This window comes from Camellia sinensis, chromosome 2 (genome assembly GCF_055761805.1).
Source record: "Camellia sinensis isolate YWXY chromosome 2, ASM5576180v1, whole genome shotgun sequence".
NCBI lineage: Eukaryota > Viridiplantae > Streptophyta > Magnoliopsida > Ericales > Theaceae > Camellia > Camellia sinensis.
The window spans coordinates 67,509,967-67,654,145 of NC_138962.1; the positions used below are offsets into that span (position 1 = coordinate 67,509,967).

Sequence of the window (144,179 nt, forward strand, 5' to 3'; positions counted from 1 at the left end):
TTAGCATATTATTATATGTTAGCATTATATATTATTATACTTTAGTATTGTTATTATTATGTTTAGCTTTAGCTTTAGCTTTAATAACAGGCTAGCTTTATGCTTTCGGTGCCTCGCATCCAATGTACATCACAGGCTATAAGAAGAGAGCTAGGCTCCCTTTGTAAATTAACAAAATTATATACACATCTCATTTATTCACTTGCTCTCTCTCTCTATCAATTTATCTTACATGGTATCAGAGCCCAGTAATACAATTCTGGCATTCTTCAATTTTGGTGTTTAGTCCCGTACACAGTGGAACTACACCAAACAGCTCGGAATCTCCTTACGACTCCAACGGCACCAAACCCGTCACCAGAAACTCTCTCACGCACTCTCACGCGCCTCCTCTTTGCTCGGCGCGTCTCTGCTTCCGTTGCCAAGCTCACACGCGCCTTCACGCGCCTTCCACTCTGCCCTTTCGTGCGCCGCGCCTGCTACCGTGCACCCGCGAGCGCCATTCGTCTACCGTGAGCCGCGCGTACGCCGTTCCGCTATTGTGCACCCGCGTGCCCCGTTCCGCTATTGTGTACCCGCGTGCACCATTCTGCTACTATACGCCGCACGCCCTCTCTGCTAACGTGCGCTGCTGACATCATTTTCCATCCTGCTGACATCATCTCTACACAGCCCACATTTCCTAACTATTTTCGGCCTTCCGGACTCACTAGTACACTCTGTTTTACCTAATTTTGCTCCTACAGGTCTATTCCTCTCAATTTAGCCCTACTCAACTATTATTATGGATCGTCATGATGCCTCCCATCCCATTTCCGTTATTTTGAATGGTTCCAACTATGTTCTATGGGCCCAAGCCATGTCCTTCTTCCTCAAAGGCAAGAAGCTCTGGCGAATTGTCACCGGGGATGTGACTAAACTGGTGAAAGACAGTGCCACTAATGAAACTACTGCTCATACTACTACATATGAAGACCGACTTGAGGAATGAGACAGTAAGAATTACAAAATCATTACCTGGTTTCGTAATACCTCTATTACCTCTATCAGTCTTCAGTTTGGTCGCTTTCAGCTTGACTCTGTAACTACTCCTGCAAAAGACATCTGGGATTTTTTGAAAGAACGATACCAGACTACTGGTCTTGCCCATCAATATCAACTTCAGAACCAACATCACCGCATGCGCCAAGAATCCACTCAGTCCATTAATGACTTCCTTTCTCAAATGTACTCTGTTTGGGATCAGCTTGCTCTTTCAGAACCAACTTGGCATAACCACGAAGATGTTGTTTTATTTACTATCTATCGCAACCAGCAAAGGTTGGTGCACTTTCTCATGGCTTTTACTTCCTTTTTTGAGCCCGTACATGCCTCTCTGCTTCATCGCCATCCATTGCCCACTCTTGAACAAGCAATTTCTGAGTTGCTATCAGAGGAGACTTCTCGGTATGCTTCAAACTCATCATGTGGACTCTGTTCTTGCCACTCCTCCGCACCGGCCATCATTTACCCAGCGGACCACTGCTTGCCTCTATTGTCAGAATCGGGGCCTTCCTTCAACCCATCTCCTGGTCAATTGCCCCGTCAGATCCTGCCGCTACTGCAACAAACTTGGTCTTGGTCATCTGCAACAGGATTGTTTTCGCAATCCATCTCGATCATCCTCCAATAGCCACTCCTCTCGCGGTGGCTCTTCCCGGGGAAGCTTTCATCGTTCCGGGAATCAGTCTCATCACATTGCTACTGTTGCTTCCGGGAATCAGTCTCATCACACTACTGCTGCTGCTTCCGGGCATCAGTCTCATCACACTGATGCTTCTGCCTCTGCGGGGTTCTCTAAGTCACCTGCTCCGTCTACCCCTCGCTTTTCTCCGACAGATGTAGAGGCCATGCTCAAACAACTTCTCTCCCCTTCTGGTACACCTCCTCCTACTGCGTTGTCTATAACCCCAGGTAACTTTTCTTGGTATTTTGACTCTGCCTGTTGTAATCATATGACCTCCAGTTCTACTATCTTTTCTTCCTTCTCCTCCTCTCCTCATCTTCCCTCAATTCATACTGCTGATGGTTCCCTCATGTCTGTCCGTCATATTGGTACTGTTTCCACCTCTTCTTTATCTATACCTCAAGTTTATCATATCCCTGCTCTCACCCTAAACCTTATTTCCATTGGTCAATTATGTGAACTTAGTCTAACTGTCACATTTTCTGCTACTGATTGTTTGGTACAGGACCCTCAGACGGGGCAGACTATTGGGATCGGCCGTATGCGTGGACGTCTCTATGAACTCATTCACCTTCATGTTCCTGCCTCTCCTCAGATCGCTGCTCCTACATCTACTTCCTCATTATCTCCCTTTCATCTTTGGCATTGTCGCTTAGGGCATATTTCTGCTAATCGCTTAAAGTCTTTGGTTTCTAGTGGACAGTTGGGTCATGTAATTCCCGATCATTTCGATTGTATACCCTGCCAACTTGCCAAACAACCTGCTTTATCATTTTAATAAAAGTACTTTTGTTTCCCTTGCACCTTTTGATCTTATACATTCGGATATTTGGGGACCCTCCCCTACTACTACTATGGGGGGATCCCGCTATTTTGTTGTTTTTATTGATGATTTTTCCCGGTTTACTTGGATTTTTCTCATGAAAAATAGGTCTGAACTTAAACACATTTATTATAGATTTGCCCAAATGGTCCACACCCAATTCTCCAAAGCCATCAAAATTTTTCGCTCTGACAATGCTATAGAATATCGGGATTCAGATTTCCTTTCCTTTCTTCAGCATCATGGTACACTGCCTCATCGTTCTTGTGCTGGCACGTCCCAGCAAAATGGCCGCGCTGAACGGAAACATAGGCATATTCTTGACACTACTCGCGCTCTCCTTCTATCTTCTTCCTGCCCTGAAAACGTTTGGGGGGAAGCTGCCCTCACTGCTGTTTACACTATCAACTGTGCTCCTACCCCTGTCATCCATAATCAAACTCCCTTTGAACGTCTGCATGGCACTCCCCCTCCTTACGCCAATCTCCAGGTTTTTGGCTCTGCCTGCTTTGTTCTACTTCAATCCCATGAACACACCAAGCTTGAACCTCGTTCTCGTCTTTGTTGCTTTCTTGGGTATAGAATTGAACATAAAGGCTTTCGCTGTTGGGATCCTCTCTCTCAACGCCTTCGTATCTCCCGCCATGTCGTTTTCTAGGAGCACCAAATGTTTTCCTCGCTATCCTCCTTTCACTTACCCGCACTTTCCACTCTTGTACTGTTTACTAATCCTTCCATAGATCTTTTCTCTGCTGATTTTGATACAGGTTCCTTCTTCATCGAGACGCCCTTGCTCACTCCTGATCTCGTCCAGCCTGCTCTCCCTAAAGGTCTACCTCTTATTACCACACCTCCTTCTCCACCGGTTCTTCCTCCCACCGATCCTTCTACGGGTCGACCACGCCGGGTAACTCAACCTCCTATCCATCTTCGTGATTATATTGTTGGATCTGCTGCCTTCTCTACTTATGAACCTACCTCCTATCGTGAGGCTTGTACTAATCCTCTTTGGCAGCAAGCTATGACTGATGAACTCCAGGCCTTAGACAAAGCTCATACTTGGGATCTTGTTGATCTTCCTCCTGGCAAGACTGCAATTGGCTGCAAATGGGTTTACAAAATCAAAACACATTCTGATGGCTCTATTGAACGCTACAAAGCTCGTCTTGTCGCCAAGGGTTTCAACCAGGAATATGGTATTGATTATGAGGAGACATTCTCTCCTGTTGCTCGGCTTACCTCTGTTTGCAGTTTACTTACTGTTGCTGCTGCTCGCCACTGGGGGCTCTTTCAGATGGATGTCAAAAATGCTTTCCTCAATGGTCATCTTCTTGAGGAGGTCTACATGCAACCTCCACCTGGGTCCACTTTTCTACCTCATCAGGTTTGCAAACTACAGCGTGCTCTCTATGGCCTCAAGCAAGTGCCTCGTGCTTGGTTTGCTACGTTCAGTTCTACCATTCATGACTTCGGGTTCACCTCTAGCCCCTATGACTCTGCTCTTTTTATACGGACTACTTCTCATGGTACCACTCTTCTTCTTCTGTATGTGGATGATATGATTATCACTGGTAATGATGAAGCTGGTATTCTCTACCTCAAACAGTTTCTCAACCGACAGTTTGAGATGAAGGACCTTGGTACTCTTAACTACTTCTTAGGACTTGAAGTCTCTCATGATTCTACTGGTTCCTATTTGTCCCAGGCCAAATATGCATCCGATCTTCTGGCTCGTGCTGGTCTTATTGATTGCAAAACTACCTCTACTCCAGTTGATCCTCAGATTCGTCTCACTCCTCTTGATGGGACTCTTCTCTCTGATGCTACTCTTTATCACCAGCTCGTCGGCAGTCTTGTCTACCTCACAGTAACTCGTCCTGACATTGCCTATGCTGTTCACATTGTCAGTCAGTACATGTCGGCTCCCCGCACTCCCCACTACACTGCTCTACTCCGCATCCTTCTCTACCTCAAAGGCACTCTGTTCCATGGCCTTCACTTCTCTGCTTCCTCCTCTCTTGAACTGCGTGCCTTTTCCGATGCTGATTGGGCTGGGGATCCTACGGATCGACGCTCTACCACGGGTTTCTGCTTCTTCTTAGGGGATTCTCTTCTTGCTTGGCGTAGCAAAAAACAATCCCTCACTGCCCGCTCTAGCACCGAAGCTGAATACCGAGCTCTTGCTGATACTACTCAGGAACTTCTCTGGCTTCGCTGCCTTCTTGCTGATATGTGTGTTTCTTCTTCTGGTCCTACCTCTCTCTATTGTGACAAACAGAGTGCCATTCAGATTGCTTACAATGATGTTTTTCATGATCGCACCAAACATATTGAGATTGATTGTCATTTCATTCGCCAGCATGTTACCTGTGGTACTGTTCATCTTCTCCCTATTGCTTCCGTCGATCAACCCGCTGATATCTTCACTAAGGCTCATCCTCCTGGCCGCTTCAATGATCTTGTTTCCAAACTCAACTTGGTTGACGCTTTCACTCCTTGAGTTTGCGGGGGGATGTTAGTATATTATTATATGTTAGCATTGTATATTATTATACTTTAGTATTGTTATTATTATGTTTAGCTTTAGCTTTAATAACAGGCTAGCTTTATGCTTTCGGCTAGCTTTATGCTTTCGGTGCCTGGCATCCAATGTACATCACAGGCTATAAGAAGAGAGCTGGGCTCCCTTTGTAAATTAACAAAATTATATACACATCTCATTTATTCACTTGCTCTCTCTCTCTCTCTCTCTCTCTATCAATTTATCTTACAGTGGCAATGGCAGCTTTTGTTCTTCCCTATCTCTTCTTCTTGTTTGTTCTACCCTATTTTTCAGTAGCTCAAACTAATGGTATTGTGAAACTGGGAGCAACTCTCACTGCAACTGAAGATGCCACTCCATGGCTTTCGGCTTCTGGGGATTTTGCATTTGGATTTCACCGACTTGACAACAAAGATCTCTTCCTTGTCTCAATATGGTATGACCAGGTACCAGACAAAACAATTGTTTGGTATGCAAATGGGGATAAGCCTGCACCAAGGGGCTCGAAAATCGAGCTCACTGCTGATCGCGGATTAATCTTTAGTTCCCCTCAAGGCGAACAGAATTCGATTTCTGACCCAATTATAGGTGTAGTTGCCTATGGTGTTATGAATGACACAGGCAATTTTCTGCTTGCAAACAAAAATTCTGAACCGTTGTGGCAGAGCTTCAATCAGTTTACCGATACTTTGTTGCCTACACAGATAATGGAAGATGGTAAGTTCCTCTCTTCCCGCCAATCGGAGAGTAACTTTTCGCAAGGAAGGTTCCAACTTAGTCGGTTAAATGGAGATCTTGGGCTGAGAACCGTGAACATACCGGGTAACTTTCGCAACGACCCTTATTATTTTTTATCCACAGGAAATAGTTCTGGTTCTGGTTCTGGCTCGTCAAGTGACACACTGGTATTCAATAAATCAGGCTACTTAAGCATTTTCAGAGATAATGGACAAGGGTTAGTCCTTTCACGGGGAGATGATGCTCGAGCATACGACTTCTATCATAGAGTAACTCTTAATTTTGATGGAGTTTTGATCCACTATAGTCATCCAAAGACAAAAACAAGCAGTTCAAGCTGGACTGTCCTTTGGACAGTGCCGATTAACATTTGTTTAAGCACTATAGAGAATGCAGGTAGTGGGGTTTGTGGGTATAACAGAATTTGCAGAATCAACATAGATCAAAGGCCAGAGTGTGAATGTCCGCGACCATTTTCTTTGCTTGATCCAGCAGATGACTACAGAGGTTGCGTACCAGATTTTGTACAGGACTGCGTAAATGAACCAAGTTCTGCATCAAATCTGTATGATTTTTATGTAGTCACGAATATTGATTGGCCAACCAGTGACTATGATCGGTTGGAGCCTTACAATGAAGAGACATGTCAAGAAGCCTGCTTGACTGATTGCATGTGTGCTGTTGCCATTTTAAGAGGCAACACTTGTTGGAAGAAGAAGCTACCGCTTTCTAATGGAAGATTGGACACTAATCTAAACGGAAAGGCCTTTATCAAATTTAAGAAAACCAACTCTTCACAAAACCCTGCATTGCCTATTCCAGGCCGTAATAATCAGGACGGTCTGGTCATTTTGATGTCTGCTTTTCTAGGTACCTCTGTTTTTGTCAACTTCATACTGATTAGTGTGATGTGTCTTGGATTTTTGCTGATCTACCGCAACAAGTTGACAACAATTGGAAAAGCGGAGAGTGTTGTGGAGAGAAATTTGAGATGCTATACATTCAAAGAACTTTTAGATGCTACTGAAGGATTCAAGGAAGAACTCGGAAGAGGATCATTCGGCATTGTATACAAAGGGGTTGTGCAAATGGGTGGTTCAAACATTCATGTTGCGGTCAAGAAGTTAGATAGAATTCTTCAAGATGGTGACAAGGAATTCAAAACCGAGGTGAATGTAATCGGCCAGACCCATCATAAAAATTTGGTTCAGCTGAATGGTTATTGCCATGATGGACCTCACCGGTTATTGGTATACGAATTCCTAAGCAATGGGTCTTTGGCAGGGTTTCTTTTCGGTGATTTAAAGCTCAGTTGGAACCAAAGGACTCAAATCGCGGTTGGGATTGCTAGAGGACTTGTGTACTTGCACGATGAGTGTAGCACCCAAATCATCCATTGTGATATAAAGCCTCAAAACATACTTCTTGACGACTACTTCAATGCTCAGATTTCTGACTTTGGACTGGCAAAGCTTCTGAGGATGGATCAGAGCGAAACCCATACGGCCGTCAGAGGAACAAAAGGGTATGTTGCACCAGAATGGTATAGGAACATGCCAATCACAGTGAAAGTTGATGTGTTTAGCTTCGGTGTGTTGCTTCTGGAGATCATTTGTTGTCGGAAAAATGTGGATATGGAGATTGGTGGAGAGAGAGCAATTTTAACGTACTGGGCATATGATTGCTATGAAGAAGGCATGTTACATGCTTTGGTAGAAAATGATGCAGAGGCCATTAGCGATCGGAAGAAGCTAGAGAGGTTTCTGATTATTGCCATTTGGTGCATTCAAGAAGACCCGTCTCTGAGACCTACCATGAAGAAAGTTATGCTGATGCTCGAAGGAATTTTGGAAGTCACTGCTCCACCTTGTCCACACCCATTTAGTACCACGGGACGAAGTTAAGCGTAGCTTGCTTGCCTTGTTTCATGGAAGTATTCTTTTTCACAATAACTAAAAGAGGTACATGTGACAACCACCTCCTTAATTAATTAAGTTAATTATGTGATTTGCATTGATTATGTGTTTATGTGTTATTAAGTGCCACGTGTGATAATGTGTGATATGCATTGTGTTATTGTGAATAAATATGTATAGGACATAAATTGAACCTATCTGAATCAGTAGCTTATATACTTTGGAATTAAATATATGGATAGGTAATTAGAGCCTAATTCATATTAGGATGATTAAATGTAGTCTAATTTAAATCATAGGATGATTTAATTAAGTAGCTGATTAGTGTAACATTAATAAACTTAAGCTTGTGATTAATTAGTGCCCAAGGGAATTAGGAATAATTAGTGGATAAATACACTTCTTAACCTATTCATCAATATAATCAAAGAAGAGAGTTTGAGAGAGACTTAGTGCCTTTTGTTGGAGAGAAAGCTCTAGAGAGCTCAAGAAGGAGAGGAAAAGAAGAGGAAGACAAAGGACTAAGCTAAATCTCAACAATTCAACATGCAAAGGTAGGAATTCTTCTCTAATTCCATGAAATTGAGTTGTAATACACATGAGATTATAGAATCTATGTTGGAATAGTAAGAAATCATGCATAATTGGAAGTTTAGTTATGTAAATTAGTGTTAAGAGTTCATATGATCAAATAAGGAAGAACTTGTAGGAAATGAGCACATAACTTGACATGCATGGCTTCATTCTTGTTCTTGCATATAATTTCTTGCATGGTTTTACAAATTTGAAGAGAAAACCTCAAAGATTTTGAATTGGAACTCAATTTGTGCATATTATGGTGATTTTATACTTTATTCAAGATTTTGTTCTTTAATTGGAAATTTGAGTTTTGATCCAAAGTTATAATTTATATTTGATGTTGGAAATCCAAATTCAAGGTTGTTTTCATGGATTTTTGGGTTGTGATGCACGAAAATGAAGTTTAAAGCACACAAAGTTGAGTTCCAAAACTTGAGCAGAATTTCGGATTCTTTGAAAATCCAGATCACACGTGTGGCCTGAGGCCCCGCACGTGCAGCCAACCTCCCATGTTACAAATTGCACACTGTTTCAATTACACATGTGGGGTGCACGTGTGGTGGCAGTTCCGCACGTGCGGCCAGTGCTCTCGCACGAGGAGATTTCAAGATGGTCCTAGTTTCATTTTCTTTCCCTTTTTCTGACTTTCGAGCCTCCGATTGCATGATTTTCATGTGTATTTCAACTTCATATGCATATCATGTGCATATCATATATAAGAACGATTTAAAGAATGAGTAAAAATAACCGAATGAATAAGTAATGAATGAACCGAATTGAACCGACCAAATGAAATGAACGAATTTTGAGATGTTGTGCTTGAATGTGTTATGTAGGTCGGACGCTGCATCCTAATCACGTGATATAAGGAGCCAACTGTGAGTAATAACGTTGTAAAGTTATGTTCAAATTATAATTATTTTCTTGAATGATATTAAGCTCTGTTTCTGATACTGATCAGTTTGTGTTTACTTGTGTCAGTTTGTTTTTTGTATTATTATGATTTGCTTGATTGCCTATAATATGAAGAAACTTGTTTGTTTAGGTTGATCTTTTGGAATCATATAAGAAGTTTTTTTTTAGTATACATGAATAGTCTGTTTATGATTGGAATTCTAATACCTTGCTAATGGGTAATTATTCAGTAATCTCGGAATATAGACACGTGTTATTCCATAGCATTATGATTGGTGGAGAAGTTGAGTATGTGAGGTATCGTATTGGGTGATTAGGGAACATGAAGAGCATATATAATGATGATTGGTTAAAGAGTATGGACATGGTATTTCGGGAATATTTTATAATTTCCCTTTGTAAACTTGCTTTCAATATAAAAACTGATTGAGGCCTGTTTGTGGAGTACAAACAAGCAGTGTGAAAATGCATATCCCCATTTTCTATATGCATATCTTCTAATTTTAGTGGCCTAAGGAATTGAAGGAACTGTTATCTTCTGATCAAACCCAAAACTGCTATCTAATGTCAGACTTAAAATGATAAACCATAACTGGGTGGGGAAAAGATACACCTTACCCTCCTTACAAGAAAAAACACATTTGGCGATTAAATTTTTAGTCATCAAAAGTGAATTTTTTAGTTGCCAAAAGTCGGGTTTTAAGTTTCTCCGACTAAATTTTTTAGTCGCCGGCTTGGTCGCTGGAAAACTGTCGCGAAAGGTATTGGCGACTAATAAACTTTTAGTCGCCAAAAAACCAAGTCTCTAGCGACTAAAATTTTCGTTGCCAAAGCTCATTTATATTTTTTAAACTATACATTTGGCGACTTTTTTTTTCGTCGCTAATACTGAAGCTTTTGGTGACCCCCGTTTTAGTCGCCAAAAGCTTATTTCAGAAAAAAAAAAATTTCCGTCTGCTCTTCCCAAGTTTTGAACAACTAACCTTCCACATTCTAAACCTTTAGCAACACACTCTCTCCACTATGCCACAATAACATCACGTGAATATATATGCAAAATATATTATTTATATAGCATAATCAGCGACTTAACTGATTTTTAGCCGCCAATAAGTATACATTTGGCTACTAAACTGTTTTAGTTGCCAAAAGTCTTCACTTTTGGCTACTAATTCAATTTTAGTCGCCAATTGTCCTGTTTTCAGCGACAAAATTTACATTTTTAGTCGCTAAAACTGCTTTTTGTTGTAGTGACATCAGGCCCGAGAATTGGAGGCTCAGGTTGTGAAATGAAATGCAAATTTGAAGCTTAGAATTTTGGTTCCAAGTCTGGGGAGTCTTTAATAAGAAATCAACACAAACTTCGGCCGTGTGTTTAGTTTGTATTTGTGAAACAATTTTTAAGTAAATTGATACGAATTAAACGATTTTAACAAATTAAGTGAGATTTTGCCCAGACGATATTTAGGGGTTGTTTGGGGTGTCTTAAATAAGTGCATTTTTTAACTTTTTAGACTAAAAAATTGAGAAAAAAATATGATTATTTAGATTAACTTTTTATAAAAAAAATATGTATTAAAAAATTGTATTGAGACATCATGTTCGCCTGACTTGGTTTCAACGCTACCACAAGTCAGGTGTCTACTACTCCTTCGTAACCTTCTATGGGTGGACTTACTTTTTCCAAGTCTTTGTATTTTTAGGTGGACTTACTTTTTCAAAGTCTTGATACAACGTTTGTTTTCACACCATGAACCTAAATAATCCATAAGCGGGGCCTACAATGTTCTTAGGCTAAGTTTGGGAAGACTAAAAAAGTGCACTTTTTGTCTTTTTGGACTAAAAAATTGAGGTTGAAAATATAGATGTTTGGGTTAACTTTTTGACTTTTTATTGAAAAATGTGTAATAAAAAATTGTAAAAATTGATTTGTAGGGAAAAATTTGAATTGGGAGTTGTGCAGCCGTAATTGTTGACTTTTGATGAATAGTGTTAACTTTTTAACTTTTTGAGTAACTTTTTGATTTTTTGACTTTTTGGGAAGTACCCAAACTTGGCCTTAATGTCATGAACAGGTTTTGGAGAGATTATTTGTTGTTGTTAACCGCTTCGCTTATTTTGTAATAATCTTATTCATTATTATATTTACATATTATTTATATTTATGGATAAAATTTATTTTAATCTTTATAGTTTGAAGTGAGATCACTTTATCTCATATGATTTAAATATAGCAAAAAAGATTCTTGTAATTTTGGACCAAAGTGTAACCTTAGCTTCTTTTTAACTATAGGAGTAAATTACACGTTACCCTTTAAACTATCACTCAATATCATCTTATCCCCTCTCTTGAAAAAAAAAAAAAATTTGATTTTTAATTTTAAATAAAAATTTTAAGTTTTATTTTATAATATTATTAGTAATTTTTTTCATATTGTAGTCAAAAAATTTAAAATTTTAAACGCATCTAAAATTTAAATATTTGTGAAGATTTTTTTTAAAAAAAAAAATTTACTAAAGAACCAAAAAAAAAAAATTTTTAAATTTTTTTTTTATATTTCTTGTCTTTAATAAACATGTTTTTTAGAATTTTTCATAAATATTTTCGTTGTTTAGTTTTCGAATTTTTAATTTTTTTTTCACAAACTAAAAAATAATTTTGTGATGAAACGAAAAATATAAGAAAGTCGAAATTGAAAGTGATATTAGGTGATAGTTGAGAAGGGTAAAGTGATATTAAGTGATAGTTGAAAAGGGTAAAGTAATATGAGGTGATAGTTATTATCTTGAGAGGGGTTAGCTGTTATCTTGAGAAGGGTAAATTGATAGAAGACAACAGTTGAAGGGGGTAAGTGGAATTTACCTTATTTTCTTTCTCTCTTCTCTCTCATCCACATCATTTATAATTTTTAACATTAATTCAATTAAATCACAATTAATTTTCAATTATTAATTATTTATTTTAATTATAACTTTTTAATATAATTATATTTTAAATTACAATTAATCCTAAATCTGTAATTATTTATTATAATTCCTAACATTTATTTTAATTTTAAATTTAATTACATTTTAGATCACAATTAAACATAAATTATTAATTATTTATTGTAATTCCTAACATCTTAATCTAATTTTAGTTTACTTAGGCTTAGATCAATTCTTAATTCTTAATTATTTTATATTTTAATTTAATTATATTTTAAATCACTCATTATTTATATGTTAATTTTATTTTAATTAATATCTTAATATAATTTTAGGTTAAGAGAAGTTTGGAGTAAAATTGTCTTTTTATTGTGTTAATTTCACTTAATTTTTTCAAAAAATCAAGCCTACCCTAAAAATGGTATGAGTGATACATCTTCTGTTAGTTTGGAAGAAAAAATTAATAGTGACACTTTAATTTAAAATTACATAGAAATTTTTTAATTATATTTAAAGCATAGGGGATTAGGTATTTTGGCCTCAAATCATATAATGAAGTATAATAATTTTGTTTCCTATATTTAGATGTGGTCTGTCACCATCATATTCATAATAAATATGTAGTGGCATTCCTTCAATAGATGAAAAATATGAATAAAATATTGGATCTTATTATCTTTATATATTATGAATAAAATATTAGATCTTATTATCTTTATATATGAATAAAAATTAGATACAAAATTTGAGAATTCGAGAAAAAAATTTGGAAATATAAAAGAAAAAAGAATAAAATATATCTATATTTTATCTAATTTTATACATCTTTTTTCTTTTTATTTTCAAATTTTTTAATCAAATACAACATTAATGTCCATCTTTTAAACGAGAAATTAGTTAGCTTTCAGACAACATCACGTAATTTTGTTCTAAAGACAACATCACACCTAATATTTTATATGTATTATAATTAGTAAAAAAAAATAAAAATAATTATTTTATATTAAATGATTAGAAAATATTAAGAGACACGAGGGTTTGTAATTTGCTGGAATGACTGTCCAGATCAACCAATAATATTTCTTTCTCCACGTTCGGCTTGCTAACCAAGTTATAGACATGGTGGATCCCCCCCCCCCAGTCATTCTATTGAATTGGCACCCTTTCATTGGTTTGCGGCACCCCATCGAACAAGTGACGTTGTCCAAGTGACGTGTGACGTCGTGTACGTGACGTGATGTTGCAATGAATAATTCTCCTTATATTCTTTGACAGATCTGGAAAGATCGTAATGAAATGGTTTTTAACAATATTATGAATCCAATCCAAAGCAGTCTTAAGAACATTCGAGATTATGTCCATGAGATTGAGGAGGCTTTTCAATTTTCAATCTCCCCTCTACCTCCATTCTTTTGTACCTAGATTAATTAAATGGTACTTTCCAACTATAGGCAAGCTTAAACTGAATATAGATAGTTGTTCAAAAGGAGACCATGCCAGGCAAGATACGAGGGACTTATGCAAGATGAAAGAGGTACTTGGCTATGGGGCTATTATGACAAACTGGGGCATTGCACAAGTCTAGAAGCAGAAATCTGGGCAAGTTTGGAAGTAGAAATCTGGGCAATATATAGAGGTCTCACCATATTGTTCCAAAAAGGAATCACAAATGTAGAGATTGAAACTGATTCAGAACAGGCCATTCACCAAATTTAGCATGGTCTTGTTGGCTTTTTTGGCTTTTGAAGGTTAATTATGTAATTTTAAGTGTGCTAGCAAGGATCAATAAGTCTTTATAGAAAGTTTTAATTGCCAACTAATTATCAGACGATTGTGTTGAGTTCTTTCAACCTTAATGAGTAGGACTTTTACTGGTAGTTTTGCTTAGGAGAAATTTATAAATAATAATCGGTATAACCATTCATAAACTGAATTTTATTGAATAAATGAGAACTTACAATGTACCTACAATGACCTAGCCTTGAAAAGGTTCACAATGAAAAATTACTTGAAACTACTCCTAAGAAATGAAATGTAGTATAGGAAAGAAAAGTATGAAGTAAATAACTGGTTTTTGGATCTGAGTCGGGATCCCTCTTTTGTTGGCATTCTTTTCTATTTATACTTTTTCATGGTAACCGTCGAAGTGGGCTTCTAACCGTCGAAATGTCCTTCCACGATCACTAATCATGGCCTCGCACAGTTAGCTTCCACTACCCCATTCTTGTAGTCAGGCTTCCATCATGAATTTGAATTTGAACTGTGAGTAACCGTTGGGCCACGTCATCTTGCACCTCCTAACTGCTCCAATGCTACGCAGATCCATTGTTATCAATAGGAACTGCTACGTGTCTATCGTTGATTAGGGACTTGCATTAACTCCTCAAATTATCCTTTACGAGCCACGTGTTAAGCTGCGATTGCCTTATACAAAATATACAGTCAACATTACTCCCTGCACTAATATACCCAATACTTGGTGATATTAGTGAACTAGTGCACTTTTGCCCACGTCCTAGGACATGCATGGACTTTGCTTATTTTGGAAGTGTAATCGTTTTTCTAGTAATAAAGCACTGAACTTCATTAAATTCTTACACTTTGAGCCTCTATTATTTGCGCAGATGAAAAGGCTGATACCTCTTCTGATGGCTAACCAAACCATCTCCCTTATTAAGCAAGCATATGAAGTGTTCTTGGACAATGATGATCAATCTCAAAAAAACCTTCATGCATTTATTGGCCACACTTATCTGCCTCCATTTATACAAGTTATGGAAGCTTTTGCGAAATGTGAACCTCTGGACCAAGAATTTTCCAAAATGGATCTTAGAGGCTCTTCCTCTTCCTCTATTTCGAAACCTTCTACATGGGATGATGCTACCTCCTTTTCTTCTAGAAACACTAGCTGGGATGCTTGGTCAACACTGGCTCAACCGCAAATAAGGGAGCAGATTCATCACAGAATTGTTGAATTCTACGATCCTCTTTTAGTTCCTCCTTGTTCTCGCAACTCAGTGGTATACCCTTACATGCCCTTTGATCGCCTTTGTTTCCTAGAGGACAACTTACTTTCAGCATGGTATGCCTCCCTCCCTGCTAACAAGGATGGTGCAAAATACTCCTAACCCAATCGAAGCATTGGAGTTCAGTCCCTTATTTTTGGCTAAGAAGGCAAAATTTTGACTCTTCTGACTGGCTAGAGTGTGTGAATGACCCCCAATTTCCTTCTTCTTTTGGGAAGGACCCCTTTGCATCTTCTTTCCCTCAAAATCCTACCTAGATGGAGGAATTGAAACTCACTCCCTTCGAGGGTCAGCATTTTTTTTCCTACCAACCATCAGTTCCTCCAACTGCATTCCAGCAGTATAAAGCTCAACTTTTGCTTGCCGCCTTCTTTCATCTGCCTTTCAAAGTACTTGGAGATGATATTCTTTACAAAAAAATTTATTGGGCTTGTGACATTGTGTCGAGGTCATGTTCTTAACCCCATAGCCCAAACAAAACTATATATCTTCTTGGACCAACTCCCTCTCCTACTCAACTAGCATAAAAACTCCTTGGCCACTAGTGATTCATTGGATGAAATTGCTGCCATTCGAATTCATACTCAGTACAAAGCAGAGAACCTTCTCGAAGAATATGATGCCTTAAAAAATAAGGACTCAGTATATTGGGATGATATAGATATGGACAAAATGGGGCAGAGTTTGAAGGAAACTGAGTTCGACGTGAAGGTTGAACAACTTTTCCACCAACTAAGAGCACATCGGTTGCAACAGCCCAGCCTAGATAGAACTGAGGATAGGATAAAGAAAGAACACAAGTTCATAGAACATTGTTGGGTTAAATTCAATGAACTTATTACTTTTTCTATTCCTTATTGTTATGAAGTTGAATTCGCAGCCAAATAGGCCCTCCCAATGTAAATGTTTTATCAATAAAATTAGGCTTTCATATTCCAATTGTATGGTTAATATGATCTTATTCTTTACTTTGTTGACATAATTTGTGTAAATAACAACTTCGAATTAACCAATTTTGTTTCTTAGACTGTTTAAGTGTTTTCGAAACATGGAGTTTCTTCTACAAAAATGACAGTATTTGTCTTCTAAGGGATTTGTTTAGAAGGTTCAAGAAAGTATTTTCATATATAGGTAAATCCTTTGGTCTTTGAAATTTCTACATTGCTTGACCAAGTACCGGCTTTATAGTGCTTATTTATTTTGAAATCCAAAAGATCAAGCAGGAACCATATTCTAATCATAAAATACTACAAAGACTCCTTCGAAGGAAATTTCCTTTTATGAAAAGCCTAAGAGAATACCCTCAAAACCTACCAAGTAAGCAAACCTCAGCTATACTTGAGTTTAAGGTATAAAACCGGCTTCGAAGCCAACTATCCACTTTCAAAGCCCATCTAAGTATTTGAAAAACTGGCTTTGAAGCCAACTACATGTTCTTGAAGCCAAGCTGAGTATTTGAAATGTGTTTCTCTCCTTCATAAAATATCCATATACTGTAGCTCTTTTTCTTGTGTTTTTAGGAGTTTAAAATAAAAGCCTTAATCACACATGGGTCAAAACTTGGGTCTATCTGACCCTTTATGCTAAATGGGTAATTTTGGACCTAAAGGTTTTAAAACCCCATCCTCTCATGCTTTTACCTATTCACTTGTCCAATATTTTCCTTTCACTCCTATCACTGTCGACTTCAAGCTTGTATCCTTCTCATACTCACTTTCTTTATATTCCTTTCGGCCTTTCACTAATGGCTTCTTCTTCCTCAAAAGTACCAGTTATTGAATGCATGAGTCCATTTGCAGTTCTGAGAAGGTGTCTTAGTGGCGAGATGGAGACATACAAAGCTGGTAGACCAAGTACCATCGATGGGTGAATCTTTGTTCCTCGTCACCATGCTCAAGGGGAATACATTATTGGGCCTATTTTCAGAGAAGCCCCATCCTCGCTTCCTACTTTGTATCCTCGTTTAGAGAATCACTACCTTCTTTACGAGGGTGGCCTTGACTGGGGAAGCTGGAGGATGAACCGTCCTCATCGCTGCTGGCCCATATTGAGGCCAGAATTGGAGGAATGGTATGACCGTGTTGTCCCCGACTGGACATGGGACCTCCAAGAACTTTGTCTCTTCGACACCCTTCGACTAGCCATGTTTACTATTCCTGAAGACCCTTTTCTTATACCTGCTACACTTTGCTTTTGGAATCCAGCTTTTAAATTTTTTCAATTTCAGTGTGGCCAGATGGCCCCCACTGTCCTTGATATATGCCATCTTTTAAGGTTATCACCCATTGGTACCCTTTTCGAGCCAGATTACCCTGACCTTAAGGTCCCCTTCTCTATTCCTCCTTTAAACTCTTCCTTCAGTGATTTTGTAAACTCCAAGAATAAGAAGGAAGGCCCTGTGACAAACAGAGAGTTCTTTTCTTTTCTTCTATACTGGAATTGCAAATTTCTTTTCTGTACCTCTTTTAAGAGGATTATGACTGAATTTTCCCCTCTTGCTAAGGCTCTTGCTTCGAAGAAGAGGATAGCCTTGGCTCCTTGTAGCTTGCTTTTCGTGCTCTTTTTGGATACAACTAGCCCTACAGTTCGGACTCCCGTGGTTCTGAATCTGATTTCACAATTTCAATGTGAAATAGATAATCACAAATAAGTCCAAATCCGACAATTCTTTTAAAAAATCGATTTTAATCAAAAATGCCAAAAATGGACTGCTTTACCAAATTTCAGAGTCGTCACCTAAATATTTTTGAAAAACTTAGGAAACCCATGACTCGTGCGAAAGGCCACGTGTCCGTCATCACCAAAGTGTGTCGGCTCGGGAACTTAGCTACGAGAGGGAAAGGTTAGCAATTACGTACCCCACTCGCCCGATCAAAGATCGGCCTTTACTAATCATGACGTGATTTTTATTTACATTATATGCTCTTATTCCGATAAGTATGGACCACTTTACAAAATTTGGAACTTACTGATTTTATGTTTGTTTTGAAATTTTTTTTTTGCATACATGTCACTTGAAAAAGCGAGCTTGTATTGGCATTAATCAACTTATTCCAACTTAAGTAAAAAAGGCCTTCATCCACAGGTATTCAAACATGTGAATCACTTAAGCACTTAGCCTCAAAGTATTATGCTTGTCATGGCAACAATCACACGCAATACAATATGCTAAAGCAATAAGTGCTCACCTAGTAATCCAAGGCAAGCCAAACAAAGCAAAGTAATTATAAAATATACATGCTCCTAAATAATGCAATATGACTAATGCAACGCACTCAATTACGCAAATAACAAGTTCGACAATTAGCATGACATTTGATTCAATCCAAGACATGGGATAAACATGTATTTGAAATTAACATTGGTTAGTATGATGAGCCGAACCCAAATGCATGTGAGACAAGTGTATGCGAACAAGAGAAATGGTAAAAAAACATGATACTCTACACTACCATTATAAGCAGGTAAATAAAAGGGACAAAGAAACGGGGTTAGAAGACATATACCATTATTACATATTTGCCCTCGTGCAAGAGAGTCTGAATAAGTGTCCGAATGTCTGAATTAAACTAATTATTACAAATTCGAATGAATACTAACTAGCTAAGTTATTACAACAAGGATAATGAGAAATAAACTAGCAATCTACTTTTACTAGCCATACGATTATAAATAAACAATAATAATTACTTAATTACAACAATAATAAGAAATTACATCAATCATAATAAGAATATTGATTCAAACAACTAGGAGACCCAATGCTCGCATGCACAGTGCTCAAAAACTGCTATGTCTGTCCAGACTGCTTTGCCTCACCTTTAGCCACTGCCCTCTGTTTCTGCTACAAAGTCTCTGTTTACCAAACGTTGGGAGTCGGCCGACTTGAAGTGAGATCTAGTCGGGTCAAAAAAGTGCCGGTCGGCTCTAAATGCTATGCCAAAAAATGTTTTATGCTCTGAGGTGAGAACAGTACAGATAGAGCCTTTCTAGGCCCTGTTTGTCCCTTCTGCCCCTCTCTGTCATGGGAAACTCAAAAGAAGAGTGATTTCGAGTTTGAAACCACCAACAAGCACAATTTGATGGCTTGATGATTTTGAACACGTTTGGACAAAATTGAATAAATGCAATGGAAAACCACCCCTCCCTCTTATCATGAAGGCTCAAAGAGGGAAGTAGACATGCCCTAAGTTTTATCAGCGTATCACAGATTGAAAAGTGACAATTCTTAAAATGATGGACTCGACATAACGTCTGGCCGAATCCAACCAACTCTAAACATTTTCTTTATGTCGGTTTAGTTCATTTTGAGCCGATGTTATTAGTCTTTGCCATTCTGTAATTAGTTTGTCCAAAGTGATGATTAAGTCCACTACATGAGAAGAAACTTCAAACGAGAAGTAATCCTAAGCATGAAAGAGAGCCTATGCCTTGACGATGAATCTCCGAAGAGATTAAGCCATTGAGCATAAGTTTCTTTCTCATGCTTTGAATAACTGTCGATTGGTTGAAGTGACTCTCAAACAAAAGAAGAGAAGAAAAGAGGGAGGTTGTAGAAATGATTGCAGGATCAATTATTAAAATGAGACTGTTGACATGACATGAAAATTAACCAAAGGAAAGCTATCAAAGCATGGGTAGCATAACACAACAAGCTAGATATGAGGACTTACAACATAACAAGCTAGATATTCAAAGCATACACCAATTAAATAGATTAGGACAGGCCTAAAACAGCCCCTAATATGCTAAAACAATGGCCAAAATCATGTTAAAGAGCATAAAAAAAGTAGGAAATAACAAGGAAATGCAAGGCTAGTGAACAAGAGCAAGGAGAAGTGGCTAACCTCTCCATTTTTGAGACCTCAAACATATTTTTTAGCCTTTTTTAAACTTTGAAAATTAGTTTAAAAAGTCAAAGAAAAGATTGTAAAACAAGGGTGTGAGCTATGAAGTAGAGTGCAAGAAAAGGAGTTAACCCTCTTTACCCTTTGGTAGCTATTCAAACCCAAGTTTCAACACTTAAAATAGGATCAAAACACTACCAAAAACACAAGAAATAGCCAGAGGAAGAAAAAAATGAAAGCAATACCAAGGTGGTAAGCTTATACCTCTTGAAGGAGGTAAGCTTTTGTTTGTGAACCAAACTTGGTCCAAGAACACTCTCAAGCTTGAATTGTCAGTCACAAAGCTCAACCAAGGTTCTAAGTCATGGTTCCAAGGTTGTGTATGGTGTATAGATATAGTATAAGGATGATCAAATATCTCAAAGTTAGCTTGCACAAGAAGAAGGAGCTCTCAAGGGTTATTTCACTTCTTTGACAATTTTCCAACCTTTAACACTGAGATATATGCTTGTATTTATAGAATTTGAGCAAAATAGATCAAAAATATCTTCAAAAATGGACAGTTGGTTGATTCCCGCCCAGAACAGTGTTTCCAATGTGGTACGGTCGGCTCCTAATGTGCTCCCCTGTTCCACTATTTTAAACTTAATGCAAGGTAGCACAATGTTCAAAAATGAATTTTTGGGGTATGAATATGAAAGGTTTGGGAGTGGTTTTGGAGCTTGAACCTAAATTCCTCGTTGAGAACTCGAACCACACTTAATGCAACTTTTATTATTGAGTGCGCAGGATAAAGCATCCAAGTCTTGCGGGCGGTCAAAAATGGGGTGTATACAATTGCTCCTCTTTAACATAACTTAAAGTCATTGAATAACATGAGTGAATGTCAAAGCCTAGAGATGACCCATTTGACGAGGCTGTAAGACTTGGGTAAGAAAACAAATCAAAATACAATTGCCAAAAGTTGAACCAGAAGGTTGCCTACGTATCCTCTTTGCAAGAAATCAAACCTACGTAGTTCAAGGGCGGAATGCAAAATGATATGAGGGAAACATAACTTATGGTCATGCAATGAAACAAGAACGTAAATAACAAGCGATGAAACAATACTATAAGCAAAAGTAGGTATGCAACACCTGAACAAAAGCAAAACAACTCAAAACCACGTCTCACATGGAAAGAGGTAAGTAAACAAACATGGGGACAAAGAGAGTGCAAACCAAACCATGTCTCGCGCAGGAAAGATACCAACCTAACTACGTCTCATGCAAAGAAGGTGGAGGGTGATGTAAACACTGGGCGCACCCAAGGTTTTAACCAAGGAACTCTAGATCCTAATGCGTCTCACGCGAAAAGAGGAAAGGTGGAATGAACAAACAGGCACACTTGCTATTTTTAACCGAAGAAAACAACAATCCCAACGCGTCTCATGTGAGAGGAGAGGAGGATGGTGTGAACATCGGGCACACCTGATGTTTTTAACCGATTTGAACAATCCTAACGTGTCTCACGCAAGAGGAGGAAAGATGGTGTGAACAAACAGGCGCATCTTCTATTTTTAACCGATTTGAACAATCCTAATGCATCTCACGCAAAAGGAGGAAAGATAACGTGCACACCATGCACACCCGATGTTTTTAACCGATTTGAACAATCCTAATGCATCTCACATGAGAAGAGGAAAGATGGTGTGAACACCGAGCACACTTGATGTTTTTAACCGATTTGAACAATCCTAACGCGTCTCACACGAGAGGAGGAAAGATGGTGTGAACAAATAGGCACACTTGCTGGTTTTAACTGATTTGAACAATCCTAACGAGTCTCACGCGAGAGGAGATGAGGTGGATTCACTGAAGAAACAAAAAGATCAGAGTAGAGCAAGATTATCCCATCCCTGGGAAGGCCTCGGAAAATGAACCCATGAAGTTCACGAAGATACCAATACAAAGCATAAACACAAATTTCCACAATTCAACAAAAGAAACCCACAAATCGAAAACTAGGCTCGAAATGGCAAAGTTTACAAGCAAGTTTGCCAAATTTGAAAATAGACTTAGCTTGAATAATGGAACACATTACAAATTCTCAAAACAACGAGATAATGGACCAAAGCATGAATTAACAACGTGAGAAACGAATTAATTATGACTTCGGAACAACTCTAAACAAAAAAAATTATGAGCTCAAACTAATTAAGAAATTACCCAACTATGAATTAATAAAACATGAGTTAAACAAATTATGGATCTTAAACACCTATGAATTCAACAAGTTAAATGAATAAAGCCGAGCACAGTACAAAAACTTTTTCCTTTCTTTTCATTTTTTCTTTTCCTCCTATTTTCCCTTCTTTTTTTTTTTTTTTCATATATATTTTCTTGATTCTTCTCCTCTTCATTTTTTATTTTCTTTTTCTTCACCTTCCTCTTTTTTACTTTTTTTTCTCCTTCAATACCCTCTTCATTGTTTCTACACCCCTATTTTCTTTTACAAACCCAACACTAAAACACACTGAAACAAACAAAAACCAAAACTAGGTTTCCATTTGGAGCCAGCCGGCTCCCAATGAAGTACGGCCGACTTAAAAAGAGCTGGTCGGCTCGCGATGGCAGCAAGGGCAGATTCGGCAAATGCCAAGCCCACGGTTGGTTTAAATCAAACCCAACCCTTTTTCCACACAAGCCTACATTCTAAAAACCTTCTTCTTCCTCTCAAAGCCTCCTTTCCCTCTAGATTTTCCCTATTGCCGCAAAACCCATAAACCCTCTTGAATATTTTCGTAAAACCCACTCACTCTTTTACGCTTTGAACTAAACAAAATTTGATTTCATTGAGTTTAGGGATTCTCTCTTGGTTTTTCTTCCTTTCTCACATCTTCATTCACACTTTCCCATCTTCCTCTTATTTTTCACTTTCTCTTTATTCTCTCTCCTAGGGTTTGGGATTTTGGGTTTTTCACTCTAACTCACTCACTTACTCACTTTTCTCCATTTTCCCACTTTCCTTCCATGGCTAGTGATAAGGTTCCCATCCCCGACCCTGTCATGCGTATTGGTGCTACCTTAGGTGAGGATATGGAGGCCGAGGATGTCTTTTCTCCCATCCTTGAGCCAGAGTTGCCTCCCCTTGCTGATAGACCATTTGATGTGGCCACCTACCAGCCACGTACACATGTTCTGACCCCGAGCAGTATCCTGCGATTTGAGGGCCTTATTCTAGGGATTAACGACGATATCTTACTGCGGGAGCCTATCAAGCACTTGTCCGCCGATGCCTCCATGGTAAGCACAATTCTTTTCTTATTTGAGCATATTTGAATTCCTTTCAAGGTACTATAGATACTGACAACATTCCCATACTACAGGTGATGGCCAAAAGGATTAGAGGTTATGGGTCTATTTCTGGCCCTAGGCACTAGTACAAGAGGCTTCCTGCAGAGGTTTGTGCATTAGTTGACACGGTTGGCTTCGGGCCTTTCTGCTTAGGACTGGTGCAGATGAGGGCTGACCTATTTCTACACAGGGCCCTAGCAGAGCGATGGTGGGACACCATAGATTCGTTCCACTTCTTGTTGATCGGGGAGCTGACTTTGACCCTATACGACTTCTCGATGCTTACTGGCTTGTGGGTCAGGGTTGGTAGCTCGATCCCTTTTGATCCAGACATGGCGCACTGGAAAGCTGCCCAGCTCCACCTCTTTGGAGTGATCCTAGATACTGTCGGTCCTGTGATAGTGAGATACAGTTGGTTCTTGGAGCACTTCTCTAATTTTCGGCCAACTACTCCAAAGGAGGTCACTCAGTACGCTCGCTGATTTCTTATGTATCTCCTCGGTACTACCCTGTTTGTGAATAGGGAAAATACCATGGGGCTTTATCTTTTGGGAGCACTGGTGCATCTGCAGCGGGTGGGGAAGTATGATTGGGGTGGCGCCTGCCTAATGATCCCAATATTCCACATCTTCTTCTTCCTGGCGTAAGGATTGTCGATGATCTGCATGATGAGCCTCTGATTGATCACCTGATACAGGAAGAAGACGGTAACAAACACCACGAGGACGACGATTTTACTGCATTCTTATAGACGCGGGTGATGACGCTTTTACCAAGCGCATAGCTTGCTTACTTCCCAAAGCTGCTGCTGCTGCTGCTGGAGGTGCCCCTACTGCCACTCCTATTCTTGGCTTCCTGCGATTTCTACTGAAGTCATATACATGCTACTAGACGGGGTGATTGAGCAGGTCCCCCTTGAGCATATCGAGAAGATGGATCGCAGACAGGTGATTGCTCCCGACATCGAGCAGGTACCCATTGCACTTTATTTTTCCTGTCCTCGACTATTTCTGTTCACTATACCTTGTTATTTTTGTCCATTGTTCTCAAATTCTCTTCCTTTTGTAGGTACTTACGGCGTATGCCAATGACCTACTCCGGACGATTGACTGACTGCTTCTCATGGTGTGGAGGAGACAGATTGCTCTGGAAACTCACAGGATTGAGGTATACTCTGTTTATAGTTCACTTTTGCTGCAATCTTGTTTACTATTCTGTTGAGTCTATACTGATATTGGTGATGTTTTCAGCTTGAGTCGGCGCCAGCTGCACCTACAGGACCTTCTCCAACTGGGAGGAAAGGGAGACGGGGCCCAGTGAGAGGCAGAGGATGGGCCGACTGGGGGAGAGGTAGAGTGAGGCATTGCTCATCTTCTGAGAAGTCCTTTGGCGGGTACACGACCCTTGAGGATGAGGGGGATGAGGTCGACATGTAGTCCAGCAGCCCCAGTGACGATAGCAACGCACCTCCTCCGCAGTTGAAGAGGAAGAGGGCGATGATGGGTTGATACTCACTTTTCTTTTCTTTTCTTTTGCTTTGTAGTTAAGAACTAGCTTCAAATAGACCCTTGTATTTTTTTTTTAAAACTTTTCTTTTGTTTTTGCTTGTGTAAGACAATGATCGGGTTTGGACTCGTAAATTATGAAAAGAAAATTTTGGGTGACTTCTCTTGTATTGCATAGCATGAGATGACTGTATGGCATAACCGTTGCATGATAATCTTGTACAAGGCGTTAGAACGTGAAAACTTGCTCTTGAATTGATTATTAAATCGGCTAACAACTTATAACCGGTCAAAAATACAAAATACAACTCGATGACACAAAAAAAAAATAAAAATAAAATGAAAACAACCTAAAAACACTAAACAACACTTGATGCAAACAAGACAAAACTTAAAACACAGCTCTGGCACGCCAAGGTGAAAACCTGCCCTCTTTGCAACTGCTTTGATCTAGGCAGTCATTAAGTGCCGGCAAGCTCCAAATAGGCATGACCGGGCTCCAATGAGAGCCGGCTAGCTCTAAAAGTGATGTCGGCCAGTGGGATCTAGCGGTTATGCACTGCTCCATCTCAAAGTCTGTAAAGGTGCTCCTAAACAATTTTCTCAGCAAAATAGCAAGTCTTTGGTATTTTGCTCTCAAAATGGAAATCTTTTTCAATAATAGGCTTCGAGACTGGATAACCACTTTAGACGGCTCGAAAACGATGAATTTTGGCGATTTCGGCCTAAACGCTCCTTTTCTATTGAGCTGCACCCCACTTTGTTTTTCGTTCCTCCATGTCGCGGTCCGGTGCTGGAACCCAATTAGGCATGTGTTTCATTTCGGATAACAAGAAATGTGTCTAACGCTCGAAGAATTTCAAGCATTGATGGAATCCCGGCGCGACGAAGAAATTATGCCTCAGTTCCGTTTTGGCCATGACCAGGCTTTGGGACGGATGCGTGGGCTCCCTTTGCATGAGGCTCGATCCTTGGCTCACAATAGGGTGTTGGACATCCCAGGTTTAGTTCATCAATTTTTCGTTATTGGAGACAAGAGTGACCTTCTCTGGCGAGGCTACCGACAATATGCTATCTGCTTGTGCAATTCCTTTCTCCCCCTAGTGTCGGCATGGCTAGCATTCAGTTGATCGAAGTGGCCTAGTGTCTGAAAGAGGGCAAAAGCTGCATGGGCTTGGCACTGACCGAAACTTTGATGGGTCTTGATGTTTTCCGTCGACGAGAAACTACTCGGTTTGTAGGGAGCTCGCTGCTTCTCCAGGTATTATTTCCCAGCCCTTTTATTTATGATCCTCACGCCACTCAACACTCATTCTCTATTTTCCTCTTTAGCCCTTTCCTTACTTTTCTCTCAACGTACATCTTTCTATTCTTTAATCTTTCTTATTTTTCATCAATTCCCAGGTATGGTTGATGGATAAGCTGAAAGTGGTGGACCATTGCCCCAAGTACTCAGCCCGAGCTTACTTCTTTCACTAACGGCTAGTGGATTTCCCTTCAGAGGGGTTGTGGTGTGATTGGATGTGCAGTAAATCTGCGGCTGACATAGCTTGGCATTGCCCCTGGCTTAACTTGACGGAGATAAGTTGCAGTATATCCTGACAACCGAGTATACAGTTAATTGGCCTCACGCACTACATATTCTATTTCTCCTTCGGGTTCAGACGCCAGTTTGGGCATGATCAGACACGTCCAGGTGAAGAAGTGGAATACCTGGCTTCATTTCTTATTCGTGGTTCAAACTTGATTTGGTACCTCATTGCTTGGAGGATGAGGGAGCTTCTGGTCCCTACCCCTAACTTTAGTTATGCCCTTTATGGCAAGTGCTTGGCTTAGCTTAAAAACGAAGAACAGGTTGGGCCATCTTTAGCTATAGAAACTTCCACGAGTGCAAGCTGAAGACATAGAGCTACTTGACTTAGCTGTGCCCTTAGTTTTACTAATTTGATCTCTTTTCTTTTTTTTTTTTCTTTTTTTTCCCCCAGTTTTATGATGTAAAAGTAACTTTGATTTAGAGTTGGAGAATGTGTTTGTGCTGAAATTAATAAAATTAATGTTGTGAGCACTGAAAATTTTCCTTTTGGTCCCAAAATGGTTCACGTTGTAAAAAGTAAATTTTGAGAAACAATCCACTTTATTAAAACTTTTCAAAACAATTTTTGAACACTATCACCACCTGACACATATAGAATCCATCCTCAAGATGTACAACCCCAAATCAAAAGATCATAACTGCCTACAACTATATTAACATCACTGCCTTATCTTGCAACTAACCTTTCTACCAAATGGAGGCAACTCAACCGAGTTGACAAATGATGGAAACATGATAGTTGATTTGGAGATGTTTATGGCCGAACTTCGGAATGAAGTTACCTATGTATCCCAAAAATGGGAATCAGGCCTTACGTAGTTCGATTAGGGTTCACTCGAGTATTAACTTTCTCCTTTTGCGCTCTAACTTTTGTCAAAGCCGCCCTTTCGGGTTTTAGGCCTTGCGAGCTCAGTTTTTTTGTTTTTGTTTTGTTTCTAATTTCTATGCTCTAACTTTTGCCTAGGTTGCCTTTTCGGGTTTTTAGCCTAGTGAGCCTGTCAGGGGTAATATTTCTTCAACTTGTCCATGTTGATCGGTTGTGAAAATTCCAAGCCATCCAAATCCATGAGAATAATCGCTCCCCCTGACTAGATTGACTTGATGATATAAGGACCAGTCCAATTGGGCCTGAACTTGCCCTTAGAGTCGTGAATGGGAGCTCGGTTGTCTTTCAGCACCATGTCCCCTTCTTTGAGATTTCTGGACTTCACTTTTTTATTAAAAGCCCTAACAATTCTGCGTTGGTAGCCCTAGATACGGTATAATGCCCTCAACCTCCTTTCGTCAAATAGCATAAGTTTCTCAAACCTATTTTGTTGCCAATCTGCCTCTACTATTTGACACTTGGCCATTACTCGTAGCAACGGTACCTTAATTTCAATCGGCAGAACAACTTCCATTCCATACACTAGGGAATAGGGGGTTGCCTATGTAGATGTTTGAATTGATGTCCTGTAGCCCTAAAGTGCAAATGACAGTTTATCCGGCCAGTCCCTATATGTTTCAACCATCTTCCGCACGACGTTCTTCACATTCTTGTTTGCGGCCTCAGCTGCTCTATTGGTCTGTGGCCTATACGTCGATGACTAATAAAAAACCACGTTATATTTCTAAAGCAGATCCACCACCTCTTTCTTGAAGTGCGAGCCGTTATCGGAGATGATCTCATTTGGCACTCCATACTGGCAAATAATATTATTCTTGATGAACGTAGCCATATGTGATACCTTCAATACAGAGTAAGACTGGGCCTCCACCCATTTAGTAAAGTAGTCAATCGCCACCAGGATAAACTCATGGCCACTCGAACCCTTTGGCAAGACTGCCCCATTGACGTCAATTCCCCAGACTGAAAAAGGCTACGATGAAGTCATGTTATGTTGTAGAGCTTTGACGGCAATATGTTCATACGATTAGCATAGATTTGACATTTGTGGCATCGTCGAACAAAATCAATATAATCCTCCTCTATAGTCAACCAGTAATAGCCTTGTCTGAGAATCTTCTGAGCCAGAATCACACCATTCATGTGTGCTCTGCACTCTCCTCCGTGGATGGCTTCCATCAGACGCTTTGACTCTTATTCTTTAACACATAACTTGTGCATTCCCAAATGACCTCTCTTGTACAGCTTACCCTCGTAGATGATAAATTGGACGGCCAAGCGTCATATCCCCTGTTTATCTTTGGCATTTTCCCCTGGTGGATACGTCTCTTTTTATAGGAAATTCCAAATGTCATAATACCAGGGATTCTTGTCTTGCACCTCATTTATTGTGACGATGGTCTGGTAAGCAGGCGTATACTTCTGTTCAATGATGATTGGACACATTTTCACTCCCAGCGGGATGTATACCATGGAAGATAGAGTTGCTAACGCAATAGCGAACTAGTTGCTCTCTTTTAACAAATGTGTAAACGTTAGTTTTTCAAACCTAAGAATCAGAATATTCAAGGCCTGATGATACATATTCATGTTCTCTTCTTTGACCTTCCAATCCTCGTTAGCTTGAGAGACAACCAAATTCGAGTCCCTAATAACGTCCAACCTAATTGCCCCTAGTTCAAGAGTGGCTTCCAAACCAGCAATGCACGCCTTATATTCTGCTTCATTGTTAGACACTCTGAACCGGAGTTTGAACGCTAAAGGTATGTGATAATCATCGGGTGTTATAAGCAACACACCTATCTTATAACAATACTAATTAGCCACCCTATCAAAGTACATCGTCCACGTTTCCTCCTCTACATATAGAATGTCTTCATTTGGGAACAAGTATTCCACTGCTTCATCTCCTTCTACCAGGTGGTCTGCCAGGAATTCTGCTACAGCTCTCCCTTTAACAGATTTGTGCGTGACATATTTGAGATCAAATTCAGAGAGAAGAAGCAACTAACGAGCTAGCCTACCTGTAAGCGCTGGTTTCTCGAAGAGATATTTAACAGGATCTAATCTTAAAACCAAGATTACAGAATGAGCTAACAAGTAGTGCCTCAACTTCTTGGTAGCCCATACCAAGGCTAGGTAAGCTTTTTCGAGGGGTGTGTAGCGGGTCTCGTAGTCTAGCATCTTTTTGCTCAAATAGTAGATGGCCTTCTCCACTTTCGCTTTAGATTCTTAAGCTAGCATGCACCCCATAGTCGAATTCGTCACTGATAGGTACAAGATCAATGATTTTCCCGGTTCTGGTGGTGATAACACAGGTAGATTCTGCAAATATTGCTTGACCTGTTCAAAGGCAAACTGACAGCGATCGTCCCATTGAAACTTCTTTTCCTTCTTGAAGAGATCAAATAGTGGTTCACAAGTCAAAGCTACTTTTGAAATAAGCTGCCTTATGAATTGCACTTTACTCAGAAAGTCGCGCACCTCCTTTTCAGTCCTTAGTGGTGGAATTTCTAAGATGGCTTGATTTTGGACGGATCCACTTCAATTTCCCTCTGTGTGATTAGGAAACCCAACATCTTTCCTGTTGTCACCCCAAAGGTGCACTTCTGGGGTTTCAGCCTCAATCTATACTCTATGATTCGTTGAAAGAATTTCTCCAGTGCAGTGTAGTGGCGTTCTCGCTCTTTGGATTTAAAAATCATGTTGTCCATGTACACCTCAATTTCTTTGTGGATCATGTCGTGCAAAATAGTGGTTGTAGCCCTTTGGTAGGTAGCTCTAGCATTCTTTAACCCCAATGGCATGACTCAGAAGCAATAGGTGCCCCATGGAGTAGTGAAGTCAGTTTTCTCCCTATCCTCGGGTGCCATCAGAATTTGGTTATACCCGAAAAACTCATCCATGAATGATAACAGCGCGTGGCTGGCGGTGAAGTCTACCAACTCATCTATGTGTGGCATAAGGAAGTCATCCTTTAGACTGGCCTTATTGAGCTCTCTAAAGTCGACACAGACTTTGATTCTGCCATCCTTCTTCGAAACCAGAACAATATTGGCTAACCACATCGAATACTCAGCTACTAGTAAGAACCCTGCATTGATCTGTTTAGTGACCTCCTCCTTAATCTTCAAAGCCCAATCCGGACAGACTCTGCGTAGCTTCTGCTCAACTGGTCGGGCCTCAAGGTCAAGAGGGATCTGATGCTGTATAATCTCAGAATTGATTCCAGGCATGTCTTCACAGAACCACGTGAAAACATCTTTGAAATTTTTTAATAAAGTGATTAAACGCTTGTATTCCTCCGAAGACAACATGGACCCGATCTGGACCAAGCAGGGACTCTTCTCAATACCCATATTAATTGATACGATTTCATCTGTACAGGGCTTAACACGCATCTCCTCCTCATGATCAACCAAAATTTTCAAAACCATATGAATTTCTTCCTCTTCGTTAAGTCAAAATTTTGAAAATCAAGATCAATACAACAAACCAAAGGCACAGAGAAGTAAGCAAAGTCTACTGCATTCCCATTCAAAAAGTCTGGATCTTTGGTTTCAGTGGACTCAAAGGAAAATTTGAAAAGACGACCTAGACAGGACTTTGGTATCCGGGTTACCACTTCCGGAAGTACCAGACTCAGAGGAAATAAAATTTGACTTCGACTCCACAGACTCAGTGGAATCAGATTCAGACTCTCTATCCGATTTAGAACTACTGATGGCGCTCTGCTCAAACTTCCAAACCAGGCGTGGAGCCTCGTATGCATCCACGATGAGACTAGTGAAATCTGCTGTCGGTGTATCCTCGATCATTGAGATAGTAAAACTTTGCCCTAAGTTGGAGGACTCAGCTCCAGTAGTAGAACTTGCCAGTAGGTCAGCCAGCGCTTTTCGCAACAACTCTTCTTCTTCAATATCCAGGCTTGCAGTCCTGTTTTGATCTGTACGGGTGCTTAAGTCCGTCTGCTCATCCTCCTATTCCGGTAACTAGTGTTTGAAGAAAATCTTGAACCCTGGGTACCTAGCCTTTGTTTCCTTATCAAACCAAGGCTTTGGAAATCCACAAAAGGGGAAATCCTCCCCTTGGCGGACAAAGCAGCCATTGAGGGTTCCCTATATTGGTTTGTGGACTAATTCATACTGCCTTCAAGTCCTCTGTGCTTTCATCCTTCCTTGCAACTCTTTCCACTTTCTTTGCCAATCTACAACGATAGGTTTGTATCCCAATCCAAAAGCGTGAAGGTTGTGATTCATCTCCTTAGCAATAGTACCTCCCTGCTGGCCACTTCTGCCTAGTCCTGATCCAGGAATATGTCCCTATTTGTTCATCATATAGATAGACTGAGCACTCACGTAATTCCTATCGTCCTCCGTCATGATAGTTTGGACCAATTGGGCCTCTACCAGAGAGAAGCCAGAAAGGAACACATCCTCCTCCCCATGCATGATTTCCAATAATGACGCGATAGTCTTGTAGACACCCCATTTTTGACGGCCCTTACGACTTGGACGTCATCGCTTGAACACCCGATAATGAGTGTATATACTTGTCAAGTGCTCGAAGTCCTCAGTAAAATGCCACAGCTTTGAGCCTTTTAAACCTTGCACCCCTGTTGCCCTATTTTGGACCAAACCTTGGATCTTCAAGCCTATAATCTCTGGTGCCCTACTGGCCAATGCCTTAGGCTGCCGGCCATCACTTCTAGTTGTCAGCCACTGATGTGGCCTGCAGGCCACCATTTTCTTTTATAGATATTTTGTGATAGTTGTGCCAGCTGTTTGTACAGATGCTTGCATCTGCTTCCACGTGTATGGTTGGATGTTTTTGAGGGAATTGCATGTTTGTCTGTATATAGAGGACCTCCATTCTTGCCATGGGGTTAGAAAAAATTTGGAGCAAATTTTTTCCTCTCTCTCTCTCTCTCTCTCTCTCTCTCTCTCTTTCTCTCTCTTGCGAATTTCTCAACCTTTGCCTATACACTCTTCACCTTTACCTATACACTCTCAACGAAAGCTCTCCATCTTTGAGTTAAGGTATCTTTGAGCCTTGTTTGAGCTCTTGAGGGTGTGTTTGTCTTGGTTTATTGCTTGGAATTGATTTCCTCTTCAAGAGGTATAAAGCTTTGCCTCTTTACTTGTTGTATCTACTCTTTTTCTTACTGTTTTCCAATTTTTTTTAGGTTATAAAAACTCTGTATTTTTGGGCTGAAACTTAGGTTTTAAGGCCAATAGAGATTGAGGGGCGGTTCACCCTTCTTTACACCTTGTCCTCAAGGCCTTTACCCTTGTGTTTCCCACCTTTGCACTATCTTTTTTTGAGCTTTTAAACACTAATTTTCAGAGTTATTTCAGTGGCTAAAATCATGGTTTGAAGTCCAAAATTGGAGGGGTTAGCCTCCCTTCCTTGTGTTTTGCATACTAGTCTAACATGCTCCATATTTTAGCATATTAATCTAGCTATTTTTGTCTTAAGTAGGACTTGTTTAGGATTGTCTTTAAGCATTTGTTGCATTTGAGCTTTATTTTGCATGATTGTAGTGTAATTGTCCTCATGAGTTTGGCATTTTAGGCATTAGACACCACCTTATTTGAGTTGATTGCAGTTATTTATGGCTTTCCATACTTGTGATTACTCTTAATCACCTCTGCAATCTCCCTCCTTTCATGACTTTTGTTTTGTTTTGAAAGTGGTTTCAAACTAGTTGCTTGTTTAAAGCATGAGATTAAGGTCTTGTGCTTAATGGGTTAATCCCTTTGGGGGTTCATTACCAATGGCATGATACTCCTCTCATACCTAAAACAACACTTGGTTTGAGCCCTCTTTCCATTAAAGAACTTAAACTCACTTGTGGACTTAATTGATTAAAGAATGGAGAGGTAAATTAAAATGGAGTAATAAAATTGGTGAATAAAAAGGTGTAAGATAATAATTTGGTTTGGGTTCAATCGGGCATTAATTGAACCCTTGAGTCTTGAGTCGTTTCATACTCATTAGTGATGAAAACGATTCAAGATTCATTGTCAACTACTTCCCTTGTTCTTTCATGACAGGGAGGTGGTTTTGAGAGTCTTGTTTTATTGCATTCATTGAACTTGCACACTTGATTCATAAGACATCATGCAATAAAATTGCATTAATTGGTGGTTTGTGAATTAAACTTACTACTCCTTTGAGCTGTTTGATGATAAGGAGTGGTAAATTGTGCAAACAAACCCTTGAGAATACACTGTCTTTGCTCTATTTGCTCTTTGTTGCTGCAGGACAATCTAGTCAACAGTGGCCGGTAGGCCATTTTTTGTGGCCAGCAGGCCACCATCAGTGGACGGAAGACCCTCTTCCGGCCACTAGTGCAAAATGAAGCAGTGTCCTTTTGAAGTGGAACAAAGTTGGTCTGGAGGTGGAAATCAGTGCAAGTGTTCTACTGTGCAACAGAGGCATCTGGCAGCAGAACAATGACTTTTTTGGGTGGAAATCAGGGCATACATGAGCATCCCTCGCTTCCCAAGGCTAATTAGTTAATTTAGTTACTTTATTTCATGTTGTATTCATGTTGTAATTAATTAGTTAGCTAATTAGAATTTTGTAATCAATTAATTAGTGTAATTAATTAGTTAGTTCCAATTTGTAATAATTAGCTAGAATAACTAATTAGTTGTGATGTTGTAATAACTAGCTAGCATAGTTAGTTAATTCGTTTTGTAATAGCTAGTTAATTAGTTTAGCTAGTTAGTTTATTCAGACCCTCCTGCGTGAGGGCGCGCAATGTTGTAATAATGTGTATGTCTTCCAACCCCACGTCTTACTCCCTTTTATTTACTAGCTTATGTTGATTAGATTAGGGCATCATGTTTTGTTTAGCATTCTTCATGTTTGCATCCACTTGCCTTGCATGCACTGAGGCTCGGTTCATCATTCTAACTTGCATTGTTAGTTTAACACTTCTTTGAATACGTGCTTAAGCCGCATGCTATCAAATTGCTTCATATGCCATATTAGTAGCCGAGCCTATTAATTGCATATCACATATATTGCATTAGTTATATTGCATAGTTAGGAATCGTGTATTTTTCTAACTAGTTTTCTATTTTGGCTTGGGTACTAGGTAAGCCTTTACTCCCTTTAGCATATCTCATGTTGATGTTGCCATGTCTAGCATGCTTGCCATGAGGCTAATTACTTAAGTGCTATAATTGCTTGAATGCTTATGGATGGAGGCTAATTGCTTGAATTGGAATAATTTGAGTAAATGTTCATATGCGATCACTTTTTCAAGTGGTACATATTCAAAACAATTTTCAAAACAAACATGAATCAAGTGTTCCAATTCTTGCAAATTAGTCTATACATGTGTGTGCGCATCAAATAGTAATACTAGCATAATAATCAGAACAAGAGCATATAATGTAGATAAGATTCATATCATGATTAGTAGAGGCCGATCTTTGATCGGGCGAGCGGGGGTGCTCAATTAATGACCTTCCCCTCTCATACCTAAGTTCCCGAGCCAAGACAATCTCGGTGATGACGGACACGTGGCATTTGGCACGAGTCATGGGTTTCTTAAATTTCTCTAAAAAATATTTAGGTGGTGACTCTGTATCTGGCAAAATAGTCCATTTTTGGCAATTTGATTCAAAATCAGTTTTCCAACATATTTGCCGAATTGGGACTTTTTGGTGATTATCTATTTCACATTGCACATGTGAAATCAGATTCAGAACCGTGGGAGTCCGATACTGTAGGGCTTATTCGTCTTCCGAAAAGGGGCATGCAAAGTCGAACTACAAGTCCCCTGGGGAGGATGGATTGCAAAATTACCGTACACAGTAGCAATCTCGTCTTTAAAGGCGTACTTTACCAACTGATGGACCATTGATGACACAACCCTCATCTGATGTAGCCAGGGTCTTCCCAGTAGTAGATTGAAAGTGTCCGAAACATCCATGACATAGAATTTAACCTGATGCTCAGACGGGCCGAGTAGGATATGGCTCTTAAACATTACCATGACATCTTGGCTCGTATTGTCATATAAGCCTAAACGGCTTGGGTCGTGGGCGTAAAGTTAGTCGGCCTCACACCGATGGCATAGGCGGTCCTTACCGGGCATACATTAATCGCCGATCCGTTATCTACCAACACCACTGGAATCCATTTTTTCTGACTTTCCAGCGTTACATATAAGGGCCAATTGTGGTTAGCACCCTCAGGTGGTAACTCTTTATCTATAAAAGATATCACTGGCGTAACATCCCCGGATGTAACCAATGATACCAATTGGTCAGCAGTGGTTTCGATAGGGAGTTTGGTCCGGTTCATTGCCTCTAGCAGCAGTGCCTGTCTATGCTCCCGAGATGCCATGATTAGCCCCCAGATTGATATGTCGGCCTGAATCTTCTTAAGCTGTTTCAAGACCAGGTTTTCTTCAACATCCTTCTCTTTTGATTTCTCGACCCCCACTGTCCTTGATATATGCCATCTTTTAGGGTTATCACCCATTGGTACCCCTTTCGGTCTAGATTACCCTGACTTTAAGGTCTCCTTCTCTATTTCCCCTTTGAACTCTTCCTTTAGTGATTTTGTGAACTTTAAGAATAAGAAGGAAGGCCCTATGACAGACAGAGAGTTCTTTTCTTTTCTTCTATACTGGATTTGCAAATTTCTTTTCTGTACCTCTTTTCTAAGGATTATGCTTGAATTTGCCCATCTTGCCAAGGCACTTGCTTCGAAGAAGAGGATAGCCTTGGCTTCTTGTAGCTTGTTTTTTGTGCTCCTTTTGGATACGACTAGCCCTACAGTTCGGACTCCCGTGGTTCTAAATCTGATTTCACAAGTGTAATGTGAAATAAATAATCACAAATGAGTCAAAATCGGTCAATTCTTTTGGAAAATCGATTTTAATCAAAAATGCCAAAAATGGACTACATTGTTAGATTTCAAAGTCGCCATCTAAATATTTTTGAAAAATTTAGGAAACCCATGACTCGTGCCAAAGGTCACGTGTTTGTCATCACCAAAGTGTCTCGGCTTAGGAACTTAACTATGAGAGAGAAAAGTTATGAATTGAGCACCCCACTCGTCCAATCAAAGATCGGAATCTACTAATCATGACGTGATTCTTGTTTACATTATATGCTATTGTTCCGATTATTATGCTATTGGTGACAAACTCCTATGTTCCTTTCATTACGGTATTTCTGAACAGGTTCCTGGATAACAAGCCTAAAGGTTTTCTTATTGATGATATCGACATTGATAATAGTGATGACATTGATGCTAGTGATGATATTGATGCTAGTGACGATATCGATCGTGACCTTGATACGGAGCTGCTAACTATGATGAATGCGCTAACTATAGACCACTTTACAAAATTTGGAACTCACTGATTTTATGTTTGTTTTGAAAAAAAGGTTTTACATACATGTCACTTGAAAAAGCGAGCTTGTATTGGCATTAATCAACATATTCCAACTTAAGTAAAAAAGGTCTTCATCCACAGGCATTCAAACACATATATCACTTAGGCACTTAGTCTCATGGTATTATGCTTGTTATGGAAACAATCACATCCAATGCAACATGCTAAAGCAAAAAGTGCTCACCTAGTACTCCAAGGCAAGCCAAACAAAGCAAAGTAATTAGAAAATATACATGCCCCTAAACAATTCAATATGACTAATGCAACACACACAATTATGCAAATAACAAGTTCGGCTACTAGCATGGTATTTGATTCAATCCAAGACATGGGATAAACATGTATTCAAGCAATGAATTTGAAATCGACATTGGTTAGTATGATGAGCCAAATCGAAATGCATGTAAGACGAGTGTATGTGAACATGAGAAACGCTAAAGAAACATGATGCTCTACACTACCATTATAAGCGAGTAAATAAAAGGGAGAAAGAAATGGGGTTGGAAGACATAATTGTCCGAATGTTCGAATTAAACTAATTATTTCAAATTCGAATGAATACTAACTAGCTAAGTTATTATAGCAAGAATAATGAGAAATAAACTAGCAATCTACTTTTACTAGCCATACAATTCCAAATAAACAATAATAAGTAATTACCTCAATCATAATGAGAATATCGATTCAAACAACCAGGAGACCCAATGAATGCATGCATAGTGCTCAGAAACTGCTCTATTTGCCCAGACTGCTCTGCCTCACCTTCAGCCACTGCCCTCTGTTTCTGTCAAAAAATCTCTGTTTACCAAACAATGGGAGCCGGCCAGCTCCACATGAGATCTGGCCGGGCCAAAAAAGTGCCAGCCGGCTCTAAATGTTATGCCAAAAAATGTTTTGTGCTCTGAGGTGAGACCAGTGTAGATAGAGCCTTTTTAGGCCATGTTTGTCCCTTTTACCCCTTTCTGTCATGGGAACCTCAAGAGAAGAGTGATTTCGAGTTCGAAACCACCAACAAGCACAATTTGATGGCTTGATGATTTCGATCACGTTTGGACAAAATTGAATAAATGCAATGGAAAATCATCCCTTCCTCTTATCATGAAGGCTCAAAGAGGGAAGTAAACACGCCCCAAGTTTTATCAGCATATCATGGATTGATAAGTGACAATTCTCAGAATGATGGACTCGGCATAACGTTCGGCCAAATCCAACCAACTCTAAACATTTTCTCTATGTCGGTTTAGTTCATTTTGAGCTGATTTTATTAGTCTTTGCCATTCTTTAATCAGTTTGTCCAAAGTGATGATTAAGTCCACTAAATGAGAAAAAACTTCAAACGAGAAGTGATCCTAAGCATGAAAGAGAGCCTATGCCTCGACGATGAATCTCCGTAGAGATTAAGCCATTGAGCATAAGTTTCGTTCTCATGCTTTGAATAACCGTCGATCTGTTAAAGTGACTCTTAAAGAAAAGAAGAGAAGAGAAGAGGGATGTTACATAAATGATTGTGGGATCAATTATTAGAATGAGACTCTTGACACGACATGAAAATTAACCAAAGGAAAGCTATCAAAGCATGGGTAGCACAACACAATAAGTTAGATATGAGGATTTGCAACATAACAAGCTAGATATTCAAAGCATACACTAATTAAATAAATTAGGACATCCCTAAAACAGCTGCTAATATACTAAAACAGTGGCCAAAAATCATGTTAAAGAGCATAAAAAAAGTAGGAAAGAACAAGGAAATGCAAGGCTAGTGAACAAGAGAAAGGAGAGATGGCTAACCTCTCCATTTTTGAGATCTCAAACCATGTTTTTTAGCCTTTTTTAAACTCTAGAAATCAGTTTAAAAAGTCAAAGAGAAGAGGGTGTGAGCTATGAAGTAGAGTGTAAGAAAGGGGGTTAACCCTCTCTACCCTTTGGTAGCTATTCAAACTCGAGTTTCAACACTTAATCTAGGATCAAAACACTACCAAAAACACAAGAAATAGCCAGAGGGAGATAAAAATGAAAGCAATACAAAGGTGGTAAGCTTATACCTCATGAAGGAGGTAAGCTCTTGTTTGTGAACCAAACTCGATCCAAGCATACTCTCAAACTTGAATTGTCATTCACAATGCTTAACCAAGGTTCTAAGTTATGGCTCCAAGGTTGTGTATGGTGTATAGATATAGTGTAAGGATGATCAAATATTTCAAAGTTAGCTTGCATAAGAAGAGGGAGCTCTCAAGGGTTATTTCACTTCTTTGAAAATTTTCCAACCTCTAACACAGAGACATATGCTTGTATTTATAGAATTTGAGCAAAATAGGTAAAACTATCTTAAAAAATAGATAGCTGGCTGATTCTAGCCCAGAACAATGTTTCTTGCTAAAGAGAGTTGGCCAGCTCCCAATGGCCATGGCTAGTTTCCAACGTGGTATGGTCGGCTCCCAATGTGCTCCCCTGTTCCACCATTTTGAACTCAGTGTAAGGTGGCACAATGTTCAAAAATGAATTTCTGGGGTAAGAATAGTATGAATATGAAAGGCTTGGGAATGGTTTTGGAGCTTGAACCTAAATTCCTCATTGAGAACTCGAACCACACTTAACGTAACTTTCATCATTGAGTGCACAGGACAAAGCGTCCAAGTCTTGCGGGCGGTCAAAAATGGGGTGTCTACAGTTGCCCCTCTTTGACAGAACTCAAAGTCATGGAATGATGTGAGTGAATGTCAAAGCCAAAGATGACCCATTTGACGAGGCCGTAAGACTTGGGCAAGAAAACAAATCAAAATACAATTGTCAAAGGTTGAACCTGAAGGTTGCCTACTTATCCCCTTTGCAAGGAATCAAACCTGCATAGTTTAAGGGCGGAATACAAAATGATATGCAGGAAACATAACTTATGATCATGCAATGAAACAAGAATGTAAATAACAAGCGACAAAACAATACTATAAGCAAAAGCAGGTATGCAACACCTGAACAAAAGCAAAACAACTCAAAACTGCGTCTCACAAGGAAAGAGGTGAGTAAACAAACACGGGGACAAAGAGAGTGCAAACCAAACCATGTCCCATACAGGAAAGACACCAGCCTAACTACGTCTCACGCAGGGAAGGTGGAGGGTGATGTAAACACCGAGTGCACCCAAGGTTCTAACTAAGGAACTCAAGATTCTAACGCGTCTCATGCGAAAGGGGAAAAGGAGGTGTGAACAAACTGGCACACTTGTTGTTTTTAACCGAAGAAAACAACAATCCCAACACGTCTCACGCAAGAGGAGAGGAGGATGGTGTGAACACCGGGCATAACTGATGTTTTTAACCGATTTGAACAATCCTAACGCATCTCACGTGAGAGGAGGAAAGATGGTGTGAACAAACAGGCGCACCTGCTATTTTTAACTGATTTGAATAATCCTAACGCGTCTTACGCAAGAGGAGGTAAGATGGTGTGAACATCGAGCACACCCGATGTTTTTAACCTATTTGAACAATCCTAGCGTGTCTCATACGAGAGGAGGAAAAATGGTGTGAACACCAGGCACACTCGATGTTTTTAACCGACTTGAACAATCCTAATGCGTCTCATGCGAGAGGAGGAAAGATAGTGTGAACAAACAGGCTCGCCTACTGTTTTTAACCGATTTAAACGATCCTAACGCGTCTCACGCAAGAGGAACGGTGGTGGATACACTGAAGAAGCAAACAAATCAGAATAGAGCAAGATTATCCCATCCCTGTGAAGGCCTCGAAAAATGAACCCATGAAGTCCACGGAGAGAACAATATAAAGCATAAACACAAATTTCCACAATTCAATAAAAGAAACGCACAAATCAAAAACTAGGCTTGAAATAGCAAAGTTTACAAGCAAGTTTGCCAATTTTGAAAATAGACTTAGCTTGAATAATGGAACACATTACAAATTCTCAAAACAACGAGATAATAGACCAAAGCATGAATTAATAATGCGAGAAACGAAATAATTATGACTTCAGAACAACTCTAAACAAAACAAATTATGAGCTCTAACTAATTAAACAATTACCCAATTATGAATTAATAAAACATGAGTTAAACAAATTACGGATCTTAAACACCTATGAATTCAACAAATTGAATGATTAAAACCGAGCACAATACAAAAACTTTTTCCTTTCTTTTTATTTTTTCTTTTCCTCTTTTTTTCTTCTCCTCTTCTTTTTTTTTTTTTTCCTTTTCATATATATTTTCTAGATTCTTCACCTCTTCGTTTTTTATTTTCCTTTTCTTCACTTTCCACTTTTCTACTTTCTTTTTCTCCTTCGATACCCTCTTCACTGTTTCTACTCCCCTATTTTCTTTTACACCTTTCCCAAGGCAAATTGAAACCCAACACTAAAACACACTGAAACAAACAAAAACCAAAACTGGGTTTGCATTTGGAGCCGGTCGACTTCCAACGAAGTACAACTAGGCTTAAAAAGAGTCGGTCGGCTGGTGATGGCAGTGAGGGCAGATTTGGCAAATGCCACACCCACGGTTGGTTTAAATCAAACCCAACCCTTCTTCCACACAAACCTACATCCGAAAAACCTTCCTCTCCTTCTTTAAGCCTCTTTTCTCTCTAGATTTTCCTTATTTTCGCAAAACCCACAAGCCCTTGCGAATATTTTCGTAAAACCCACTCACACCTCTACGTTTTGAATCGAACAAAATTTGATTTCGTTGAGTCTAGGGATTCCCTCTTGGTTTTTCTTGCTTTCTCACATCTTTATCCACACTTTCCCATCTTTCTCTAATTTTTCACTTTCTCTTCATTTTCTCTCTCCTAAGGTTTGGGATTTTGGGTTTTTCACTCTAACTCACTCACTTACTCACTTTTCTCCATTTTCCCACTTTCCATCCATGGCTAGTGATGAGGTTCCCATCTCCGACCCTGTCGTGGGCATTGGTGTCGCCCTAGGTGAGGATATAGAGGCCGAGGATGTCCTTTCTCCTGTGATTTGAGGGCCTTATTCTGGGGATTGACGAGGATATCCTATTGCAGGAGGCCACCGAGCACTTGTTTGCCGATTCCTCCACGGTAAGCACAATTCTTTTCTTGTTTGAGCATATTTGAATTCCTTTCAAGGTACTATAGATACTGACAAAATTCCCATACTACAGGTGATGGCCAGGTGGATTAGAGGTTACAGGTCTATTTTTGGCCCCAGACACTAGTACGAGAGGCTTCTTGCGGAGGTTCGTGCATTAGTCGATGCACTGGCTTCGGGCGTTTCTGCTTAGGACTGGTGCAGATGAGGGCTGACCCATTTCTACATAGGCCCTAGTGGAGCGATGGTGGGACACCACATATTCGTTTCACTTCTCGTTGATCGAGGAGCTGACTCTGACCTCGTACGACTTCTCGATGCTCACTGCCCTGCGGGTCGAGGTTGGTGGCCCGATCCCTTTTGATCCGGACATGACACAGTGGAGAGTTACCCAGCTCCACTTCTTCAGAGTGATCCCAGACGCTGTCGGTTCTGGGATAGTGAGATACAGATGGTTCTTGGAGCACTTCTCTAATCTTCAACCAACTACTCCAGAGGAAGTCACCCAGTACGCTCGCGAATTTCTTATGTATCTCTTCGGTACTATCTTGTTTGCGAATAGGGAAAATATCGTGGGGCTTTATCTCTTGGGAGCACTAGTTCATCTGCAGCAAGTGGGGGAGTATGACTAGGTTGGCACCGGCCTAGCCACCCTGTATTGCTACATGAGCTCTATATCTCGCCGTAAGGCAGACTTACTTGGTAGCTATTGGCGAGTTTGGGAGGTACGCCTCACACTTCTTCTTTTTGTTTTACTTTCCATTCCTTGTTTATCTTATCAGCTTTATTGCTCTGTTCATAATTGCTTATTTACTTTCTTGTAGCTATGGGTTTACACATATTTCACCTCATTTGCTCCGGTCCTAGTACGACTACTTGAGTTGTCAGTACCCCGCTCTCGGTATTACAACTCTCAATTTGAGCGTCGCTAACGCGTAGATTAGGATTTCCCTTATTTCCACCGCTTCTTTGATATAGTCGTCGCAGATCAGGTAACAATGCTAACCTCTAGCTTTCACTGTACTATGTGCATACTACACTATTTCCATACCATTGTCCCACACTGCACTGTTTCAATACTGTTGTCCCACACTGCACTGTTTCCATACTATTATCCCACATTGTATTGTTTCTATACTATTATCCCATACTGCACTGTTTCCATACTACTTACATCTTTGACATCGGTCGCTTTCTTTGCATAGTCTATTTTGTTCACAAGTTGACTGGCACCCTTGGGCGGGCATCTCTCAGTCTTTGAGGGTGATTTATGCTACTGTATGGGAGGCCTCCACCATGCGGATCCTTTTCGAGGGCCCTTTCGGCAGGGCATACTATTTGGGGAAGCAATTTATCTGCCAGACCCGAGGCCAGGCTAATCTCGATATTCCACATCCTCCTCCTCCCGGCCTGAGGATTACCGACGATCTTCACGATGGGCCTCTGATCGATCACCTGAAGTAGGGAGAGGACGGTGATAGACACCATGAGGCCGGCGATTTTACTGCATTCTTACAGACCCGGGTGATGGCGCTTCTTACCAGGGGTGTAGCCCGTGTACTACCCGAGGCTGCCGCCGCTGCTACCTTGCTACCGCTCCTATTCTTGGGCTTCCTACGATTCTTACCGAGGTCATATACATGCGACCAGACGGGGTGATTGAGCAGATCTCCCTTGAGCATATCGAGGAGAGGGATCGCAGACTGGTGATTGCTCCCGGCATTGAGCAGGTACCCACTGCACTTTATTTTTTCTCTCCTCGACAATTTTTATTCACTGTACCTTGTTATTTCTATCCACTGTTCTTAAATTCTCTTCCTTTTACAGGTACCCGCGGCGTATGCTGATGACCTCCTCCGGACGATTGACCGGCTGCTCCTCATGGTGCGGATGAAATAAAATGCTTTAGCTACTCATAGGGATTGAGGTATACTCTATTTATAGTTCACTTTTGTTGCAATCTTGTCTACCATTCTATTGAGTCGACACCAGTTGCACCTACAGGACCTCCTTCAATTGGGAGGAGAGGAAGACGGGGTCTAGTGAGAGGCAGAGGATGGGCCGACCGGGGGAGAGGTAGAGCGAGGCAATGCTCACCTTCTGAGGAGTCCTTTGAGGGGTACACGACCCCTGAGGATGAGGGGGATGAGGTCGACATGTAGTCTAGCAACCCCAGTGACGACAATGACGACAGCGACGCACCTCTTCCACAACCGAGGAGGAAGAGGGCGATGATGGGTTGATGACTCACTTTTCTTTTCTTTTCTTTTCTTTTACTTTATAGTTAAGAACTAGCTTCAAATACACCCTTGTATTTTGTTTTTTAAAACTTTTCTTTTGTTTTTGCTTGTGTAAGACAATGATCGGGTTTGGACTCGAAAGTTTTGAAAAGAAAATTTTGGGTGACTTCTCTTGTATTGCATAGCATGAGATGACTGTATGGCACAACCGTTGCATGATAATCTTGTACACGGCGTTAGAACCGTGAAAACTTGCTCTTGAATTAATTCTTGAATCAGATAACAACTTATAACTAGTTAAAAATACAAAATATAACTCGATGATAGAAAAACAAAATGAAAACAACCTAAAAACACTAAACAACACTTGATGTAAACAAGACAAAACTTAAAACACAGCTCCGTTGCGCCAAGATGAGAACCTGCCCTCCCTGCAACTGCTCTGATCTGGGCAGTCATTGAGAGCTAGCCGGCTCCAAATAAGCACGGCCGGGCTCCAATTAGAGCCCGCAAACTCTAAAAGTGATGTCGGCTAGTGGGATCTAGCTGTTATGCACTGCTTTTTCTCAAAATCTATAAAAGGTGCTCTTAAGCTATTTTCTCAGTAGAATAACAAGTCTTTGGTATTTTGCTCTCAAAATGGAAATCCTTCTCCATAATAGGCTCTGAGACTGGATAACCACTTTAGATGGCTCAGAAAAGATGAATTTTCGCTGTTTCGGCCTAAACCCTCTTTTTCCTTTGAGTTGCACCCCGCTTTATTTTTTGTTCCTCCATGCCGCAGTCTAGTGTTGGAACCCAATTACGCATGTGTTTCACTTCGGATCATAAGAAATGTGTCCAATGCTCAAAGAATTTAAAGCATTGACAGAACCATTTTGGCCGTGCCTGTTTTTTGGGATGGATGTGTGGGCTCCCCTTGCATGAGGCTCAATTCTTGGCTCATGACGGGGAGTTGGACATCCCAGGTTTAGTTCATCGATTTTTCGCTATTAGAGACAGGAGTGACCTTCTCTGGCGAGGCTATCGGCAACATGCTCGCTGCTTGTGCCTGCTTGCACAATTCCTTTTTGCCCCTAGTGTCGGCATGGCCAGCATCCAGTTGACCGAAGTGGCCCAGTGTTTGAAAGAGGGCAAAAGTTGCATGGGCTTGGCACTGGCCAAAACTTTGATGGGTCTTGATACTTTCCGTTGACAAGAAACTACTCGGTTTGTAGGGAGCCCGCTGCTTCTCCAGGTATCATTTCCCACCCCTCTTATTTATGATCCTCACGCCACTCAACACTCATTCTCTATTTTCCTCTTTAGCCCTTTCCTTACTTTTCTCTCAACGTACATCTCTCTATTCTTTAATCTCTCTTATTTTTCATCGCTTCCTAGGTATGGATAAGTTGAAAGTGGTGGATCATTGTCCCGAGTACTCAACCCAAGTTTACTTCTTTCGCCAATGGCTAGTGGATTTCCCTTCAGAGGGGTTGTGGTGTGACTGGATGTGCAGTAGATTTGCGGCTGACGTAGCTTGGCATTGCCCTGGCTTAACTTCACAAAGATGAGCTACAATATGACAACCGGGTATACAGTTAATTGGCCTCATGCATGGTATATTCTATTTCCCCTTCCAGTTCAGACGTCAATTTTGGCATGATCAGACACGTCCAGGTAAAAAGGTGGAATACCCGGCTTCATTTCTTTGTGGTTCACACTTGATTTGGTACCTCACTGCTTCGAAGATGAGGGAGCTTTTGGCCCCTGCCCCTAACTTCAGTTATGCCCTTTCTGGCGAGTGCTTGGCTTGGCTTGAGGACGAAGAACAAGTTGGGCCATCTTTAGCTACAGAAACTTCCACGAGTGTAAGCAAAAGACATAGAGCTACTTAACTTAGCTGTGCCCCTGGTTTTACTACTTTGATCTTTCTTTTTAGTTTTATGATGTAAAAACAACTTTGATTTAGAGTTGGAGAATGTGTTTGCATTGAAATCAATAAAATTAAAGTTGCGAGCACTGAAAATTTTGCTTTTGGTCCTAAAATGGTTCACGTTGTAAAAGGTAAATTTTGAAAAATAATCCACTTTATTAAAACTTTTCAAAACAATTTTCGGAAACGATCACCACCTAACACACATAGAATCCATTCTCAAGATGTACAACCCCAAATCAGAAGATCATAACCGCCCACAACTATATTAACATCGCTGCCTTATCTTCAACTGACCTTTCTGCCAAATGGAGGCAATTCAACTGAGTTGACAAATGATGGAAATAGGATAGTTGATTTGGAGATCGTTATGGCCGAATTTCGAGGTGAAGTTGGCTATGTATCCCAAAAATGGGAATCAGGCCTTACGTAGTTCGGTTAGATTTCACTCGAGTATTAACTCTCTCCTTTTGCGCTCTAATTTTTGTCAAAACCGCCCTTTCGGTTTTTTGGCCATGCAAGCTTAGTTTTTCTTTGTTTCTAATTTTTCATGTTCTAACTTTAGCCTAGGTCGCCTTTTCGGGTTTTTGGCCTAGCGAGCCTCTCAGGGGTAATATTTTTTCAACTTGTCCATGTTGATTGGCTGTGAAAACTCCAAGCCATCCAAATCCATGAGAATAATCGCCTTTCCAGACCAGATGGACTTGATAATATAATGACCAGTCCAATTGGGTCTAAACTTGCCCCTAGGGTCATGGATGGGAGCTCGGTTGTCTTTCAGCACCATGTCCCCTTCTTTGAGATTTTTGGACTTAACTTTCTTGTTAAAAGCCCTAGGAATCATGCCCTAGTAGCCCTGTGTATGATATAATGCCCTCAACCTCCTTTTGTCAAATAGCATAAGTTCCTCAAACCTGTTCTGTTGCCAATCCGCTTCCACTACCTAACACTCGGTCATTACTCGCAGCGACAGTACCTCAATCTCAATTGGCAGAACAACTTCCATTTTGTACACTAGGGAATATGGGGTTGCCCCTGTAGATGTTCGAATTGATGTCCTGTGGCCCCAAAGTGCAAATGGTAGTTTATCCGGCTAGTCCCTATATGTTTTAACCATCTTCCGCAAGATGTTCTTCACGTTCTTGTTTGCAGCCTAAATTCCTTCGTTGGTCTGTGGTCTGTGCGTCGATCACTTATGAAAAGCCATGTTATATTTCTCAAGTAGATCCACTACCTCTTTTTTGAAGTGCGAGCCATTATCGGAGATGATCTCGTTCGGCACCCCATACCGGCAGATGATATTATTCTTGATGAACTTAGCCACATGCGATGCCTTCAATACAGAGTAAGACTGGGCCTCCACCCATTTAGTAAAGTAGTCAATCGCCACCAGGATAAACTCATGCCTATTCGAGCTCTTTGGTGAGACTGCCCCAATGACGTCAATTTTCCAAACTGAAAAAGGCCACGGTGAAGTCATGTTATAGAGATTTGACGGCGATATGTTTATACGATGAGCATGGATTTGACATTTGTGGCATCGTCAAACAAAATCAATACAATCCTCCTCTATAGTCGACCAGTAATAGCCTTGTCTGAGAATCTTCCGAGCCAGCATCACACCATTCATGTGTGCTCCTCATTCTCCTCCGTGGATGGCTTCCATCAGACGCTTTGACTATTTTTCATTAACACATAACTTATGCATTCCCAAATGACCTCTCTTGTACAGCTTACCCCCGTAGATGATAAATTGGATAGCCAAGTGCTCTATCTCCCGTTCATCTTTAGCATTTTCCCCTGGTGGATATGTCTCTTTTTCTAGGAAATTTCAAATGTCATAATACCAGGGATTCTTGTCTCGTACCTCATTTATTGTGACGATGGTTTGGCAAGCAGGTGTGTACTTCTGCTCAATGATGATTGGACGCATTTTCACTTCCAAGGGGGATGTCTACCATGGAAGATAGAGTTGCTAACGCATCAGCGAACTGGTTGTTCTCTCTCAACAAATGTATAAACGTTAGTTTTTCAAACCTAGGAATCAGAATATCCAAGGCCTGATGATACATATTCATGTCCTCATCTTTGACCTTAAAATCCCTGTTAGTTTGAAAGACAACCAAATTCGAGTCCCCAATAACGTCGAATCTAATTGCCCATAGTTCTAGAGTGGCTTCCAAACCAGCAATGCACACCTTATATTCTGCTTCATTATTGGACACTCTGAATCAGAGTTTGAAAGCTACGGGTATGTGGGAATCATTGGGTGTTATAAGCAACACATATATCCCATAATTGTACTGATAGTGACATCGTCAAAGTATATCGTCCACGTTTCCTCCTCTACATGTAAAATGTCTTCATCTAGGAACAGGTATTCCATTTCTTCATCTCCTTCTACCGGGTGGTCTGCCAGGAATTCTGCTACAGCTCCTCCTTTAACAGATTTGTGCGTGACATATTTGAGATCAAATTCAGAGAGAAGAAGCAACCAATAAGCTATCCGAACCGTAAGCGTTGGTTTCTTAAAGAGATATTTAACAGGATCTAATCTCGAAACCAAGATTACAGAATGAGCTAACATATAGTGCCTCAACTTCCTAGTAGCCCATACCAAGGCTAGGCAAGCTTTTTTCGAGGGGAGTGTAGTGGGTCTTGTAGTCTAGCATCTTCTTGCTCAAGTAGTAGATGGCCTTCTCCACTGTCCCTTTAGATTCTTTAGCTAGAATGTACCCTATAGTCGAATTCGTCACTAACAGGTACGAGATCAATGGTTTCTCCAATTCTGGTGGTGATAACACATGTGGATTCTGCAAATACTGCTTGACCTGTTCGAAGGCAAACTGACAGCGATTGTCTCATTGAAACTTCTTTCCCTTCTTCAGGAGACCAAATAGTGGTTCACAAGTCAAAGTTAGTTTTGAAATAAATCCCCTTATGAATTGCACTTTACCCAGAAAGTCGCGCACCTCCTTTTCAGTCCTTAGTGGTGGCATTTCTAAGATGGCCCTGATTTTGGACGGATCCACTTTAATTCCCCTTTCTATGATTAAGAAACCCAACATCTTCTTTGTCGTCACCCCAAAGGTGCACTTTTGGGGGTTCAGCCTTAATCTATACTTTATGATCCGTTGAAAGAATTTCTCCGGTGTGGTGTAGTGGCCTTCTCACTCTTTGGATTTAATAATCATATCGTCCACATACACCTCAACTTCTTTGTGGATCATGTCATGCAAAATAGTGGTTGCAGCCCTCTGGTAAGTAGCTCCAGCATTCTTCAACCCAAATGCCATGACTCGGTAGCAATAGGTGCCCTACGGAGTAGTAAAGACGATCTTCTCCTTATCCTCGGATGCCATCAGAATCTGGTTATACCTAAAAAACCCATCCATGAATGATAACAGCGCATGGCCGGTGGTGAAGTCTACCGACTCATCTATGTCTAGCAAAGGAAAGTCATCTTTTGGACTAGCCTTATCCAGATCCCTAAAGTCAACACAGACTCTGATTCTGCCATCCTTCTTCAAAATCGAAACAATATTGGTCAACCACGTTGGATACTCAAATACAAGTAAGAACCCTGCCTTGATCTGTTTGGCGACTTCTTCCTTAATCTTCAAAGCCTAATATGGGCAGACTCTGCACAGCTTCTACTTAACTGGTCGGGCCTCAGGATTAAGAGGGATCCAGTGCTGCACAATCTCAGAATCAATTCCAGGCATGTCTTTGTAGGACTACGCAAAAACATCTTTGAAATTTTTTAATAAAGCGATTAAAAGCTTGCGTTCCTTCGAAGACAACGTCGACCCGATCTGAACCAAGCAGGGACTTTTCTCAGTACCCACATTAATTGATACGATTTCATCTATATAAGGCTTAACACGCCTCTCCTCTTCATGATCAACCAAAACTTTTAAAACCTGAGGAATTTCTTCCTCTTTATTTAAGTCAAAATTTTGAAAATCAAGATCAGTACAACAAACCAAAGGCACAGAGAAGTAAGCAAAGTCTACTACATTCCCATTCAAAAAGTCTAGATCTTCGGTTACAGTGGACTCAAAGGAAAAGCTAGAAGATGACCTAGACAGGACTTTGGTATCCGGGTTACCACTTCCGAAAGTACCGGAGTCAGAAATCTGAGTCTGACTCCGACTCCACAGACTCAGTGGAATAAGATTCAGACTCTTTATCCGATTCAGAACTGCTGATGGCGCTCTGCTCAAACTTCCAAACTAGGCGTGGAGCCTTAGATGCATTCACGATGAGACTAGTGAAAACTACTGCTGGTGTACCCCCGATAATTGAGATATTAAAACTATCCCCCAAGTTAGTGAACTCAGCTCGAGCGATAGAACTCGCTAGTAGGTCAGCCAACGCTTTTCTTAACAACTCTTCTTCTTCAATATCCAGTCTTGCAGTCCTGCTTTGATCTATACGGGTGCTCAAGTCCGTCTGCTCATCCTCTTCTTCTGGTAACTAGTGTCCGAAGAAGATCTCGAACCCCGGGTACCTAGTCTTTGTTTCCTTATCAAACCAAGGCATTGGAAATCCACAAAAGGGGAAATCCTCCGCTTGGCAGACAAAGCGGCCGTTGAGGTTTCCTTGTATTAGTTTTTGGACTAATTCATATTGCCTTCCAGTCCTCTTTCCTTTCAGCCTTCCTCATAACTTTTTTCCCTTTCTTTGCCAATCTGTAGCTGTAGGTTTGTGTCCCAGCCCAAAAGCATACGGATTACGATTCATCTCCTTAGTAACAGTACCTCCATGCCGGCCACTTCTGCCTAGTCCTGATCTAGGAATATGTCCCTGTTTGTTCATTATGTAGATAGACTGAGCGCTCATGTAATTCCCATCATCCTCAACCATGATAGTTTCGACCAATCGGGCATCTGCCAGAGAGAAACTAGAAAGGAAACACATCTTCCTCCTTATGTATGATTTCCAATAATGGCGCAGTAGTCCCCTAGGGAGGATGGATCGCAGAATTTCCATACACAGTAGCAATCCCGTCTTTAAAGGGGTACTTTAGCAACTGATAGACCGTTGATGACACAGCCCCCACCTGGTGTAGCCAAGGCCTTCCCAGTAGTAGATTGAAAGTGTCAGGAACGTCCATGACATGGAATTCGACCTCATGCTCAGATGGGCCGAGTAAGATATGGCTCTTGAACTTTCCCATGACATCTCGGCTCGTATTGTCATAAGCTCGCATGGCCTGGGTCGTGGACGTAAAGTCAGCCGGCCTCAAACCGATGGCATAGGCGGTCCTTACCGGGCATACATTAATTGCCGATCTGGTATCTACCAGCACCACCGGAATCCACTTTTTCCAGCTTTCCAGGGTTACATATAAGGGTTGGTTGTGGTTGGCACCCTCAGGTGGTATCTCTTTATTTGTAAAAGATATCACCAGTGTAACATCCCTAGATGTAACCAATGATACCAATTGGTCAGTAGTGGTGTCGATAAGGAGTTTGGTCCAGTTCATTGCCTTTAGCAGTGCCTGTCTATGCTCTCGAGATGCCATGATTAGCCCTCAAATTGATATGTCGGCCTGAATCTTCTTATACTATTTCAAGACCAGGTTTTCCTCAACATCCTTCTCTTTTGATTTCTCGGCCCCTACTGTCCTTGATATATGCCATCTTTTAGGGTTATCACCCATTAGTACCCCTTTCGGTCCAGATTACCCTGACTTTAAGGTCCCCTTCTCTATTCTCCCTTTGAACTCTTCCTTCAGTGATTTTGTGAACTTTGAGAATAAGAAAGAAGGCCCTATGACAGACAGAGAGTTCTTTTCTTTTCTTCTATACTGGATTTGCAAATTTCTTTTCTGTACCTCTTTTCTAAGGATTATGCCTGAATTTGCCCCTCTTGCCAAGGCACTTGCTTCAAAGAAGAAGATAGCCTTCGCTCCTTGTAGCTTGCTTTTCATGCTCATTTTGGATACGACTAGCCCTACAGTTCGGACTCCCATGGTTCTGAATCTGATTTCACAAGTGCAATGTGAAATAGATAATCATAATTTTATTTCTTTAAAATTTTTCCAGCCTCTAACACTGAGATATATGCTGGTATTTATAGAACTTGAGCAAAATAGGTCAAAAATATTTTCAAAAATGGATAGCTGCCTGATTCTTACCCAGAACGGTGTTTTTCGCTTAAGAGAGTAGGCCGACTCCCAATGGCCGTGGCCAACTCCCAATGGCCGTGACCAACTCCCAATGTGGTATGGTCGGCTTCAAATGTGCTCCCTTATTCCACTGTTTTAAACTCAGTGTAAGGTGGCACAATGTTCAAAAATGAATTTCTAGGGTAAGAATATTATGAATATGAAAGGTTTGGGAGAGGCTTTGGAGCCTGAACCTAAATTCCTCATTGAGAACTTGAACCACACTCAACGCAACTTTCATCATTGAGTGCGCAGGACAAAGCATCCAAGTCTTGTAGGCGGTCAAAAATGAGGCGTCCACACTCCTTATGTTTTGGGTCATGTCTATAGAGTTTGTTCCCAATTCTGTGAGAAGCCCATGGATGTTAACCTAGGAGGCCCATCCTGGGTACTCCAACTCTGGCTTTTTGCATATTTCACAGACTTACACTCCAAGTCTTTGAAATTCTTGGTGCAAAACCCTACCACTTATGGAGTAAAGTATGTCAGAGTTTTCCTCTATCCCTCCAGTTTTGCCTCCTACTTTTCTTTTTTTTATTAACTCCCAGCTTTCCCTCTTTCCACCTTTTTCTCCCCCTTCAGAGCTAACACAGGGCCAGCATGGCTGAGAACCTTTCTGGCTGATAGAACTGGCTCTAGACCCCAACACAGAGATTTATAGGCCTCCATTCTAACTGCAAGGAAGCCTTTTGTTGGTACCTTAAATCCTCGAGCCTACAAATGCATAGCTGAAGCCTACTGCCCTTCCCAATATGCTAGGAAATTTGGGCTTACTTAGGGGATTCTTGTCCCTCTTTGCAACCTCTCCAATCCAAATCTTGTAACCAGGGAGCTGAAAGTGCCTAAAACAAGGTTAGAGGAAGCAACCTCCAAGCTAATACAAGAATTGGATGAATTTGAATTCTTCCTCTTCATCCCACAAGGCAATGCATTGAAGAGGTACCAAAGTTGGTGGACAGCTAACATGGAGGTGCACTTGGCTATTTCCCCTAAGGATCTGTTGGTAGGGCTAGATGTGCCCTCTCAAGTCAAGTCCAAGGAGATTGGGATCACCATCACCTCCTTCATTGCTCTTGCTGCCCTAATTCTTGCTTTTGCTGCATTATCTCCTCCTCCTAGAGTCACTAGGGCCACTTCGAAGAAAGGTATGCACCTTGTCTCTTTTACCCCTTTCCTTTTTATGATGCCTTGTTTGTTTACTTATAGTTTCAATATTTGGTGCAGGAACTCTACAAGAGGCTTCTCCTCATAGGACTTGACCCTTGAACCTCCTCAAGGGCAGGCAGCAACAAAAGAAAAGAAAACTGATATTGCAACCTGACCTTGCAAAGACAATACCTGAGGAAGAAGAAGAAAAACCCCCACTGAAAAGAAAGAAGAAGACATTCTCCCCTAGTGAGCTTGCCATGGACCTTACTCATGAGGCATCTATCAAAGCAGTGGAAAAGGAACAGACCAAAGAAATTATTGTATTTCAAAGGTCTGAAAAAAGGAGGCAACAACAAATTCTAAGGGAAAAACTACTGCTGCTGATGCACTACAAAATGAGACTGTTAGGAAGAGTAAAACTGCTGAGAATTATGCCCTTCGTAGCTCTCCAACCATTACCATTACAACAACTAAAGCTAGTAATTTCCCTTAGTCCTTTTTTGACAATCCTTTCCCAAGACTTAGCCTAAATTTAATATTTTCTCTTTGTTTTCTGATATGCAATAACAGCCATTTCAGTCCCTCATCCTTCGACACTGCCTTCTTCTACCTTGTCTGAGGATGAGGGGCCCTTCTTGACCTTCTTAGAACTAACGATAGCTTTAAAAGGAAAAGGGAAGGTTGACCTTGGAGTGCCAATGAGTGTAGAGCCCCTCCAGATAATGCTTCCACTTCTTGGCTCTACACTCTCCATGCATTCTTCTTTTTTTTTTCCCTCAAGGCTAAGCATTCCATCTTCCCTCTCCCTGGCCTTTTCAATCCCTCAAACCAGCTGCTGATCTCAATTGCCTTATCTCTATAGACCTCTCCCAGAGTCCTGGCTACCCCACTATCACCTGAGAGAACCCTAGTTGTCATTTCCCATTCAGTGGTAGCTAGTACTTATAAGGATGATACTAGTAGCTCACCAATTCCCTCTCCACCATCCAGCTCCAGTCCCTCTTCTCTTGATTTACTGTTAGCCAGGACCATAAAAACTACTGGGGAATCCTCTACTCCTTCTCCTATCCCTATGTTTCCATCTCTTTCTTTGACCAGTGATTCCTTTGAGATACTAATGTCAGAGGAGGAGATGAATATCTTCAAAGCCCAGGTGGTTAGCTTATTTGTTATATCTTCACCAGCTCGAGCAACAATAAGTGAAACTGAGCCATTGATCATTGCTGACTCTCTTTTGGAGATTATTGGGAGCTCTTCCATTGCTACAGAGACCTCTTTGCCTCGAGTGGACTTAGGTACCTGCTTGGATTTGTTGAAATCATTCTTAAGGATTCTATTTGAAGCTCTACAAAGGCCTATTATAAAAAATGGTTTCCTCAAATGCTGCAAAGTCTTCGAGCAATCCAACATGGCCTTTACAAGCCACTTATCTTAGGCAGAAGCCACCATTGATTTTTACATCAACATTTGCCATATGGCCAAGGCTACAAAAAATGAGCTGCAGAAGGATAAAGAGTTTGTCTCCCAAATACATGCTAAAGTGTTTGACTTGAAGGGATAACACTTCTATGCCTCCCAGTTTCGAACCCAACTCTTGCAAAGGAAAACACAACTGGAAGAGGAGCTAGCAACAGTTAATCTAACCTTGGATCGAAATGCTGAAAGACTGCAGACTACCAATCAAGGGCTAACTGACAAGAGGCGGGAGATGGCTACAACCATATAGTTATTTCCATTCCTCATGAGTAGGGAGGCCATTGTAAGGGAACAACCGAAACACTGTACTGATTTTTGGGCCAATTTATGGCTTCATATACTTAAATCTTTGTGAAATGAAATATTTTTATTTATCCAAACGTGTTCTAATCTTTTTCTCATGTTTTGTATGATGATCTTACACTCCTTGTGTTCCCCACACAGTTGGATAATAAGGCTTCAAATATCTGCTATTGATTTTCTAAGGATGCACATAACCATTTAGATTTCTCAAATGGTAGACTCCCTTAGGCAGGACTGTATGAATTTGATATGGTCCCTCCTAATTAGTTGACCATTTGCCAAATTTATGGCTTTTAATTCCTATTGGAAGTATTGTCTTCCACACCAGATCACCCTCATCAAAGCTAATGTGTTTAACTTTCTTATTATAGCTTTTAGCTGCCCTTTTCTTTTGGAAAAGGATATTATTTAATGCCAAAATCCTAGCTTCATCCACATTTTCTAACTCCAAGAACATGCTTTGATGATATTGCTCAGTAGTTAACTAGTCTTGGCATTTTACTCTTAAGGATTTGATATTAATTTCCACTGGCAATACTGCATCATGTCCATATACTAAGGCATAATGAGTGATTCTTGTACTTGACCTTGGAGAAGTCCTGTAAGCTCATAACACATCTAACAATAAGTTATGTCAATGCTTAGGATTGTCTTCCACAACTCTTTGTATTCTTTTGTTTAAGGATTTGTTAGATGATTTAGCTTGATCATCTGCTTATGCATAATAAGGGCTAGAATTGATAAGACTAATTCCAAATTCTACTGTGAAAAATCTTACCATCTTTTCATCAAAACACAGTCCCATTATCCACAGTTGTGGTTTGTGGGATGCCAAACCTATGGATTAATTTTTTAATAAACCTAATAACTTCAGTCTGATCCACAACCTTATAAGGCTTAGCTTCAACCCATTTAGTGAAGTAATCTGTGGCTACCAGAATAAAACAATGATGCTTCGACGGGGGTGAATATATTTTCCCTATCATATCCATTGCCCATCCTCTAAATGGCCACGGCTTCACAACTACATATAAATCAGTTATTGACACATATCTTATCATGCCATGCTTCTGGCATGCCTGACATCCTTTTGCATACTCTATGCAATCTTTAAGCATGGTTGGCCAATAATAAGAATGCCTTCAAAGCAACCATCTTATCTTCACACCAAGTTGATAGGCACCACAAATGCCTTCATGCACCTCAACCATGGCAGTCAATGACTCTTTTGGCCCTAGACATTCCAATAGCAGCCCATTTGCTCCCCTTTTGTAAAGAGCATTCCCATTCACTATGAATTGCATTGATCGCAATTTAAGCCTTCTGCTAGCCTTCGAAGAAGGACCAACCAAATATTGGATGATTGGATATCTCCAATCATGTTCTTCCAAGTTATTCTGGTTAACTTCTACTATGATACCCTTTGTAGCCAAAGGTGGTATTAGCTTTTGATATGTTTCTTGACTTATATCCACTTGAGTGTCACCCATTCTTCTGAAATTCGAAGCCCTTTAAGCTATATCATTGGCTTTGTGATTCATGAATCTAGGGATATAAGTCACATTTGCTATCTGAAACTGAGAAAGCAAATGTAATGCAGCAACATAATATGGTAACACGCTTGCACTTTGACATTTAAAAATTCCTTTTACTTGGTTGATTATCAATTGGGAATCTCCAAGTATATCAACTGCATGAACTTGCAATCCATTAAGTATCTTAAGTTCCATTACCAAAGCTTCATACTCAGCTTGGTTATTGGAACAAGTAACTTCATCAATTTTGAAACCATGTGTGGTTTCTACTCCCTGTGGTGACTTAACCACAACACTAATTTTGACTAGACCATTGGCTTTTGATCCATCGAACCACATTTTCCATGGCTCAATATTAACCATACCACGATCCATTATCTCTTGGCTTTCTATTTGATATGGATGGTCTGCCAAAAAATTAGCCAGAACCTGTCCTTTTATTGCCTTTTAGGGAACATATTCTAGATGAAACTCTGATAAAGCTAAAATTCATTTGCCAATTCTTCCTCTTAGCATAGGTCTAGATAACATATACTTAACCAAATATGTGGTTGCAATTACCAAGACAACAGTAGGCAAAAGATAATATCTTAATTTCATTGTTGCAAAGTACAGTGCTAAACACAACTTTTCTATAGTTGAGTATTTACATTCATAAGAATTTAAAAACCTACTAAGGTAATAAACTACTTATTCCTTGCCTTCATAATTGTCTGAGCTAGAAAAACTTCCAATGAATCTTCTGTTGCAGCAATGTATAACTTCAGAGGTCTGTCCCTTCTAGGTGGTATCAATATTGGAGGCTTGGCCAAGTAGGCTTTGATCCTTTCGAAAGTAGCTTGATGCTCAATTGTCCATACAAATTCTTCTTCATTTTTTAGCTTCGACAAAGAAGAAAACATTTTAGTTTTTCCAGCAGTGTTAGAAATAAACCTTCGAAGGAAATTAACCTGACCAAGAAATTTTTGCAATTCTTTCTTACTTGATGGAGATTTGGACTCAATGATGGCCTTGGCTTTGTTCTGATCAATCTGTATTCCCTTCTTGTGTACTATATACCCCAAGAAGTTTCTAGCTGATACACCAAAAGCACACTTGAGAGGATTGAGTTTCAGTTTGAACTCCCTCATTCTTTCAAAGGCTAATGTCAAGTGAACTAGATACTTCTCCATAGACTGAGATTTCATAACAATATCATCAATGTAACATTCTAAGTATCCTCCAATAAGATCATGGAAGATAGTGTTCATTGCCCTCTGATATGTTGCTCCAGCATTCTTTAATCCAAATGGCATCTTAACCCATTTGAAGGTGTCAATGTTTCCAGGACACTTGAAAGCTGTCTTGTGAACATCTTCCTCTACTATGCAGATCTGGTTGTAACCATAATGCCCATCAATCATAGACAAAATCATGTGTCCTGCTGAACTATCCACCAATAAATCAACCATAGGCATGGGGTATTCATCTTTTGGAGTTGCCAAATTTAAGTTTCTAAAATCAATGCATACCCTCATCTTGCCATTCTTTTTGACCACAAGCACAATATTAGACAACCATTTAACATACCTGGTTGTTGTGATGAAACCTGCTTTAAGGAGCCTAACAATCTCCTCCTTCACTTTTTGAACCACTTCAAAGCTTATCTATCTTGGTTTCTGCATGTGTGGCTTGAAATTAGGCTTCATTGGGAGCCTATGTTCCACTAAGACCAAGCAAAACAATCTTTCTATTGTTTCAGGACAACCAACAACTAGTCCTTGTCACCAAGATCCAACCAAACACTGATGTAGGTGGGTTGTTGCACTAAACCTTCCCTTAGGTTGACTTCTTCCAAGGGATCTTGCACTTGGGTACTCACTGATGCTTCCCCTTTGACTTCTTCTACCTTCGAAGCAACTTCTTCATCTTGCTTTACTTCTATCTTTTTTGGATCAATGTCCTTACCATTTTCTTCATATACAAAATTTGTCCACAGGGCCTCTTCTTCCTATACTTCTTGGACTTTAGTCTCAATGTCCAATGCATAACATTTGCCAAGAACCAAAGGTCTAGCCTCTTGTTTCCCCTGACTACAACTAATCACCATGGCTTCTTTCACTTCTTCCTGCACCTTCTGGACTATTGCTTTTATGTCTAATGTTAAGAATTTGATTAAAGCCAAAGGTTTAGCTTCTTGGCCTTGATCTTCTTGCCTACAACCAGGCATCATTGACATCTTTGATGATGAACTCCTCATTAGCACTCTCCTATACTAGATGCTTTAGGTGTGTTATTTCTTCATCAGCCATCACTTCAGCTGTTACATCAGACTTCCTCAGTACACTAAGGGGCATCACCCCTTCAGTGTACAACTTGGCTTCTGCAAAATCTGCAAAGGCAAAATAGGGCTGTGGATTTGCATCAATCTCCTCTGTTTCCCCATTATTGCTATCATTATTTTCTGATGCAACAAAGAAGGCACATATTTGTTTATGTGGATCCAATCCCTGCCAAGCAAAGCATTATATTTGGTATTGCTATCTATAACAAAAAAATGCTGTCATGCAGTCTCTAGTTCCCACACTCAGGTTGATAGACAGACTGTTTTGAGCCATTTGCGTATCTCTAGCAAAACCAGCAATGGTAGTGCTTGTTGGGATCAAGGAAGATCGTGGAAGAAGATTCACTACTACTCCATTGTCCACCAGTACTTTGCCCATTTCTACTCCATCGAAATAAGCCTTAAATTACAGGTGCTTAACATGTTGGGTCATGGATACTGTAGGGTATTTGAAGGGATACAAGAGGTTAATGCTCACCTCTTCACTCTCTTCATCAGTTTCCATGGGCTTGGCCACCTCAGATTTATCTTGGACAATGTTGGTTTGTGAGTCCCCACTAGAAACTGAAATGGGGTCATCTTCCTAGCCTGCTTGGTTTTCCTCCTCAGCTTGAAACTCCTGAGGCAACACATAGACCATATTAACTAGCACTGGAGGGAATGAGCCAAATTTTACCACTGGTTGTGATTGCTCTCCTTCTATATTGGTTTGCTTTGATGCTTGGAAAACATTCTCCATACTGTATTCTAGTACCTCAGTGCTTGTAGGTTCCTCCGAAGCAGTTTGTTAATGGTCTACTTCTGTTGACTTTTCAACCATGAAGGTTTGTTCAGCCATGACAACTTCAAATATCTCATCTTCAACCGATACCTTTTCTTGGCCTAGTTATCACTCTCCATCAAGGTCTTCTCGAGGCTTGCTAGGTTGGATCTCTCTTTGGCTCTTAGTTCAGCATGAGCTTTAGCCAATTATTCTCTACTGGCACTCCTTCTAATTTTAGGACCAGGTTTTGAACCTTCTCCTTCTTCTATCTAGCCTTTTGACTGAGCCAAGGAAGGACTTTCTCCATTCTCCTTCGGATCCCTCTGATACTAGGTGTATCTTTGTTGAATCTTCCTCCTTTAGGACCTAGAGATCACAAGAATCATATCTAGTTCCTTTGTCTTTGGGTTTTTTAGTAGCACCCAATTATTTGGAGCCACCAAGGGAGGTTTGATCATTCTTCCCTTGTCTCTATAAGCCTTTTTTTGGAAAGGCATTACTTTAGGTTTGCTCAGTATAACAAACCAATCTGAAACTCCAGGTACTTATGAACCTTGTCACGATCCAACCCCAGGGGCTTAGGGTTGGAATCACAACTTACTAACTTATTCTATTTGTAGCAAATTAAACTGTGCAAGCGGAAATAAAAATAATTAAACAGGAAATTACTCCATTTTACTATTTTAATAAGAGAAAATACATTTATAGGGCTTTTATTATTTTATTATTCAGTGACCGGCCCTGAGTAGAACAAAAGGGAGCAAAAATATTATAAAAAAAGAAGAAGAAAGACAAAAAAAAGTGGTTTAACATCAATCCACGTGTGGATTCCATTTCGTGAGGTCATGGGTTTTCCCTACATCACAGTAGAGTGAGAAATATTATGCCAAGAGTATAGGGAATACAAAATAACCATGGATAGTTAGTTAAGCCAAAACATTTACATAACTCAATTTGGTAAATAAATCATTTAAGTGGCAGAAACTGAAATACATAAATTATGTAAATAAATAACTATAACCACGGTACAGAATAGAATAGAACAAAAGTCACAGAAGTGACAATCAGAACAGAGGTCAACGGATCCATGACGAACAGAGGACCACAAAGTGGTCAAACAGAGGCCAATGATTATTTAAGTTCCCCAAGGCGTGGGACTCTCGTGGTGGTACTTACAAAACATAATTGTTTATTAGGTCATAGTCAAATATATACTAAAATTTAAACAAACATATCCATGGGTTTCATTTTAAACAAATAGAGTTCAGAAAATAACCCGCGTAATTGAAATATTAATATAATTTATAATAATTTATAAAAATAACTTGTGTAAAATAAATTACGATAAGTCAAAATGTAAGTAAAATATATTATGGTGATTCAAGGTATAATATATCTCACCTTAATATTGACCCTTAGCTTTACTTTCACTATCACAACCTTCCTACTATAAATTCCTACTTCAGTAACTTACGCACCTCTCCCACTCTTTTCTTTTCTTTCTTTTCTTTTTCTTTTCTCTCAACTGATCTTATCAACCCCATAGATATTGATCAATTCTTCCCCATTTATAGGAAAGCAAAAGCATCCTGAGGCCAACACGTGGCCGATCTCGAATCCTCCTTTGGATTTGCTTCATAACTCACCTGGATTTGCTCATAGATTTATACTTATCTTTAGAAATATTTAAGGTAATTACACTTTGGCCCAGTTTCTTAATATAACTATATAAACAAATTAATCCCTAATTAAATTATACTTTATCGTATAGTAACAGAAAATTAATTATTTATTTTACTACCACACCCATTATTATTATTATTATTATTGTTATTATTATTATTATTGTTATCAATATTATTATTTATTTACTCTTACTTTTATATTTATTTATCTACTATCTTTAACTTTAATTTGGTCCAACTAGTATTATAGTTCCATATTTCTATTAATTTGGCCCCAAATAATAATCCCTAATTAATCCCATATTTGATAATCCAATGCCAAATTAGATTATGTATTTATTACTATTTATTTAATAATATATTATCACATACACTCATAATTATATATAACTATAAATATTTATGTGGTATTTAATTAAACGTTCAGGGTGTCACAAACCCACTGCCCCAGGTGCTAGGCTTGCTGCCCCTATCTTCGAAGCCATTTTCGAAGTGGTCTTTGGAGACCAATCATTAACCCTGACTCCTTGTCTTGAGCTGAATCCCAGCTTTCTTTCAGGGTAATTACCTTCTATCCTGTAATAGTTGGGTGGTCTGATCTTATGCAGAGGTCTCTTATCCTTTGATTGCATCCTGGTACCTGGTGGCCCAACCAAGGATGACCGTTGTCTAGGACTAGTTGGATATGGTCTTTTGTTGTAAGTATTGGTTGGCTTATGGCCTTTCTGCACATCTTTGTAGTGCTGCTTCCCATCACTTGGGAGCCCCTTCAGCCATTTATAACTTAGCCTACATCTGGGACACATTCTTTGTATGACAGCTGCTTCAAGGAAGTCATCATCTAATGTTTTTTCACTGGAGCCATCCCTGTGACCTGCAGAGCTCTGTCCACTGGCTGGTGAATTTCTTATGTCCTTTTTGAAAGCAACCTAGCTAGCAACATACATCTGCACATTGACTTCTTCCAATTCTTTCAAAGATAGATTTTAGAAATCTGGTGTGCTAACATTAGCTGCTACCTCTCCAATATCTGGAAATGGGTTGGTGTCAATTCCCATGGCCTTTTCAGTCTTGGTTGGAAACTTCAATCTTCTTTTCCGGATTTGTTCTTGGATCCTGTCTCAAAAAACAATACAGTTTTTAGTTGAGTGAGACCACGAATTATGCCATTTGCAATACAATTTTCCTTTTAAGTTCTTCAGAAGTTGGGTTCTTAACTTTCTTTGGTAACTTTAAGAAATGTGTTGCAAGCAAATGATCAAATATGTCATATGCTTTGGTTATATCGAAAGAATATTTCCTATGAAGGTCTTTCTTTTTAAACTGTTGGTCAATTATAATGTCCTTCTGAATCAGTGCTTCACATGTTATAGGTTCTTTTCATATGATCTCTGCTGTATTAATTTCAAAGTTAGGGTCCCTATAATAAGTCTTATAGGATGCATTACTTCGGTCTTGTTCTTCTTCAAGTAAGGTTTCATACCTAGAAACTTTATAGGTTAGTTCTACTAAGTCTCAAAACTCAGTTGAATCAAACTTCTTTTGAAGCCTAAATTCCAACCCATTTTGAGCCAATCTTACAAATTTAGGTTCAGATAGTATGACCCTACATTTGTTTCATGCCCTCTTGAATCTGGGAATGAATTGAGCAGCCTTCTTATCAGGCCTTTGGCTCAATCTTGCCAAGTCTACCATAGAAACCTTAGGTTCTCTTTGAAAAAATTGGGTATGAAATACTTCCTCCATTTGTTGTCAAGTTTGGATAGAGCCAGGTGTAAGGTTTGTATACTATACAAAGGTTGCTCCAGTTAGAGAATTTGAAAAAAGTCTCAGTTTCATGTAATCATTATTGACGAACTCACCACACCGGCCTGTAAACCTGGCAATGTGTTCCACCGTTGACTAGTTTCCATTTCCATAAAAAAGAGCAAAATCTAGTATTCTAAATCCCCTTGGATATTCATGTACCTTATCTATCTATTCTGGATAAGGTTTTCTGTACACAAGAGTCTGGACCCTCCGAGCCATGGGTCCATACATCTCTCTAACAATATCAGCAATTTGGTCCTTAGAAACTATGTTTTGTGCTGGTTGGACCACTATTGGAGGAGCAAACACAAGGTTTAGAGGAACTCCATATGCCTAAGGGCCTCTTGGTCCATAAATAGGTACATTCAAAACTGGTTGTCCTTATTGTACTGGTTGTTGTTGAAGGTATGGCTGACCACTTGGGGTCTGCCCTATGAAGGGTGCTACAATAGGAGGAACATGTGTTGTTTCTCTTCCGACTGCAGGAACCCCTTCCAACTCCCCGGGTGTGAATTTAAACATAGGATTAGTGAACCCCCGTGTGCCAAACATGGTTTCAAACATGGGATTTGAAAACATCCTTATACCATTTTCTTAAGTTGGCCCAAACCCACCAATTTGTATGGTTTGGCTGGTAAGTAATGGTACATTTTGATTTGCTAGTGGTCTCGAAAGAGCTTCATACCATCACAAAGGCACAGGTGATGACCTCTCATGACTTTGATTACTAATCTGACCATTAGTTTGTCCATTATTTTGCATAGGCTGTTTATCTCGAGCCAATCTACGCTGAAAAAAAACTTATGTTTGCTTCAACCTGTCTTATGATAGTTGGTTGTTGAGAGTTCATTCGATCCAAAAATGATGTTTCCCATATTTCCATTGTATACATTAGTTGCTGTCCCATAGCATCTACTAAACCTCCTCATGGATTCATTGGTTGGGTAGAAGGGACAGTTGAAGGTCTAGGTTCATGGTCCTGTCCAGTATGTTGAACATGTGTTGCATATTCTGAAGTGCTGGTCTATTCGACCATTTGTGGAGGATCTGATGGGAGACTGTTAGGAAGAGTAAAACTGCACTACAACCTCGAAGTGGGTTTATAACCGTCGAAATGCCCTTCTACGATCACTAATCATGGCCTTGCACAGTTAGCTTCCATCACGCCATTCTTGCAATTAGGCTTCCCCCCTCATTTTGAATTTGAACTGTGAGTAATCGTTAGGCCACGTCATTTTGCGCCTCCTAATTGCTCCAATGCTATGCAGATCCATTGTTACCAATATAAACTGCTACGTGTCTGTCGTTGATTAGGGACTTGCATTAACTCCCCAGATTACCCTTTACGAGCCACGTGTCAAGCTACGATTGGCTTATACAAAATATACAGCCAACATGTCTAAACCAAAATTCACCTTTTAAGGCTCTCATTGAAGATGCTAAGTTTCTTCTGCAAAGGTGCAATTGCTCAATTGTCTACACATTCAGAGAGGAAAACAAACTAGTTGATATGTTAGCTGATTTGAGAGTAGCCCAAGAAGACCATGTAATGATCCTTGAGGATTCCCTAGCTGAAGTCACTGCTCTACTCATAGACGATATGACTGGGTTTCCGTAGTGAGGAACTAACCCTCTAGGTTGTTGTATTAGTCTACTTTTAACTCTTTGTTTTCCTTTGAATAAAAAAAAAAAATAAAAATCGGGCAATGATTTGTTGATACCGTCACATTATTCTGTTAAGTTTTTTTTTTTTTTTATAAATTTTATATAAGAATATAATTTTTCAATGGCAAAATGTTCATATATCTAGGCATTTTCAGTCCTTGCTTTGATTTTCGCAATTAATTTTAAAAGATAACTTTTCCAAAAATATTAATAAAATTTAAAAATTTATTTAGTTATATATTTTGAAAATAATTTTTAGAAATTTGAAAATCCAAAAGTTATTTTTTTTTCAAAATTAATTTTTGAGTTTTTGAATTTTTTATTTTCGTATTTTGTTGTCTTTAGTAAAAAAAATAAAAAATAAAAATTGATAATAATAATAATAATAATAATAATAATAATAATAATAATAATAATAATAATAATAATTCATATTTTTGTCAATTGTTTTGTTTACTTTTAAGGTACACCTTATCTAAATGTACTTTACACAGCTAATATAAATGTACTTTTTGGTCAATTTTTTTATTTTTTATTTTTGGAATGTTTAAAAATAGTTTTTGAATTTTAATTCGTATTTTATTGTATATAACAAAATTTTTAAATATTTTAGGCCTTGTTTGGTTTTGATTTTTAAAATATGATGCAAAAAAAAACTAATCACTCTGTTTAGTTTTGATTTTTAAAATTCACTTTTCAGAAAATTTCACTTTTTTGTTTTTAGTATTTTTTTTTGTTTTAACTAAATTTGTTTAATGTTTCAAGCATTTTTTTATTTTATTTTTAGACACACCTAACATAAATATATTTAAAAAGTATAATATTTGTGAAGAAAATCTTTAAAAAAATCACTAAATACCAAAAATATTAAAAAAAATACAAAAATTCAGTAAAAATAAATATTTTACTTTTTAGATACATCTAAGTAAGGTGTATCTAAAAAAGTAAAAAAAAAAATACTTAAAATATTAAAAATATTCACTAAAAATTAAAAAAATATATATGAAAAACAAAAAAACATAATTTCCAGAAAATTGAAACCAAACTTTGCAAATAATTTTTTAACTTTTTATGAAAAAATATGAAAAAAAATAATATAAATAAGTAAAAAAAATAGATAAATTGGCATTTTTGTCCTTCAAAAGTGGCTTGCTATTCAATCCATGAGAGAGTGAATTCACCTGACCTGTTGTCAGGTGAAGTGATACACCAAACTGCTAGCATCATGAAGTAACGTTGCATGGGAAATGAGGGGTTGTTGGCAAACAATGTTGGACTTCACCAACTGGACTTCACCGATTTTTATATATATAATAATGTAAAAATTGCACGTCACCAATTTTGTATTTTGAAAAAATACTCGTAAAATTTTTTTTTTAACAAAAAAAAAAGCTACTACAATTTGTTTGACAAAAATGTTTTGTTGTAATTTGTGAAATGTAATAATTTTGTTAATTTTTTTTTAATAAAAAAGTCTTTTCAAAGTTTATAATCAAACTATTTCACAACTTGCCTAATAATTGTCAATATTTCCAAACTTTTTTCAAGTCTTCATTCAAAACTTATGAACAAATCAGTACCAATTTCTCTGCAAAACTCTATTTTTCCAAAATAATATATAAAAAAAAAGGGAGATTAACGAATAAATCCCAAAAGTTGGTCTTATGATCCAATTGGTCTTATTTTTGTTCTAGTGTTCTATTTAGTCCTGTCGTTTGTGAAATGACGTATTTGCCATCAACGCACTTATTGATGTATGCATTACAGCTGTATATGAGTGGATGAGGTGTAGGCGGGTGGGCCACACGGGGTGTAAGATGTAGGGAGTTACTTGAATTGTGTCACGCGACACATATTGGAGTGTCACAAAACAGTAAAGCGTACTACGGGGTTTTGTACTCAAAGTGTGGATTTGGTGGCTGCCATATGTCACATAGCCTATTAACCCATACATGCCAAACAAAACCCGATTTCCACATCTACATTCCCACATCCGTGAAATGGTAACCCAATTTGTACATCCACAATCCCACACCCATTGTGATTGGATATTCTGCAGAAAACCTAATTTTGCGATTTCGTAAGATTTGTAGATTTTGATTGACTGTATATGCCGTTGCGTGATTCGAGAGGAGGGAGGAGCAATAGTGAAGATTGATTGGAGCGGATTGTATGTTGCTGTGTTACGTTAGGCGAGCATTGGTGTGACATTGTAAATCGTTGAACGTATCAGAACCCTAGTGTCACTCTTCCATGGTCGTTGGTCTGTTAGATCTCTGCTATGGCCGAAAAGGGCATGTCACGTATCCTTGTTTGGTAATGTGCGTGTGATAATGTGGTACTTGGTCATTTGTTGTTTTCCTTTCGATTACACATGTGTTCGGTCGTATTTATTTTCAATCGTGCAGTTGTGGTGGTGTGTGTTGTTATGTAGTGGTTGTATTGCGATGTCACTGTCGTTTGGGTTATATGGGGGTTTGGTGTGTGATGGGGCAGTGTGGTTGTTTGACAATGTGGGGTAGGTCTTTTTGTGCGTATTGTGTTTACGTTGGGATGGTGTGTTTGTGTTTGTCGGGATCGAATAAGGTGGGGTTATGGGTGTGTGACTGTGGTGTTGTGCGTTTTGTTTTGGATGGTTGTGTGACTGATAGTTGTGGGTCAAATTAGTAGCATAAATTGACAAACAAAAGTTGGGACCACAACAAAGGGAATACATTATTTTGATATGTTTTGGGTATGTAGCGGTGTGGTCTTTATTTCTTTTTGGTACTGTAAGGTGTGAATGAGTTATGTTGGGGTTCTATTCTACTTGTGTGGAATGTGTGTTGTTGTCGTGGCTCTGTGTGGTTTTGGTCTAAGGTTTGGGTAATTTTTTTTTTTTTTTTTTTTTTTTTTTTTTTTTTTTTACGGTGTGGTATGTAAATTGGGTTTGTGTTAGGAGTCATTGTGTAGTTGTTGATTGTGGGTGGGCCAACATTACTTTAGGCAATCTGTGGCAGTGGAAATTAGGGGATGTGTGTGGCAATGTGCTGTTAGTGTTTGTGGTTGTGTGTGTCGAGTGAAGTGGCATAAAAGGGCCAATGAGGGTTTGGGACCACATAAAAATAGAATACAATGTGTTGGTGTGGGGCTGGGTTTCCAAGGATATGGTGTTTGTATTTATTTTTTTGAACTGCAGGGCTTGTTTTGGAGTTGTTATGGTTGTGGTTTACATGTGTGGGATGTGTGTGTGTCGTCGTGAAGCCGTTTGTTGTTGGTATGAGGTTTGGGAAAATGTTTTTTTTTTTTTTTTTTTTTTTAAACTTTTAACATGTTTTATGTTAAATGGAGTTGCGATTGGATTCATTACGTAGTTGGCGATTGTGGGTGAGGGGACATTGCTTTAAGCTAATGTGGTTGTGGTTGGTTGTGTCTGGGAATGCATGTCACTAGTGGTTTGTGATAAATGTTTAAAGATGTGTGTTGTATATCTAGATTGAATTTGTTCGGACCGGATGTTGGTAATGTGCAATGTGTGTAAGTGACGTTTGTGGTTAGGAAAGTTTCTTTAGGTTGTTGGGTGTGTGTTTGTCTTGGGTTATTATTTGCTAGTATGGTTTTGTAGTACACGTGGTTGTTTTTGGTATTGACATATGGTATGTTCGTGTTGCAGAGTGCAGTAGGGTAGATAGTCCGTGGACACGTTCATGTGAAAGGAGACAAGCTGAGGAAAAAACTGGTTCAAAGGAAAACACCCTGAGAATGAAAATGCAAGGGCAAATTCTATTCAAGTAGTCTAAAGTCATTTACAATGGCATGGGCCAAAATGTGAGTAAGTCTACAAAAGATCCCTAGAGGCAGACACACACAAGGTTGAACTACTGTTCAAATATTGTAGGGATAGTAAAGCTTGTTAGTTCGACAAATTTGAAGGAGGAACACTTGAAACAGCTGAGGAAAAAACTGTTCTGGGTTATGATCGAGGCAATACACATTAACAATTGGAACCACAATGAATTTAGGAAGTGTGATGATTTAATTTCCAAGATAATAAGGGTGTATGATCAGTGGGATAATGCGTTTCACATTGGAGGGGCCAGTGTGAAACTTGGTAGCAACGACATCAGGATAATTTTCAGTTTGTAATGCGAAAACAGTGTTTAGATTTGTCACTGGGACAACGGCTAGTATCGGACTTCGTTCAACGTAGGTGTCGTGACACGTCACGCATAACATCAAAGCTCGTTAAAACGTTATTCCTGGAGGCTGTGAATGGGCGGACCAAACAAGATAAAGAAAACGCAGCAAAGTTGTTGGCATTGTATATGTGTGGTAAATTGTTTTTCGCTAACTCTAGGGAGACAATAAGTTAGGCCTTTGTTTGGTATATGAATGACCTGAATATTGTCAGAATATACGATTGGACTAAAGCAATACTAAAACATTGATGGGTTAAATCCAAGAGTTCCATCGCACACTGGGAAAGGTGACTGGCTGCGTGGTCGTGCTAAGGTATGTGAACTGTTACATGTAGATAGTGGTTTCATTTCATTTATACGTGTTTAATTTTGTTCCTCGTAATTGGCTAAAATTTTATTTTTGTGTTTTATTGGTAATGTAGTATTGGATATGTGAACATTCAACAATACTTTAACTTCAAATTGATAATTTGTTCTCCAAATTTTTGAAATGGGACATTGGGCCATTGATGAAAAAAGTTCAAAGGGTCAATCTATCTAGTATAGTCAATTTTCAGGTATGGTTGTTGGGTTTAGTTGTTGCGTGCAGTGATGCATTGTGTCATTATTAATTTTGTTCTTGTTTTGATGATCGCAGGTGAAAGTCGACCGACTAAGGTTGTTTGATTATGAACGTGAAGTTATGGGAACAGACATTGAGGTGATGGAATGTGTTATAGCAGATGTTGTCGACAATGACAGTAGTGATGAGCATTTCATAGATGAGGTGAAGGTAGACATGCATCTACTAATGCGCCGATGCATATAGGCAACATTAAAGCTGAAGCTGGCAACGAACGTGAATAGCACAGTTCGGGCAATGTGCAACTGCCAAACATAGTTGAGTGGGGGATTGAAACAGACGGATTGCATGGTTCCATAAATAGACAAGGTTATTATGGGCTGAATGATATGAAACTTAAAGAAGCACTACATGCAATTGTAGCGCTTGAGTTGTAGAATTAAGGAAATGAGGAAGTGGTTGTGTTGCTTAAAGAAGATATTGTTGGATTGAAGAGAAAATTGGAGTTGCAAGCTGTGAACATAGTTGGGGAGTTTGAGAGTGTACTACAAATGAAAAATGAGTTGGATAAGTTAAAGAATGAGGATATGGAGTTACAAAAGAAAGTAACGGTGCTTGAGGATCAACTTGCTGACTGTGATGTGCATGATGTGACGCAAGTGTTTCAGGTTATGCAGGTTGGGCATAATTGCGAGGATGTTGGCGAGGGAGGATTTGGACATGGTGGTGTGGTTGTATGTGATGTTTCTCTATTAAGGGCAGTGCCACAGTGTGGTGGCAGGGGTGATGAAGGTATTGTGGACGCGGTGCAGGAGTTCATACCAAGAATGGTCGGTAGACAGGGTGACATACATGTTTCTGATTCTATAATTAACGGTGTGGCAGATGTGGCTGAAGATGTAGCGGCCAAGGATATACAAACTTCGTTTGTGCGTAACATTAAGAACAAGGTGAGATGGGTGCGAAAATTACTAGAGTTTGAGTACTCATTGTTGGGTGTGCGTAATAAGCAACCAGTCGCAGACAGTTCTATTGTGGTGCGAGAAAGCAATTATGTCGTAAATGACGCAGTGATTGATGTGGACGTTGTGGTTTTACTAGAAAATAAGTGGGTCCAAGTTTGATATTAACAACAGATTGGGTGTTTGCAAAATGATAATAGAGGAAAAGATAAGGATCACCAAAGCTTACGACAGATACGGTGATGGGTGCGTATTTATTGTCAGTGTTATTTTTTGTTGTTATGCTTACATGTAAAATGTTGTTATATTTTGAAGATAGTGTTGTGTGTAGGGCGGTCATGTGGGAAGACGTTATGAATGGCGTGGTGGTGTACTTTACCGATGTAAAGAACCTTATCTGCCAAAGTTGCATCTGTGGAAATGTGAGTATTGAAGTGTTGTTTATTAAATTTTGGTTTTTCCTGTATATGTGGTGGACTGAATTTGTATTAAATGGTTACAACAGTACCAATTTTTTGTTTGTGTCAAATTTTGTTGTGAATCTAGTTTTGTTGTTTGGTAGGTGACCGATGCATATGTGGAGTTGCTTAAAATCGAGCAGTTGAGGATGTATGGTTTGTTATGGGTTGTTTGGTTCATCTGGGTGTATTTTTTTTTTTTATTATGGAAGGGAAAAACTCATAACTATCATTTTGTGGTTAGGAATATAATGTTGGCGATTGATTGTGTTTTGGAACCTTATACATCTTTACTTGCACTGGTAGTTTGGAGGTTGGCATTTCTTTATTTTCCAAATAGTTATTACGGAATTGTGTACTAGTCATCCTTGAAAACGTACAGTTTATGTTGACTATGAATATGTTTTACTTTACCATATGAAATTAATTATTTGTTTCACGTGATTGTATATGCTATGTAAGTAGTTTGTGACAACGTGGTGAAATATAGCAACTTGGTAGGCTAAGTTGATACGATGTTGGTCTGAGTTGTTATCATGTGGTGTGAAACAGGATGTGACACCTTTTATAAGCACCGTAGCAAAATGAACCGTTGCAGGGGTAAAGGATTAGATATGGTTTGTTGTGGGTTGTGTGGTTCATTTGGTTGTCTTAATTGTGTTGTTATGGAAGGGAAAAACTCATAACTATCAGTTTTTGGTTAGGAATATCATGTTGGCATTTGATAGTGTTTTGGAACCATACATCTTTACTTGCACCGGTAGTTTGGAGGTTGGCGTTTGTTTTTTTTTCTTTTTCCAAATAGTTAATACAGTATTGCATACCAGTCGTCATTGAAAACATACGGTTTAATTTGACTATGAATATGTTTTCTTTTACCATATGAACTTCATTCTTTGTTTCACGTGATTGTATATGTTATGCATGTAGATTATGACAACGTGGTGAAATATAGCAACTTGGTAGACTAAGTTGATGCGAATTTGGAATGAGGTGTTATTATGTGGTGTGAAACAGGGTGTGCAACGTGTTAGAAGTACACTAGCGGGGCTGTTGTACGTTTTGTATGGTGGTTATGTAGAAGATCGGTGTGTCACGAATAATAGTGACGTACGTGGGGGTGAAAGTATTGTCACGAAGATGGTAATATGTTAGCAGCATACGCGTACAAGTATTGCGTTAGACGAACTTCATAACGTAAGGTGGACATACAAAACTGCCAACATCTGAACACAGTTTCAAACCCACATAAAAAATAGGGAAAATGTAACATGAAAGTAGTCCCATCTTCATAATTGTGTCTAATATAATGGTAAAAAACCAACATAATTATTATAGTAATGGGGTATAAAATGTTAACCACCAATTATTTAGATTAAAAAGAGTTGAACAGTTCAAATTTCTAAATTTCTAATTTAGGACTATGGTTTGGAAGCTAAATTGGTTCCTTGCACGTCTTCCTGTTGTGGTTACCCATGAGTTGACAGTGACCGCAATGAATTTGTTGCACCTCTTCCCCTTTGGAAAGAATCCGTTTCTTCTTGGGCCGTCCCGGTGGTCGTTTGACCACTGGTGGTTGTATGACAAAATTTGCAGCGATAAATGGTGTTTTCTCAACAGTTGGAATGGGGTTTATGTTCTGTTCATATGAATTTTGGTACGCAGCCATGTGGTAAAATGGAATAATTAATTTGTACAGGTCGAGCCCACTGTTTTGAATTACTATAATTGCGTGAGCGCATGGGAACCCATTGATTTGCTACTGGAAACACGAACATGTACGTCTGCCAACGTCAACCATGACGGATGGAAAAGAGTGGACCTCGTACACATTGTCGTTAGAATGGCTTACAAGCCACGATCTTCCTGTTTTACATGCTTTGACCAACCGAGCTTCCATTTTTGGACAAATAACACTAGCCTACGTTTGCGCCCTACGCCGCCGTTTCGCCATCTGCCGCATGATCTTTGCCCGAACACTGTTAGTAAGTTGAGTTATTAGTAGGTGTTGTGCTTCCCATATCCACGAATTGAATGACTCAATAGTGTTGGAACTCATCTCATCATAACGTGAACTGTTGGTGGTAAAAAAATATGAAATGTGTTAGAATGTAAATAGTCAACATGCTGTCGGGACACGCATTTCATGCATAAATAGGAAGATAGATGTATGAGCTAGTAGAGTACAGAATTATGTACTGGAAGTAAGCATTCGCCCAATACTGATGGGGTAAATCTTTCATGAATGCCAGTACGACCTTTCGTCCACATTTTATGAACTCTTCGACGCTGTGGTTGAATGCAGCCACAGTAGGTGTATAAGCGCAAGCACGAAATTTTGACAACATCCCAGCTCGATATGAACTGTTCACGTATCGCAACTTATCTTGCAAGTTACGTTGCAAATGTTGTAAACAAAATGCATGATGGGCCATAGAAAATATGATTGGAATGTAGATTCACTAAGTTAGCATATCGGCCCAAGATGAACGTAAGTGTCCTGTGGCTGTCCATCACGTTTGCAAGGTGTCCCCAAAACCAAGCCCATTTTGTGGTGTTTTCTGAATCAACAATCGCAATGGCTAAAGGAAATAAACCTGTAATTTGTTGTTGGCATACAGTTATACAAGTATTGTGTGTTAAATAAATGTGTAACCGAATATTATGACAGTTTGCAAGTGTCACTCATAAATTGTCCATGCTTGTGACAGTGTAATTTGAATTGCACCACATAAATGTTATGTGCGAACATTATAATAATACCTTGGTTACCATCCTTGGCAGTAGCGGCCAGGAAGTTCCCCTTGAATTTTCCCTTCGGAAAAGGCCCATAAAAAAAAAAAAAATGGATGGCAGTGGTTGAACCCATCGATACATGCTTTGAATACTATGAACTACCTTAGGAAACGGTTGTTTTGTTCATCGTACTCAATGTTGACATAACTACTTGGTTGTTCTCCATTACTACAATACTGTACCACCATAGTTGGTCGAACGAAATGAAGTGTACAACAAACATCTCACCGTGAGCTTTTTCAACACCTAATCATGCAACCCGGTAGCTAATCTCTAATTCGTAATCTTTTTTCAAATCATACACAACATCGGTGGGGCGTGTGAGCGGTCTCTCATGTACCCATGCAGAAATAACATCAGATACTAAGTCAGAACTAGCCCTAGGGTTTTTTGGTGTTGTAGGCTCGACTTTCTTCGCGCCCCCTTTCGGAGAGCACGAATTGGTCTTACAGTTTGGACTCCTGTCACGATTCTGAATCTAATCTCACAATGTGCAACGTGAGACTGATAAACACCAAAGAGTCCAATCTGGAAAATCATTTTGAAAAATCGATTTTGAATCAAATAATGCCAAAACTGGACTGCTTTGCCAGATTACAGAGTCGCCACCTAAATATTTTATTTTTAGGAAATTTAGGAAACCCTGACTCGTGCCAAAGGCCACGTGTCCGTCATCACCAAAGTTGCCTCGGCTCGGGAACTTGGGTACAGGAGGGGAAGGTCCTGAAATGAGCACCCCCGCTCACCCAATCAAACCCGATCAAAGGATCGGCCTCTACTAAGCATAATATGTTGTTTTATAAACACGTGTTATTATTCTGGTTATTAGCTAACTTTACTATGTGACGCACACATACAAGTATAGACTAAATTGCGAGAATTGGAACGAATTCAACTCATGTTTGCTTTCGAAAATGGTTTGAAATTGCCACCCTCAGGTGGGCTAAAACGCAGATTTGCCATCCTCAGTTGAGCTTAAAACATGATTTTGCCACTTCGCAAAGTGGGCTTAAAACACACATTTATCGAATTGTTCCAATTCAAGCAACCAAGCCTTCATCCACAGGCATTCATGCAATTAATCATTTATGCAAATAGCCTCATGGCAAGCATGCTATCATCGCAACACTCACACTCATGCAAGGACAGTGTACTCCAAGCCAAACAAAAGCTAGTTAGAAATATGCATGATCCTAACTATGCTAGATGCCTAATGTAACACATGCAATAATGCAACTAAACAGGCTCGGCTACTAAGATAGCATATGAATACAACAATTTGATAGCATGCTTTGAAACATGTATTCAAATAAGTATTGAATTGACAATGTATTTTGAATGATGCGCCAAGCCTTGGTGCATGCAAGACAAATGAATGATGCAAACATGCAAGCATAAGGTATGTTCATCGAAACATGTCCCTAATCTAACCATTGAAAGCGGATAAATAAAGGAGAGAAAGAAGTGGGGTTGGAAGACATGCACACACATGCACGCTTATTACAACATTACGCCCTCGCGAAGGAGGGTCTGAATAAATAAGCTAAGCTAGACTAAGCTAAGCTAATTATTACAAAACGAAACTAATTAACTATTCTAGTTAACTAATTATTACAACACAATTGAATAACTAGCTACACTAAGCTAATTAAGTACAACACTTGAATTGAATTAGTTATGCTAACTCACTAGTAAAGCGATTTAAACAGCCTCGAGGGATGAGGGATGCATGCATGCTCGGTTGCTTCCTCCCGAAAATGCTCTTGCCTTGCCATCGGATGCCTTTGTTTGCACTCATTTGATCTTGGAAAATTACACCAACTTCCAGATTGCCTCTGTTCCAACACAAGAACACATTTGCACAAAAATTCACTGGTGGCCAGTCGGCTACAAAAAGTGGCTGTCGGCCATCTTAAATGGCCGGTTGGCTACTTCAAGTGGCCGGTCGGCCACCCCCATTTTTTGGACTTCTGCTTTTGCTGCAATAGAGAACAACGAAGGAAAAACGAAGCATTTTCGAGGAATGTGTGTACTGATACACTCCTTATAATTTCTCAAGCTCAAAGGAGTGTAGCTTTTAGCTCTCAACCATCAACCGAGCATTTTCAATGCATGACGGCTAGAAAACCAAGTTTGTACAAGCTTAATGAATGCACAAATAAGACTCGAAGGACCACCATCCTATCACGCATGATTAAGGGTGTCGGTGACCAAGAAAAGTGGCACGTTTCATCACTTTGAGTATGAGACGTCCCATTTTTCTTGTGTTTGGATTAACGTCCGATCCAAACACATGCAATGCAACACAACATGCTTATCTTGTTCAAGTTTTACTTGGTTCATTTTATTTACACATTTTACATTACTGATTAATCCTTTAACCGATTAAGTCCAAAGTGAGAGTCCTCTAATTGGAAAGAGGGCCTAAGCCACAAGTACCTTGAGCATGAACGAGGCCTCATGCTGTTGGTTAGTAGAAACCCTCAAGAGAGGATTAAAACCATTAGGCATGAGAGCCTCAATTTTACACTCAAGCCAACTAGGGACTCAAGGCCACTTTCAAAGCAAAGTAAAAAGCGAAGAATAGAGGGGCGTTGCAGATATTTCAATGCTGAAATGGCATGCAGAAAGACACTAAATCATGCAGGCAACACATGCAAGTCATGCTAAGAGGCTAAAGCATTACGTTAGTAAAGATCACAACACTATAAGCATGCAACACAAAGCTCAACTGACCAAACCAACTCAAAACAGAGTTAAAACATGCCAAAACAGTGGCTAAAACATGCTGAGATTGAGGCACAAAAGGCTAGAAAAACATGCTCACGTGTTAGCTTGCAAACAAGACTTAAAACACAACTCTCAAAAGCAATGAAAGAGTGAAACAAGTGAGAGTGTGACAGAGTTATATACACTAAAATCATATGTAAAATGATGCTATAACATGCAAGCCACTCAAACACTTCATGCTTAAAGCCTCAAAACAATGAGCTAGTGAAGACCATTACACTATAGCCATGCATTCAAGCCTCGAAGGACTTAACAAGCCCAAAACAGAGTTAAAGTAGGCCAAAATAGTAGCTAAAACAACCTGAAGTTAAGCTAACACAAGCTACAAAAATAGGCTAAACCATCAGGGATGCTAGACTAGTAAGCACAATTGCACTACAAGTACAAAAAACAAGCAACAAATGCTCCAACCAACCCCAAAGAAAGTTGAAACATGCAAAAACAAAGCCTAAAACATGTTTGAACTAAGCTAACACACGCTACAAAATCAAGCTAATATGTGAAGCTAACTAGGCATGGAAGCAAGACATAAGGATGGGAGGCTAACCCCTCCATTTTTGGACTTCAAAACATACTTTTTACCACTGAAATAACTCTAAATTTCAGTGGTTTAAAGGCCCAAAATTTTTGATTTAAAGGTGGTAAGAAATGACACAAAAGGCTTCACAAGCCAATGAGCAAAAAGAGGAGACAACCCCCTAACTCACCAAGATTTAAACCACCATTTTGAAACCTTAAAAACAGAGTTTTTTATGGTTGAAAAAATAGGTCAAAACAGTGTAAAAAGATAGCCAAACAATTGATTAAAACAAAGCCTACAAAGTGAGTCCCTTACCTTTTGAAGCACAACACAAAATCAGTCACAATTTTGAGTTTAAACCACCCTTAGAAGCTCAAACCAAGCCTCAAAGAACCTCAGCTCCAAGATGAAGATGTTTGGTTAAGAGTCTTAGTGCAAAAGTGTAGAGAATTCTCACTTTCAAGCATAAAATAAGAAGAGAGAGAGAGAGAGAGAGAAAAAAAAAATTTGCTCAAAATTGTGTAACCTCTCAAAATGGGGGGAGAGACCTCCCCTTATATAGAAAATCAAGCTAAGGGCTTGTATTCATCCCTCCATACACGTGTATGGAGATAAGCATCAATGAACAACAGCTGGCACAGCTGGCAAATAAATATTTGAAAAAGGAGAAAAATGGCCATCGGCCATCATTAGTGGCCAACCGGCCATCAATGTAGCTGGCAGGCTGGGGGAATGGCCGACAGGGCCACCCTCTCCTCCAGAAGTGAAGCAACATCTTAGTCCACAACCAAGCACAAAACAGATAAGATTAGAGGCTCCAAGGCAAGGCGCTCAGCCGAGACCTTCAGGGACTCAAAGCGAACATGAGCAAGCACAATCATCGGGTGTTCAAACGATGACGTCCAAGTCTTGAGGATGGTAAAAATTGGGGTGTCTATAGTTGCCCCTCTTTAATAGAACTTGGAAGTCATGAAATGATGGGAGTGAATGTTAAAGCCCAGAGACGACCTATTTTTGACAAGGCCGAAGACTTAGACAAACAAGCAATCAAAATAAAGAACGGTTGCGCCCACAGGCTGCCTATGCATCCCTTTACAAGGAATCAAACCAGCGTAGTTCTGGGGCAAGATGCAAATGATATGCACGATGCAGAACATAACTTATGATCATGAAATGAGACTGTAACGAAACATCTAGATGCAAATTTTATGCAAAGAAACGTTATAGCAAACTCGTACATAATCAAGTAAATAAACATGCTATGTAGGGGAATTATGAACCAAACCACATTTCACGCAGAAAGGATGTAAGAAAATTATGCAATCTCAACTACGCATCACGCAGGAAAGGTAAAGAACTGCAACCGTCAGGCGCACCTAATGCAGCAAACAAGATCCGAACGTGTGGTACATGCGAGGAGTGGGATGGTGTGAACCTAGGCACACATCCTAAGGTTCCGAACCACAGAGAACAGTGATAACAAATGAAACACATCCAACTATTATGCAACCGAAACAAAGAGCGGTATAGGCATTGGAATCCGTCCAAATGCATTTAACCAAAACGTCCTAATGCACCACACGCGAGAGGGAAAAGAGAGCGGTGCAAACACCGGAGGGTGGTATAAACATCAGAGGGCGTTCCAATGTTTCTAACCAAAACAGAGTGGTATAAACGTAGGGACACGGTCCAAACGCTTCTAACCGAAGATGTGGTATAAACATCGAGCACACGACCCAATGTTAATAACCAAAGCAAGGTAAAAGCGTCAGAATACGTTCCAAACACTTCTAACCAAAGGAGGTGGTATAAATGTCGGAATACATTCCAATGTTTCTAACCAAAGAGGCGGTATAAGCGTCGGAATATGTTCCAAACGCTTCTAACCAGAGGAATGGTATAAACATCGAGCACACGTCCCAATGTTTCTAACCAAAGTGAAGTATAAACATCGGGCACACAACCCAATGCTTCTAACCAAAGAGGCGGTATAAGCGTCAGAATACGTTCCAAACACTTCTAACCGGAGGAGTGGTATAAACATCGGGCACATGTCCCAATGTTTCAAACCAAAGCGAAGTATAAACATTGGGCACACAACCTAATGCTTCTAACCAAAGCAAGGTATAAACATCGGGCACACAACCCAATGCTTCTAACCAAAATAGAGAGTGATGTAAACACTGGGCGTACCTGAGTGTTTCTAACCAATAAGGGAGTGGTATAAACACCAGGTGTACCCGAGTGTTTCAAGCCAAAAGGGGGCTCCAAGGACAGGAATGATCTTACCTGGAGTTCCTCTGAATGAACCATACATACAATGTCGTCTGGTTGCACCAACTTTGAATGAACCGTACATATAATATCGTGCTTGCATAAGAAAGAGACTTAACAGATACAGCAAGATAAGAATACATGTTCCATGCAAGATTGACAGCATGTTCTATGCGAATGTAAGAAGCGCATATTCTATGCAAGCGTGGGAAGTGCATATTCTATGCAAAGGTGACAAATGCATGCTCCATGCTCGATTAACAAATGCATGCTCTATGCGGAAACACAAGATGCATGCTCTATGTGCAGAAGAGACAATGCAAGAACTCAAGTGAAAGGCATGTTCCATGCAAAACATTAAATAAAGAAACGCGTGTCTTAACAAGACTGATTCAGATGCAACCTCCGATTTACCTCTTGGAGGAATTACAATATTTCAAAAGGATATACCTCGTTCATGCCGGCTGACGATGAGTCATGCATCGAAGACACGAGTTGAAGACACTTTGAGTTGAAAAATGAACCTTTCTTGCACTTTCTCGAGAACCAAGGACACAAAACAACAAAAAAAACATCCAAGGAGAGCACCAGAAGCCTGCCGACCACTCTAGAAAGTCACCGGCCACCGATCGGCACAAAATGATGTCATCAGCCACAAATGGCAGCCATCGGCCACCACTAGTGGTCGGTCAGCCACTGATGGAAAATTCAGTGCATTTTTGGCATTTCACCATGGGTCTTTAAATATAGGGCTTCAAACCCTATTTCCACACTACCTCAAACCCGAAAATCGTTCTCCTCTTGCTCTAGACCATTTTCTCCTTCCGATCCACACTTTATACCCATTTTCAAACATTCCACGAACGTTCGATTCGCTAAAACCTTTTTGCACACTCCGTTTTGAACTGATTAAAAAGTGATTTCGGTGCTTCCTTCTTGACTTCCATTACTCGGGGTTTGTTTCCCTCGAGTTACCCTTGATTTCAGTGCCCTCTTCTAAGCCCTGACCTTTTCTTCCATTTTTCCTCTCTCAGAGTTGACTTTTGGCATTCCCACCCATTTTCCACATTTTCGACCATTCTCTCATCTTTCTTCGAGATAGCGGACGACATCCCATACGATGGAGCTCCTCCAGGGATGGAGGTGGATCCAGAGTTTGAGCCATTGTCGCTCAGTATTCGACCATTCGACCTGGCGATGTACCATCTTAAGGTACACGTGCTACCTCCCGATAGCATCCGCCAGTTCAGGGGGTTTGCGCGAGGTGCACCGGAGGACCTCCTGCTACGCGAGCCAGAGTCACATTTATCCCATGGCGCCTCTGAGGTATACATTTTTCTTTATTTTTCACAATGTAGGTTACATTTCTTGTATAGATCACACTGCCTTTCATCTGCTCATCCCAAACACATTCTTGCACTGTATTTCTTACACTGCATTGCATCTGTTTGTCCTGCTTACAGGGGGATTCACATGCCATTCGTGGATACGGGACCACCTCCGTAAGGGAGTGGTAAATGGAGCTTCCCGACGCCGTTCGTCACATCATCGACGAGGCCGGCTTCGGCGCATTTTGCATAGGGCTCTCACGTCTCATTGCGAGCCGGCCTCTACTAGACGCTTTAGTAGAGAGGTGATGGGATACCACTGTAGCAAGCCCGCGGGGGACCTCGCTACAGCTCGGACCCGACTTTGTAGTCACGGTTCTAAATCTGAACCAAAGAGTCCAAATCCGGCAAATCGTTTTGAGAAAAACAGATTTTTTGAAAGAAGTGCCAAACATGGACTGCTTTGCCAGATACAGAGTCGCCACCTAAATATTTTATTTTGGGAAATTTAGGAAACCGTGACTCGGTGCCAAAAGGCCACGTGTCCGTCATCACCAAAGTTGCCTCGGCTCGGGAACTTGGGTACGATTGGGGAAGGTCACTTCGTGAGCACCCCCGCTCGCCCGGTCATAGACCGGCCTCTACTAACCATGATATCAATTTTTGAAAACATTGTGAGTTCTTATTCCGGTTTATTAGCCTAGGTTACTATGTGATGCGCACAGCATACAAATATAGACCGGGTCGCCTGAATTGGAATGAAACATTTCATGTTTGTTTTTTGAAAATGGTTTGCTACCCGCAGGTAGGCTTTAAACATTTGATGATTTATTCCAATTCAGATAACCCAACCTTCACCCACAGGCATTCAGGCAGTTATATCATATAAGCACATAGCCTCATAGTAAGCATGCTATTTATGGCAGTCACTCACACACATGCAAGGATGCTAAAGCATAAAACTTACCGAGTACTCCAAGCCAAAACAAAAACTGTATTAGAAATCATGCATGATCCTAAGTATACAAAAATGCCTAATGCAACACATGCAAAAATGCAACTATAGCAGGCTCGGCTATTCTAAGATGGTATATGAAATGCTACAACTATCATGTATTCAATTTAGAATTGAAAGTACAATGCAGTTAGTATGATGCGCCGGGCCCGGTGCATGCAAAACTAATGAATGAATGCAAACATGCTGTCATACTGTATGCTAATTGAAATATGCCCTAATCTAACCATCATAAGCGGATAAATAAAAGGGAGAAAGACGTGGGGTTGGAAGACATACATCACACCCACGCACACTTATTACAATTACGCCCTCGCGCAGAGGGTCCGAATAAATAATACAGTCCAAATATTACAGTCCCGAATAAACGAATATTACAGTCCAAAATATTACAAAATCCTAATTAATTAACAAATTCCTAATTAGTAAATAAAACTGGCATGCAAGCCAGGGACTGCCTTGCTTCTGATGGATGATGCATGTCCGGGTTGTCTTGCGCGGAAATCCACCGGAATGCCCCAATTAGCCTCTGTTTACACCTGTTCTTGAAATGCGTGCCAAGCCCCAAAAAGTTGCTGATTCTTCGTTTTGCTGCAACAGAGAGCAGGAAAGGGGCATAGCAATGTATTTGCACAGATATATGCATGTCTCGATCCTCGTGCCACCAATCACGCATACCGAGGCATGATGGCCGAGGAGTCGAAATGCACAATTCAATATAGGATGAATGCACATGAAACTACAGGTAAAACCTAACTCCATCATGGATAATCCGGAGTGTCGGTGACTGGGGAATTGAGACACATTCCGTCACTCGGAGTACGAAATGTACCTCGTTTCCCGTGTCCGGGCTAACTCCTATTCCGGACACGATGCAATATGCAAGATATGCATGAAATGCAACTAAGATACAATCCTAACATACACAATGCTATGAAAATGAGATGCCTCGAAATGCGTGCACACGGGTACGCAAACTGAGAAAATGACAGAATGCAATCTAAATGACATGGAAATGTGATATGGGCTTATACCAACATGAGTGAGCCTCAGCCACACTCATATAGGATGCCGAGAGTTGAAAATGAAGTGCCTCGGAATGCGTGCACACGGGCACGCAAACCGAGGCGATGATAGAATGCGATGCAATGACACGAAAACATGATATGGGCTTATACCAACATGAGTGAGCCTCAGCCACACTCACATAGGATGCCGGCGGATAAAAAATGAAGTGCCTCGAAATGCGTGCACACGGGCACGCAAACCGAGGCTATGGTAGAATGTAATGCAAATGACATGAAAACATGATATGGGCTTATACCAACGTGAGTGAGCCTCAGCCACACTCACATAGGATGCCGGCGGATAAAAATGAAGTGCCTCGAAATGCGTGCACACGGGCACGCAAACCGAGGCGATGGCAGAATGCAATGCAAATGACATGGAAACATGATATGGGCTTATACCAACGTGAGTGAGCCTCAGCCACACTCACATAGGATGCCGGCGGATAAAAATGAAGTGCCTCGAAATGCGTGCACACAGGCACGCAAACCGAGGCGATGTAAAAATGCGATGTAAATGACATGAAATGGATAGAAATCATTCTAAAGGAATTTCAGCAGTAAAATATGGGGGAAAACAGTCCCGAAATGAGGCGAAATGACACCAAATGCATGGAATAGTCCCGAAATGCAATATTAGGCACCCGAAATGGCCTATAGCTATGCCAAACATGCACAATATGGACATGCAATGCAAAGACAGAAGCTAGGCAGTCCCAAAAAAGGCACTTTCACAGTTATAAACATGGCCAAACAGCAAGCATAGGTAGGGTAAAAATGGCATGCAAGAATAGGGGCCAAAAGAGGGGTAATGAAGCAAGTGATATAAGAAAAATTCAAACTGAACAAATTTTCTTCTACAACATTGAAGAGGGACCAAAAATATGAATGTTTACAGTATATGGCAAGCCTCGAATCAATATACAAATATGCTAAAAAAAAGGCACAAGATTGAAGCTCAAAAGGTGCTATAACATGAAGTATACAAAATAATCACCAAACAGAAAAAAAATGTTAATGAAACATGACGTATAGGCCAAAACAAGGCCACTTTCAGTTCGGACCAAGGTCCAAAAACAGAAGCAAAGGGGGCTGCCAATTTATGCAAAAATGGGGCCAAATAAGGGATATAACTACAAGTGACACATGGAGGCACCAAATGGTGAAGGGCCCTTCAACAATGTTGAAGAAGGGCCCAAAATAAGCACATTCACAGATTACATCATGCTCGAAAACAGATTACTCATGGGCCAAAAATAGCATGCAAGATTATGACATATAAGAGGATCAATGAAGCAAGTGCATCATGGAGGGCTCAAACAGGGTTGAGCCCTTAATGAAGAGTGAAGATGAGCTTAAAAGAGGGCCCTTTTCAGTTAGGGCCGGAGCTTGAAACAAAAAGCATATGGGGCTTACCAATGGATCAAGAAAAAGGGTCAAAGAGAAGAAATGTTACTCACCCTTGAAGACTAAGGCTTTTGTTGCTTCTTGGATCAATTTGCAGCTCCTTTAGCCTTTGAGGAGCCTTCCTTGTTGCTGGAAATGAAGTGATGATGGTAGAGCTTGGTGGTGTAGAAGAAATGGTGTTTAGGGACTTAGAAATTTTCAAGGAAATGAGAGGTATAGAGATGGAGTTGTGTATGGAAGCTTGAAGGTGAAGTTTTCTAACCCCAACATATGATATAGCTTGCTTGTTATAAAGGCCAAAAAGGGGGTGTAAAGGTGGGGGAAAAGGAGGGTAACTTTCCCCCACAAAATATCCCCCGGATAAAGATCTTTTCTGGGGGATAAAGCTCCACAGCTGTAAAGTGCACAGTGCAAGGAACTCGGCCGGCCTGTTACTTTTGCTGCAGGTGGCCGGCCGGCCACACCCCCTAGCCGGCCGGCTAGGGGTCAAAAGGGTCAATCAGATTTTTTGGCCGGCCACCAATTGATGGTGTCCTCCTATGTGTGTACAACACAACCCTGTGGTTAAAAGTCCAAGAAAGTGGGTCCAAGGGGTTCAACATTAGCTCGGAAGGAGGGGGTCAAAAGGGTCAAGTAGCATTAATGGCCGGCCACCATTTTTTAGGGTCCTCCCATGTGTGTACATTACAAATATGTGGTTCAAAGTTCAAGAATGTGGGCCCAAGGTGTTCAACATTAGCCCGGAAGGAGGGGGTCAAAAGGGTCAAGTGGAATTACTGGCCGGCCACCAACTTTTGGGGTCCTCCCATGTGTGTACATCACAAATATGTGGTTCAAAGTTCGAGAAAATGGGCCCAAGGTGTTCAACATTAGCCCGGAAGTGCGAAAAACGGGCGCCGGAGGGCGTCGGAGGATGTATAACCGGTTGCTGCAAAAATTACTAGCCTCCCACCCTTCAGTGACCTTCCTAGTGATAAAACAGAGGTACCTGCCAAAAATGAACGAAAACCGTTGCAAAACGAATGCTCGGGGACCAAAACACGCAGTTCGAGGTCCCGAAAATGGGCTGTCAAGCACCGAAAGTGGCGTTCGGCCACGAAGTGGGTTTCTCAGACCGCAGTGTCCCTCAAAAGGGAGAAAATAGGAAGTATGCCAAAAACCGGAGCAATAGGAGATGGTTAAGCGGTCCCGAACCGAGGCACACGGCCTGACGGCTCCGAAAACCGGAAACCGGACTCCGAAATGGGAAAAATGGCCTACGGCCACCAAATGTAGCCTACGGCCACTGAGAGATGGTCTACGGGACCTCTCCCTCCCCTCAGGAAAAGAAACAGAGAAAATCGAGTCTGGTTCGCAAACCGAGACAAGGCACAGAAGAGGGTTCGGAAGTTCGGAGGCAGGGCTCACGGCCGTGACTCTGAAACTTCTGAACAAGCACATTATGCAACATCACCAAGCGCTCAATCGGTGACGTCTGAGTCTTAAAGTCGGTCAAAAATGGGGTGTCTACAGTTGCCCCTCTTTGACAGAACTCGGAAGTCACAAGTGACGGGAGTGAATGTCAAAGCCCAGAGACAACCCATTTTTGACAAGGCCGAAGACTTAGACAAACGTTCAAGATAAACAGAGATGTGCCCGCAGGCATGCCCGCAGGCAGGGGCAAAATGCAAATGATATGCAAGAAGCCGAAGGTAACCCAATGATCATGCAAATGCAGCAAGCTGTAATGAAGCAAGTATTCGCAAATAGATGCAACAGTTTTAAGCAATAATGCAAAGCAACAACTACATTTCATGCAGTTAAGAATGCGGAGGATTATTCAATCCCCGCCACGTCTCACACGGAGAAGATACGATACCTGCGCGATTCGTCTGGTCGCACCAGCCTCAATTGAACCGTACATACAATATCGTGCCTGCAAAAGAGAGAAATTGCAACAAGTACAATATGCTATATACATATATTTAATGTGATTCTGAAAGTTCGACACACGCAGTGTTGGTGAGTGAATGCATCGCAATGCAAGAGTGGAACATGCGTGACAACGTATGCTCAAACATAGAGGTATGCCAATATCAAGAAATGTGCACGTTAATGCAGGTATGCTCATGAGAATGCAAGATAATGTGACACGAGCATGAATCAGGGTGTTCATTTGTCATGAAGTAACGAGTACGGAAATGCGCGTTTCGGCGAAGGCGACTCGATCATGGCTTCCGATCCGCTTCCCTGAAAGGTTACAACTCATTCAAAAAGGATACACTTTGATTTTGATGAGTGATGATGAGACATATGTCAGATCTCGAAGCCGAAGTTCCGACGGAGCAATTTCGCGACCGGGAGTGTACTTTTCTTGAACTTTTTCAGGTCCCGGGAACTCCGATCTTCCTCAAAATTTACAGAGAGCTAGGTGGGCATGTGGGGAACATGGCCGGCCGGTTATAGGGAAAGGGGGAGGTGGCCAACCGGTTTTCCATAAAGCAAATAGCTGGCCGGCCAGTTATCCAAAAAGCAGATAGCTGGCCGGCTAGAAAAGAGGGCCGGCTGGCCACATGCCCAAATCCGAGGGCAGTTTGGTCTTTTCACCTCCTTTTTGATGTTCCTTCAATCCAAGACTTGGGGCCTATATAAGGCAGCCGAGATCCCTTCCTTTCTTGCCTCCTACAACACTTTCTTCTCCAGATCTGAGTTTCATACGCGTTTTCCAACGCCCCGTGCAAATTGTTTTCGCAAAAATATTTAGTTTCAAGCACTTTGAAGCGATTAAATTTCGGTTTCGGAGCTTCTTTTCGCATTTTCGCCACTTGAGGTAAGTTTATCTCAACATTTGGAAGATTTTCTCGGGACTTGACTTTTGTTGACTTTTTCCAATTTTGGCACATTTTTGCTCATTTTTGCTTCCTTTGCAGATCTTTGAAAATGGCGGGTAATTCTCCCCACGGTGGAGGTTTTCCAGGTGCCGGAGATGATTTTGATCCTATGACCTTGCCCCCGAGGACCCGACCTTTTATTCCCAGGAGGTACAACCCACCAGCACATGTCCTCCCTCGTGCCGTCTTCCGTCACTTTACTAGTTTTGACGAGCGAGCACCCAGGGATCTGCTTCTCCGCGAGCCGGAGCATCACCTCTCTCATGAGGCCCGAGAGGTATTTACTTCATTTTCTGCATTTTTGTATATTTCGCACCTTTGCCATGCTTGAACACGCAGTTTAGCTTATGACATAGTACTTTGCTTGCATTCTGAACATGTAGTTTTAAACACTCGAATTTCTGAACACTCGGCTCATTAATTAACTGCGAACGCACAGTACACATTAGTTAAGAAATGAACACACGGCTCAAACACTGATTTGTCGAACACACAGCCCGAATTCGAAAGTGAACACACAGCCCACACCTTACATTTTCTGAACACACAGCCCAGATTAGAATAGTGAACACGCAGCCCACACTAGTTGAAATTTGAACATGCAGCCCAAACTTTAAATTTTCTGAACACGCAGCCCAGATAGATAGTGAACACGCAGCCCACAATTTAACTGAAAGTTGAACACGCAGCCCAAACTTTAAATTTTCTGAACACGCAGCCCAGATAGATAGTGAACACGCAGCCCACAATTTAACTGAAAGTTGAACACGCAGCCCAAACTTTAAATTTTCTGAACACGCAGCCCAGATAGATAGTGAACACGCAGCCCACAATTTAACTGAAAGTTGAACACGCAGCCCAAACTTCAAATTTTCTGAACACGCAGCCCAGATGGATAGTGAACACGCAGCCCACAATTTAACTGAAAGTTGAACACGCAGCCCAAACTTTAAATTTTCTGAATACGCAGCCCAGATGGATAGTGAACACGCAGCCCACAATTTAACTGAAAGTTGAACACGCAGCCCAAACTTTAAATTTTCTGAACACGCAGCCCAGATAGATAGTGAACACGCAGCCCACAATTTAACTGAAAGTTGAACACGCAGCCCAAATTTTGAATTTTCTGAACACGCAGCCCAGATTAATTTGCATGTAGCTTATTTCACTTCATCGGCACACAGCCCATTTCATTGCATTGGCACACAGCCCATTCATTTCATTGGCACGCAGCCCAGTTCATTTCATTGGCACACAGCCCAGTTCATTTCATTGGCACACAGCCCATTCATTTCATTGGTACGCAGCCCAGTTCATTTCATTGGCACGCAGCCCATTCATTTCATTATTGACACATGTATTCATTCTGAATGCAGGTTGGTTCTCGCAGCGTACGGGGATATGGTTCCACCGCCGCGCGGGACTGGTACGCCGAGCTCCCGGAGACCGTCCGAGATTTGGTAGACTTGGCAGGATTCGGGGCTTTCTGCGTTGGGTTATCCCGTTGCACTGCCAGGAGGACTCTGATGGCAGCCTTGGTAGAGAGATGGTGGGACACCACCAACTCCTTTCATTTCTCTGCCACTGGAGACATGACCATGACGCCCCTAGACTTCGCTGTGTTGACTGGCTTAGACATAGGAGGTTGGCCCATCCCCTATGATGAGGATATGGGCGAGTGGGAGGCCGCTTGGACGTATCTATTGGGGGCTCGCCCGCCTGTTGATAGGGTTTCTGGGAGAGTCCGGTACACTTGGTTCTCTTCCCACTTCCGGCGGGCGGAGATGGTGCCTGAGACTCCCGAGGAGACAGAGCAGTACGCCCGTGGTTTCCTTATGTTCCTCTTCGGGACTACCCTGTTCGCCGATAGAGGGAACACAGTTGGGCTATACCTGCTGAGCGCTCTGGTTGACCTATCACAGGTCCATCGATATGACTGGGGTGGCGCCGGCCTGGCTACCCTTTACTTTTATATGAGCGCGACCTCCCGCGGGCGGGGCGATTTACTTGGCGGCTACTGGAGAGCCTGGGAGGTACTTTTCTGTCCTCTTGATTTACATTTCTGCTCTTCATTACTTGTACATTGCACACACAGCGCACTTTTACAGTCTGTATTTTGCCCTCAGCATTTCGTACTTACATTCTGCACTGCTTTTCTCAGCTATGGGTCTATGTATACTTCCCATCATTAGCCCCAGGGTTGGAGGTGGCAGGGGTTCTCATGACCCCATATTCACTGGTGTTTGAGGGTCCGCACCGGCCGAGACCTCGAGAGACCCTCCTTTACCTGCGACAGTACTTTGACACTGTGCGACATTCAAAGGTACCTCAGAACTTTCAGTTCCTTTCATTTTCATCTTTGATTTGCTCTGCATATTCTCGATTTCTGATTGGCTTATGCATTTATCATCCGCAGATCACATGGCAGCCCTGGGTGTCCCTGGGTGATGGTCTCCGACTTCAGTATACCGGAGGGTCAGACATCTCCCAGTATAGAGTCCTGCTTGAAGGGCCGGTTGGAAGGGTATGGTTCCTAGGGGAACGCTTTCGGCGCCAGGTATGGGGGTATCTGTCTCAGGATCCTCCCGCAGTACCCCCAGTCAGCATGCGGACTGCTGACAGGCTCTCTTACTCGGAGGTAGTCGGCGCCATGCTGGGTAGTGATGCTTTACTATATATTGAGGAGGGGGACTACGCCACTTACCGTCACATATATTTGATGCCTCCATTGACGGGAGCTCGTATCCCGATGATGAGGCCTGCCGGTATGTCATCCTCGGGCCAGGCTCAGGCTCGGGATGCAGACGCCCCTTCTACTAGTAGGGCTGGTACATCTAGAGGTGGGAGTAGACCGGTTCCTCCGGTTCCGTCGACTTATCCTCATCCTGGATGGCCAGACATGCCGACTGAGTTGATGGCGTGGCAGTATGGGGCTATCTCTCCGACCCCGATCCCACTAGAGCCTCCGATGCCCAGTGATCGATACGCCATTGATCCTGACTCACCGCTGGTATGCTCCACTGTTTTTCATTCATCATTCAGATGTTTAGACATTCTTTTGTTCACTGATGATTATGAACTCATTTTTGCAGCCACCGCGAGGGTACATGGAGGAGGTGGTTGGACTGGTGGCCACACTCGAGGGCATGGTCCTGCGTAGGGAGGCACAGTTGTCTGTCGCGGGCATTCAGGTACCCTTCAGGTTTCTGGCATTTATCATACTTCTGATGACATGCTGATTTCTACTGCATCGATAGACTGCTTGTGTAGAGCACATCTGACACACACCCCACTTGTACATTGCATTTACATGCACCCACTTCACGTAGCCCTTACTTGTATCTGCATCTGATGTATATATTTGGACTGATGTATTTGAATTGAACTTTTTGTTTTCAGATGCCTTCATGGTCCGGTCAGCCGCAGGCCAGGCCACCTGGGCCTCCTTGGGGAGCTGGGCCATCTGGGCCTTTTCAGGGAGTTGGGTCACCCGGGCCTTTTCAGGGGGCGGGGCCATCTCGGCCTTCCCGAGGAGCCGGGCCATCTAGGCCTTTTCGAGGAGCTCGAGGAGGGCCTGTCCGCAGACGCAGGGCTCACGTTGTGGAGGTGGAGCCTGATGAGGAGGAGGAGGATGCTGAGGAGGAGGAGGAGGCTACCGACCATCAGTCAGAGACGTTTGCTGAGGAGGGGGGCTCCGGTTTTGGCTCGGGGAATAGAGGCGAGGCTGAGGGGGATCCTGAGGATGACAGCTCTGACTCAGATGATGATGATTGTGTGGAGATTGTCCCGCAGAAGAGGATGAGGAGTGCTTCTCGTTCCCGCTCCCGAGGACATTGATGTTGCTATTTCCTGCTTTATTTTTCTTTTTGCTAGTAGTTTGTAGCACTTTGCACATTGTTAGGCAGTTTTATTTTTTGTAAAACTTGTACCTTTGTTTGTTGTAAAGCATGATGGAATGAAATAGCTTTTGAAAAGATGTTCGTATTTTAAACTTTTAGCATCGTATTGCATCATTTTATTTTGCACCAAAATGAAGTTGAATGGGAATGCGCATTGTGTAATCACCAAGTCAGGTAGTGAACCGACGCAACAAACTAACAACTCAACTTACTAAGATATAACAGAACCTTAGGAAGTTTACAACTCGATAAGCAAAATGCAACAACGTTGACAACGCAAATAAACAAGACTTTAACAAAGATTGCTTAAACAGAGAGCAATGACTCAAAAACACGAAACACGTCCGCTCGACAAACAACTCGATAAGCAAAACAACAACTCGATAAACAAAACTCAACAACAACAGAGTGTACTTCTGACGATCTGGGCATCGGAACGCATCCGAAACGGAGGGAGATGAAGGCCTTTGACTCTCCCGTTGCATGGAAATGCTTGGAACTTTCCCTCGAAGAGTAAAACAGGGCCAAGGAGATACACTGCAGCATTGCTGGTCACCTTTTGGGAGCCGGCCGGCCATTTTTGTGGAGAGAGACAGCTGGCCGGCCAGTTTTGTAAAAAGTAAATGGCTGGCTAGCCAGAAAAGGTGGCCGGCCGGCCACTTAGTCCTGCAGCCACCAGATTTTTGACACGTGTCCCCGTGAATAGTGTTTTTCCTTCTATAAAAGCCTCAACTTCGGGAACATTCATTTCATCTTAGTTTTAGACAAAGATGGAGGCGTTTCTCGCAGAAAATGTCACATTTTGGATCTCTTCTCTAGATGGCTCGGAAAAGCTGAATTTCCGGGGTTTCAGCTTGAATGCACTATTCACGTTGAGCCGTACTCCGCTACAGCTTCCTTTTCTCCATGCCGCGGCAAGGTTCTGGAATCCAGTGACACATGTTTTTAGCTTTGGCGGCCAAGAGATGTGTCCCACTTTCGAAGATTTTCAGGTTTTAATGGAGTCTGAATGCTTTGAAGTGATCTTGCCCCAGCTCCGTTTTGGCCATGCTCAGGCTTTAGGGCGGATGTGTGGGCTCACGGCGCATGACGCTCGATCTCTGATCTGCAGTGGGGAGCTGGACATCCTCGGCTTGATCCATCGTTTTTCCGACGCCGGTGACCTCAGCAACCATTGTTGGCAGGGTTTCCGGCAACACGCCCTCTGCTTATGTTTGTTGTCTCACTTTCTGCTTTCCTCGGGCTTCGGCGGGGCTAGCATTCGCCTGATTGAAGTCGCCCAAGGTTTGAGAGAAGGAAAGAGCTGTATTGCCATGACCTTGGCCGAGACACTGATGGGCTTAGATTCTGTCTATCGCCGGGAGGCGACTAGGTTTGCCGGGAGTCCACTGCTGCTGCAGGTAATGTTTCCCACCCGACCTCACATATATATTTGCTCACATCACTCGACCCTCAGGCTCGGTTTTTCTCACAAAACCCTTGTCTTACTTTTTTTCTCATCGCACATCTCTCTGTTCTTTATTCTCTCATTTTCCATCCCTCCCCTAGGTATGGTTAATGGACAAGTTGCAGGTCGTGGACTCTTGCCCGGCCTATTTAGCTCGAGGCTACTTCTTTCGGCAGCGCCTAGTCAATGCTCTTGACGAAAGGTGGTGGTTCGATTGGATGTGCAATTTGTCCGCAGACGGCATTGCTTGGCGTTGCCCTTGGCTCAACCTCCCGGCAATGAGCTATAGTATGTCCCGGCTGATTGGGATCCAATTGATTGGTCTAACCCACTGCGTATTTTATTTTCCGTTCCGGTTCCTGCGTCAGTTTGGTCATGATCAGACCTGCCCACCGAAGGGGATTGAGTACCCAGCCGCTTTCCCGGTCCGGGGTGCACAGCTTGCCCGATATGCCACAGCATGGAGGACTAGAGAGCTCCTGGCCCCTGCTTCCACTTTCAGTTGCACTTTGTCTGATGAGTGCTTGGATTGGCTCAATGAGGAGGCACAGGTTGGGCCTAGCTTGGCATCAGATGCTTCGTCCAGCTCTGGAAGGGGACGCAGAGATACTTGATTCAACTATGCCCCAAATTTATTGCTTATTTAGCATTTTCAAGTTTTCTTTATGAATGTACTAAAAAAGGCAACCTCGATTGTAATGCAAGAGCAGGAGAACTCAGTTTTGAAATCAATGAAATTGAAAGTTATGGTACTGAAAATTTTCCGCTTTGGTCCAAAAATGGTCTTAGTCGTAAAAAGATTAATTTGAACAAAGTCAACTTTTATTAAAACTTTTCAAAACTATTTTCGATGTGGATCAGAATTGGACACGCCGAAGATCTATCACTGAGATGGACAACCCCAGATCCCTGCGACTGGAAAGTTGCCCCTAGTCTGGAGAACAATGCGGCACTGCAAAGCAACGGAAAGTTGCCCCTAGTCTGAGTAACTTTGCACCGTCGCGGCAACGGAAAGTTGCCCCTAGTTTGAACAGCATTGTACCGGAGATCACGATAAATGCTGATGGATAAAGATGACTGAGATGATCAAAATGGACAGAGTTGATCGGGGAAAAGTTTATGACTGAACTTCAAGGTGAAGTTGCCTACGTATCCCAAAGATGGGAATCAAGCCTTACGTAGTTCAGGCTGAGGTTCACTAGAGTATTTTCACTCTCCTTTTGCGCTCTAACTTTTGCCAAGGCCGCCCTTTGCGGGTTTTCAACCTTGCGAGCTCAGTTTTTATATTTTCTAATTTTTTTGTGCTCTGACTTTTGCCTAGGTCGCCCTTTCGGGTTTTCGGCCTAGCGAGCCTCTCAAGGATAGTATTTCTTCAACTTGTCCATATTGATCGGTTGTGAGAACTCCAAGCCATCTAGATCCATCAGAACCACAGCTCCACCTGACCAGATAGCTTTGATGATGTAAGGACCAGTCCAATTGGGTTTGAACTTGCCCCTTGGGTCGTGGATGGGAGCTCGGTTGTCTTTGAGCACCAAATCTCCTTCTTTCAAATTCCTGGACTTAACCTTCTTGTTGAAAGCCCGGGCAATTCTGCGTTGATAGCCTTGGATGTGGTACAGTGCTTTCAGTCTTCTTTCATCAAAGAGCATGAGTTCTTCAAATCTGCTTTGCTGCCAATCTGCTTCGGCTATCTGGCATTCAGCCAATACTCGTAACGACGGAACCTCAATCTCAATGGGTAGAACAGCCTCCATTCCATAGACCAATGAATATGGAGTTGCTCCAGTAGAAGTTCTGATTGAAGGCCTGTAGCCCCACAGAGCAAATGGCAGCTTGTCTGGCCAATCTCGATAGGTTTCCACCATCTTCTGCAGTATATGCTTGATATTCTTGTTGGCGGCCTCAACCGCTCCGTTGGTCTGCGGCCGGTATGTAGATGACTTATGGAAAGCCACATTGTATTTCTCCAACAAGTCTATCACTTCTTTCTTGAAGTGGGAACCATTATCTGAAATTATCTCGTTTGGCACACCGTAGCGACAGATGATGTTGTTCCTGATGAACTTTGCGACGTGCGACGCCTTCAACACCGCGTATGATTGGGCCTCGACCCGCTTTGTGAAATAATCTATCGCTACTAGGATAAACTCATGCCCGTTTGACCCCTTCGGGGTAACAGCTCCGATCACATCAATTCCCCAGACTGAAAAAGGCCACGGCGAAGTCATGTTGTACAGTTTTGACGGCGGGATGTTCATGCGGTTTGTATGAATTTGACACTTGTGGCATCGCCGAACAAAGCTAATACAATCCTCCTCTATGGTTGACCAGTAGTAGCCCTGTCTGAGGATCTTTTTGGCCAGCATTACTCCATTCATGTGTGCACCGCACTCCCCCCCATGGATGGCTTCCATCAGGCGTTTCGACTCTTCAGCTTCTACACAGAGCTTATGCATTCCCAGATGACCCCTTTTGTACAGCTTTCCCCCGCAGATAATGAACTGAGCAGCCATTCTTCTGATGGCCCTCTTATCCTTGGCATTTGCCCCTGGTGGATATGTCTCCTTTTCCAAGAAGTTCCAGATGTCGTAATACCAGGGGTTGCCGTCTTGAACCTCATCTATGGCGGAAATCGACTCGTATGCTGGCACGAACTTCTGATCAATAATGACTGGACGCATCCGGACTCCGGACGGGATGTCTATCATAGAAGATAGAGTTGCTAATGAATCTGCAAACCTGTTGTTCTCTCTTACGAGGTGGGTGAAATTTAGCTTCTCAAACCGAGGAATTAACAAATCCAAGGTTTGGTGGTAGATTATCATCCTTTCCTCCTTGACTTTCCAATCTCCTTTTGCTTGAGACACAACAAGGTTCGAGTCCCCAATGACGTCCAACCGTCTTGCCCCTAGTTCTAGGGCTGCTTCCAGGCCAGCAATACATGCCTCATACTCTGTCTCATTGTTGGAAACTTTGAACCGGAGCTTGAATGCTAAAGGGATACGGAAATCATCAGGCGCTATCAGCAACACCCCTATCCCATACCCATACTGGTTTGACGCTCCGTCAAAGTACATCGTCCAAGTTTCATCTTCGACGTGCAGAATGGCTTCATCTGGGAATAGATACTCAACCGCTTCATCCCCCTCAACCGGGTGGTCGGCAAGGAACTCCGCTACCGCTCTCCCTTTTACTGACTTGCGCGTTACATACTTCAAATCAAATTCGGAGAGCAACAGCAGCCAACGAGCTAGCCTACCCGTAAGTGCTGGTTTCTCGAAGAGATATTTGATGGGATCCAAACGCGAAACCAACATTACAGAGTGAGCTAACAGGTAGTGCCGCAGCTTCCTGGTTGCCCATACCAAGGCCAAACAAGCCTTCTCCAGCGGTATATAGCGGGTCTCGTAATCCAGCATCTTTTTGCTCAGATAGTAGATGGCTCTTTCCACTTTGTCTTCTGACTCCTGCGCGAGCATGCAGCCCATGGTAGTCTCAGTTACCGAAAGGTACAATATCAACGGTCTCCCCGGCTCTGGTGGTGACAACACGGGTGGGTTCTGTAGATACTCTTTGATCTGCTCAAAAGCTGCTTGACATCGGCCGTTCCATTGGAATTTCTTTCCTTTCTTCAGGAGACCAAAAAGTGGTTCACAAGTCAAGGTTAATTTAGAAATAAACCGTCTTATGAATTGCACTTTACCCAGAAAGCCTCGCACCTCCTTTTCAGTCCTTGGTGGTGGCATTTCTAAGATGGCCTTGATTTTGGAAGGGTCGACCTCGATGCCCCTTTGTGTAATCAGAAACCCTAGCATCTTCCCTGCTGTAACACCAAACGTGCATTTCTGGGGATTCAGTCGCAGCCGAAACTCTTTGATCCTTTGAAAGAATTTTTGTAAGGCGGTGTAGTGGCCCTCTCTATCTTTGGACTTGACAATCATGTCGTCCACATACACCTCGACCTCTTTATGGATCATATCATGCAATATTGTAGTTGCTGCCTGTTGATACGTAGCTCCAGCATTTTTCAACCCGAATGGCATCACTCTATAACAATATGTACCCCACGGGGTAGTGAACGCAGTCTTCTCCCGGTCTTCGGGTGCCATTACTATCTGATTATAGCCTGAGAAACCATCCATAAATGAAAGCAAGGCGTGTCCTGCCGTGAAATCCACCAATTCATCAATGTGTGGCAAGGGGAAATCGTCCTTCGGACTGGCCCTGTTCAAATCTCTGAAGTCTACACAGACCCGAATTCTGCCGTCCTTCTTTGGCACCGGAACAATATTGGCCAACCAAGTTGGGTATTCAGATACCAGCAGGAACCCTGCGTCAATTTGCTTGGTGACCTCTTCCTTAATCTTGAGGGCCCAGTCCGGGCGAATCCTTCTGAGTTTCTGTTTGACAGGTCGGGCCTCGGGGTCAAGAGGGATTCGGTGCTGTACAATTTCAGGATCGATTCCAAGCATGTCTTCGTAGGACCACGCGAAAACATCTTTGAAATCTTTTAATAAAGTGACTAAGCGCTCGCGCTCCTTCGAAGACAACGTGGACCCGATCTGGACCAGCCGCGAGTCCTTCTCAGTACCAACATTCACAGTAGTGATTTCATCCATTAAAGGTTTAACAAATCTTTCCTGCTCTTGATCAATTAAACGTTGCAAAACTGGGGGAATTTCTCCCTCGTTGTTTTCATCAAAATTTTGAAAATCCTGATTTAAGCAATAAATCAAAGGCACAGAAAAATACTCAGAAACCACATCCACATCATTCTCATTAAATATTTCCAAGCCGTCAGATTCCTCTGTTACAACAGACTCAAAAGAAAATGAAAAAGACGACCTAGACAGGACTGTGGCATCCGGGTTATCACCCCCAGGAATACCGGACTCAGACTCAGTCGAGCTGGAATCTGATTCCGACGCACAAGATTCGGTAGAATCAGATTCCGGCTCACTACCTGACCCGGAGCTGCTAGATAAAAAGCCTTCTTCATATTGCCAGATGAGAGAAGGTGCGATAGATGCATCCAAGATCGGTGCTGGAAAGCCCGCAGCTATTTCATCTCCAATCATAGAAACCGTAGAGTTATCCCCCAAGCACTCTTGGCCGATCGGAGGATCTGATAGTAGACACGCCAGTGCTACCCCCATTTCAAGCTCCGTGCTCTCAGGATCCACTACTTCACATTGCTCAACCTCAGTTGGTGGGTTTGTCTGCGCTTCGGCAACGTCATCCCCAGATAATTGTATGTCGAAGAAGATTTCAAAACCAGGCACGCGCTTCCCCTCCGCGTTTAGCCATGGCTCCGGGAAGCCGCAGAATGGAAAATCTTCCCCCTCCCGGACGAAGCGTCCGTTTAGGGTACCCCAGATGGGCCTGTGCATTAACTCAAATGGCTTCCCGGCCTTCTTTGCTCTGGCCCTTCCGGCCATTTCTTTCCCTTTCCTCACCAAATCCTCTTTGGTGGGCAAATAACCCAGTCCAAAGGCGTGAGGGTTGTGTGGCACTTCGGCCAACACTGAGACACCCTTCCGGCCGCTTCTCCCTAATCCCATCCCAGGGGTATGTTTTAGCTTGTTCATGAGGTAAATAGATTGAGCACTAACGTACATACCCTCATTCACAGCCATGACATTCTGTACCACTTGAGCCTCGGCCAAAGTGAACCCCGACAAAAACACATCCTCCGTGCCGTGCTCGATCTCCAAGACAGGTGTGGACACTTCCGGCGGCGGATGGATTGACGAATTCCCAAAAACGATTGCTACCGCTTTCCCGTAAAGGTATTTTAGCATCTGATGTAGAGTGGAAGAGACTGCTTTGACCTGGTGCAACCACGGTCGCCCCAAAAGTAGGTTAAAGGTTGCGGGAACGTCCAAGATATGAAATTCAATGCTGTGTTGTCCTGGACCAACCTTGGTTTGAATTTTAACAGTCCCCATCACTTCTTTGCTGGTATTGTCGTATGCTCTGATCACTTGGGTAGTTGGGACGAAGTCCACGGGCTTCAACCCGATCGCATATGCCGTTCTGGTTGGGCAGACATTAATCGCAGACCCGGTATCAACAAGTACCACCGGTATCCACTTATCTCTACATTCCACAGAAATATAGAGAGGTTTGTTATGACTTGTGCCCTCAGGCGGTAGTTCCTTGTCCGAAAAGGTTAATGCCGGGGAACCTCCTCCCGGAAAAACTAGCCCAACCAGCTGTTCAGGCGTGGTGTCTATGGAGAGTTTGGACTTGTCCATAGCAGATAGGACAGCTTCTCTATGTACTCGTGATGCCATTAGCAGTCCCCAGATGGAGATGTCTGCTTGTATCTTCTTTAATTGTTTCAGCACAGCTTCCTCTTCAATCTGCTTCTCCTTCTGTTTCTCCGCTTCTCTATCCTTCCCGGATGCCTCGGGTTGGTCCAGGTGTGGGGGTTTGAAGTACCGCCCAATTCTCGTCATATGGTCAACCTCATCGAGGTACCAAGTGTCATCCGGTTGATTATTTCCCCAGTCTTCATCCGTGTGGGCAAGACATAAGTCATCGTCTTCCCACCACATTCCATCGGCAGCCAACAGACACCTGTCTGGCTCCGGTCTACTTGTATTCGCAGTACTCTCTGTCCATATGCTCGCAGCATTCTCTATCTTCGCGCACACAGCACTCTCAGTCCCCTCAGGGACTTTAGCTTTCCTAATTCTCTCAGCCTCCTCAAACTTTTCTCGTTCCAGCTGCATCAGTACAGCTGTTTGTTCAACAATTCCCGTATCCATAATGCCCATGTCTCGAGCGGAATTCTTAGCACCGGCGCTCTCCGGCGATACAACTTGACTTTCGGCTATTCCGGCCACAGCTGATACTTCTGCCCCTGCCGGGCTCTGTTCTGGTTGGGCTTCCCCCATTGCATCTGGTTGATCCTCGAGCCATCCAGTGGTCTTCGCTGATCCCTCATAATCGTACCAGTTGATTGACACATCCTCCAGTTCCTGGTCATCGAGAAATTACAGGTTGGCAAAGTCCTCCTGTACGGCTGTCAGATCATCTGCCCATAGCCCAGATCCGTCCCCCCGGATCATGCATAGCTCTCCTGTCTCAGGCAATTCTATACCTAGCCCAATTCGGCTCGTTGATAGGACGTACTTGCTTGGATCATAGGCTCCCCCAGCAAAACTCTGTCCAGTCCCAGATTCAACAATCTCATTCTCTCCCAAAATCTGCCCTGCCCTATCTTCGACGGTCACCACCATCGGTTCTGGTTGGGTTTTGGAGATGTCCACCATGCACAAGAAATCAGTGCAATCGGGGAGGAGCACCTCTGGCTTGGGTAGGTGGGTGGGCGTAATATAGATGCTAGGATCGTAAGATGCGACCCCAGTTTGGATAAAATTAATTCTTTTGGGAGGGGGAGGTTGGTTATGTGGTGGGAGAGGGTTGGTTGTGACATTGGGTTTATCAGGAGGCGCGATCACCTGTTTGTCAATAAGATCTTGGATCTCATGACGCAATCTGTAACAACGGTCGGTGTCATGACCGTGTTGTTGGTGGTACGCACAGTATTTTGCTGGGTCATAAGAGGGGGGGAGTGGATTCGGTAGTGGCTTTGGCTCCAGGGGTTTTAAATGATTTTTCCTGATCAATATTCCCAGAACTTTGGTCAGGGGCATATATAGTGGGGTAAAGGTTCTTTGGCCTCGTGGTTGGAATCTGTTGGTTTGTGTGTTGCTTCCGGACGCGCCGGAGAAGGGTGTGGCAGTCATGGGCCTTGGAGGGGGAGGGGGAGTGGTGGTGACCATACTAACTTCCGAGGCTCTCGTGTTTGCAGCGCCACTCGGGCCCGCATTGTTGTTACGGTTGAACGTCCTCCTCGGTTGTTCTCTGTCATGGTCAAACAGACCTTGTTTCATTGCGTCTTCGATTTGCACCCCCATTTCATGTAAATCTGCGAAAGTAGGGAAGGGGACTACAATCATTCTCTGCATCAACTTTGGGTGGAGATTGCGCACAATCATCCGGATTTGATCTTTGTCAGTGGGCCTTAGAGTCATCATTGACGCCTTTGCCCTCCATCGGATCACAAAGTCCGAGAAAGTTTCCTTGGGCTCTTGCCTTGTCGTTTCAAGGTCACGAGTTGTGATCTCGATCTGAGTGTTGTATGAATATTGCGTGACAAAGGCCTCAGCCATCTCATCCCAATTCTTCTTCACTTCATCTTGTAACTTTGCGTACCAATGGGAGGCCACACCCGACAGGGTTCGGCCGAATAGTGAAAGCTTCTGCGGTCGTGTTAGGCCTATTGGTCGCAAGATGTCTGCAAACAGTCGGATATGGACCATGGGGTCGCCGGTCCCGTCAAAGCGGTCGATTTGTGGCATTTTGAACCTATCGGGGAGTGTTACGGCCTCCTCGGTATATCCATCTTCGATATCTGGCATAGCCTTGACCCCTTGGGATTTCTTGAAGAGCTTCTCCAATTTGCTCAATTTCAGAGCTGTATGATCAACCTCGACCTCGAAGGGAGAGTCCGGGTGATTGGGTGTATGGACCTTGGACAGTTGTGGTGGAAGCGGGGGCGGAGCTGGCCCCGTTGGAAGATTTGTGTCCTCTTGTAGATTTTGGATAGTCGGCACAGTATTCTGGGTGTTCGGAGGAGCGTTCTGAACAGCAGGTGTCTGCTCAGGTAATGGGGCCCCTGCCGGAGGAGGAATTTGGTGTGAAGCAGATGCTGTATTCTGTTGTTGCAGTCTGGTAATCAGCTCAGCCTGCTGGGTCATAATTTCAGCCTGTTGCTTAGCGAGTTCATCTCGGCGAATGGCATCCTGTTGCATGGCCCGCATGGTTTCTTGCATTTGGCGCACCATCTCCTCAATTCCTGTTGGTGCCGTCATACTGTTTCGATTTGTCTGAACTACCGGCAGATCTGTCTCAATGGGGATCTCAATCCGACTGTCCACTGATGGGGGAAACCACTGTTCTGGTGATCTCTGTTCAGATACACTGCGCTTTTTCTGCTTCCTTCTAGTAACAGGGGGTAGAGAATGGAACACTGGCTGTCCGTCGATTAGATCCTCAGATCGGTGGAGTCGACGACCTCGTGTCCAGAGTGCTTGGGAAATGCCTGCTGGGTTGGAAGCAATTGTGCTAAAACTGACCTAGCAAAAGATAAATAAAGCGAAAAGGAGATAAATAAACAGATAAACGGACAGCACAACAGCTTAAAATAAAATGCATGACACACAGCCGGGCATAACAACACGCAGTTGATAAGCTGAATACACACCGTCCTCAAACACTGATTATTATCCCTGTATCACTGTCCCCTAAAACAGAATCTGATACCCGCAGATAGCTGATTCTCAAATACTGGCTGATGCCCGCAGGCCTGATACCCAAACTCATGTACTGAACTGATGCCCGCAGGCCTGATGCTAACAATACTGAACTGATGCCCGCAGGCTTGATACTGACGATACTGAACTAAAGCCCGCAGGCTTGATGCCCAAACTCATATACTGATACATGCATTCCTGTAGAGACGCACTCTAAAGCACATAACAGATAAGTGAGAGCCAAAACACCCCTATGTTGGGGTAGGGTTTCCCTGTCCTATTGTGTCAGGAGCTAGGGTTTCACTACGCACAGAGCGGTTTCAAACAACCTATAAACGGGTAAGCAACCTGTCCTAATTTGGAATGGTCACTATGGATCCGAATATGCACTAGGTCGAATGGTCAAAGAGGGTGCCCCGGTAAAATCGGGGTTTGTGTTCCCATACTGGCAGAGCCCACAATCGGTCAGCCTTATGGTCATGCCTTGACAAGACAAGCCTCCGGCAAACCGTTCAGGAATAGCAGATGGCAAACACGGTGTCCTAGGCGCACCAATGCAAATGCAATGCAAAGAAACACACAAGTGTAGTAAAAAACAGATATCATGAGTTCGAGTCAAGTTCTCTTAAATCCCCAGCGGAGTCGCCAGAAACTGTAACAAGCACACGGGGGACCTCGCTACAGCTCGGACCCGACTTTGTAGTCACGGTTCTAAATCTGAACCAAAGAGTCCAAATCCGGCAAATCGTTTTGAGAAAAACAGATTTTTTGAAAGAAGTGCCAAACATGGACTGCTTTGCCAGATACAGAGTCGCCACCTAAATATTTTATTTTGGGAAATTTAGGAAACCCTGACTCGGTGCCAAAAGGCCACGTGTCCGTCATCACCAAAGTTGCCTCGGCTCGGGAACTTGGGTACGATTGGGGAAGGTCACTTCGTGAGCATCCCCGCTCGCCCGGTCATAGACCGGCCTCTACTAACCATGATATCAATTTTTGAAAACATTGTGAGTTCTTATTCCGGTTTATTAGCCTAGGTTACTATGTGATGCGCACAGCATACAAATATAGACCGGGTCGCCTGAATTGGAATGAAACATTTCATGTTTGTTTTTTGAAAATGGTTTGCTACCCGCAGGTAGGCTTTAAACATTTGATGATTTATTCCAATTCAGATAACCCAACCTTCACCCACAGGCATTCAGGCAGTTATATCATATAAGCACATAGCCTCATAGTAAGCATGCTATTTATGGCAGTCACTCACACACATGCAAGGATGCTAAAGCATAAAACTTACCGAGTACTCCAAGCCAAAACAAAAACTGTATTAGAAATCATGCATGATCCTAAGTATACAAAAATGCCTAATGCAACACATGCAAAAATGCAACTATAGCAGGCTCGGCTATTCTAAGATGGTATATGAAATGCTACAACTATCATGTATTCAATTTAGAATTGAAAGTACAATGCAGTTAGTATGATGCGCCGAGCCCGGTGCATGCAAAACTAATGAATGAATGCAAACATGCTGTCATACTGTATGCTAATTGAAATATGCCCTAATCTAACCATCATAAGCGGATAAATAAAAGGGAGAAAGACGTGGGGTTGGAAGACATACATCACACCCACGCACACTTATTACAATTATGCCCTCGCGCAGAGGGTCTGAATAAATAATACAGTCCAAATATTACAGTCCCGAATAAAAGAATATTACAGTCCAAAATATTACAAAATCCTAATTAATTAACAAATTCCTAATTAGTAAATAAAACTGGCATGCAAGCCAGGGACTGCCTTGCTTCTGATGGATGATGCATGTCTGGATTTTCTTGCGCGGAAATCCACCGGAATGCCCCAATTAGCCTCTGTTTACACATGTTCTTGAAATGCGTGCCAAGCCCCAAAAAGTTGCTGATTCTTCGTTTTGCTGCAACAGAGAGCAGGAAAGGGGCATAGCAATGTATTTGCACAGATATATGCATGTCTCGATCCTCGTGCCACCAATCACGCATACCGAGGCATGATGGCCGAGGAGTCGAAATACACAATTCAATATAGGATGAATGAACATGAAACTACAGCTAAAACCTAACTCCATCATGGATAATCCGGAGTGTCGGTGACTGGCGAATTGAGACACATTCCGTCACTCGGAGTACGAAATGTACCTCGTTTCCCGTGCCCAGGCTAACTCCTATTCCGGACACGATGCAATATGCAAGATATGCAAGAAATGCAACTAAGATACAATCCTAACATACACAATGCTATGAAAATGAGATGCCTCGAAATGCGTGCACACGGGTACGCAAACCGAGAAAATGACAGAATGCAATCTAAATGACATGGAAATGTGATATGGGCTTATACCAACATGAGTGAGCCTCAGCCACACTCATATAGGATGCCGAGAGTTGAAAATAAAGTGCCTCGGAATGCGTACACACGGGCACGCAAACCGAGGCGATGATAGAATGCGATGCAATGACACGAAAACATGATATGGGCTTATACCAACATGAGTGAGCCTCAGCCACACTCACATAGGATGCCGGCGGATAAAAAATGAAGTGCCTCGAAATGCGTGCACACGGGCACGCAAACCGAGGCGATGGCAGAATGTAATGCAAATGACATGGAAACATGATATGGGCTTATACCAACGTGAGTGAGCCTCAGCCACACTCACATAGGATGCCGGCGGATAAAAATGAAGTGCCTCGAAATGCGTGCACACGGGCACGCAAACCGAGGCGATGGCAGAATGCAATGCAAATGACATGGAAACATGATATGGGCTTATACCAACGTGAGTGAGCCTCAGCCACACTCACATAGGATGCCGGCGGATAAAAATGAAGTGCCTCGAAATGCGTGCACACGGGCACGCAAACCGAGGCGATGGCAGAATGCAATGCAAATGACATGGAAACATGATATGGGCTTATACCAACGTGAGTGAGCCTCAGCCACACTCACATAGGATGCCGGCGGATAAAAATGAAGTGCCTCGAAATGCGTGCACACGGGCACGCAAACCGAGGCGATGTAAAAATGCAATGTAAATGACATGAAATGGATAGCAATCATTCTAAAGGAATTTCAGCAGTAAAATATGGGGGAAAACAGTCCCGAAATGAGGCGAAATGACACCAAATGCATGGAATAGTCCCGAAATGCAATATTAGGCACCCGAAATGGCCTATAGCTATGCCAAACATGCACAATATGGACATGCAATGCAAAGACAGAAGCTAGGCAGTCCCAAAAAAGGCACTTTCACAGTTATAAACATGGCCAAACAGCAAGCATAGGTAGGGTAAAAATGGCATGCAAGAATAGGGGCCAAAAGAGGGGTAATGAAGCAAGTGATATAAGAAAAATTCAAACTGAAAAATTTCCTTCTACAACATTGAAGAGGGACCAAAAATATGAATGTTTACAGTATATGGCAAGCCTCGAATCAATATACAAATATGCTAAAAAAAAGGCACAAGATTGAAGCTCAAAAGGTGCTATAACATGAAGTATACAAAATAATCACCAAACAGAAAAAAAAATGTTAATGAAACATGGCGTATAGGCCAAAACAAGGCCACTTTCAGTTCGGACCAAGGTCCAAAAACAGAAGCAAAGGGGGCTGCCAATTTATGCAAAAATGGGGCCAAATAAGGGATATAACTACAAGTGACACATGGAGGCACCAAATGGTGAAGGGCCCTTCAACAATGTTGAAGAAGGGCCCAAAATAAGCACATTCACAGATTACATCATGCTCGAAAACAGATTACTCATGGGCCAAAAATAGCATGCAAGATTATGACATATAAGAGGATCAATGAAGCAAGTGCATCATGGAGGGCTCAAACAGGGTTGAGCCCTTAATGAAGAGTGAAGATGAGCTTAAAAGAGGGCCCTTTTCAGTTAGGGCCGGAGCTTGAAACAAAAAGCATATGGGGCTTACCAATGGATCAAGAAAAAGTGTCAAAGAGAAGAAATGTTACTCACCCTTGAAGACTAAGGCTTTTGTTGCTTCTTGGATCAATTTGCAGCTCCTTTAGCCTTTGAGGAGCCTTCCTTGTTGCTGGAAATGAAGTGATGATGGTAGAGCTTGGTGGTGTAGAAGAAATGGTGTTTAGGGACTTAGAAATTTTCAAGGAAATGAGAGGTATAGAGATGGAGTTGTGTATGGAAGCTTGAAGGTGAAGTTTTCTAACCCCAACATATGATATAGCTTGCTTGTTATAAAGGCCAAAAAGGGGGTGTAAAGGTGGGGGAAAAGGAGGGTAACTTTCCCCCACAAAATATCCCCCGGATAAAGATCTTTTCTGGGGGATAAAGCTCCACAGCTGTAAAGTGCACAGTGCAAGGAACTCGGCCGGCCTGTTACTTTTGCTGCAGGTGGCCGGCCGGCCACACCCCCTAGCCGGTCGGCTAGGGGTCAAAAGGGTCAATCAGATTTTCTGGCCGGCCACCAATTGATGGTGTCCTCCTATGTGTGTACAACACAACCCTGTGGTTAAAAGTCCAAGAAAGTGGGTCCAAGGGGTTCAACATTAGCTCGGAAGGAGGGGGTCAAAAGGGTCAAGTAGCATTAATGGCCGGCCACCATTTTTTAGGGTCCTCCCATGTGTGTACATTACAAATATGTGGTTCAAAGTTCAAGAATGTGGGCCCAAGGTGTTCAACATTAGCCCGGAAGGAGGGGGTCAAAAGGGTCAAGTGGAATTACTGGCCGGCCACCAACTTTTGGGGTCCTCCCATGTGTGTACATCACAAATATGTGGTTCAAAGTTCGAGAAAATGGGCCCAAGGTGTTCAATATTAGCCCGGAAGTGCGAAAAACGGGCGCCGGAGGGCGTCGGAGGATGTATAACCGGTTGCTGCAACAATTACTGGCCTCCCACCCTTCGGTGACCTTCCTAGTGATAAAACAGAGGTACCTGCCAAAAATGAACGAAAACCGTTGCAAAACGAATGCTCAGGGACCAAAACACGCAGTTCGAGGTCCCGAAAATGGGCTGTCAAGCACCGAAAGTGGCGTTCGGCCACGAAGTGGGTTTCTCAGACCGCAGTGTCCCTCAAAAGGGAGAAAATAGGAAGTATGCCAAAAACCGGAGCAATAGGAGATGGTTAAGCGGTCCCGAACCGAGGCACACGGCCTGACGGCTCCGAAAACCGGAAATCGGACTCCGAAATGGGAAAAATGGCCTACGGCCACCAAATGTAGCCTACGGCCACTGAGAGATGGTCTACGGGACCTCTCCCTCCCCTCAGGAAAAGAAACAGAGAAAATCGAGTCTGGTTCGCAAACTGAGACAAGGCACAGAAGAGGGTTCGGAAGTTCGGAGGCAGGGCTCACGGCCGTGACTCTGAAACTTCTGAACAAGCACATTATGCAACATCACCAAGCGCTCAATCGGTGACGTCTGAGTCTTAAAGTCGGTCAAAAATGGGGTGTCTACAGTTGCCCCTCTTTGACAGAACTCGGAAGTCACAAGTGACGGGAGTGAATGTCAAAGCCCAGAGACGACCCATTTTTGACAAGGCCGAAGACTTAGACAAACGTACAAGATAAACAGAGATGTGCCCGCAGGCATGCCCGCAGGCAGGGGCAAAATGCAAATGATATGCAAGAAGCCGAAGGTAACCCAATGATCATGCAAATGCAGCAAGCTGTAATGAAGCAAGTATTGGCAAATAGATGCAACAGTTTTAAGCAAGAATGCAAAGCAACAACTACATTTCATGCAGTTAAGAATGCGGAGGATTATTCAATCCCCGCCACGTCTCACACGGAGAAGATACGATACCTGCGCGATTCGTCTGGTCGCACCAGCCTCAATTGAACCGTACATACAATATCGTGCCTGCAAAAGAGAGAAATTGCAACAAGTACAATATGCTATATACATATATTTAATGTGATTCTGAAAGTTCGACACACGCAGTGTTGGTGAGTGAATGCATCGCAATGCAAGAGTGGAACATGCGTGACAACGTATGCTCAAACATAGAGGTATGCCAATATCAAGAAATGTGCACGTTAATGCAGGTATGCTCATGAGAATGCAAGATAATGTGACACGAGCATGAATCAGGGTGTTCATTTGTCATGAAGTAACGAGTACGGAAATGCGCGTTTCGGCGAAGGCGACTCGATCACGGCTTCCGATCCGCTTCCCTGAAAGGTTACAACTCATTCAAAAAGGATACACTTTGATTTTGATGAGTGATGATGAGACATATGTCAGATCTCGAAGCCGAAGTTCCGACGGAGCAATTTCGCGACCGGGAGTGTACTTTTCTTGAACTTTTTCAGGTCCCGGGAACTCCGATCTTCCTCAAAATTTACAGAGAGCTAGGTGGGCATGTGGGGAACATGGCCGGCCGGTTATAGGGAAAGGGGGAGGTGGCCAACCGGTTTTCCATAAAGCAAATAGCTGGCCGGCCAGTTATCCAAAAAGCAGATAGCTGGCCGGCTAGAAAAGAGGGCCGGCCGGCCACATGCCCAAATCCGAGGGCAGTTTGGTCTTTTCACCTCCTTTTTGATGTTCCTTCAATCCAAGACTTGGGGCCTATATAAGGCAGCCGAGATCCCTTCCTTTCTTGCCTCCTACAACACTTTCTTCTCCAGATCTGAGTTTCATACGCGTTTTCCAACGCCCCGTGCAAATTGTTTTCGCAAAAATATTTAGTTTCAAGCACTTTGAAGCGATTAAATTTCGGTTTCGGAGCTTCTTTTCGCATTTTCGCCACTTGAGGTAAGTTTATCTCAACATTTGGAAGATTTTCTCGGGACTTGACTTTTGTTGACTTTTTCCAATTTTGGCACATTTTTGCTCATTTTTGCTTCCTTTGCAGATCTTTGAAAATGGCGGGTAATTCTCCCCACGGTGGAGGTTTTCCAGGTGCCGGAGATGATTTTGATCCTATGACCTTGCCCCCGAGGACCCGACCTTTTATTCCCGGGAGGTACAACCCGCCAGCACATGTCCTCCCTCGTGCCGTCTTCCGTCACTTTACTAGTTTTGACGAGCGAGCACCCGGGGATCTGCTTCTCCGCGAGCCGGAGCATCACCTCTCTCATGAGTCCCGAGAGGTATTTACTTCATTTTCTGCATTTTTGTATATTTCGCACCTTTGCCATGCTTGAACACGCAGTTTAGCTTATGACATAGTACTTTGCTTGCATTCTGAACATGTAGTTTTAAACACTCGAATTTCTGAACACTCGGCTCATTAATTAACTGCGAACGCACAGTACACATTAGTTAAGAAATGAACACACGGCTCAAACACTGATTTGTCGAACACACAGCCCGAATTCGAAAGTGAACACACAGCCCACACCTTACATTTTCTGATCACACAGCCCAGATTAGAATAGTGAACACGCAGCCCACACTAGTTGAAATTTGAACATGCAGCCCAAACTTTAAATTTTCTGAACACGCAGCCCAGATAGATAGTGAACACGCAGCCCACAATTTAACTGAAAGTTGAACACGCAGCCCAAACTTTAAATTTTCTGAACACGCAGCCCAAATAGATAGTGAACACGCAGCCCACAATTTAACTGAAAGTTGAACACGCAGCCCAAACTTTAAATTTTCTGAACACGCAGCCCAGATAGATAGTGAACACGCAGCCCACAATTTAACTGAAAGTTGAACACGCAGCCCAAACTTTAAATTTTCTGAACACGCAGCCCAGATAGATAGTGAACACGCAGCCCACAATTTAACTGAAAGTTGAACACGCAGCCCAAACTTCAAATTTTCTGAACACGCAGCCCAGATGGATAGTGAACACGCAGCCCACAATTTAACTGAAAGTTGAACACGCAGCCCAAACTTTAAATTTTCTGAATACGCAGCCCAGATGGATAGTGAACACGCAGCCCACAATTTAACTGAAAGTTGAACACGCAGCCCAAACTTTAAATTTTCTGAACACGCAGCCCAGATAGATAGTGAACACGCAGCCCACAACTTAACTGAAAGTTGAACACGCAGCCCAAATTTTGAATTTTCTGAACACGCAGCCCAGATTAATTTGCATGTAGCTTATTTCACTTCATCGGCACACAGCCCATTTCATTGCATTGGCACACAGCCCATTCATTTCATTGGCACACAGCCCAGTTCATCTCATTGGCACACAGCCCATTCATTTCATTGGTACGCAACCCAGTTCATTTCATTGGCACGCAGCCCATTCATTTCATTATTGACACATGTATTCATTCTGAATGCAGGTTGGTTCTCGCAGCGTACGGGGATATGGTTCCACCGCCGCGCGGGACTGGTACGCCGAGCTCCCGGAGACCGTCCGAGATTTGGTAGACTTGGCAGGATTCGGGGCTTTCTGCGTTGGGTTGTCCCGTTGCACTGCCAGGAGGACTCTGATGGCAGCCTTGGTAGAGAGATGGTGGGACACCACCAACTCCTTTCATTTCTCTGCCACTGGAGACATGACCATGACGCCCCTAGACTTCGCTGTGTTGACTGGCTTAGACATAGGAGGTTGGCCCATCCCCTATGATGAGGATATGGGCGAGTGGGAGGCCGCTTGGACGTATCTATTGGGGGCTCGCCCGCCTGTTGATAGGGTTTCTGGGAGAGTCCGGTACACTTGGTTCTCTTCCCACTTCCGGCGGGCGGAGATGGTGCCTGAGACTCCCGAGGAGACAGAGCAGTACGCCCGTGGTTTCCTTATGTTCCTCTTCGGGACTACCCTGTTCGCCGATAGAGGGAACACAGTTGGGCTATACCTGCTGAGCGCTCTGGTTGACCTATCACAGGTCCATCGATATGACTGGGGTGGCGCCGGCCTGGCTACCCTTTACTTTTATATGAGCGCGACCTCCCGCGGGCGGGGCGATTTACTTGGCGGCTACTGGGGAGCCTGGGAGGTACTTTTCTGTCCTCTTGATTTACATTTCTACTCTTCATTACTTGTACATTGCACACACAGCGCACTTTTACAGTCTGTATTTTGCCCTCAGCATTTCGTACTTACATTCTGCACTGCTTTTCTCAGCTATGGGTCTATGTATACTTCCCATCATTAGCCCCAGGGTTGGAGGTGGCAGGGGTTCTCATGACCCCATATTCACTGGTGTTCGAGGGTCCGCACCGGCCGAGACCTCGAGAGACCCTCCTTTACCTGCGACAGTACTTTGACACTGTGCGACATTCAAAGGTACCTCAGAACTTTCAGTTCCTTTCATTTTCATCTTTGATTTGCTCTGCATATTCTCGATTTCTGATTGGCTTATGCATTTATCATCCGCAGATCACATGGCAGCCCTGGGTGTCCCTGGGTGATGGTCTCCGACTTCAATATACCGGAGGGTCAGACATCTCCCAGTATAGAGTCCTGCTTGAAGGGCCGGTTGGAAGGGTATGGTTCCTAGGGGAACGCTTTCGGGGCCAGGTATGGGGGTATCTGTCTCAGGATCCTCCCGCAGTACCCCCAGTCAGCATGCGGACTGCTGACAGGCTCTCTTACTCGGAGGTAGTCGGCGCCATGCTGGGTAGTGATGCTTTACTATATATTGAGGAGGGGGACTACGCCACTTACCGTCACATATATTTGATGCCTCCATTGACGGGAGCTCGTATCCCGATGATGAGGCCTGCCGGTATGTCATCCTCGGGCCAGGCTCAGGCTCGGGATGCAGACGCCCCTTCTACTAGCAGGGCTGGTACATCTAGAGGTGGGAGTAGACCGGTTCCTCCGGTTCCGTCGACTTATCCTCATCCTGGATGGCCAGACATGCCGACTGAGTTGATGGCGTGGCAGTATGGGGCTATCTCTCCGACCCCGATCCCACTAGAGCCTCCGATGCCCAGTGATCGATACGCCATTGATCATGACTCACCGCTGGTATGCTCCACTGTTTTTCATTCATCATTCAGATGTTTAGACATTCTTTTGTTCACTGATGATTATGAACTCATTTTTGCAGCCACCGCGAGGGTACATGGAGGAGGTGGTTGGACTGGTGGCCACACTCGAGGGCATGGTCCTGCGTAGGGAGGCACAGTTGTCTGTCGCGGGCATTCAGGTACCCTTCAGGTTTCTGGCATTTATCATACTTCTGATGACATGCTGATTTCTACTACATCGATAGACTGCTTGTGTAGAGCACATCTGACACACACCCCACTTGTACATTGCATTTACATGCACCCACTTCACGTAGCCCTTACTTGTATCTGCATCTGATGTATATATTTGGACTGATGTATTTGAATTGAACTTTTTGTTTTCAGATGCCTTCATGGTCCGGTCAGCCGCAGGCCAGGCCACCTGGGCCTCCTTGGGGAGCTGGGCCATCTGGGCCTTTTCAGGGAGTTGGGTCACCCGGGCCTTTTCAGGGGGCGGGGCCATCTCGGCCTTCCCGAGGAGCCGGGCCATCTAGGCCTTTTCGAGGAGCTCGAGGAGGGCCTGTCCGCAGACGCAGGGCTCACGTTGTGGAGGTGGAGCCTGATGAGGAGGAGGAGGATGCTGAGGAGGAGGAGGAGGCTACCGACCGTCAGTCAGAGACGTCTGCTGAGGAGGGGGGCTCCGGTTTTGGCTCGGGGAATAGAGGCGAGGCTGAGGGGGATCCTGAGGATGACAGCTCTGACTTAGATGATGATGATTGTGTGGAGATTGTCCCGCAGAAGAGGATGAGGAGTGCTTCTCGTTCCCGCTCCCGAGGACATTGATGTTGCTATTTCCTGCTTTATTTTTCTTTTTGCTAGTAGTTTGTAGCACTTTGCACATTGTTAGGCAGTTTTATTTTTTGTAAAACTTGTACCTTTGTTTGTTGTAAAGCATGATGGAATGAAATAGCTTTTGAAAAGATGTTCGTATTTTAAACTTTTAGCATCGTATTGCATCATTTTATTTTGCACCAAAATGAAGTTGAATGGGAATGCGCATTGTGTAATCACCAAGTCAGGTAGTGAACCGACGCAACAAACTAACAACTCAACTTACTAAGATATAACAGAACCTTAGGAAGTTTACAACTCGATAAGCAAAATGCAACAACGTTGACAACGCAAATAAACAAGACTTTAACAAAGATTGCTTAAACAGAGAGCAATGACTCAAAAACACGAAACACGTCCGCTCGACAAACAACTCGATAAGCAAAACAACAACTCGATAAACAAAACTCAACAACAACAGAGTGTACTTCTGACGATCTGGGCATCGGAACGCATCCGAAACGGAGGGAGATGAAGGCCTTTGACTCTCCCGTTGCATGGAAATGCTTGGAACTTTCCCTCGAAGAGTAAAACAGGGCCAAGGAGATACACTGCAGCATTGCTGGTCACCTTTTGGGAGCCGGCCGGCCATTTTTGTGGAGAGAGACAGCTGGCCGGCCAGTTTTGTAAAAAGTAAATGGCTGGCTAGCCAGAAAAGGTGGCCGGCCGGCCACTTAGTCCTGCAGCCACCAGATTTTTGACACGTGTCCCCGTGAATAGTGTTTTTCCTTCTATAAAAGCCTCAACTTCGGGAACATTCATTTCATCTTAGTTTTAGACAAAGATGGAGGCGTTTCTCGCAGAAAATGTCACATTTTGGATCTCTTCTCTAGATGGCTCGGAAAAGCTGAATTTCCGGGGTTTCAGCTTGAATGCACTATTCACGTTGAGCCGTACTCCGCTACAGCTTCCTTTTCTCCATGCCGCGGCAAGGTTCTGGAATCCAGTGACACATGTTTTTAGCTTTGGCGGCCAAGAGATGTGTCCCACTTTCGAAGATTTTCAGGTTTTAATGGAGTCTGAATGCTTTGAAGTGATCTTGTCCCAGCTCCGTTTTGGCCATGCTCAGGCTTTAGGGCAGATGTGTGGGCTCACGGCGCATGACGCTCGATCTCTGATCTGCAGTGGGGAGCTGGACATCCTCGGCTTGATCCATCGTTTTTCCGACGCCGGTGACCGCAGCAACCATTGTTGGCAGGGTTTCCGGCAACACGCCCTCTGCTTATGTTTGTTGTCTCACTTTCTGCTTTCCTCGGGCTTCGGCGGGGCTAGCATTCGCCTGATTGAAGTCGCCCAAGGTTTGAGAGAAGGAAAGAGCTGTATTGCCATGACCTTGGCCGAGACACTGATGGGCTTAGATTCTGTCTATCGCCGGGAGGCGACTAGGTTTGCCGGGAGTCCACTGCTGCTGCAGGTAATGTTTCCCACCCGACCTCACATATATATTTGCTCACATCACTCGACCCTCAGGCTCGGTTTTTCTCACAAAACCCTTGTCTTACTTTTTTTCTCATCGCACATCTCTCTGTTCTTTATTCTCTCATTTTCCATCCCTCCCCTAGGTATGGTTAATGGACAAGTTGCAGGTCGTGGACTCTTGCCCGACCTATTTAGCTCGAGGCTACTTCTTTCGGCAGCGCCTAGTCAATGCTCTTGACGAAAGGTGGTGGTTCGATTGGATGTGCAATTTGTCCGCAGACGGCATTGCTTGGCGTTGCCCTTGGCTCAACCTCCCGGCAATGAGCTATAGTATGTCCCGGCTGATTGGGATCCAATTGATTGGTCTAACCCACTGCGTATTTTATTTTCCGTTCCGGTTCCTGCGTCAGTTTGGTCATGATCAGACCTGCCCACCGAAGGGGATTGAGTACCCAGCCGCTTTCCCGGTCCGGGGTGCACAGCTTGCCCGATATGCCACAGCATGGAGGACTAGAGAGCTCCTGGCCCCTGCTTCCACTTTCAGTTGCACTTTGTCTGATGAGTGCTTGGATTGGCTCAATGAGGAGGCACAGGTTGGGCCTAGCTTGGCATCAGATGCTTCGTCCAGCTCTGGAAGGGGACGCAGAGATACTTGATTCAACTATGCCCCAAATTTATTGCTTATTTAGCATTTTCAAGTTTTCTTTATGAATGTACTAAAAAAGGCAACCTCGATTGTAATGCAAGAGCAGGAGAACTCAGTTTTGAAATCAATGAAATTGAAAGTTATGGTACTGAAAATTTTCCGCTTTGGTCCAAAAATGGTCTTAGTCGTAAAAAGATTAATTTGAACAAAGTCAACTTTTATTAAAACTTTTCAAAACTATTTTCGATGTGGATCAGAATTGGACACGCCGAAGATCTATCACTGAGATGGACAACCCCAGATCCCTGCGACTGGAAAGTTGCCCCTAGTCTGGAGAACAATGCGGCACTGCAAAGCAACGGAAAGTTGCCCCTAGTCTGAGTAACTTTGCACCGTCGCGGCAACGGAAAGTTGCCCCTAGTTTGAACAGCACTGTACCGGAGATCACGATAAATGCTGATGGATAAAGATGACTGAGATGATCAAAATGGACAGAGTTGATCGGGGAAAAGTTTATGACTGAACTTCAAGGTGAAGTTGCCTACGTATCCCAAAGATGGGAATCAAGCCTTACGTAGTTCAGGCTGAGGTTCACTCGAGTATTTTCACTCTCCTTTTGCGCTCTAACTTTTGCCAAGGCCGCCCATTGCGGGTTTTCAACCTTGCGAGCTCAGTTTTTATATTTTCTAAATTTTTTGTGCTCTGACTTTTGCCTAGGTCGCCCTTTCGGGTTTTCGGCCTAGCGAGCCTCTCAAGGATAGTATTTCTTCAACTTGTCCATATTGATCGGTTGTGAGAACTCCAAGCCATCTAGATCCATCAGAACCACAGCTCCACCTGACCAGATAGCTTTGATGATGTAAGGACCAGTCCAATTGGGTTTGAACTTGCCCCTTGGGTCTTGGATGGGAGCTCGGTTGTCTTTGAGCACCAAATCTCCTTCTTTCAAATTCCTGGACTTAACCTTCTTGTTGAAAGCCCGGGCAATTCTGCGTTGATAGCCTTGGATGTGGTACAGTGCTTTCAGTCTTCTTTCATCAAAGAGCATGAGTTCTTCAAATCTGCTTCGGCTATCTGGCATTCAGCCAATACTCGTAACGACGGAACCTCAATCTCAATGGGTAGAACAGCCTCCATTCCATAGACCAATGAATATGGAGTTGCTCCAGTAGAAGTTCTGATTGAAGTCCTGTAGCCCCACAGAGCAAATGGCAGCTTGTCTGGCCAATCTCGATAGGTTTCCACCATCTTCTGCAGTATATGCTTGATATTCTTGTTGGCGGCCTCAACCGCTCCGTTGGTCTGCGGCCGGTATGTAGATGACTTATGGAAAGCCACATTGTATTTCTCCAACAAGTCTATCACTTCTTTCTTGAAGTGGGAACCATTATCTGAAATTATCTCGTTTGGCACCCCGTAGCGACAGATGATGTTGTTCCTGATGAACTTTGCGACGTGCGACGCCTTCAACACCGCGTATGATTGGGCCTCGACCCACTTTGTGAAATAATCTATCGCTACTAGGATAAACTCATGCCCGTTTGACCCCTTCGGGGTAACAGCTCCGATCACATCAATTCCCCAGACTGAAAAAGGCCACGGCGAAGTCATGTTGTACAGTTTTGACGGCGGGATGTTCATGCGGTTTGCATGAATTTGACACTTGTGGCATCGCCGAACAAAGCTAATACAATCCTCCTCCATGGTTGACCAGTAGTAGCCCTGTCTGAGGATCTTTCTGGCCAGCATTACTCCATTCATGTGTGCACCGCACTCCCCCCCATGGATGGCTTCCATCAGGCGTTTCGACTCTTCAGCTTCTACACAGAGCTTATGCATTCCCAGATGACCCCTTTTGTACAGCTTTCCCTCGCAGATAATGAACTGAGCAGCCATTCTTCTGATGGCCCTCTTATCCTTGGCATTTGCCCCTGGTGGATATGTCTCCTTTTCCAAGAAGTTCCAGATGTCGTAATACCAGGGGTTGCCGTCTTGAACCTCATCTATGGCGGAAATCGACTCGTATGCTGGCACGAACTTCTGATCAATAATGACTGGACGCATCCGGACTCCGGACGGGATGTCTATCATAGAAGATAGAGTTGCTAATGAATCTGCAAACCTGTTGTTCTCTCTTACGAGGTGGGTGAAATTTAGCTTCTCAAACCGAGGAATTAACAAATCCAAGGTTTGGTGGTAGATTATCATCCTTTCCTCCTTGACTTTCCAATCTCCTTTTGCTTGAGACACAACAAGGTTCGAGTCCCCAATGACGTCCAACCGTCTTGCCCCTAGTTCTAGGGCTGCTTCCAGGCCAGCAATACATGCCTCATGCTCTGCCTCATTGTTGGAAACTTTGAACCGGAGCTTGAATGCTAAAGGGATACGGGAATCATCAGGCGCTATCAGCAACACCCCTATCCCATACCCATACTGGTTTGACGCTCCGTCAAAGTACATCGTCCAAGTTTCATCTTCGACGTGCAGAATGGCTTCATCTGGGAATAGATACTCAACCGCTTCATCCCCCTCAACCGGGTGGTCGGCAAGGAACTCCGCTACCGCTCTCCCTTTTACTGACTTGCGCGTTACATACTTCAAATCAAATTCGGAGAGCAACAGCAGCCAACGAGCTAGCCTACCCGTAAGTGCTGGTTTCTCGAAGAGATATTTGATGGGATCCAAACGCGAAACCAACATTACAGAGTGAGCTAACAGGTAGTGCCGCAGCTTCCTGGTTGCCCATACCAAGGCCAAACAAGCCTTCTCCAGCGGTATATAGCGGGTCTCGTAATCCAGCATCTTTTTGCTCAGATAGTAGATGGCTCTTTCCACTTTGTCTTCTGACTCCTGCGCGAGCATGCAGCCCATGGTAGTCTCAGTTACCGAAAGGTACAATATCAACGGTCTCCCCGGCTCTGGTGGTGACAACACGGGTGGGTTCTGTAGATACTCTTTGATCTGCTCAAAAGCTGCTTGACATCGGCCGTCCCATTGGAATTTCTTTCCTTTCTTCAGGAGACCAAAAAGTGGTTCACAAGTCAAGGTTAATTTAGAAATAAACCGTCTTATGAATTGCACTTTACCCAGAAAGCCTCGCACCTCCTTTTCAGTCCTTGGTGGTGGCATTTCTAAGATGGCCTTGATTTTGGAAGGGTCGACCTCGATGCCCCTTTGTGTAATCAGAAACCCTAGCATCTTCCCTGCTGTAACACCAAACGTGCATTTCTGGGGATTCAGTCGCAGCCGAAACTCTTTGATCCTTTGAAAAAAATTTTGTAAGGCGGTGTAGTGGCCCTCTCTATCTTTGGACTTGACAATCATGTCGTCCACATACACCTCGACCTCTTTATGGATCATATCATGCAATATTGTAGTTGCTGCCCGTTGATACGTAGCTCCAGCATTTTTCAACCCGAATGGCATCACTCTATAACAATATGTACCCCACGGGGTAGTGAACGCAGTCTTCTCCCGGTCTTCGGGTGCCATTACTATCTGATTATAGCTTGAGAAACCATCCATAAATGAAAGCAAGGCGTGTCCTGCCGTGAAATCCACCAATTCATCAATGTGTGGCAAGGGGAAATCGTCCTTCGGACTGGCCCTGTTCAAATCTCTGAAGTCTACACAGACCCGAATTCTGCCGTCCTTCTTTGGCACCGGAACAATATTGGCCAACCAAGTTGGGTATTCAGATACCAGCAGGAACCCTGCGTCAATTTGCTTGGTGACCTCTTCCTTAATCTTGAGGGCCCAGTCCGGGCGAATCCTTCTGAGTTTCTGTTTGACAGGTCGGGCCTCGGGGTCAAGAGGGATCCGGTGCTGTACAATCTTAGGATCGATTCCAGGCATGTCTTCGTAGGACCACGCGAAAACATCTTTGAAATCTTTTAATAAAGTGACTAAGCGCTCGCGCTCCTCCGAAGACAACGTGGACCCGATCTGGACCAGCCGCGGGTCCTTCTCAGTACCAACATTCACAGTAGTGATTTCATCCATTAAAGGTTTAACAAATCTTTCCTGCTCTTGATCAATTAAACGTTGCAAAACTGGGGGAATTTCTCCCTCGTTGTTTTCATCAAAATTTTGAAAATCCTGATTTAAGCAATAAATCAAAGGCACAGAAAAATACTCAGAAACCACATCCACATCATTCTCATTAAATATTTCCAAGCCGTCAGATTCCTCTGTTACAACAGACTCAAAAGAAAATGAAAAAGACGACCTAGACAGGACTGTGGCATCCGGGTTATCACCCCTAGGAATACCGGACTCAGACTCAGTCGAGCTGGAATCTGATTCTGACGCACAAGATTCGGTAGAATCAGATTCCGGCTCACTACCTGACCTGGAGCTGCTAGATAAAAAGCCTTCTTCATATTGCCAGATGAGAGAAGGTGCGATAGATGCATCCAAGATCGGTGCTGGAAAGCCCGCAGCTATTTCATCTCCAATCATAGAAACCGTAGAGTTATCCCCCAAGCACTCTTGGCCGATCGGAGGATCTGATAGTAGACACGCCAGTGCTACCCCCATTTCAAGCTCCGTGCTCTCAGGATCCACTACTTCACATTGCTCAACCTCAGTTGGTGGGTCTGTCTGCGCTTCGGCAACGTCATCCCCAGATAATTGTATGTCGAAGAAGATTTCAAAACCAGGCACGCGCTTCCCCTCCGCGTTTAGCCATGGCTCCGGGAAGCCGCAGAATGGAAAATCTTCCCCTTCCCGGACGAAGCGTCCGTTTAGGGTACCCCAGATGGGCCTGTGCATTAACTCAAATGGCTTCCCGGCCTTCTTTGCTCTGGCCCTTCCGGCCATTTCTTTCCCTTTCCTCACCCAATCCTCTTTGGTGGGCAGATAACCCAGTCCAAAGGCGTGAGGGTTGTGTGGCACTTCGGCCAACCCTGAGACGCCCTTCCAGCCGCTTCTCCCTAATCCCATCTGTAACAGGCCCGCGGGGGAACCTCGCTACAGCTCGGACTCGACTCTTCGTAGTCACGGTTCTAAGTCTGAACGAAAGAGTCCAAATCCGGCAAATCGTTTTTAGGAAAACTGATTTTTGAAAGAAGTGCCAAACATGGACTGCTTTGCCAGATACAGAGTCGCCACCTAAATATTTTATTTTGGGAAATTTAGGAAACCCTGACTCGGTGCCAAAAGGCCACGTGTCCGTCATCACCAAAGTTGCCTCGGCTCGGGAACTTGGGTACGATTGGGGAATGTCACTTCGTGAGCACCCCCGCTCGCCCGGTTATAGACCGGCCTCTACTAACCATGATATCAATTTTTGAAAACATTGTGAATTCTTAAACCGGTTTATTAGCCTAGGTTACTATGTGATGCGCACAGCATGCAAATATAGACCGGGTCGCCCGAATTGGAACAAAACATTTCATGCTTGTTTTTTGAAAAAGGTTTTGCTACCCACAGGTAGGCTTGAAACATTTGATGATTTACTCCAACTCAGATAACTCAACCTTCACCCACAGGCATTCAGGCAGATATATCGCATAAGCAATTAGCCTCATGGTAAGCATGCTATTCATGGCAACACTCACACGCATGCAAGGATGCTAAAGCATAAAACTCACCGAGTACTCCAAGCCAAAATAGAAACTACATTAGAAATCATGCATGACCCTAAGTATACAGAAATGCCTAATGCAACACATGCAAAATGCGACTATAGTAGGCTCGGCTATTCTAAACATGGCATATGAAATGCTACAACTATCATGTATTCAACTTTGAATTGAAAGTACAATGCAGTTAGTATGGTGCGCCGAGCCCGGTGCATGCGATACAGATGAATGATGCAAACATGCTGTCATACTGTATGCTAATTTAAACATGCCCTAATCTAACCATCAAAAGCGGATAAATAAAAGGGAGAAAGACGTGGGGTTGGAAGACATACAACACACTCACCCACACTTATTACAGTTGTGCCCTCACTCGGAGGGTCCGAATAAATATACAGTCCAAATATTACAGTCCCGAATAAAAGAATATTACAGTTCGAAATATTACAAAATTCTAATTAATAAATTAACTATGAAAGCAAATAAAACTGGCGTGCAAGCCAGGGACCGCCTTGCTTCTGATGGATGATGCATGTCCGGGTTGTCTTGCGCGGAAATCCACCGGAATGCCCCAATTAGCCTCTGTTTACACTTGTTCTTGAAATGCGTGCCAAGTCCCAAAAGTTGCTGATCCTTCGTTTTGCTGCAACAGAGAGCAGGAAAGGGGCATAGCAATGTATTTGCACAAATATATGCATGTCTCGATCCTCGTGCCACCAATCACGCGTACCGAGGCATGATGGCCGAGGAATCGAAATGCACAACTCAATATAGGATGAATGCACATGAAACTACAGCTAAAAACCAAACTCCATCATGGGTACTCCGGAGTGTCGGTGACTGGGGAATTGAGACACATTCCGTCACTTGGAGTACGAAATGTACCTCGTTTCCCGTGCCCGGGCTAACTCCTATTCCGGACACGATGCAATATGCATGATATGCATGAAATGCAACTAAGATGCAATCCTAACATACACAATGCTATGAAAATGAGATGCCTCGAAATACGTGCACGCGGGCACGCGAACCGAGGCAATGATATGTGTCTCAAAATGCGTGCACACGGGCACGCAAACTGAGGCAATGATATGTGTCTCGAAATGCGTGCACGCGGGCACGCAAATCGAGGCAATGATATGTGTCTCGAAATGCGTGCACACGGGCACGCAAACCGAGGCAATGATATGTGTCTCAAAATACGTGCACACAGGCACGCAAACTGAGGCAATGATATGTGTCTCGAAATGCGTGCACACGGGCACGCAAACCGAGGCAATGATATGTGTCTCGAAATACGTGCACACGGGCACGCAAACCGAGGCAATGATAAAATGTGATGAAATGACATGGAAATGACAATTGGACTTATAACAACATGAGTGAGCCTCAGCCACACTCACATCGGATGCCGGCGGATAAAAAAGAAGTGCCTCGAAATGCGTGTACACAGGCATGCAAACCGAGGCGATGATAAAATGTGATGAAATGACATGGAAATGACAATTGGACTTATACCAACATGAGTGAGCCTCAGCCACACTCACATCGGATGCCGGCGGATAAAAAAGAAGTGCCTCGAAATGCGTGCACATAGGCACGCAAACCGAGGCGATGATAAAATGTGATGAAATGACATGGAAATGACAATTGGACTTATACCAACATGAGTGAGCCTCAGCCACACTCACATCGGATGCCGGCGGATAAAAAAGAAGTGCCTCGAAATGCGTGCACACAGGCACGCAAACCGAGGTGATGATAAAATGTGATGAAATGACATGGAAATGACAATTGGACTTGTACCAACATGAGTGAGCCTCAGCCACACTCACATCGGATGCCGGCGGATAAAAAAGAAGTGCCTCGAAATGCGTGCACATAGGCACGCAAACCGAGGCGATGATAAAATGTGATGAAATGACATGGAAATGACAATTGGACTTATACCAACATGAGTGAGCCTCAGCCACACTCACATCGGATGCCGGCGGATAAAAAAGAAGTGCCTCGAAATGCGTGCACACAGGCACGCAAACCGAGGTGATGATAAAATGTGATGAAATGACATGGAAATGACAATTGGACTTGTACCAACATGAGTGAGCCTCAGCCACACTCACATCGGATGCCGGCGGATAAAAAAGAAGTGCCTCGAAATGCGTGCACACGGGCACGCAAACCGAAGCGATGATAAAATGCAATGAAATATGGCAAAAAAGATATGCAAGCATGCCAATGGAATTTCAGCAACAAAATATGGGGGAAAACAGTCCCGAAATGAAGCGAAATGACATGAAATGCAAGGAAATGTCCCGAAATGCAACATTAGGCATCCGAAATGGCCTATAGCCATGCCAAACATGCACAATATGGACATGCAATGCAAAGACAGAAGCTAGAAAGTCCCAAAAGATGCACTTTCACAGTTATAAACATGGCCAAACAGCAAGCATAGGTAGGGGAAAGATAGCATGCAAGAATAGGGGCCAAAAGAGGGGTAATGAAGCAAGTGGTATAAGCTAAACCCAAACTGAAAAATTTCCTTCTACAACACTGAAGATGGACCAAAAATATGGACATTTAAAGTATATGGCAGCCTCAAAATCAGTATACAAATATGCTAAAAAAGTGATGCAAAATGAGGCTCAAAAGGTGCTAAAACATGAAGTATACCAAATAATCACCAAACAGAAAAAAAGTGTGAATGAAACATGAAGTATAGGCCTAAACAAGGCCACTTTTAGTTCGGACCAGGGTCCAAAAACAAAAGCAAAGAGGGCTACCAATTTATGCAAAAATGGGGGCAAATAAGGGATATAACTACAAGTGACACATAGAGACACCAAACAATGTTGAGCCCTTCTCCAATGTTGAATAGGGGCTGAAAATAAGCCTTATATCAGTTTACAACATGCTCGAAAATAAATTGCTCATGGGCCAAAAATAGCATGCAAAATCATGACATACAAGATGATCAATGAAGCAAGTGTATTATGGAGGGCTCAAACAGGGTTGAGCCCTTAATGAGAAGTGAAGATGAGCCCAAAATATGGCCCTTTTCAGTTAGGGCCGGAGCTTGAAACAAAAAGGAAGTGGGGCTTAGAAATAGATCAAGAAAAAGGGTCAAAAGGGTAAAAGTGTTACTTACCCTTGAAGATTCGAACTTTTGTTGCTTCTTGGATGGATTTGCAGCTTCTTTAGCCTTCAAGAATCCTTCCTTGTTGCTGGAAATGAGATGGTGGTGGTAGAGCTTGGTGGTGTAGAAGGAATGATGGTTAGGGACTTAGGGTTTTTTGAAGAATTGAGAGCTATGGAGATGAAGTTGAATATGGAGACTTGAAGGAGAGTTTTTCTAACTCTAACAAAGAAGGCCACCAGCTGGTTATAAGGGTTCAAAATGGGGTGTAAAGGTGGGGGAGAAGGAGAGCAAAACTCCCCCACAAAATATCCCCCGGATACAGAAAATATCTGGGGGATATTGCCCCACAGCTGTAAAGTGCACAGTGCGAGGAAGCAGGCCGACCCATTACTTTTGCTGGAGGTGGCCGGCCGGCCACACCCCCTAGCCGGCCGGCTAGGGGTCAAAAGGGTCAATGTGATTTTCTGGCCGGCCAGCTACTGGAGAGGTACCCCTATGTGTGTACAACACAACCATGTGGTTAAAATTTCAAGAAAGTGGGTCCAAGGGGTTCAACATTAGCCCGGAAAGAGGGGTTCAAAAGGGTCAATTTGAATTACTGGCCGGCCATGAACTTTTAGTGGCCTCTCATGTGTGTACGTCACAGATATGTGGTTGAAAGTTCAAGAAAAAAGGTCCAAGGGGTTCAACATTAGCCCGGAAGAAAGGGGTCAAAAGGGTCAGGTGACCTTAATGGCCGGCCACCAACTTTTAGGGGCCTCCCAGATGTGTAGATCACAGATATGTGGTTGAAAGTTGGCAACACTAGCTCCAAGGTATTCAACATTAGCCCGGAAGTGCGAAAAACGGGCGCCGGGAGGCTCCGGAGGAGAGATAACTGGCTGCTGCAACAATTGCTGGCCTCCCACCCTTCAGTGACCTTCCTAGTGATAAAACAGAGGTACCTGCCAAAAATGAGCAAAAACCGTTGCAAAACGAATGTTTCGGGGCCAAAACACGCAGTTCGGGGTCCCGAAAATGGGCTGTTAAGCACCAAAAGTTGCGTTCGACCTCGAAGTGGGTTTCTCAGCCCCCAGTGTCCCTCAAAAGGGAGAAAATAGGAAGTATGCCAAAAATCAGAGCAATAGGAGATGGTTAAGCGGTCCCGAACTGAGGCACACGGCCTGACGGCTCCGAAAACCGGGAACCGGACTCCGAAATGGGCAAAATGGCCTACGGCCACCAAATGTAGCCTACGGACATTGAGAGATAGTCTACGGGACTTCTCCTTCCCCTCAGGAAAAGAAACAGAGAAAACCGAGTCTGGTTCGCAAACCGAGACAAGGCACAGAAGAAGGTTCGGAAGTCCGGAGGCAGGGCTCACGGCCGCGAGTCTGAAACTTCTGAACGAGCACATTATGCAACATCACCGAGCGCTCCATCGGTGACGTCTGAGTCTTAAGGTCGGTCAAAAATGGGGTGTCTACACCATCCCAGGGGTATGTTTTAGCTTGTTCATGAGGTAAATAGATTGAGCACTAACGTACATACCCTCATTCACAACCATGACATTCTGTACCACTTGAGCCTCGGCCAAAGTGAACCCCGACAAAAACACATCCTCCGTGCCGTGCTCGATCTCCAAGACAGGTGTGGACACTTCCGGCGGCGGATGGATTGACGAATTCCCAAAAACGATTGCTACCCCTTTCCCGTGAGGGTATTTTAGCATCTGATGTAGAGTGGAAGAGACTGCTTTGACCTGGTGCAACCACGGTCGCCCCAAAAGTAGGTTAAAGGTTGCGGGAACGTCCAAGATATGAAATTCAATGCTGTGTTGTCCTGGACCAACCTTGGTTTGAATTTTAACAGTCCCCATCACTTCTTTGCTGGTATTGTCGTATGCTCTGATCACTTGGGTAGTTGGGACGAAGTCCACGGGCTTCAACCCGATTGCATATGCCGTTCTGGTTGGGCAGACATTAATCGCAGACCCGGTATCAACAAGTACCACCGGTATCCACTTATCTCTACATTCCACAGAAATATAGAGAGGTTTGTTATGACTTGTGCCCTCAGGCGGTAGTTCCTTGTCCAAAAAGGTTAATGCCGGGGAACCTCCTCCCGGAAAAACCAGCCCAACCAGCTGTTCAGGCGTGGTGTCTATGGAGAGTTTGGACTTGTCCATAGCAGATAGGACAGCTTCTCTATGTACTCGTGATGCCATTAGCAGTCCCCAGATGGAGATGTCTGCTTGTATCTTCTTTAATTGTTTCAGCACAGCTTCCTCTTCAATCTGCTTCTCCTTCTGTTTCTCCGCTTCTCTATCCTTCCCGGATGCCTCGGGTTGGTCCAGGTGTGGGGGTTTGAAGTACCGCCCACTTCTCGTCATATGGTTAACCTCATCGAGGTACCAAGTGTCATCCGGTTGATTATTTCCCCAGTCTTCATCCGTGTGGGCAAGACATAAGTCATCGTCTTCCCACCACATTCCATCGGCAGCCAACAGACACCTGTCTGGCTTCGGTCTACTTGTATTCGCAGTACTCTCTGTCCACATGCTCGCAGCATTCTCTATCTTCGCGCACACAGCACTCTCAGTCCCCTCAGGGCCTTTAGCTTTCCTAATTCTCTCAGCCTCCTCAAACTTTTCTCGTTCCAGCTGCATCAGTACAGCTGTTTGTTCAACAATTCCCGTATCCATAATGCCCATGTCTCGAGCGGAATTCTTAGCACCGGCGCTCTCCGGTGATACAACTTGACTTTCGGCCATTCCGGCCACAGCTGATACTTCTGCCCCTGCCGGGCTCTGTTCTGGTTGGGCTTCCCCCATTGCATCTGGTTGATCCTCGAGCCATCCAGTGGTCTCCGCTGATCCCTCATAATCGTACCAGTTGATTGACGCATCCTCCAGTTCCTGGTCATCGAGAAATTGCAGGTTGGCAAAGTCCTCCTCTACGGCTGTCAGATCATCTGCCCATAGCCCAGATCCGTCCCCCGAATCATGCATAGCTCTCCTGTCTCAGGCAATTCTATACCTAGCCCAATTCGGCTCGTTGATAGGACGTACTTGCTTGGATCATAGGCTCCCCCAGCAAAACTCTGTCCAGTCCCAGATTCAACAATCTCATTCTCTCCCAAAATCTGCCCCGCCCTATCTTCGACGGTCACCACCATCGGTTCTGGTTGGGTTTTGGAGATGTCCACCATGCACAAGAAATCAGTGCAATCGGGGAGGAGCACCTCTGGCTTGGGTAGGTGGGTGGGCGTAATATAGATGCTAGGATCGTAAGATGCGACCCCAGTTTGGATAAAATTAATTCTTTTGGGAGGGAGAGGTTGGTTATGTGGTGGGAGAGTGTTGGTTGTGACATTGGGTTTATCAGGAGGCACGATCACCTGTTTGTCAATAAGATCTTGGATCTCATGACGCAATCTGTAACAACGGTCGGTGTCATGACCGTGTTGTTGGTGGTACGCACAGTATTTTGCTGGGTCATAAGAGGGGGGGGAGTGGATTCGGTAGTGGCTTTGGCTCCAGGGGTTTTAAATGATTTTTCCTGATCAATATTCCCAGAACTTTGGTCAGGGGCATATATAGTGGGGTAAAGGTTCTTTGGCCTCGTGGTTGGAATCTGTTGGTTTGTGTGTTGCTTCCGGACGCGCCGGAGAAGGGTGTGGCAGTCATGGGCCTTGGAGGGGGAGGGGGAGTGGTGGTGCCATACTAACTTCCGAGGCTCTCGTGTTTGCAGCGCCACTCGGGCCCGCATTGTTGTTACGGTTGAACGTCCTCCTCGGTTGTTCTCTGTCATGGTCAAACAGACCTTGTTTCATTGCGTCTTCGATTTGCACCCCCATTTCATGTAAATCTGCGAAAGTAGGGAAGGGGACTACAATCATTCTCTGTATCAACTTTGGGTGGAGATTGCGCACAATCATCCGGATTTGATCTTTGTCAGTGGGCCTTAGAGTCATCATTGACGCCTTTGTCCTCCATCGGATCACAAAGTCCGAGAAAGTTTCCTTGGGCTCTTGCCTTGTCGTTTCAAGGTCACGAGTTGTGATCTCGATCTGAGTGTTGTATGAATATTGCGTGACAAAGGCCTCAGCCATCTCATCCCAATTCTTCTTCACTTCATCTTGTAACTTTGCGTACCAATGGGAGGCCACACCCGACAGGGTTCGGCCGAATAGTGAAAGCTTCTGCGGTCGTGTTAGGCCTATTGGTCGCAAGATGTCTGCAAACAGTCGGATATGGACCATGGGGTCGCCGGTCCCGTCAAAGCGGTCGATTTGTGGCATTTTGAACCTATCGGGGAGTGTTATGGCCTCCTCGGTATATCCATCTTCGATATCCGGCATAGCCTTGACCCCTTGGGATTTCTTGAAGAGCTTCTCCAATTTGCTCAATTTCAGAGCTGTATGATCAACCTCGACCTCGAAGGGAGAGTCCGGGTGATTGGGTGTATGGACCTTGGACAGTTGTGGTGGAAGCGGGGGCGGAGCTGGCCCCGTTGGAAGATTTGTGTCCTCTTGTAGATTTTGGATAGTCGGCACAGTATTCTGGGTGTTCGGAGGAGCGTTCTGAACAGCAGGTGTCTGCTCAGGTAATGGGGCCCCTGCCGGAGGAGGAATTTGGTGTGAAGCAGATGCTGTATTCTGTTGTTGCAGTCTGGTAATCAGCTCAGCCTGCTGGGTCATAATTTCGGCCTGTTGCTTAGCGAGTTCATCTCGGCGAATGGCATCCTGTTGCATGGCCCGCATGGTTTCTTGCATTTGGCGCACCATCTCCTCAATTCCTGTTGGTGCCGTCATACTGTTTCGATTTGTCTGAACTACCTGCAGATCTGTCTCAATGGGGATCTCAATCCGACTGTCCACTGATGGGGGAAACCACTGTTCTGGTGATCTCTGTTCAGATACACTGCGCTTTTTCTGCTTCCTTCTAGTAACAGGGGATAGAGAATGGAACACTGGCTGTCCGTCGATTAGATCCTCAGATCGGTGGAGTCGACGACCTCGTGTCCAGAGTGCTTGGGAAACGCCTGCTGGGTTGGAAGCAATTGTGCTAAAACTGACCTAGCAAAAGATAAATAAAAGCGAAAAGGAAATAAATAAACAGATAAACGGACAACACAACAGCTTAAAATAAAATGCATGACACACAGCCGGGCATAACAACGCGCAGTTGATAAGCTGAATACACACCGTCCTCAAACACTGATTATTATCCCTGTATCACTGTCCCCTAAAACAGAATCTGATACCCGCAGATAGCTGATTCTCAAATACTGGCTGATGCCCGCAGGCCTGATACCCAAACTCATGTACTGAACTGATGCCCGCAGGCCTGATGCTAACAATACTAAACTGATGCCCACAGGCTTGATACTGACGATACTGAACTGAAGCCCGCAGGCTTGATGCCCAAACTCATATACTGATACATGCATTCCTGTAGAGACGCACTCTATGGATCCGAATATGCACTAGGTCGAATGGTCAAAGAGGGTGCCCCGGTAAAACCGGGGTTTGTGTTTCCATACTGGCAGAGCCCACAACCGGTCAGCCTTATGGTCATGCCTTGACAAGACAAGCCTCCGGCAAACCGTTCAGGAATAGCAGATGGCAAACACGGTGTCCTAGGCGCACCAATGCAAATGCAATGCAAAGAAACACACAAGTGTAGTCAAAAACAGATATCATGAGTTCGAGTCAAGTTCTCTTAAATCCCCAGCGGAGTCGCCAGAAACAGTAACAAGCCCGCGGGGGACCTCGCTACAGCTCGGACCCGACTTTGTAGTCACGGTTCTAAATCTAAACCAAAGAGTCCAAATCCGGCAAATCGTTTTGAGAAAAACAGATTTTTTGAAAGAAGTGCCAAACATGGACTGCTTTGCCAGATACAGAGTCGCCACCTAAATATTTTATTTTGGGAAATTTAGGAAACCCTGACTCGGTGCCAAAAGGCCACGTGTCCGTCATCACCAAAGTTGCCTCGGCTCGGGAACTTGGGTACGATTGGGGAAGGTCACTTCGTGAGCATCCCCGCTCGCCCGGTCATAGACCGGCCTCTACTAACCATGATATCAATTTTTGAAAACATTGTGAGTTCTTATTCCGGTTTATTAGCCTAGGTTACTATGTGATGCGCACAGCATACAAATATAGACCGGGTCGCCTGAATTGGAATGAAACATTTCATGTTTGTTTTTTGAAAATGGTTTGCTACCCGCAGGTAGGCTTTAAACATTTGATGATTTATTCCAATTCAGATAACCCAACCTTCACCCACAGGCATTCAGGCAGTTATATCATATAAGCACATAGCCTCATAGTAAGCATGCTATTTATGGCAGTCACTCACACACATGCAAGGATGCTAAAGCATAAAACTTACCGAGTACTCCAAGCCAAAACAAAAACTGTATTAGAAATCATGCATGATCCTAAGTATACAAAAATGCCTAATGCAACACATGCAAAAATGCAACTATAGCAGGCTCGGCTATTCTAAGATGGTATATGAAATGCTACAACTATCATGTATTCAATTTAGAATTGAAAGTACAATGCAGTTAGTATGATGCGCCGAGCCCGGTGCATGCAAAACTAATGAATGAATGCAAACATGCTGTCATACTGTATGCTAATTGAAATATGCCCTAATCTAACCATCATAAGCGGATAAATAAAAGGGAGAAAGACGTGGGGTTGGAAGACATACATCACACCCACGCACACTTATTACAATTATGCCCTCGTGCAGAGGGTCCGAATAAATAATACAGTCCAAATATTACAGTCCCGAATAAAAGAATATTACAGTCCAAAATATTACAAAATCCTAATTAATTAACAAATTCCTAATTAGTAAATAAAACTGGCATGCAAGCCAGGGACTGCCTTGCTTCTGATGGATGATGCATGCCCGAATTTTCTTGCGCGGAAATCCACCGGAATGCCCCAATTAGCCTCTGTTTACACCTGTTCTTGAAATGCGTGCCAAGCCCCAAAAAGTTGCTGATTCTTCGTTTTGCTGCAACAGAGAGCAGGAAAGGGGCATAGCAATGTATTTGCACAGATATATGCATGTCTCGATCCTCGTGCCACCAATTACGCATACCGAGGCATGATGGCCGAGGAGTCGAAATGCACAATTCAATATAGGATGAATGCACATGAAACTACAGCTAAAACCTAACTCCATCATGGATAATCCGGAGTGTCGGTGACTGGGGAATTGAGACACATTCCGTCACTCGGAGTACGAAATGTACCTCGTTTCCCGTGCCCGGGCTAACTCCTATTCCGGACACGATGCAATATGCAAGATATGCATGAAATGCAACTAAGATACAATCCTAACATACACAATGCTATGAAAATGAGATGCCTCGAAATGCGTGCACACGGGTACGCAAACCGAGAAAATGACAGAATGCAATCTAAATGACATGGAAATGTGATATGGGCTTATACCAACATGAGTGAGCCTCAGCCACACTCATATAGGATGCCGAGAGTTGAAAATGAAGTGCCTCGGAATGCGTGCACACGGGCACGCAAACCGAGGCGATGATAGAATGCGATGCAATGACACGAAAACATGATATGGGCTTATACCAACATGAGTGAGCCTCAGCCACACTCACATAGGATGCCGGCGGATAAAAAATGAAGTGCCTCGAAATGCGTGCACACGGGCATGCAAACCGAGGCGATGGCAGAATGTAATGCAAATGACATGGAAACATGATATGGGCTTATACCAACGTGAGTGAGCCTCAGCCACACTCACATAGGATGCCGGCGGATAAAAATGAAGTGCCTCGAAATGCGTGCACACGGGCACGCAAACCGAGGCGATGGCAGAATGCAATACAAATGACATGGAAACATGATATGGGCTTATACCAACGTGAGTGAGCCTCAGCCACACTCACATAGGATGCCGGCGGATAAAAATGAAATGCCTCGAAATGCGTGCACACGGGCACGCAAACCAAGGCGATGGCAGAATGCAATGCAAATGACATGGAAACATGATATGGGCTTATACCAACGTGAGTGAGCCTCAGCCACACTCACATAGGATGCCGGCGGATAAAAATGAAGTGCCTCGAAATGCGTGCACACGGGCACGCAAACCGAGGCGATGCAAAAATGCGATGTAAATGACATGAAATGGATAGAAATCATTCTAAAGGAATTTCAGCAGTAAAATATGGGGGAAAACAGTCCCGAAATGAGGCGAAATGACACCAAATGCATGGAATAGTCCCGAAATGCAATATTAGGCACCCGAAATGGCCTATAGCTATGCCAAACATGCACAATATGGACATGCAATGCAAAGACAGAAGCTAGGCAGTCCCAAAAAAGGCACTTTCACAGTTATAAACATGGCCAAACAGCAAGCATAGGTAGGGTAAAAATGGCATGCAAGAATAGGGGCCAAAAGAGGGGTAATGAAGCAAGTGATATAAGCAAAATTCAAACTGAAAAATTTCCTTCTACAACATTGAAGAGGGACCAAAAATATGAATGTTTACAGTATATGGCAAGCCTCGAATCAATATACAAATATGCTAAAAAAAAGGCACAAGATTGAAGCTCAAAAGGTGCTATAACATGAAGTATACAAAATAATCACCAAACAGAAAACAAATGTTAATGAAACATGAAGTATAGGCCAAAACAAGGCCACTTTCAGTTCGGACCAAGGTCCAAAAACAGAAGCAAAGGGGGCTGCCAATTTATGCAAAAATGGGGCCAAATAAGGGATATAACTACAAGTGACACATGGAGGCACCAAATGGTGAAGGGCCCTTCAAAAATGTTGAATAAGGGCCCAAAATAAGCACATTCACAGATTACATCATGCTCGAAAACAGATTACTCATGGGCCAAAAATAGCATGCAAGATTATGACATATAAGAGGATCAATGAAGCAAGTGCATCATGGAGGGCTCAAACAGGGTTGAGTCCTTAATGAAGAGTGAATATGAGCTTAAAAGAGGGCCCTTTTCAGTTAGGGCCGGAGCTTGAAACAAAAAGCATATGGGGCTTACCAATGGATCAAGAAAAAGGGTCAAAGAGAAGAAATGTTACTCACCCTTGAAGACTAAGGCTTTTGTTGCTTCTTGGATCAATTTGTAGCTCCTTTAGCCTTTGAGGAGCCTTCCTTGTTGCTGGAAATGAAGTGATGATGGTAGAGCTTGGTGGTGTAGAAGAAATGGTGTTTAGGGACTTAGAAATTTTCAAGGAAATGAGAGGTATAGAGATGGAGTTGTGTATGGAAGCTTGAAGGTGAAGTTTTCTAACCCCAACATATGATATAGCTTGCTTGTTATAAAGGCCAAAAAGGGGGTGTAAAGGTGGGGGAAAAGGAGGGTAACTTTCCCCCACAAAATATCCCCCGGATAAAGATCTTTTCTGGGGAATAAAGCTCCACAGCTGTAAAGTGCACAGTGCAAGGAACTCGGCCGGCCTGTTACTTTTGCTGCAGGTGGCCGGCCGGCCACACCCCCTAGCCGGCCGGCTAGGGGTCAAAAGGGTCAATCGGATTTTCTGGCCGGCCACCAATTGATGGTGTCCTCCTATGTGTGTACAACACAACCCTGTGGTTAAAAGTCCAAGAAAGTGGGTCCAAGGGGTTCAACATTAGCTCGGAAGGAGGGGTTCAAAAGGGTCAAGTAGCATTAATGGCCGGCCACCATTTTTTAGGGTCCTCCCATGTGTGTACATTACAAATATGTGGTTCAAAGTTCAAGAATGTGGGCCCAAGGTGTTCAACATTAGCCCGGAAGGAGGGGGTCAAAAGGGTCAAGTGGAATTACTGGCCGGCCACCAACTTTTGGGGTCCTCCCATGTGTGTACATCACAAATATGTGGTTCAAAGTTCGAGAAAATGGGCCCAAGGTGTTCAACATTAGCCCGGAAGTGCGAAAAACGGGCGCCGGAGGGCGTCGGAGGATGTATAACCGGTTGCTGCAACAATTACTGGCCTCCCACCCTTCAGTGACCTTCCTAGTGATAAAACAGAGGTACCTGCCAAAAATGAACGAAAACCGTTGCAAAACGAATGATCGGGGACCAAAACACGCAGTTCGAGGTCCCGAAAATAGGCTGTCAAGCACCGAAAGTGGCGTTCGGCCACGAAGTGGGTTTCTCAGACCGCAGTGTCCTTCAAAAGGGAGAAAATAGGAAGTATGCCAAAAACCGGAGCAATAGGAGATGGTTAAGCGGTCCCGAACCGAGGCACACGGCCTGACGGCTCCGAAAACCGGAAACCGGACTCCGAAATGGGAAAAATGGCCTACGGCCACCAAATGTAGCCTACGGCCACTGAGAGATGGTCTACGGGACCTCTCCCTCCCCTCAGGAAAAGAAACAGAGAAAACCGAGTCTGGTTCGCAAACCGAGACAAGGCACAGAAGAGGGTTCGGAAGTTCGGAGGCAGGGCTCACGGTTGTGACTCTGAAACTTCTGAACAAGCACATTATGCAACATCACCAAGCGCTCAATCGGTGACGTCTGAGTCTTAAAGTCGGTCAAAAATGGGGTGTTTACAACCACCGATTCCCTCTACTTCTCTACAGCGGGGGAGATGATGATGACTCCCTTTGACTTCTCTATGCTCACCGGCATAGCGGGTAGGGGGTCATCCGATTCCTTACAACACAGACATGGGCGACTGGGAGGCCGCTCAAATCTACCTGCTGGGGATTCGCCCATCCATCTCCCGATCAAAGATGGTGCGATATACATGGTTCGCTGATCATTTCAGAGGGACGACGCCAACGACCAGCGAGGAGACCGAGTACTACGCCCGAGGTTTCCTCATGTTTCTGTTTGGCACTATTCTATTTGCCAACCGGGCGAACATCGTCGGGCTCTACCTCATGAGCACCTTAGTGGACCTGTCTCTCGTCCGATTCTACGACTGGGGCGGCGCAAGCTTGGCCACACTATACGGGTACATGAGCTCCACCTCCTGCTGGAGATGGCATCTGCTAGGAGGCTACTGGAGGGCCTAGGAGGTATGTCCTACCCTTCTACTTTACATTTTTGCTTTGTATTTCTCGTATATTACACACACTATACACTGCACTACACACAATCCGCTTTCTGCTTTACATTATCTGTACACCGCACACACTGTCTGCTTTCTGCATTACATTATCTTTACACTGCACACATTGTCTGCTTTGTACTTTGCATTCTCTATACATACATTGTCTGCTTTCTACTTTGCATTCTCTGTATTCATCTGATATATACTCACTGTTATCCTTCCGTCTTCTGCAGCTATGGGTGTAAGCTTATTTTCCGAGGCTCGCCCCAGAGCCAGAGGTAGAGATAACCTATTGTGCCGTACTCGCACAGGTACAACGGGAGATGCCAACGGAGGCCCCGAGAGTCATTCTCATTTTTTTGCCGATTCTTCGACACCGTGACCGTAGTAGAGGTAACTCAAACCTTACAGTCATTTCAGCTCTACTTCATATTGCATCTCTAATGGCAGCTAACAATCTATATATTTACTATTTGCAGATCACCTGGCAGCCGTGGGTAGTGATGCTTGACGGGGTCAGAGATCAGTTTGCCAGCACTCGGGAGGCTTCTCGATTTCGGATCTTGCTCAAGGGTCCGGTTTGTTGGGCGTGGTTCTTAGGGGAGCGATTCCTGGGCTAGAGCCTCCGCATGCCCGAGCCGGTAGTTCCGATGCCACCTCCCATATATATGAGGATCACAGAGAGGTACACCATGCAGGAGATGATCGATTTTACCAGAGGTTAGGACGCTGACTTCTTCAGGCTTGAGGGCGATTACACTGCCTTCATCCAGACATACCTTATGCTGCCCCTAACTGGCGCCTGCGGTGGTGAGAGAGTTAGAGCTCCAGCTGTAGGAGGGAGAACGGGAGGATCCAGGGCGTCCCAGGCTCATGATAGGAGAGGTTCTCAGACGAGGCAGATGGTAGGATGGCCAGAGCTGCCTATTACACTGACTTGCTGGCGACCCACAGGGGAGGCTTACCAGATTCCCATCGAGTCTACACTAGCTGGTCACGAGCTTGTCGGAGTTCGAGGCCATACTCCAATATGTACTATACTTTACATTTTTCACATTCAATTCACTTCAGCTTATGCTGTATTGACCGCTGATCATCTCGACACATTCACAGGCATCCATAGAGTACACCAGGCATGCTCTCGAGCTAGCAGCTTCTCTGATGGGGATGGTTCAGACGAGCATGAACCTACTCAGTCTCTACAGGATTCCTGTAAGTTTCCTTCAGTTTGCACTTTATGTCATGAAATTTTCTGCTGATCCATTAGCATTTCAACTACAATCTACTTCATACTGATCTGAATAAATTACATTAACAACACTGCATTGATACACTATTCCCACAAACTGCATACAACACTACAATCATCTTTGCATCCAATATATACCATAATTGATGCATTTGACAAACTGTCATTTTCAGATCCTTTTTTAGATGCCAGCCCCACCGGACGCCCAAGCGGGAGCCGCAACAAGGAGAGAGAGAGACGGGGGACTCCAACGCACAACCGAGGCCGAGCTAGATATACTCATGACGAGAGCGGCCCACTAGAGCCTATCCCGGATGATGATGAGACAGCTGAGGACGAGGAGCTAGCAAGCCCACAGTCAGAGTCATCTAAGAGTGGAGGCGACGACACCAGCTCGGGTTCTGAGGGCGGTGGCAATGCTGAGGATGGCTCTGAGGAGGGGAGCAAAGATGGCTCTAAATGAGGCTCCGACTCAGATTAAATAGTGGCACCGATGGTGATAGCTCTGAGTCTGCCCTGTCGAGGAAGAGGACGAAGAGGGCCTCTCAATCCTGAGGTGGCTGGCACCGATTCAGATGTTTTTGCTTAGTTTTCTTTTTGCTAGTAGTGTTAGGGCATTATATAGTTTCCAGGCAGTTTTTATTTTCTTAAAAACTTGTACTCCTTTTGTAAAAAAGAAACCATGATCGGAATGAAAATAGCTTTTTGATAAAAAAAAAAAAGTGTTATATTTTGCATTCTTAGCATTCATCGCATCGCACCATTTTTCACGAAAATAGCATTGATGGAAATTGAATATTGTATTGGCAACTACTTAATTAGGTAATGAACCAACCAACACGTAACAAGCAGAGTAAAACAACTCAACTAATGCAACAACTCAACAATCAAAACAATAACTCGACAATCAATACAAATACAACTCGATAAGCAAAACAACAACTCGATAAGCAATTCGACAAAATTCTTAAAGAGAGACGAAAGAAATGCACCAAGAGTGGAACAAAACACGGGTTCTTGGCACTTTCAACACATGGATGGACCAGAGGGCAAAATAGGAGGTCATCGACCATAAATAGATGTTGTCGGCCATCAAAAGTGGTTGTTGGCCACTAGTACTAGTCAGTTGGCTACAAAAGTGACCAGTCGGCCACCAACACTGGCTGGTCGGTCACTAGTGCAGGGAACCTCCAGATTGCTGCCACCTATCTTCCGCTCAGCACCTTATCTTCTACAAAAACTCCAGCTTCGTAGTTTCTTTAATTCAGCTCTATTTTTGCCACAAATGGAGCCATTCTTTGCCAAAAAACTCTCAACTTGGATTGGAACTTTAGATGGCTCGAAAAAGTTGAATTTCTGAGGTTTCGGGATAAATGCACTATTGCTGCTGAGTCGTACTCCACTGTGTTTTCCGTTTCTCCACGCCGCGGCTAGGTGTTGGAACCCGGTTACACATGTTTTCAGTTTTGGCAGACAAGAGATATGCCCCACAATCGAAAAGTTCCAGGCTTTGATGAAATTCCGGTGTGACGAGGAAATCTTGCCCCAGTCTCATTTTGGCCATATCTAGGCTTTAGGATGAATGTGTGAGCTCACTTTACACGATGCCTGATCTTTGGTTCACAACGAGGAGTTGGATATTCCCAGCTTGATTCATCAATTTTCTGATGCCAGCGACCGCGGCGACTCTGGCAAGGTTTTCGGTAACATGCGTTCTACTTGTGTATGTTGGCTCATTTTCTGCTTACCCCTGGCTTCGGAAAGTCTAGTATTCGCTTGATCGAAGTTGCCCAAGGCTTGAAAGAGGGCAAGAGCTGCATTGGCTTGACACTAGCTGAGACTTTGATAAGCTTGGATGTTTTCCATCGCTGGGAGACAAGAAAGTTTATAGGAAGTCCACTACTGTTGCAAGCAATGTTTCTTACCCTTTCTCACATGTGTTTCTCACATCACTCGGTCCTCAGGCTCTGTTTTTCTCTCAAAACCCTTTCTCACTTTTTCTCTCCACGTACACTTCTCTATTCTTTAATCTCTTTTATTTTTCATCCCTCCCCAAATATGGCTCATGGACAGGTTGAAGGTAGTGGACTTTTGTCCCGCATATTCAATGTATGGCTATTTCTTTCTCCAACAGCTAGTTGATTTCCCAAACGAGGGGTGGTGGTACCACTGGATGTGCAATAGGTCTGCTGTTGACATTGCTTGGCGTTACCCTTGGTTTGATCTGCCTGAGATGAGCTACCGCATGTCTCGCCAGCCTGGCATTCAATTGGTTGGTTTGACACACTGTGTCTTCTACTTTCCATTCCGATTTAGGCGTCAATTCGGACACGACCAAACTTGCCCCAAAGAGGGGATAAAGTACCCGGCTTCATTTCCAATCTGAGGCTCACAGCTAGCTCGCTATCCCACTGCATGGAGAATAAGAGAATTTCTAGCTCCCGCTCCCAATTTCAGTTGCACCCTTTCTAGCGAATGCATAGCTTGGCTTGAAGATAAGGCGCAAATCAGGCCTACTTTGGCATCTGAAGCTTCCACAAGCTCTGGGAGGGGACGCAGGAATACCTGACTAAACTATGCCCCAAGTTTATTGCTTTAATCTATACTTTCAAGTTTTCCTTTTGAATGTAATAAAAAGCAACTTCGATTTGTATCAAGAGTTGGAGAACTCTGTATTGAAATCAATTAAATTGAAGGTTGTGGGTTCTGAAAATTTTCTTTTTGGTCCAAAAATGGTCTAAGTTATAAAAAGATTAATTTGAACAAAATCAACTTTAATTAAAACTTTTCAAAATCATTTTCGACAAGGATCACAACTGGACACACCCGGAATCTATCCTTGAGATGTGCAACCCCGAATCCAACAACTGTAAAGTTGCCTCTTGTCTGAATAGCACTGCACTGTAACCAGCTCTGATAACAAACATCACAACCGAACTCTTAGATGCAGAAAAGACAAAGATGACCAATAAAATCACATGGACACAATTGATTTGGAAGTGTTTATGGTTGGACTTCAAGACGAAGTTGCCTAAGTATCCCAAAGATGGGAATCAAGCCTTACGTAGTTCGATTCGGGTTCACTCGGGTATTAACACTCTCTTTTTGTGCTCTAACTTTTTCCAAGGCTGCCTTTTCTGGGTTTTCAACCTTGCGAGCTTAGTTTTTCTTATTTTCTAATTTTTTGTGCTCTAACTTTTGCCTAGGTCGCCCTTTCGGGTTTTCGGCCTAGCGAGCCACTCAAGGGTAGTATTTCTTCAACTTGTCCATGTTGATTGGTTGGGAGAATTCAAGGCCATCCTGGTCCATAAGGATGATAGATCCACCCGACCAAATTGATTTAATGATGTAAGGACCAGTCCAATTAGGTCTGAACTTGCCCCTAGGGTCATGGATGGGAGCTCGGTTATCTTTGAGAACCACATCGCCTTCTTTCAGATTCCTGGACTCAACTTTCTTGTTAAAAACCCTGGCAATCCTGTGTTGATAACCTTGGACATGGTACAGTGCTTTCAGCCTCCTCTTGTCGAACTGCATAAGTTCCTCAAATCTGCTCTGCTACCAATCCACTTCTGCTATCTGGCATTCAGTCATAACTCGCAACGACGGAACCTCAACTTCAATCGACAGAACAGCTTCCATCCCATAAACCAGAGAATACGGAGTCACCCCAGTAGAAGTTTGAATTGATGTCCTGTAGCCCCAAAGAGCAAATGACAGCTTATCTGGCCAGTCCCTGTAGGTTTCCACCATCTTCTGTAGAATGTGCTTGATGTTCTTGTTGGCGGCCTCAATAGTTCCGTTGGTTTGCAGCCGATATGTGGATGACTTATGAAAAGCCACGTAATATTTCTCAAACAAGTCAATCACTTCTTTCTTGAAGTGGGAACCATTATCCGAAATGATCTCATTCGGAACCCTATAACGACAGATGATATTATTCCTGATGAACTTGGCTACATACGACGCTTTCAACACTACATAGGATTGGGCCTCGACCCACTTTCTAAAGTAGTCTATTGCCACCAGGATATACTCATGCCTATTTGACCCCTTCGGAGTAACTGCCCCAATAACATCAATTCTCCAGACTAAAAATGGCCACGGTGAAGTCATGTTGTACAGCTTCGACGGCGGGATGTTCATGCGATTTGCATGAATTTGGCATTTATGGCATCGCCGAACAAAACCAATACAATCCTCCTCTATGGTTGACCAGTAATAACCCTGTCTGAGAATTTTCCGAGCTAGCATCACTCCACTCATGTGCGCTCCGCACTCTCCTCCGTGGATGGCCCCCATTAAGCGTTTCAACTCTTCTTCATCAACACACAACTTGTGCATTCCCAAATGGCCTCGCTTGTACAATTTACCCCCGCAGATGCCGGCACATACCTCTGTTCAATAATGATTGGATGCATCCAGACTCCCAAAGGGATGTCTATCATAGAAGATAGAGTTGATAAAGCATCAGCGAACTTGTTGCTCTCTCTTAACAGATGCGTGAAAGTTAGCTTCTCAACCTAGGAATCAGAACATCTAAGGTTTGGTGATAGATATTCATTATTTATTCTTTAACCTTCCAGTCTCCTTTCGCTTGAGACACAACCAGGTTCGAGTCCCCAATGATGTCTAACCGTTTTGCCCCTAGTTCTAGGGCGGCTTCCAAACCAGCGATATACGCCTCGTACTCTGCTTCATTGTTCGATACTTTGAACTGGAGTTTGAAAGCTAAAAGTATGTGGGAATTGTCGGGTGCTATCAGCAACACCCCTATCCCATACCCGTATTGGTTAGATGCTCCGTCAAAGTACGTACTCCAAATCTCTTCTTCAACCTGCAGAATAGCCTCATCTGAGAACAGATACACTATTACTTCGTCTCCTTCCATTGGGTGACTAGCTAGGAACTCTGCTACCACTCTCCCCTTCAGAAACTTGCGAGTCATATACTTCAAATCAAATTCGGAGAGAAGAAGCAACCAACGGGCTAGCCTACCCGTAAGCGTTGGTTTCTCAAAGAGATATTTGATGGGATCTAATCTCAAAACCAGAATTACAGAGTAAGCTAACAGGTAGTGCCTTAACTTCCTGATAGCCCATACCAAAGCCAAGCAAGCCTTCTCCAGCGGAGCGTAACGGGTCTCAAATTCCAGCATCTTCTTGCTCAGGTAATAGATGGCCTTCTCCACTTTATCCTCAGATTCCTATGCAAGCATGCAGCCCATTATCGTGTCGGTTACTGACAGTTACAAAATCAATGGTTTCCTCAGCTTTGGCGGCGACAGCACGGGTGGGTTTTGTAGATACTGCTTGATCTACTCAAAAGCAACCTGGCATCGGTCATCCCATTGGAATTTCTTTCCTTTCTTCAGGAGACCAAATAGTGGTTCACAAGTCAAGGTTAATTTTGCAATAAACCGTCTTATGAATTGTATTTTATCTAGAAAGTCGCGCACCTCCTTTTCAGTCCTTGGTGGTGGCATTTCTAAGATGGCCTTAATCTTGGAAGGATCAACCTCAATGCCCCTTTGTGTAATCAAGAATCCTAGCATTTTCCCTGCGACGACGCCAAAAGTACATTTCTGAGGATTCAGTCACAACTGATATTCTCTGATCCATTGGAAAAATTTCTTCAAGGCGGTGTAGTGGCCTTCTCTTTCCTTGGACTTGACAATCATGTCATCCACATACACCTCAACCTCTTTGTGGATCATATCATGCAAGATCGTAGTTGCAGCTCGTTGATAAGTAGCTCCAGTATTCTTCAAACCGAATAGGCATCACCCTATCGCAATAGGCTCCCCACGGCGTGGTGAAGGCAGTCTTCTCCCAATCTTTGAGCGCCATCAAGATCTGGCTGTACCCGAAAAACCCATCCATAAATGAGAGCAACGCATGCCTTGACGTGAAGTCCACTAATTTGTCGATGTGCGATAGAGGAAAGTCATCCTTCAGACTAGCTTTGTTCAGATCTCTGAAATCCACACACACCCGAATTCTGTCATCTTTCTTCGGCACCAGAACAATGTTGGCCAACCAAGTAGGATACTCCGATACTAGCAAGAACCCTATATCTATCTACTTGGTGACCTCTTCCTTGATTTTCAGAGCCCAATCCGGGTGTATTCTCCGAATCTTCTGCTTGACGGATCGGGCCTCAAGGTCAAGAGGGATCCAGTGCTGTGCAATCTCAGGATCGATTCCAGGCATGTCTTCGTAGGACCACGCGAAAATATCTTTGAAATCTTTTAATAAAGTGACTAAGCGCTCGCGTTCCTCTGAAGACAACGTGGACCCGATCTGGACCAGACGCGGATCCTTCTCAGTACCAACATTAATTAAAGTGATTTCATTAATAAGGGGTTTTACAAACCTCTCATCCTCTCGATCAATCAAATGTTTCAAAATCGGAGGAATTTCTTCCTTGTCGTTTTTATCAAAGTTTTGAAAGTCCTGATTAATGCAATACATAAGTGGCACAGAAAAGTGCTCAAAAATAGCAGTGGTACCATTCTCATTCACAACTTCCAGTTCGTCCAATTCATCGGTTACAACCGACTCAAAAGAAAAGGAAAAAGATGACCTGGACAAAACAACGGCATCCAGGTTATCAACCCCACGAATACTAGACTCTGACTCAGAAGAACTAGAATCTGATTCCGACTCCACAGACTCTGTGGAATCAGATTCCGGTTCACTACCTGATTCAAAACTGCTGGACAAAAAGCCCTCTTCGAACTGCCAAACGAGGGAGGATGTGATAGATGCATCCAGAATGCCGGAAGAAGGGCCCATAGCCGATTGATCCCCAATCATAGAAACAGAGAAGTCATCCCCCAAGCTCTCTGGTGTGATCTAAGGATCCAAGAGGAGACAAGCCAGCGCTGCTCCTATCTCAAGTTCTATGCCATCGGACTCATCCTCTATACACTATTTAGCCTCAGCCGGTAGGTCAGTCTACTCTTCCACAACTTCATCCCCTTGCAACTGTAGGTCGAAAAAGATCTCAAACCCGGGCAAACGCCGCTTTTCAGAATTCAGCCATGGCTCAGGAAAGTCGCAGAATGGAAAATCTTCCCCCTCCCGGACAAAGAGGCCGTTCAGGGTTCCTTGAATAGGTCTATGCACCAAGTGCTTTCTAGTTTGTTTAGCCTTGGCCCTTCCTGCCATTTCCTTTCCCTTTCTTACCTAATCCTCTTTGGTAGGTGTGTAACCTAGACCAAAGGTATAAGGGTTGTGTGGCACTTCAGCCAATGCAGCGATGCCCTTCCGATCGCTCCTTCCCAATCCCATTTCGGGTACATGTTGCAGCTTATTCATGAGGTAGACGAATTGAGCACTAACATATAATCCCTCATCAACAACCAGAATATCTTGTACTACCCTGGCCTCGGCCAAGGTGAACCCAGACAAAAAGACATCCTCCTCGCCGTGTACAATTTCCAAGACCGGTGTAGTAACCTCCGGTGGCAGATGTATGGAAGAGTTCCTAAAAACAACAGCTACCCCCTTTCCATGGGGGTACTTCAACATCTGATGTAGAGTGGAAGAGACAGCTCTTACTTGGTGCAGCCACGACCGTCGAATGAGTAAATTAAAGGTGACTGGAACATCCAGGACGTGGAATTCAATGTCTTGTTTTGCCGAGCCAACCTGAGTTCTGATCCACACTGTCCCTATCACTTCCCGACTTGTATTGTCATAAGCCCGAATCACCTGGTCCATTGGTGCAAAGTTTGCGGGTTTCAAACCGATAGCATAGGCTGTGCGTGACGGACACACATTAATTGTAAACCTGGTATCAAGAAGACAACTGGTATCCACTTTTCTTTACATTCCATAGAGATGCACAGTGGCTTGTTGTGCTCAGAGCCTTCAAGTGGCAATTCCTTATCTGTGAACGTCAAAGTCGATGAAGCGCCACTCGGGAAAACCAGTCCCACTAACTGCTCAGGGGTTGTGTCAATAGAGAGCTTAGCCTTATCCATTGCTGATAGGACGGCTTGTCTATGCACCCGTGAAGCCATGAGCAAACCCCAGATGGAGATGTTCGCCTGAATCTTTTTCAACTGCTTCAGTACAGCTTCTTCTTCCAACAGTTTATCTTTCTGTTTCTCAGCTTCCTTATCCTTCCCTGATGCTTCTGGTTGGTCCAGGTGCGGGGGCTTAAAGTACCGCCCACTCCGAGTCATGTGATCAACTTCCTCGGTATACCATGTATCATCTGGTAAATTCTGTCCCCAATCCTTATCCGTATGGGCAAGATGCAAGTCTTCATCTTCCCATCACATTCCCTCGACAATTGACAAACAACTGTCCAGTTCTACTGTAATCATTCTTGTGTTCACAACACAAAGTCCTCGAGAGGCCTCTGGCTTTTCTACCCGTCTGATCAGTCTCAGTTCTTTCCTGGTCGAACCGCTTCAGTGCGGCCTCCTGTTCTGTATCGGCTGTGCACAAGCTACCCAATTCTTGAGCCCAATTCTTGAGCAAAATTCTTA

General features: G+C 43.0%; 4 protein-coding genes and 1 long non-coding RNA gene across 6 annotated transcripts; 3 read left to right on the forward strand and 2 right to left on the reverse strand.

The window, feature by feature from the left end:
* The first annotated feature begins 5,252 nt into the window (after positions 1-5,252).
* LOC114286197 (G-type lectin S-receptor-like serine/threonine-protein kinase RLK1) lies at positions 5,253-9,411 on the forward strand. The gene is made up of 2 exons (XM_028229290.2): positions 5,253-7,790; positions 9,161-9,411. Exon 1 carries the CDS (start codon positions 5,328-5,330, stop codon positions 7,731-7,733), a length of 2,406 nt encoding a protein of 801 aa, XP_028085091.2. The 5' UTR covers positions 5,253-5,327; the 3' UTR covers positions 7,734-7,790; positions 9,161-9,411.
* Positions 9,412-16,234: 6,823 nt separating this feature from the next.
* Positions 16,235-25,035, forward strand: LOC114286198 (uncharacterized). Of its 2 annotated transcripts, XR_014361049.1 has the most exons (4): positions 16,235-23,324; positions 23,408-24,346; positions 24,444-24,542; positions 24,626-25,035. It is a non-coding gene; the product is annotated as an uncharacterized LOC114286198 (long non-coding RNA). The 2 variants fall into 2 exon arrangements; XR_003637431.2 differs by having other exon boundaries at positions 16,248-24,346.
* A 22,887-nt stretch (positions 25,036-47,922) lies between these two features.
* On the reverse strand, positions 47,923-50,878 carry LOC145814057 (uncharacterized). Its single transcript, XM_082910585.1, has 5 exons — positions 50,773-50,878; positions 49,858-49,949; positions 48,627-48,840; positions 48,314-48,559; positions 47,923-48,215 (listed from the first exon to the last, which is right to left on the reverse strand). Exons 1-5 carry the CDS (start codon positions 50,876-50,878, stop codon positions 47,923-47,925), a joined length of 951 nt encoding a protein of 316 aa, XP_082766711.1.
* Positions 50,879-57,333: 6,455 nt separating this feature from the next.
* Positions 57,334-58,098, reverse strand: LOC145814065 (uncharacterized). Its single transcript, XM_082910591.1, has 3 exons — positions 57,949-58,098; positions 57,707-57,822; positions 57,334-57,580 (listed from the first exon to the last, which is right to left on the reverse strand). Exons 1-3 carry the CDS (start codon positions 58,096-58,098, stop codon positions 57,334-57,336), a joined length of 513 nt encoding a protein of 170 aa, XP_082766717.1.
* A 31,623-nt stretch (positions 58,099-89,721) lies between these two features.
* On the forward strand, positions 89,722-108,678 carry LOC145814069 (uncharacterized). Its single transcript, XM_082910595.1, has 4 exons — positions 89,722-90,129; positions 90,212-90,310; positions 90,519-90,933; positions 108,671-108,678. The coding sequence occupies exons 1-4, from the start codon at positions 89,725-89,727 to the stop codon at positions 108,676-108,678; spliced, it is 927 nt and encodes a 308-aa protein (XP_082766721.1). The 5' UTR covers positions 89,722-89,724.
* The last annotated feature ends 35,501 nt before the right edge of the window (positions 108,679-144,179 follow it).

What these genes read in the sequence shown, in the direction of transcription:
- LOC114286197 (XM_028229290.2), top strand. Translation starts at nt 5,328, where the DNA reads ATGGCAGCTTTTGTTCTTCCCTATCTCTTCTTCTTGTTTGTTCTACCC.
- LOC145814057 (XM_082910585.1), bottom strand. Translation starts at nt 50,878, where the DNA reads ATGGTTGAGGATGATGGGAATTACATGAGCGCTCAGTCTATCTACATA. An exon ending in ATGAAATCGTATCAATTAAT is followed by an intron (nt 48,841 to 49,857) that starts GTGGGTACTGAG and finishes GCCTTCGAACAG; the next exon opens with GTCAAGCAGTATTTGCAGAA. An exon ending in CTTTGACGATGTCACTATCA is followed by an intron (nt 48,216 to 48,313) that starts GTACAATTATGG and finishes ATAATGAAGCAG; the next exon opens with AATATAAGGTGTGCATTGCT.
- LOC145814065 (XM_082910591.1), bottom strand. Translation starts at nt 58,098, where the DNA reads ATGGTTGATTTATTGGTGGATAGTTCAGCAGGACACATGATTTTGTCT. An exon ending in ACATTGACACCTTCAAATGG is followed by an intron (nt 57,823 to 57,948) that starts GTTAAGATGCCA and finishes ATGAAATCTCAG; the next exon opens with TCTATGGAGAAGTATCTAGT. An exon ending in TCAGCTAGAAACTTCTTGGG is followed by an intron (nt 57,581 to 57,706) that starts GTATATAGTACA and finishes TTTCCTTCGAAG; the next exon opens with GTTTATTTCTAACACTGCTG.
- LOC145814069 (XM_082910595.1), top strand. Translation starts at nt 89,725, where the DNA reads ATGCGGACTGCTGACAGGCTCTCTTACTCGGAGGTAGTCGGCGCCATG. An exon ending in TTGATCCTGACTCACCGCTG is followed by an intron (nt 90,130 to 90,211) that starts GTATGCTCCACT and finishes TCATTTTTGCAG; the next exon opens with CCACCGCGAGGGTACATGGA. An exon ending in TGTCTGTCGCGGGCATTCAG is followed by an intron (nt 90,311 to 90,518) that starts GTACCCTTCAGG and finishes TTTTGTTTTCAG; the next exon opens with ATGCCTTCATGGTCCGGTCA.